Source organism: Lygodium microphyllum, unplaced genomic scaffold (genome assembly GCF_053477565.2).
Source record: "Lygodium microphyllum isolate KBCC unplaced genomic scaffold, Lygodium_microphyllum_v1.1.10 scaffold_31, whole genome shotgun sequence".
Classification (NCBI taxonomy): Eukaryota; Viridiplantae; Streptophyta; class Polypodiopsida; order Schizaeales; family Lygodiaceae; genus Lygodium; species Lygodium microphyllum.
Window position 1 is genome coordinate 6,482,372 of NW_028229514.1, and position 144,179 is coordinate 6,626,550.

The window sequence follows — 144,179 nt, forward strand, 5'->3', positions numbered from 1 at the left end:
GGGGCTTGTAGAATTGGTGGCATGGTTAGAGCCCTTTTAAGTTCCTTATACGCGTGTTGGGATTTCTCAGTCAATTTGAATATGATTAGCAACTTGTATAGAGGTCTAATAGTTCAACACAAACCGTCGATAATACCCTATATGGCCTAAGAAGCACTGAACGCCTTTGTAATCAATTGGGGGTGGAAGATCGACAATGACCCTGACCTTTGAGAAGTCTGTGGCAATGCCATTCTTCAACACTACGTGCCCTCCTAAGATGTATCTGTGCTTTACCCAAAATTGGCACTTCAAGGGGTTTGATGAGAGACGATATAGTCGACACCATTCAAAAACCACTCGTAGTTTGTCTAAGTGTCCTATCCAAGTAGAGAGAACACACATGCCATCTAGGAAGACCTCTAACTCCTTCCAAAGCATGTCGTTGAATATAGTGCACATGAGTTGTTGGAAAGTAGTTGGTGCATTAATCAACTTGAAAGGCATCTATGTATGCAAAGACACCCCACTCAAAGGCAAATGCGGTCTTATGCCTATCATTAGGATGCACTTGCACCTGATTGTATCTAGAGAAGTTTTCTAGAAAACTATAGGCATCTTTGCCAGCCACTCTCTTGAGCATGTGCTTGGTGTACAGCAATGGATAGTTATCTCCCTTTGTAGTAGTGTTTACCTTCTTGTAATTAATGCACACTCTAATCTTTCCATTCTTCTTTAATATGATGACTATAGGAAAAAAAATAGTCTGTGTGCTCAATTTTGTAGATGAATCGTGTTGTTATTAGCTTGTCAATTTCTTCCTTGACGGCGTGGATGTTGTCGCATTGCGCAGGGTTGAAGGTCACAATAGGGGTTTGGCAAGACAAGAATGTATGCGGTTTCAAGAGCTTTGACTCCAGAGATGGTAGAGATAAGAGAAGGATTGAAAGTTTCAAGCCAAGTTTATGAAGATAAGACATAGCAGGGTGAAGGTAGATTTAGGGAGAGGAGTAGATGGTGTGGTAGCGCGTAGGGTTGAAGGTCACCACAGGGGTTTGGCAAGGGAAGAATGTATGGGGTTTCAAGAGCTTAGACTCCAGAGATGGTAGAGATAAGAGAAGGGTTGAAGGTTTCCAGCCAAGTTCTTGAAGATAAGTGACATCAGGGTGAAGGTGGATTCAAGGAAAGGAGTAGATGGAAGAGAAGGGGTTCGAAGAGATTGAAGATGTAGAAGAATACTTTAAAAAGGAATTATAAAATCTAAAAGAATACTAACAGAGATCAAGCCTATCAGTTTCTTTCAGCATTATGAGAAAATATAACTCTGATAGACAAAAACGTGTACAAAATAATGCCTTCCTCTATGTTGCTCAGATCGCCAATCAAATCCTTCCATTGGCTCCAAAAGGGGGGTTAAATATCAAGACACCTGACTAGAATCCTGCCAGATCACTCCTTCTTCATCTCCCACTTTTGAAGTATTGTTCACTGCTTGAAAATAGCAATCGTGTGCCGCTGATTTCGCTAATCTCTCTTTTTACATAAAATCCTCTCAAATTAGCTGAAAATTGCATCCTTTCTTTTATATGCCATTCTAATCTAGAATTTGTCTATAGTTTTGTAGATTTTGTTTACAAGATATAATATCTAGAATATTCAAATTTGACTAAAATCTAATATTTTTGGACCATGGACACTAACATTAATGTCTAAAAAGGCATTGACTCTCTAAATCTAAAAGGAAGCCACACTCTAGATTTTTTTATATAGTGTGCGCATATCGGCACGACATCCACCCCCTCCTAACCTACACATCCTCTGGCATGTGCCAAAGTCTTACAGATTTGCAGTGTCAGAAGAAATATCTTCTGCCATGTCAATGTCTTCATCTTATGCCTCTTCTTCTTCCTCTATGTCTTCATGCTCTTGAATTATATTCAAGTCTTCTAGCTCATATGTTGAACTTTCTCTTCGTTTGAAGAGCTTGATTCTTTTTCCAGCTATGGATATCTTCATGCTTGTTCCATCCAATTCAGCCAATGAATATGTGGCATTGTCATGAACAACCTTTACCACATATGGGCCAAACCAACACTTCACCATCTTCCTAAAAGCAGTGTATTGATTATCTAAGCTACTGTCATAGACAAGCACCTAGTCATTTTCTTGAATTGCTCTTGACCGAAGTCGATATGGCTTATCAAATATTCTTTTGTTATCTAGTCTTGCTGTCTTTAGCTTCTCAATAGTTGCTTGAACATCTTCAAGCCTTCTTTCTAGCTGCCATATGTACAAAGTCAGCAACTCTTCTCTACTGATCCCTTCCTCCCAAGATAGAAGACTCCATGTGAGAATAGATTTTTCAATTGGCACAATTGGTTGTTGTCCATGCATAAGTTCAACTGGCATATAGCCAGTCATTGAACTCCGAGTAGTCCAATGAGCCCATAATGCAAAAGGTAGCATTTTAGGCCATTGTTTAATCTTTCCTCTAGAAGACTTTGCTAGAGCTTTGAAAATAGGTTGATGACCTCTCTCACTCTTTCCATTGCCTTTAGGGTTCTAGGTTGATGTTAAAGTCCACTTAATACCCAATTGAGCAAAGAAGTTGCGTGCCTCATCAGCATCCAACTCTCCTCTATCTGCAGTTACTTTACCCACACAACCATATCTATAAAACACTTTTTCAAGCAAAAAACGACAAAGATCTTGAGTGGATTTGGTTGTTAAGGCTTGCCTTCAACTTGATTGATTAGATCCTCTCTTGCAAGCACTAAATATCGCATATTCCATATTCCTGTAGGCATGGTTATAAGATCAATAACCCATCTATAATGTATAGACAAGGGATAAGTCAATTGTAACCCATCTCGATGCTTAACCATAGAATACATTTGATACACATAACAGGTTTCAACAAAATATGCTATGTCCCAATACATGTTTTGCCACCAATATTTTTCTTTGACTTTACTAAAGGTTCCCCATATGCCTCTATGGCTAGCCCACAAGCTCTCATGAAATTCCTTCATTACATGTTGTTGCAATATTTTGTTACCTAAAAGTCGGATAGGCGCTCCTTTCTTCTTCTTTGTGTGCTTCCATAGATGTCCTTCTTTGAGAAAAAAGCCATAACCTTTCCTCGATATGCTTGAACTCCTCATCAGTCCAAGTCTCCTTCTTCTTCATTGTGCTCAAATATTGGCCGATCTTTAGCAAATCTTCTTCATAATCTTCTTCAAGGAAATGAACTAGAACTTGAGCAATGCAATGAGCACGTTGGCTTCTAGTTGACCATCTTGATGTTTTTAGCTTTGGACTAGTATGTGCAAAAACTAAAAGGTATTTTCAGCAACCATGAAATGAAATTTAGCAAGTATAGATTCTTCAGCTTCATCTTCTTCCATCAGCTCTTCTTCATTGTCATATCTTGCACATGATAGCATGTCAGCAACTGGATTTGCATTTCCTGCAATATGCTTTAATTCGGGGTTGAGAGATTTAATATATGCAATCCATCTTAGCATAGCAATGTCAGGTGTAGAGAAGTTGGCAATCATGCCCAAGAGCTGAAGACAATCGGTTCCTACCACTACGGAAGCACCTATAAAGTATTCATAATCACACTTTAATGTTGTTACAACTCCCCACAATTCCCTTTTTACTTATGCATATCTTCTTTGACATTCATTGAGAACTTTTGCTCCAAAACGAATTGCATACATGTTACCTTCAAGATCCTCTTGGCCAACAGTCCATCCTATCCCAATGGGACTTGTATCCACAGTAAGGATGATGGGTTGACCATTTGAATAATGAGCCCTTTTGAGAGTGGGGGCTGAAATTAACAACTTCTTTAATTTACGCATAGTGAGAGTATGCTCATTACCCCAAGAGAATATTTGGCCTTTTCTCAATAATTGATAAAGATTTTTAGCTACATGATCAAAATGCAGCATCCATATAAGATAGAATACATATGCGCCAAGAAATCTTGTCACCTCTGAAACGTTTGTGCATTTTTCTTGCATTCTGTTGATGGCATCTATCTTGATTGGAGAAGGTTGGCGTCTATAGGGCCACATAGATGACCGAACACTAAGACTTCTTCTACTCCAAAAATCGACTTAGCTCCAGAAAGGGTAAGATGTATCTCTTCTAACCTTGTCAAAATCCTATCACAATCATGAATATGGTTAACTACAAATGTCCTATAGCCATCTTCTTCAAGCTCCTCATTCTTTTCATTGACTTCACATCCCTTGATAGGTACATCATCAAGAAATGGAATAGTAAGTTGTGGAATAAAGTCCCTTAAGACTTTGTGCATGGCATTTATCATATGGGCTACGTAGTTTGTTGACCTTGTGGTAGAGTGCACATGCAAACCAATCCAAGAGGCGTCTTTATTGAGGTAATGTCTCGACTTTCTAATGAAAGATGAAATTGGTCATATCCTGAATATAGGTCGCCCATAGAATAAATTGCTCTACCTGCAAAAGCTTCAACAAACTCATAAACAATTGGACCGGAACCAACATTTTGGATTGTGACAAGATTAATAGGTTATAGATATTGAATGAATTGTAAGATCCATTTTTCTTGGGCACGGTAAACCATCGGTTTTAGTAGGGCACTGAAGAAGGTTCTAAAATCTTCATTTTGATCTTTTCATTTAGAAGTTTCAGTATTTTGGAAAAATGCGCCCTTGGAACAAGAATAGGCTTGAGGTTCCAAGACACATGTGGGACCATAAAAATCACCATAGGAGCCACAATATTTGGATCCACACAGCCTATTTCACTTGGTTGAAATGCAAAATCTTTTCCATGTTTCATTAGCATTTGCATAAAAGAGTGTTTTTCAGCCAGTGAAAGGAAAGAATTTTCACCTATTTTGAGGTATTTTATACTTTTAGATGTGAACTTGTGACCAACGTTGGAAGGATCATGAAGACTTGGCTGACTCGCTGCCCTGTCAGCTAGCCCTTCACTTTCAAGAGGCAGTGGGACTACCACAAGTTTGACTTTCTTATCTATCGTCTGGTATTTTGTCTCCACTTGTGCTACAACCTTGTTGAGTAAACCAATGTCTTCCTACTCAATAAATTCTTGAATTGTTTGATAAAAATCCAATGCGTATACTTCTATGGATTGATTTTCTGCATGAGTAGCTGCATATATTTCAATCAATGTGTTAGTAGTAATTAGTGCAAAAAAAAAGCTCGAAATATCTTTATTTTCAGACATCATGTCATAAGTTTTCAGCTCACTTTTTACATGACATAAATATTTTCTTTTAGCCTTAATCATGTTTGGAAGAGACTTATAACAACCCATACTATTGGTTGTACATACATACAAATTTGCTACAGACACAATTTTTGTAGCATAAGGAGGTTCAATCTTTTTACATGATGCACTACCATAGCCTCCTTTTATAGTAGTGCAGCCCGAAAACCCTTGAATTCTCGGGCATTAGGAGGCATAGGATAATCACGTAGTTGATCTCTGTTTCGATGATAGTTAACACACATAGTAAGAAATTGGACAGCTCGTTCATTATCCTTGCTTCGGATTCGAGCATAGGAAGAACCATCATCAAGAGCTTTTGTTTCCAAGCAGGCTCCAGAAATGTAAGGTTGCCCAAGAATGATAGGGTAACTACAAGAGTCTTGAATAAAAAAGTGAAAATTGTCTTCTATGTCTCCAATAGTTACCTGCACATTAGGACATGTAGCATATAAATCTTGAGAAGAGTTGTTTGTAGCTCTCATTCGCCATCTTGGATCAACATCTATGAGCCATCCACCACTTTCATAGACACTCCTTACCATGACGTTTATCTCCGAGCCATGGTCTAAGAGTGCAATACATGGTGTTTCTTTTTCTCCAATTTTGACGACTGTCTCTCTTGTTGCTCTTGCCCAATGCATACGGGAGTAGTGACTGCTTGGAATGAACCAAGCCTCTTCCTCCTCGTACATGTGCTGTAGACGCGCTTCTTTTTTAGAGGTGGACTGCCCAAGTGGTTTGGACTAGCTGACCATTATATTTTCAGCTTTTACTTCTTTAATTTTTTCATTCATATTTTCTTTATCTTCAGCTTCAATTGCTGTAATTAGTTCTTTAACTGCTTTCAGATGAATTCCTTGTGAAGTCAGCTTCTCTTCATCCTGCACAAAAACTCCAAGAACTTGCAAAAAAGTATGCATTATTTCTTCAGCTTCATCACCAACATATTGTCTTTCCCTTTTGATTACATTAATAATTACATAATGGAATTCAAGTTTGGCAATTCTAAGAATTTTTCCTAAGGTGAATTCTATTTTGCTTCCTAGAATTCGTTCTTCTAGGACTCATTTGAGATCGGTTGAAGATTCTATGTCAGACTGCAATTTGTAGCTTGGCTGCTTGCCTTTCTTCTTTCCTTCGTCTTCTTTGTTTGTGGTGCATCTTCCATCTCTTGATCTGGGGTTATATTTTCAACAAGCTTTGGTTGTTTTGGCGTTCTTCCAGTTACCCATTTTAGAGGGCCAGAAGAGGAAGGCCTTGGTTCATCTTCTCTTTTTCTCTTTTCTTCAATCAAGACTTCTTTATGATTGACGTTAGCCAAATGTGAAAAGGCGGAAAAAGAATCTACTGGTTCTTTCCAACCAAATATTCCTCGAATGCACTGAGTGGCATTAGCCAAATCTTCTTTGGCTGCTTTGCCACGTTCCATTTGATCTAGTACCTGCATCCATAATTTAGATCACATTAGATTTACATGCTTTTAAACTTGATTTAGTTGGCTCAATTTGCAGCCCATTGGTAGCTGCATCAATTGTTGCATATGCATTCTTTACAACTAAATTTTCTAATCTTTTCTTCATTCCACCATTGCCAAAATTTGGCTCCAATGGAAGACCAGTTTCAGTTGCATGGATTTTTTCGTCTTTCCAAAAGACGAGCTTCTGTGCTTCAGCCTCACAGAAGGTAGAACACTCCCTCTTATCATGTTGTTGTTGTCGCACCAAATACAGTGCCTCTTAAAGCCTTTTCTCATGGGTCTTTGAGTTTATGAATGTCCTCGTTCTTCAACTTTAACATCCAGCTTCTCTACTTTGGAACTAATTTCTGTAAGATTCAAATGAAGGTCAATCATGCATGCTTTTAATAAGTTCTTCCATGACATCATTTTTAGAAGGAACAAAAGAAGAAAGAGTTGGTTGATTAGTCAAAGAAATAGGGAATTTTGAAGGTGGAACAAGCTCCATCAATGGAGTTGTTAAAGTTGAAGTAGAGCCCAATCTTAGTCACATCCGCTCTCTTCGAGCAATCATGTTAACTGCATTAGTAACATCTATCCATGTAGTCTTGACTCCCGATTCAAAGGTAGCATGTTCTAGGCGATCAGCAAGATTTTCTTACAGAATGGAATCTCTAGCCTTAAGGAATAATTCAATCTTTTGACCTTCCATACTTTGTTGGTCTTCAGCATCAAGTTGCCTAATTTTACTTTCAAATTCATGGTATAGAGTTGTTGTAGCTAAACCTTTGTTGGGTTTTTAAACCCATTTAGTGAAACTTTTCTTCGTCATAAGACCAAAGTCTTTTAAGAAGAATTCTTCGCATAGGGCTTTTCTGAATTCAGCCCAATCCGCATCTTGTTGGAAATACCATGGATTCTTTCTTTAAGACCATGCTTGGCTAGTCTGGCAAAATAAGGCTCCATGCATGTTGCTGTACACCAAAGAAGAGAATTTTCTCAACATACAAATGAATGAAAACATAGACATTTTGACCATTAAAATATTTTAATTCACGCCCAACTTCTTCTAGGGCCTTGATAGTTGTGGAATCAATCTTCTCTTCTTCTTTCCTTTGCTGTTGTTGTTGAGTCTACTGCAATATGCGCACCAATTATTGTAGAGTGTCTCCTGAAAAATCCCCCATCTTGGAGTTCTCTTACATCGACCTTCATGCCGGGTTCACCAATGTCGTAGCACATAGGGTTGAAGGTCACCACAGGGGTTTGGCAAGAGAAGAATGTATGGGGGTTCAAGAGCTTAGACTCCAAAGATGGTAGATATAAGAGAAGGGTTGAAGGTTTCAAGACATTTCTTGAAGATAAGTGATAGCAGGGTGAAGGTAGATTCAAGGAGAGGAGTAGATGGAAGAGAAGGGGTTCGAAGAGATTGAAGATGTAGAAGAATACTTCAAAAAAGAATTATAAAGTATAGAAGAATACTAATAGAGATGAAGCCAATTAGTTTCTTTCAGCATTATGAGAAAATATAACTCTAATAGACAACAACGTGTAAAAAGTAATACCTTCCTCTATGCTACTCAAATCACCAATTTGATCCTTCCAATGGCTCTGAAAGGGGGATTAAATACTAGGACACATGGCGAGAATCTTGCCAAATCACTCCTTCATCTCCCACTTTCGGAGTGTTGTTCACTGCCTGAAAACAGTGATTGCGCATCGCGCGATTTCGCTAATCTCTCTTTTTACATAAAATCCTCTTAAATTAGCTAAAAGTTACATGCTTTATTTTACAAGTCATCCTAATCTAGAAGTTGTCTATAGTTTTGTAGATTTTTTTTACAAGAGATAATATCTAGAATATTAAAAATTGACTAAAATATAACATTTTTGGACCATGGACACTAACACTAATGTCTAAAATGACATTGGTTCTCTAAATCTAAAAGGAAGCCACACTCTAGATTTTTTTACACAGTGTGCGTATAGCGGCACAATGGAAGACCAAGAGTTCGAAGAAATTGAGGACATATAAGAATACTCAAAAAAAGAATTAGAAAATGTAGAAGAATACTAACAAAGATGAAGCTTCTTAGTTTCTTTCAACATTATGAGAAGATATAACTCTAATAGACAAAAATGTGTATAAAATAATACATTCCTCTATGCTTCTCAGATCGCCAATCTGATACATCCATTGGCTCCGAAAGGGGGTTAAAATACCAGCACACCTGGTCTAAATTTTGCTAGATCATTCCTTCTTCATCTGTCCCTTTGGAGTGTGTTCACTACCTGAAAATAGTGATCACGCATCGCGCGATTTTGTCAATCTCCATTTTTACATACAATGGTTGAACGCTACATGCTTTCTTTTACATGTCATCCTAATCTAGAATTTGTCTATAGTTTTATGGATTCTTACAAGAGATAATATCCAGAATATCAAAAATTGGCTAAAAACTTGTCCAAAAAATCTAATAAATTGAACCATGGACACTAACACAAATGCCTAAAGTAGCATTGGCTCTCTAAATCCAAAAGGAAGCCGCACTCTAGATTTTTCTACATGGTGTGCGCGTAGTAACACGACATCCACCTCCTCCTAACCTGCACATCCTCTAGCATGTGCCAAAGCCTTACGGATTTGCAGTGTCAGAAGAAGTATCTTCTGCCATGTCAATGTCTTCATCTTTTGCCTCTTCTTCTTCCTCTATGTCTTCATGCTCTTAAATTATATTCAAGTTTTCTAGCTTATATGTTGAACTTTCTCTTCGTTTGAAGAGCTTGATTGTTTTTTTAGCTACGAGTATCTTTATGCTGGTCCCATCTAATTCAGCTAATGAATATGTTGAATTGTCATGAACGACCTTTACCACATATGGGCCAGACCAACACTTTACCATCTTCCTAGAAGCATTGTATTTGTATTTATTGTCTAGGCTGCTCTCATAGACAAGCACCCAATCATTTTCTTGAATTGCTCTTGGCCAAAGTCGATGTCGCTGATTAAATCTTCTTTTGTTCTTTAGTCTTGTTGTATTTAGCTTCTCAATAGTTTCTTGAGCATCTTCAAGCCTTCTTTCTAGCTGCCATATGCGCAAAGTCAACAACTCTTCTCTATTGATGCCTTCCTCCCAAGGTAGAAAACTCCATGTGAGAATAGAATTTTCAATTGGCATAATTGGTTGTTGTCCATGCATAAGTTTAGCTGGCATATAGCCCATAATGCAAAAGGTAGCATTTTAGGCCATTCTTTGATCTTTCCTCTATAAGACTTTGCTAGAGCTTTGAGAATACGTTAATAACCTCTCTCACTCTTTTCATTGCCTTCAGGGTTCTAGGTTGATGTTAAAGTCAACTTAATACCCAATTGAGCAAAGAATTTGCGTGCCTCATCAGCATCCAACTCTCCTGTATCTACAGTTACTTTACCCACACAACCATATCCACAAAACACATCCTCTCTTGCAAGCACTATATACTGCATATTTCATATTCTTGTAGTCATGGTTACAAGATCAATAATCTATATATAATGTATAGACAAGGGATAAGTTGGTTGTAACCCATCTCGATCCTTGACCATAGAATATATCTTACACACATAACAGGTTTCAACAAATTGTATTATGTCCCAATACATGTTTTTCCACCAATATTTTTCTTTGACTTTACTAAAGGTTCCCAATATGCCTCTATGGTGAGCTCAGAAACTTTCATGAAATTCCTTATATACGTGTTGTTGCAATCTTTTGTTACCTAAAACTCAAACATGCGCTTCTTTCTTCTTCTTTGCGTGCTTCCATAGATGTTCTTTTTTAAGAAAAAATCCATAAGCTTTCCTCTTGATATGCTTGAACTCATCATCAGTCCAAGTCTCCTTCTTCATTGTGCTCAAATATTGGCGGATATTTAACCAATCTTCTTCATAATCTTCTTCAAGGAAATGAACTAGAAATTGAGCAATGCAATGAGCATGCTAGCTTTTAGTTGACCACCTATTGATTTCAGCTTTAGACCAGTATATGCAGCAATTGAAAATGTATTTTTAGCCAGCCATGGAATGAAATTCAGCAAGTATAGATTCTTCAGCTTCATCTTCTTTCATCATCTCTTCTTCATTGTCATATCTTGCATGTGATAGCATGTCAGCAACAACTGGATTCTCCTTTCCTGCAATATGCTTTAATTCGGGATTGAGAGATTTAATATATGCAATCCATCTTAGCATAGCAATGTCGGGTGTAGAGAAGTTGGCAATCATGCCGAAGAGTGGAAGTCAATTAGTTTCTACCACTACATAAGCACCTATAAAGTATTCACAATCCCACTTTGATGCTGTTACAACTCCCCAAAATTCCATTTTTACTTTGATGTTCATTGAGAACTTTTGCTCCAAAACAAATTGCATACCTGTTACCTTCAAGATTCTCTTGGTTGTAATATTTCCGCTCAAAAAAATTATTGAACTTGACTCCTCACACACCATGTAAAACTTGTGCAAGGTTATCTCCCACATAGTAACTATTCACAGCTTAATCCGTACCCCGCACGCGCAAAAATGAGGCCTCCGCATTGAGCAATTGAGGCCGAGGATTAAGACCACAAAACTCACGGGGAAACACCCTTTTTGAAGGGGAAAAATGGATAACGGTAAGGTTAAGTCAAATTTTTTTAATAATTATCCCTTCCCCTAGCCAATGCATGGCTAGAGGAGAGGGAGTGGGAGAGAAAGTAGGTGTGGTGTAGGGAGCATGAGGGGGGAGGGCCATGCATAGGCCACGTGGTGGCTACCACCTCCCCCCCTTGGCCTATATAAACACCCCCTAAACATTGGGGGAGGGCACATAAGGAGAGAGGCTGCCGTGCTGGGAAGAAGGCCGTTGTGCTACCTGGAGATGCCGCCACCATTCGCCACCACCTATTGCCTACAGCGCTGCTGCTACCGCCATATTTCCCCCGCCATCATCCTAATCACCTCCCCCTATCTTCGACGTCCCCTCCTTTCAATCATTGGTCTCCCTCTCTTCCACGTGATCTTGGAAAGTCAGAAGCTCTTTAGAAGCTTTTGGGAAGCTTCTAAAGGATAAGGCCCTTAGGCCTTGTTCCTACGTGCCCTCCCCTGTTTTAAAATTGGGTTCATAAAGCCCCAATTCCTACGCAAGGGAGAAAGCAGGTGGGATTGGAGGCCGTTGTGCCAAAGCAGAGGAAATTTGAAGACCGAGTAAGAGATCGTGGAGCTCAAGACATCAAGGATGGCTCCCAAGAAGATGCAAGGCACACCCGCGGAAGGTTCTTCCCCAAACTTACACGTGGATATCACCTCGGATCCACAAGCCCAGGTTCCACGAATTTATTTCCACATAAAGAAATGATTTAAGCATGCTTAATTCCATAGGGAGAATGCATTTTACGCATATCGTTAATTCGTGTAGTAGTGATAAAAGTACATTTGAGAAAGTATCTCTGTAAACGATAGATAAGGATTGGTGCATATCATGCAATTGGATCGTTTGCCTCTCCAAAGTTATGAATGTAAATCACTTACTCACCCTATGAACTTAGTCGCAAATTGCCTTGTCATGTATTTTCAAAGTGGAAGTCTAAAATCCATATTTCCTAGGGTTAAAGAGGAAATTGTTAAGTGCATTGGGCATGAAGGAAAAGAGTATCTTGCATTTAGTCAATAACTTCCTTTGTTATGACTCGCATGAGGAAATTGTTAACTTCCGTTGCATGGTATGAAAATGAAACTATGGACATTGCAAGTTGCATGCAAAGATGTTTGTCAAACGGATTGAAGGTTGCATGTCACATGAACTTCATTAATGATGTTGTATCTAAGGGTAGCATGTTACATATTCGTCATGCGTAAATTTCATTTCATCGAGTTGCATTTGGAAAAGATTGCATGGCTTATCAAAGCATGAATTCTAAAGCTTAGACAAAAGGGTTGTAGGCATGATTCTTTTATGTAAACCCTAGTAGGTTTCATGCAAGTTATCATTCGTCATGACTTTAGTAAGAAAAATAAAGGGTTATTGCATACCTTATAGAACATAGATGTAACAAATCAAATACTTGCATGAAATGTGGTATCTAGCATCTGTTTAGACCTTTAGAACAAGGTTAGCATCTCTACGAAAGGATCGCCCTTGTCACAAGACAATTAGATCAATTTATCTAAATCACCTAGCCCGCAAGGGATTCGTATAGGCATAACTGGTCGGCACAATAAACACCTCAAGTACTAGCTAGGGCTTGGCACGTCAGAAATGCATCCAAGTATCGTACTTGAACGCCAAGTCCAAGCCCTCAAACCCAAAGGTCCTACTCACATTCATTGAATGTTTGGGTCAATTGGACGCTCATGCAAACAACAATCTAGGGTTTCTACCCTAAGGATCGTTCGACCTAATGCTAAAACTGGAATTGAGTTTGGAAACCCTAGGACCGAACGTTGTCGGTCTAGTACAAATAGGGTTGGTTTGGTAAGAAGACACCCCACACCCTGTGTCTTGTCTAAACATAATTCCTGGACCAGGAAACACCATTCAATGGGTGAAATGATCCCATGAGTTAGGTGCGGCACTTGTGCAACAAGTTGCAACCTCGCACGACTTTGTGGTTTAATCACAAGAGAGATTTGCCACTCCTTGTAGTGAGATTGGCAGGTTCTAGTGCAAGTCTAACTTGCAAGAGGATGAGTAATCATCTTGCTACATCACCTTTCTTGGGCTGATTTGCCAAATTAAGGGAAGTTAGGTATTGGCTTGGAAGCAAAGGATCAAACAAGTCAAAGCGACATGGTCGCTAGGGTTTACTGTTAATTTATGAAACCTAAGGTGTTGGTTAAGTTGGGTTAACAGGGTATGGCCCCAACCCAAGGAAAAAAGGATGCACCAACAAACCCTTGGGGATCTTGCCAAGTCGCAATTGATCATGGATCGAGTGCTGGATGCATTCGGAGAGAAGGATTCACTCCTTAGCAGTTGGCCAAAAAAAGAACCACTGGATTGATTGTACTTGTAACAGTTTAGGAGCACTGTTTGCATTGTTTGCTCAAGGAACTAAAAGATGGAAAGTTAATTAATGCTTGTCGTTGAAGGCCTGAAGGGAGAGGCAGCATCAGTTACCCCTAACTGTCTGCGTGACCCTAACCAAGGGGGTTGTTAGCCACGCCAGGAAGGTGGACCGAACCCACCGTGAGAGGTCTCTTTGTTGGACGCTACTTGGAGCAAGAGGACGCTTGGGTACCAGGGGGGCTCTGGCCGTAAATCTCTTGCCTTCCAAGGCCTACACAAGAGGCCAATGTGACTCGGGATTGGATCTCGAGGCCCGCATACTAGTCTATGACCGGAATCTTGGATTAGTAATCCATGTGGATTGCTGCATAGCCTTCGGGTGGATTATGGATTAGCCTACCGGCTAGATTACATGGATGTATTCCAAATATAAATAAGATAATTTGTTGAAAAGGAACTTGTTTGACACTGTTTTTCTATGTCAAATGTTAAGATTATGTGAAGGAACCGGTGTCTAACTGGCTAATTAAGGAAGTTGTTTTATGCTTATCTAAGTAAATGTGGTAGGTAATTAGACAACTAAAGAAACCCTGAGGAAAGTGCGGTGGATGTGGCCATGGGTCCGTCCTACGGATGGGTTGTCTCGGTTGGCCGGAAACTTTTCTCAAATGGAATCGACAGCAAGAACTTTGCAAAGGGAATGTACAGCAGGCAATGCTGACCTAGAGTTCCGGTTACTAGAATCCCGATTTATGTTGTTTTAGGGGAACGGAATGGGACTATGCCTTATGGGCAGAGAGGTCGAGCTTTGCATCCCTCTCATTTCCAATTCTCCTTGAACCAAGTGCAATATGAATCCGCTTTGACCCTCACATTTCTGCGTAAAGTAGTTCTCCTGGGGTTCGACGCTAGCTGTAGTTCTAGGAAATTGACCATTAGGGGAAACCCTGATTCAGATCGGGGTCCTAAGTGGGAATGGCCGGAATACTTCCGCTACGTGGCAAACTTGGGAACTCCTAGATCACAAACCCTGTAACATTTCATGGGAGTGCCAAGTGGAGCTTTCTAGACTCTCTTCCCGATGGACTGCTAAGAGATGTCTTGAAAGGGAACAGGTGGACACGTTATTGTTGATATCAGACCAACGAAGGATCTGTCTTTATAAGAGAACTTAATAAGAAGAAGTAAAGAAAATGTTGCAGTTAGGAACATTTTCTTACTTATCAATGATGTCTTGTGCAGAGTTGGGAAGCATGGAACAGATTCTTGGTGTTCCAGGTCATGTTTATGACCACGATGCGTTCTCCAGACTATCAACAGAGGCTTGATATGATGAATATCCTAGACCGCATCTACAATCCATCACCCTTGTACATGGAATGGAGTTGGATGGGTGTTTCAGGGATCTATTACATAGCTGCCCACTGACTTGCGTACCTTCAAACCAACTTGAAGAGAATCAAGTGGATGGAGGACTTAAAGATTGTGAAGTTGTTCGTCTTTGTTGAGGCTCACGCAAACAAAACCCTACATGTCGGAGGACGAAGGGTCAAGAAAAATGCGTATGTGTACAAGGAAGTGACTCGAGTAATCCCTGCCAACAGAAGTAAGGTGTTGGGACGTCATGAGGAGAATGGATATCAAAGGAAAAGATACCCTAACCTTCCAATGACCTATCGATTCCTGAAAATCCATGACCCCAATCCATACTATTACACAGTTTCCATAGCTGAATGCAACAACATCTTATTTTCCTCAGATTAATGTATTAGCTTCTTCCATCGCCCCAATGATAATTGTACTCTGAAAGAGCTATGCCCATATGAATGAAAATAAGACTCTTTTTATCAATGATTGTCTTGATAGTGAGTATTGATAAAAAAGGTTAAGTGATTAGGTCACTTAGCTAAAAGCTGAACTGGGCATGTTAAAGTATTAAGAGAAATGCTTAGCAAGTTTTAACGTAAGGAAACTTATTGCCCAAGCGCAACCTCATGTGGAATTCCTACTGGGAGGAAAGTCGACTTTGGTCAGATTCAGGGTCATGAACCTAGGTATCCATGAGGTATCCATGAGTGCTTGCTTGGAATGGATTGGCTTAAACCTAATGACGCCCACATTCATTGTGGAAAGGGTCAAGTTTCCTTTCAAAACTCTGAAGGAGAATCGGTCACAACTCAAGGAGAGGCTGGAAAGCCGAAACTTCAATTGGCCAAAGCATCTCGGATTATAAAGGGAGTTAGAAAGGGGCTACTTGTCTACTTGATTAAGCTTAATAAGTTAGATCAGAATCAGGAGTCTAATGAAGAATCTTCATGGCTAAAGGAGTATGCATACGTATTTTCTGAAGAACAAACAGAACTTTCACCTCAAAGGGAAGTTGATCATGAGATCAAGCTAGTGCTGGGAGCTGTGCCAATAGCAAAGAGGCCTTATAGAATGTCCATCCCGAAAGCAATTGAGCTGAAGGAGCAACTCAAGCAACTATTAGATTAGGGCTCTATCTATTCTAGCAGTTCACCATGGGGAGCTCCAGTGCTGTTCCAGAAGAAGAAGGATGGAACGCTTCGGTTGTGTATTGATTACAGAGGGTTGAATCAATCAACCATTAAGAACAAGTACCCTATTCCAAGAATAGATGAACTTCTTGACCGTCTTCAAGGTGCGAATATCTTCTCCAAGAAAGATCTCAGGTCTGGATACTATCAGATAAGGATCAAGGAAGAAGATATCCCAAAGATGGCATTCAACACAAGATATGGACACTTTTAGTTCCTAGTCATGTCATTCGGTCTCACGAATGCACCTACCACCTCCAGCAGGTTAATGCAGGATATCTTTAGGCCATATCTTGATGACTTTGTACTCGTCTTCTTTGACGATACCTTAGTCTACTCCAAACAGGAAGAAGATCATGAATCCCAGCTTGTCCTTGAGACAATGAGGGCACACAAGCTTTATGCCAAGATGAAAAAGTGTGCATTCTTCAAACGTCAAATTGAATATCTGGGATTCATCGTGTCAGTAGAAGAAACCTCAGTGGATCCGGTGAGATGTTCTAGAATGGCCAATACCAACTACTAAGGAAATACGTAGTTTTCTTGGATTGATAGGATGGTATAGAGTCTTTGTCAAAGACTATGCTTTGATTGCAGCACCTCTGATGGATCTACTGAAGAAGCAAACATCCATTGTATGGTCACCTAGCTAAAAAATCTAGCTTTGATAGTCTAAAGAAAAGTTTGGTATCAACACCTATCCTGAAACTTCCGGATCTTGGTAAGGAGTTCGAAGTAGTAACTGATGCTAGCACGCTTTCCTTAGGATGTGTGCTTATGCAAGAAGGCCATCCTGTAGCATATTCTTTAAGAAAACTGAAGAGCCATTAGAAGAATTATGCTACCCATGATCTAGAGCTGTTAGCTGTCATTCATGCTCTAAAGCTTTGGAGACACTACCTACTAGGTAACAAGTTTATCCTAGTGACGGATCATAAAAGTCTCAAGTGGATCTTTACCCAGAACGAGCTCAGGATGAGGCAACATTGATGGATTGAAGTGCTGGAGGAGTATGATTTTGAAATCAAATACCGGCCTGGAAAGGAGAATGTAGTTGCTGATGCACTTAGTCACAAGGCATTTCTTAATTCTCTAATCTTGCAAAATCCATCAACACCTAGATCTCTAGCCACAAAGGTATCCATGCCAAACAACCCAATACTTGAGCTAGCTAGACAAGAAGCATGCTATGATCCAACCTATCAAAAGATACTAAGGGAGATCCCTATCAAAGATCAAGACCCGAAGCTACACATTAAGTATCAAGAATTCTCTATCGATAGTGGACTTATCTACTATAGAATGAGATTATGTATACCGACAAGCTAGTCACTCAAGCAAAATATACTTTGGGAAGCTCATGACTCCCCTTTCTTGGGACATCTTGGCTATGCCAAGACCCTCAATGCAATCAGGAAGAGCTACTATTGGGACAGGCTTAAAGGTGACATTCTCAAATATGTCACTGAGTGTTTGTCTTGTCAATGCATTAAGGCCGAACATGTCAAAATCCCAAGAAAGTTGCAACCACTTGACATTCCCCAAATGAAATGGGAATTCATCAGTATGGACTTTGTTGTTGGCCTACCCCAAGTTCAGGGAGGATACAACTCCATTATGGTTGTGGTAGATATGCTTACCAAGGTTGCACATCTTATTCGTGTTAAGACAAACTATAAAGCCTTTGACATTGCAAGGTTGTTCATCAAGGGGATATTCAAACGGCATGGGTTGCCCAGAAGAATTATTAGTGATCGTGATTCTCTCTTCACATCACACTTCTAGAGAGTTATCTTTGAAGCTATTGGGACTCAACTCTGTTTTAGTACAGCTTACCATTCCCAAACCGATGGTCAAACGAAGCGAGTCAACCAATTCATCAAGGATATGCTAAGGGCACACTGCTACCGTGAACCAAAAAGGTGGATTCAATACTTGCCACTGGTTGAGTTTGCCTACAATTCTTCTTACCAACAAAGCATTCAGATGACCCCTTTTCAAGCATTGTATGGGCATGACTGTCGAAGTCCTTTAAACTTCTCGAATCCAACCTTGAGGGTTGAAGCTTCAAGGCAGATGCTGGAAGATATGGACGACCAAATGAAGTCAATAAGACAGGACATCCAAGCCGCTAAGGATAGACAGAAGGCATACGCGGATTTGAAACGTCTAGATAGAACCTTCGAGGAAGGAGACATGGTCTTCATTCGTGTATGCACGAAGAAGAGTTCCCTATCCTTAGGAGATTGCAAGAAGCTAAGTCCAAGGTATTGTGGACCCTACAATATCCTCAAGTGCCTAGGACCCAATGCTTATAGACTGCAACTCCCTGAGAACCTAAAGGTTCATAATGTATTTCATATCAGCCTACTGAAGAAGTATGTACCTAATCCTAGCCATGTACTTAATGACCAACAAGTTGTAATGCCTAACCAAGGAGTCCTTGAGCTACGGCCTAACAGGATCTTAGATGTTAAGGAGAGACGATTGAGATCTAGAACCTTGAGAGAATGCCTCGTCTACTGGAAAGATTATCCGGAGGAGGATGCCACTTGGATGGATGAAAGCACTCTCAACCAACAATACCCCCAGTTCTTCTCGAGATGAGGACATCTCGATTCCTCCAAGGGGGAGAGAATGTAATATTTCCACTCAAAAATATTATTGAACTTGACTCCCCACATGCCACGTAAAACCTATGGAAGGTTATCTCCCACATCGTAACTATTGGTAGCTTAATCCATACCCCGCACGTACAAAAATGAGGCCACCGATGCATGGCTGGAGGAGAGGGAGTGGGAGAGGAAGTAGGTGTGGTGTAGGGAGCATGAGCGGGGAGGGCCATGTATAGGCCACGTGGTGGCTACCACCTCCCCCCCATTGGCCTATATAAACACCCCTTAGGCATTAGGGGAGGGCACATAAGGAGAGAGGCTGCCGTAGTGGGAAGAAGGAGGGGAAGAAGGCCGTTGTGTTGCTTGGAGACACCGCCACCATTTGCCACCAGCTGCCACCTACAGCACTGCTGCTACCGCCATATTTCCCCCGCCATCATCCTAATCACCTCCCCCTGTCTTTGACATCCCCTCCTTCCAATCATTGGTCTCCCTCTCTTCCACGTGGTCTTGGAAACTCAGAATCTCTTTAGAAGCTTCTTGGATAAAGCCCCAATTCTTGTGCAAGGGAGAAAGCAGGCAGGCTTGGAGCCCGTTTTGCCAAAGCGGAGGAAATTCAGAGATCAAGTAAGAGATCGCAGAGTTCAAGACATCAACGATGGCTCCCAAGAAGACGCAAGGCACACCCGCGGAAGATTCTTCCCCAAACTTACACGTGGATATCACCACGGATCCACAAGCCCAAGTTCCATGAATTTATTTTCACATAAAGAAATGCTTTAAGGATGCTTAATTCCATAGGGAGAATGCATTTTACGCATATCGCTAATTCGTGTAGTAGTGATAAAAGTACATTTGAGAAAGTATCTCTGTAAACAAAAGATAAGGATTGGTGCATATCATGCAATTGGATCGTTTGCATCTCCAAAGTTATGAATGTAAATCACTTACTCGACCTATGAGCTTAGTTGCAAATTGCCTTGTCATGCATTTTCAAAGTGGAAGGCTAAAATGCATATTGCCTAGGGTTAAAGAGGAAATTCTTAAGTGCATTGGGCATGAAGAAAAAGAGTATCTTGCATTTAGTCAATAACTTCCTTTGTTATGACTTGCATGAGGAAATTGTTAACTTCCGTTGCACGGCATGAAAATGAAACTATGGACATTGCAAGTTGCATGCAAAGATGTTTGTCGAACGGATTGAAGGTTGCATGTCACATAAACTTCATTAACGATGTTGTATCTAAGGGTCGCATGTTACATTTTCGTCATGCGTAAATTTCACTTCATCAAATTGCATTTGGAAAAGATTGCATGGCTTATCAAAGCATGAAATTCTAAAGCTTAGACAAAAGGGTGGTAGGCATGATTCTTTGATGTAAACCCTAGTAGGTCTCATGCAAGTTATCATTCGTCATGACTTTAGTAAGAAAAGTAAAGGGTTATTGCATACCTTATAGAACATAGATGTAACAAATTGTATACTTGCATGAAATGTGGTATCTAGCATTTTTTTACACCTTTAGAACAAGGTTAGCATCTCTAGGAAAGGATCACCCTTGTTGCAAGACAAGTAGATCAATTTATCTAAATCACCTAGCCCACAAGGGATTCATATAGGCATAACTGATCGACACAATAAACACCTCAAGTACTAGCTAGGACTTGGCACGTCAGAAATACAGCCAAGTATCGTACTTGGACGCCAAGTCGAAGCCCTCAAACCCAAAGGTCCTACTCACATTCATTGAATGTTTGGGTCAATTGGACGCTCATGCAAACAATGATCTAGGGTTTCTACCCTAAGGATCATTTGACCTAATGCTAAAACTCGGATTGAGTTTGGAAACGCTAGGACCGAACGTTGTTGGCCTAGTTTGGAAACGCTAGGACCGAACGTTGTTGGCCCAGTATAAATAGGGTTGGGTTGGTAAGAAGACACCCCACACCCTGCATCTTGTCTAAACATAATTCCTTGACCAGGAAACGTTGTTCAATGGGTGAAATGATCCCATGAGTTATGTGCGACACTTGTGCAACAAGTTGCAACATCGAACGGCTTTGTGGTTTAATCACAAGAGATATTTGTCACTCCTTGTAGTGAGGTTGGCATGTTCTAGTGCACGTCTCACTTACAAGAGGATGAGTAGTCATCCTGCTACATCACCTTTCTTGGGCTGATTTGCCAAATTAAGGGAAGTTAGGTATTTGCTTGGAAGCAGAGGATCAAACAAGTCAGAGCGACATGGTTGCCAGGATTTATTGTTAATTTATGAAACCTAAGGTGTTGGTTAAGTTGGGTTAACAGGGTATGGCCCTAACCCAAGGAAAAAAAGGGTGAACAAACAAACCCTTGGAGAACTTGCCAAGTCGCAATTGATCTTAGATCGAGTGTTGGATGCGTTCGAAGAGAAGGATTCACTCCTTAGCAGTTGGCCGAATAAACGACCACTGGATTGATTGTGCTTGTAATAGTTTAGGAGTACTGTTTGCATTGTTTGCTCAAGGAACTAAAAGATGGAAAGTTAATTAATGCTTCAGGTTGAAGGCCTGAAGGGAGAGGCAGCATCAGTTACCCTTGACTGCCTTACCGGACCCTAACCAAGGGGGTTGTTAGTCACGCTGGGAACGTGGACCGAACCCGCCGTGAGAGGTCTCTCCGTTGGGCGCTACTTGGAGCAAGAGGACGCTTGGGTGCCAGGGGGGCTTTGGCTATAAATCCCTGTGGAGATCCGCATACTAGCCTAGGGATAGAATCTTGGATTAGTAATCCCTGTGGATTGCTGGATAGCCTTTAGGCGGATTATGGATTAGCCTATGGGGTGGATTATATGGATGTATTCCAAAGATAAATAAGATAACCTGTTGAAAAGAAACTTGTTTGACAGTGTTTTTCTATGTCAAATGTTAAGATTGCGTGAAGGATCCCGTGTCTAACTGGCTAATTAAGGAAGTTGTTTTATTCTTGTCTAGTTAAATGTGGTAGGTAATTAAACAACTAAAAAGGAAAGTGCAATGGATGTGGCCATGGGTCCGTCCTACGGATGGGTGGTCCCCGTTGGCCGGGAACTTTTCTCAAATGGAATCGACAGTAGGGAACTTTGCAAGTGAAGGGAATGTACAGTAGGCAACGCTAACCTAGAGTTCAGGTTACTAGAATCCCGATTTATGCTGTTTTAGGGGAATGGAATGGGACTATGCCTTATGGGCAGAGAGGTCAAGCTTTGCATCCCTCTCGTTTCCCATTCTGCTTGAACCAAGTGCAACATGAATCCGCTTCGACCCTGACATTTTTGCGTAAAGTAGTTCGCCTTGGGGTTCGACACTAGCTGCCGTTTTAGAAAATTGACCATTAGGGGAAACCCTAATTCAGGTCGGTCCTAAGTGGGAACGGCTGGAATACTTCCGCTACGTGGCAAACTTGGGAAGTCCTAGATCGTAAACCCCATAACATTCCATGGGAGTGCCAGGCGGAGCTTTCTAGACTCTCTTCCCGGTAGATTGCTAAGATGTGTCCTGAAAGGGAACATGTGGATACGTTACATTGGCCAACAGTGCATCCTATCCCAATGGGACTTGTATCCACAGTAAGGATGATGGGTTGGCCATTTGAATACTTAGCGCTTTTGAGAGTGGGGGCTAAAATTAACAGCTTCTTTAATTTACACATAGTGAGAGTATACTCATTACCCCGAGAGAATCTTTGGCATTTTCTTAATAATTGATAAAGATTTTCAGCTACATGAGCAAATATGGTATCCATATGAGATAGAATATGCATGCACCAAGAATTCTTCTTACTTTTGAATTATTTGTGCATTTTTCTTACATTCTGCTGATGGCATCTATCTTGATTGGCAAGGTTTGCGTCCATAGGGGCCACATAGATGACCGACCACTAGGACTTCTTCTACTCCAAAAATTGACTTAACTCGAGAAAGGGTAAGATGTACCTCTTCTAGCCTTGTTAAAATCCTATCACAAGCAAGAATATGGCTAACTACAAATGTCTTGCAACCATCCTCATCAAGCTCCTCATTCTTTTCATTGATTTCACATCCCTTGATAGGTACCTCATTAAAAAATGGAACAGTAAGTTGTGGAATAAAGTCCCTTAAGACTTTGTGCATGGCATTCATCATATGGTCTACGTAGTTTGTTGCACCTTGTGGTAGAGTGCACATGCGGACCAATCCAAGAGATGTCTTCATTGTGGTAATGTCTCAACTTTCTAATGAAAGCTCAAATTGGTTATATCTTGAATATAGGTCGCCCATAAAATAAATTGCTCTACTTGCAAAAACTTCAACAAATTTGTCAATAATTGGACCCGAACCAACATTTCGGATTGTGACACGATTAACAGGCTGTAGATCTTGAATGAATTGTAAAGATCCATTTTTCTTGGGCAAGTTTGAGTAAGGTGCTGAAGAAGGTTTTAAAATCTTCATTCTGATCTTCTCATTTAGAAGTTCCAATAATTTGGGCAAATGCACCCTTGGAACAGGAATAGGCTTGAGGTTCCAAGGTACATGTGGGACCATAAAAATGACCATAGGAGCCACAATATTTGGATCCACACAACCTATTTCACATGGCTGAAATATAGAAGCTTTTCCATGTTTTGTTAGCATTTGGATAAAAGAGTGTTTTTCAGTCGGCGAAAGGAAATAATTTTCACCTATTTTGAGCTCTTTTATACTTTCATATGTGAACTTGTGACCAAGGTTTAAAGGATCACGAAGACTTGGCTGATTTGTTGCCCTATCAGCTAGCCCTTCACTTTCAAGAGGGTAGTGGGACTGCCACAGGCTTGACTTTCTTATCCACCCTCTTCTATTTTGTCTCCACTTGTGCTTTAACCTTGTTGAGTAAACCAATGTCTTCTTGCTTAAAAATTCTTGAATTTTTTTATAAAAATCCAATGTACATACATCTATGAACTGATTTTCAGCCTGATTTTCTATATGAGAAGCTGTATATATTTCAGCCAATGTGTCAGTATAGTAATCAATTTAAAAAAAGCCCAAAATATCATCATTTTCAGTCATCATGTCATAATTTTTAAGCTCCCTTTTTACATGACATAAGTATTTTCTTTCATCTTGAGTCATGGTTGGAAGAGACTTATAACAACCCATACTATTGGCTATACATACATACAAATTTACTTGAGACACAGTTTTTGTAGCGTAAGAAGGTTCAATATTTTTACACGACGCATTACCATAGCTTCTTTATATAGCAGTGCAACCCAAAAACCCTTGATTTCTTTGGCATTAGGAGGCATTGGATAATCACATAGTCGATCTATGTTTCAAGGATGGTTAACACACACAGTAAGAAATTGGATAGCACATTCATTATCCTTGCTTCGGATTTGAGCATAGGAAGAACCATCATCAAGAGCTTTTGTTTCCAAGCGGGCTTCAAAAATGTAAGGTTGCCCAAGAATGATAGAATGACTACAAGAGTCTTGAAAAAAAAATGAAAATTGTCTTTTATGTCTCCAATAGTTACCTGCACATTAGGACATGCAGCATATAACTTTCCAGAAGAGTTATTTACAGCTCTCATTCACCAACCTGGATCAACATCTATGGGCCATACACCTTTTTCATAGAGACTCCTTACCATGAGGTTTATCTTTGAGCCATGGTCTAAGAGTGCAATACATGGTGTTTCTTTTTCTCCAATTTTAACGAATGTCTCCGTTGTTACTCTTGCCCAATGTGTACGGGAGTAGTGACTGCTTGGAATGAACCCAGCCTCTTTCTCCTCATGCATGTGCTATAGATAGCCTTCTTTTTGAGAGGTGGGTGACCCAACTGGTTTGGACTAGCCGACCATTACATTTTCAGCTTTCACTTCTTTAACTTTTGCATTCATTCTTTCTTTATCTTCAGCTTCAATTGCTGCAATTAATTCTTTTACTACTTCAAGATGAATTTCTTGTGAAGTTAACTTCTCTTCATCCTACACAGAAACTCGAAAAACTTACAAAAAAGCATGCATTTTTTCTTCAGCTTCATCACCAACATATTGTCTTTTCCTTTTGATTACATTAATAATTACATCATGGAATTCACATTTGACAATTCCAAGAATTTCACCTAAGGTGAATTCAATTTTGCTTCGTAGAATTCATTCTTATAGGATTCATTTAAGATTGGTTGCAAATTCTTTGTCAGATTGCAATTTGTAGCTTGGCTGCTTGCCTTTCTTCTTTCATTTAAGATTGGTTGCATATTCTATGTCAGATTGCAATTTGTAGCTTGGCTGCTTGCCTTTCTTCTTTCCTTTGGTCTTCTTTCTTTGTAGCGCATCATCCATCTCTTGATTTGGGGTTATATTTTCAGCAAGCTTCGGTTGTTCAGGCATTCTTCTAGTTACCCATTTCGGAGGGCTAGAAGAGAAAGGCCCTAGTTCATCTTCTCTTCTTCTCTTTTCTTCAATCAAGACTTCTTTATGATTGACGTCAGCCAAATGTGCAAAGGCAAAAAAAGAATCTACCAGTTCTTTCCAATCAGTTATTCCTCGAATGCACTGACTGGCATTAGCCAAATCTTCTTTGGTTGCTTTACCACGTTCCATTTGATCTAGTACCTACATTCATACTTTAGATTGCACATTAGCTTTACATGCTTTCAAACTTGATTTAAATGGCTCAATTTTCAACCCCCGCATCAATTGTTGCATAGGCATTCTTTACAACTAAATCTTCTAATCTTTTCTTCATTTGACCATTTCCAAAATTTGGCTCCAGTGGAAGACTAGTTAGAGCTCCATGAATTTTTTCCATCTTTCCAAAAGACAAGCTTCTGTGCTTCAGCCTCACGGAAGGTAGAACACTCCCTCTTGTCATATTGTTGGTTGTTACACTAAATACAATTCCTCTTAAAGCCTTCTCTCATGGGTCTTTGAGTTGATAAATGTCCTCGTTCTTCAACTTTGGCATCCATCTTCTCCACCTTGGAACTAATTTCTATAAGATTCACATGAAGGTCTGATGGGACAAAAAATGGGCCAGCACTGGCTATGGCACTAGCCGGACCTCATGCACACAACAAACACCTCCACCATCACCTGGCCTCGTGGGCCAGGAGCGTTTGTAATAACTAAATGCACACTAGATACTTCTAATATTGTGTGTATAGCTAGATAAGAGTCCAACGACACCTTCCCAAAAACCCCTAAAAGAGAGTATCCCACACATATTGGCAATAAGTGCCATGTATCACAGACACAAGAAGCACCCCACTGGCTAATTGCCATGGCCCCATTGTAGCTCTCCTACATCTTGGGGATTGGCTTCTCAATGCACTGCTTTTACATATAAACACATTCGCACAGGACTCCTCTCTTTGTCAGTGAGATCTAGGAGATACCATGTTTCCTCACTAATAATCTTCCCCAAGAAACGAACCACTAACCTACGACAAGAAAAATCTCACCCTCTCAAACGTGGGTCAACTATAATTCAAACAATTGCTATGCATTTCCATGAGTTGATACCACATGTATGATTAATGCAATAGTGGATGTCTCATCGTGCACAAATAGTTATGTTTCAAAATCAGCCTATGTGCTAGTATGCAAACAATCTTTCCATGAATTCCAACTAATACGCGTATGCTTCATTGCAAGAATCTAGCACCAAGGCAAACCTTGTACTACTAGATTCCTAATTTCCAATTAGGCCATTTCCTAAATGCTATGCATAGAAAAAAAAATCAGAATCTGTATTATTTCAACCCTCAAATTGTTGCACAAAATCCTACTTCCCCTCACTATTTAAGTTTTGCTTCATTGCATAGGTATATAGAGGTTGTTCTGTCATGGTTTAGTGTATAAAGAGCAATAAATCACACACTGTAACAAAAAGATAGAGAAAATTGAGGCCAAACCTCATCCTTTGGCCCACCATACATCCACAACTACCTATTATATTTTTTCGTATTTTTCTAAGGCATATTCCTATTTTTTCTCTTATTTTCCTCCATTTTTCTCTATTTTTCCAATTAAAAATTGACATATTTTCAAATTTGTGGCTCTTGATTCTTAGAAAAACAAAAATATAGATTTTATTAGCATTTTATCCCACGTGTATTTGTTTACCCCACTTGAAAACACCAAAAACCCCATTTTCCTCATAAAAACTGTGTTTTACGGGGTTTCTAAAAATTATTTCCAACATTTTGACTTTATGTTTCCTAATCAGTTCATCATGCAAGCATAGAATAAATAGTGAATATCATTTCTACCAATTTTCACTCCATAAGAACAACTTTGGCTGAATCAAATGTCAAAAACAAGCAATTTTCCTTTGTTAGATAGAATTACCAATTTTTTCCTTCTTTGTGGGTTTTAAAATCTGGTGCAGGACTGCAGATTAGCCCTCATTCAAGGCTCAATCCTCCTTCAAATAGCAAACTCTAGTCCTCCACCAGTCCGGGAGTGATCCGATACCATGCCGGACAAGGGGTCTTCAATCGGTCTTCAATCCTCTTCATGGGTATGAACTGTCTCTTAAGGGGAGAGAGAGGGAGGAGAGAGAAATACTAAATTATGATCAAGCCATCCGGATAGCCATTCCACACGCAAAGACCGACTACTAGGAGCGAAGAGATACATAAGGACATGCCTGTACTCGATTGGATAGGGTTGCTTTCAGCCTCCCATAGCCTCCTCTCCTCCACAAGTCGCCATGGTGCCTCCATCTCTGATCAACATCGAAAAAAATCTTCCCCCCCCATTTAGTGAGATTTTTGGGGGGTGAGACCCCAAAGGTCACCACCCTTGGCCTAGAGATCATTTTCATTTGACATCCTTTGGGTCTTGGCCTCCAAAGCACCCCATTCGATTGTCTGGCGTCCGAACTACGATCTAAAACTTCCTGGTCATCTATCTCGAAGTCCCCCACTGTGCGAGCATCTCCAAAAGTCCCATCTGACGTGCCAAAAATTTATGAAACTTCACCAACTGCCGTCCAGTGGGTCTTTAAGGCACTTTTGGGCATTGTTGCTAAAAATCGTACTGATTGCAGCTGCCGCCTACGACGAAGTCTATTCTTCCCCTAGAATTAAAAAAATTTGACTAATTTTAAGCATTTCTCGGAGTCAAAAATCATTTGTCAAGGTCACACATGCTTTCAATGAGTTCATCCATGACATCATTTTTAAAAGGAACAAAAGAAGAAAGAGTTGGTTGATTAGTCAAAGGAATAGGGGATTTTGAAGGTGGAACGAGATCTATCAATGGAGTTGTTGAAGTTGAAGTAGAGCCCACCAACCTTAGTCACATCCGCTTTGAGTAGACACTCATGGATACCTAAATCCATGACTCTGAATTTAACCGAAGTCTTCTTTCCTCCCAAAAAGAATTCCACCTTAGCAGTTTGCCTGGTACAAGTTACCTCATGACCATTTGCCAATTCCACAAGCAGGGTAGGTGCTTCTACTGTGGCTATTCCTAATCTTTTTGCACATGCTGATGAGATAAAGGAATGTGTACTGCCACAATAAATCAAGGTTTTGAAACCTTTACCTTGATAGTCCGACGGTGTCTGAATCACCGAGAACTGGCGATTCGGCCCTTTCTTGTGTAAAGCGGTGTGGACTGTCGCTCTTTCGAACTCTGCTTCCATGGTCGGATCTTCTTCTTCCCCTCCTTCGCACATTTTCCTATTGGCAATGCAGGCGGTTCTTCCTCTCCCTCAAGTAGCGGCTCCTTGACCACGGCCTGTTCCTTGGAAAGGCGCTTGGCGATGTCCTCCGTCGAGCTTGGGACATTGCCTCTTGAAGTGACCGGGTTCGTTGTAGTGAAAACAACGGAGGTTTCGGCCATTACTTTGAGTAGGAACAAAGTGGTTGACGTTATTCGTCCTTGCTTTCTTTCTTTGTCCTTGATTATGACCTTGAGCTCTCTTCATTTGAGGTCTAAATGCTCCTCTGTTCAGGTCATTATAAGACCAAGTTTTGTTACCCCTTGGTCTAGCTTGCACCTCCTGAATTATAGGTGCGGCTCGAATGAGTGCATCCTAAAGATCTGATGGATGCATAGATTCGAGACGGGTATTTACTGGTGGATTTAAACCCGCACAAAATTTGGACACTTGCTGTGTCATTTCCATCTCTGGCGCATACTTTAAAAGTGAGACGAATTTAGAGTAGTATGCATCAAGAGTGAGTCCTAGCTGTTTTAGCTCATAGAACTCATTCATTTTCTGCGTGTGATATGCAAGTGACAAGTATCTTCCCTGCACGGATTTCTTCAGCTTCTCCCCAGGTAACGGATCCTTCTATGATCCCTTGATCCGTCACCATTGTTTCCACCAAAGCCTGGCTTCGCCGATGAGCTTTAGCTTGGCGAGCATAGCCTGATTGGTGGGTGCAGTACTGGCTGCTTCGAAGTAATCCTCCATGGATTCAATCCAAATTTCAGCATCAGCCTGGACGAATCTGCCTCTCTTGTCAAACTCGGGTGGCTTGATTTGCTTGAGAAGGAACTTCTTCTCCTGGATCACAACAGTACTTGATGTAGGAGGCAAACTTGGAACCAGTATCTGGGGTTGTGCCTGAATAAAGGTTTTCTTAATGTTATTATAAGATAATCGACGTTAACTTATATTACATCTTTAATTCAGCTATCTCGTAAACAATGTAGCTACTTAACTTTTTATCAACTCCTATGCACAGCCAGACATTGATAAAAATAAGTCTTTATTTGTATTTACATGGGCATAGCCCTTTCGAATACAACGTTTATTGTGATGATAAATCAATTGTTACATTTAGTTTGGGGAGAACAACGTTGCATTGCATTTATCTATAGGAACTGTGTAATAGTAGGGTTTTGGGTCATGGATCTTCAAGAATCGATAAGTCATTGGAAGTCCAGGATATCCTTTCCGTTGGAATCCATACTTCTCATGACGGCCCAATACTTTAATCCTGTCGGCGGGGATTACAGGAGTTACTTCCTCATATACATATGAGTTCATCTCAACCCTCCGACCTTGAATATGTAAAGTCAAATTTACGTGAGCTTCCACAAAAATGAACAGATTCACAACTTTCAGGTCTTCCAACCACTTGATCCTCTTTAGGTTGGTCTGTAGGTAAGCAAACTGGTGGGCGGCTATATAGTAGATTCCTGAAGCACCCGTCCATCTCCATTCCATGTACAACGGTGATGGATTATAGATCTGCTCCAGGATGTTCATCATCCCAATCCTTTGTCTATAAAGAAGAGAATGCATTGCAGTCATAAACATGACTCGAAATACTAGAAACTTGTTCCATGCTTCGTAATTCTGCAAGACAGCATCGAAGGTAAGGAAAAGTTTGGACAGCAACAATTTCTTTACTTTATTTTATCAAGATCTCATAAAAAAACAATTCCGTTGTTGTTCGGCTCTGATACCAATTGCAACATGTCCACTAGCATCATCCAGGACACGTCTTAGCAGTCTATCGGGAAGGATGTCTAGAAAGCTCCGCCCGGCACTCCCATGGAATGTTACGAGATTTGCGATCTAGGGCTTCCCGCATCTGCCATGTAGCGGAAGTATTCTGGCCGTTCCCACTTAGGATCGACTAGAGTTAGGGTTTTTCCTGATTGGTCATTACCTAACAGCAACTAGCGTCGGACCCAAGCGAACTACTTTACGCAGAAATGCCAAGCCCGAAGCGGATTCACGCTGCACTTGGTTCAAGGAGAATGGGAAACGAGAGGGATGCAAGGCTCAACCTCTCTGCCATAAGGCATAGTCCATTCCGTTCCCCTAAAACAGCGTAAATTGGTTAAGACATTACTCTAGGTCAACGCTTTTGTTGTTCGTGTCCTTTGACGATCATCCCACTGTTCTTTGAGAAAATTTCCCGGCTAACCGGGACCACCCAACCGTAGGACGGACCCGTGGCCCAAACTCCGCACTTTCCTCGGTTTGTTTTAGTTATGTAATTATCTAACACATTAATTTGACATGTAACAATCAACTTCTTTAATTAAACCGTTAAGCACTGGTTCCTTCACGTAATCTTATCACGTGACATAGAAAAACAATATCAAACAAGTTCTTTATTAATATATCATCATATTTATTTTTGAAATACAAGGAGTTCCGCCCGTAGGCTTGTCCATAATCTGCCCGAAGGCTATCCAGTAATCCACATGGATTACTATTCCAAGCTTCCGCCTGTAAACTAGTATGCGGGTCTCGAGATCCAATCTCGAGTCACGTTAGCCTCCTGTGCAGGACCCGAAAGGCGAGGGATTTATGGCCAGAGCCCCCCTGGCACCCAAGCGTCCTCCTGCTCCAAGTAGAGCTCAACGGAGAGACCTCTCGTGGCGAGTTCGGTCCACGTTTCCGGCACGGTCAACAACCCCCTTGGTTAGGGTCAGGCAGGCAGTCGGGGGTAACTGAAGCGGCCTCTCTCTTTAGGCCTTCAACTTGAAGTATAGACATTTATTTAATTTGTAATTCATAAATCAAACAGTGCTCTACATTCTCTAGCAAGCACAAACACTTTCATTAACCGATCTTGTTGTTGGCAAACTGCTAAGGAATGATTCTTTCCTTTCGAATGCATCAGCACTCGATCCAGGGTGTCTTGCAACTCTTCAAGATCCCTTATATTCTAGGTTAGGCCGTAGCCTAGTAACCCAACTTGGTCAACCCTAAAGTTTATTGAATACTTTAGTTTTGGTTTTTAACCTTCCTTACTTAGAAGGATTTCAAAGAATACATCCTTTTTCAAGATAACTTGTGTAAAGATCCGCCATCCTTGTTGAGGGTATTTCACTTTTCTTCTTGTGAATTAATCACAAGACCATATGACTTCGTACCTGCTTGCGCAAGTCCTGCATCGTACTATGAAACAATCCATTTCAGTTTCTTTAAGCTGACGTTTGTCAGACCTAGGGTTTCCTTTTATTATTTTCTTTAAGAACTTCAGGGACAAACCCAAGTTCTTCTACATTTACGATTTATTGACCCTACAATCAGGGAAGGTGGGCAAGTATTTAAGGTATAAACATTTCTTGGATTTTAAATCATTCCCAGTGCATATTTCGTAGCATAGGTATTTCTAAGTTTATATTAATTTGGTTAACTTTTAGAAGGTAATATCGAGATCACCTCGACACGATTTGTTATCTATGTGACAATTGATTTTTTAGTCCTAAACTTTATTGCTTTGAGGTTAGGAAAATTCAATTAATCTTTCTTTTTCCTTGCAAACAAAACTCATGCCAAATAAACAATCTTTTCCTTGCTAAGATATGTAGTTAGCAATGATAACTTCCTAGAATTCAAGCAACATAAGAAACCTTTCATGAGTTTCATCTTCTATGATGATTTGTTGCAAAAAAGAATAGGGGTTAATGGTGCAAGATGCAGTTTTTATACCTTCAAGATTTAACCGAAATATACTACTATAGTAGCTAGATAATCTTGCTCGTAATTCATTTCAAAGCATGATGCTATTTGAAGGAAACTATGTTTATTATATTATCATTTTTGCATGTTCAATTAAACTAAACTCCTTCATCGTAAATAACTAGGACAAAATATATCTTATCCCAAACAATTCATCTTGCATGATTAAATTAAAACTGATATAAAACCAAGAAGGAAAAGCCTGGTTTTGGGGTGAGATATCCACATGGATACCGGGAGATGACCCTCCCACAGCTACTCCTTGGACTTTAGGCGGCATCGCAGTTGTATTCCTTCGGATGTAAAGGCAGCTTTTACTCTCCTTTTCGGATTTCCACCCTCTCTCTTTCAAGGCAAGGAGCAGTTCAAAGGATTGACCACGAGAAGGGATAATAAGACCTTTAAGGTCTTAGCTTCTTCGGAGAGGGAAAGGTTTATAAAGCCTCATAAGGCCCTATAGGGTATATACACGGCAAAAAGGTTATGGGTGAGTGTGGCTTCGCAACCATATGAACCTTGGGAGAACTTTGGGCTTGGGGTAAAAGGTATAGGAAGGGAGATTTTTAGAGAGGTTTTAGGACACGGAGTAGTAAAGGCTTTAGGGATTAAAACCGAGGTGAAAGGGAAAGGTGAAGGGTGAAGGCTTATAGTACGAGGGAGGGAAAAGGGTATGTAAGGAAAAGGGGACATGGGGGGGTAAGGGCTTAGGGGGGGAGTGTTAAAAAAAAGGAATATGAGGGGGGGTGTAATACGGTTTCAAAGAAACACAAGAAGGGACTTTACAAATTTAGGGACAGGGAAGGGATTTGTGGGTTATGAGGCCAAGGGTTGTGGGGGTTTAACGGCCCCTCGGGAAGGGGTTAAGGCCTTAAGACCGGGACGGGGTGAAAGGATTTCTAAGGGGTAGAACCGGGAGGGGGGAAAAGGGTAAGGGAAGGGTATAGGAAGGGGGGCTTGAGGGTTTTAAAAAACCGGGGTGAAAGGGCTCTAAGGTATAGGAAGGGGGGCTTGAGGTGGCCCCCCTCAGAAGCTTCAAGAAGCTTCTTGAAGCTTCTGTGAGGGGGTTGGTCAAGAACCACGTGGGGGGGAAAATCTTCCGACGGCGTCCACAGGGGGGTGAATGTCTGCAAGTGGCGATGAAGAGCTATCCCACCTCGTTCAGCACGTCGTTATGGCAGCCTCCTTCTATAGATTTTGCAGGGCGGCAGCGCAGCGTTCGGCAGTGGTCCTTCCTCCTCCCTCGGTAGCAACACGAACAATGGCTTCGTTCCTACTCTCTCACGGCCTCCCTGTCTCTGCCCTCCCACCCTTAATTTTATAGGGGAGGGGAGGGAATCCTCTCCCCTCGACATGTCCATCAGCATGCTTATGGAGCCAAGAAAGCTCCAGCGAAGAGTTTGCTGGCTCCTCTATCCCCCCTCTACACTTCTAGCACGATGCGCCGCCACGTGAGAAGGAGAAATTCAAAATATATATATTTGATATATTACAAAGAGAGAGAGAATGAGAGAGCTTCTTACCGATCACTTGCTTGCTTGAATCCTTGCACCTTGTCCTTCACTTAAACCTTTAAAATAAACCTATCTCAATGGTGAATCTCTGTTGATACCATGTCATGAATCATGTGATGAGGATACTTGCTTGAGTTGCTATGCCAAACAAACACAGTATATACTAGAGAAAGCTCACTAAAGAACACAAGAAGAGAGATATAGGCTTTTTTAATCAAGAGACTATGAAGCATATACATCCTCATGTAAGTCACTATTAAAAAATGCAACTAACTTTCTTCTTTGAAAGGGTATCATACTCGTTGTCCAAGGGAAATCCGATCATGCCACAAATAAAAGGAAAATCACATCATGCCACGAGTTTGCAAAGGACACAAAAAGAAGCAAGAAAAAGGAAGGTTTGCAATGGTAAGCTTCCAATGGAAATCCTTAGGGATTTAAAAGCAAAGTAGAACTTTAAGCATTAGTCACACAAGCCAATGTTTGACCAAACAAGCACCATGAGAAAACAAACTCACTTCCTTGTAGCCTTTCCCTCTTTCTAGTCTTGATTTGATATCTCATTAGAAACGGCTTTTCCTTTCCTTTCTTTTTGATATTGATAATGTCATAGGATTGAGGAAAGGAAGAGAGGAAATAATTAATGTTTGGGCAAGATAGTAGAGTGAGGAAAAGAGAAAAGACTTCATGTCTATTTGTACATGAGTGAGAGGGAAGGAGCTTTACAAGTTTTAGGAGTAAGGATTCATGGATTCAATTTTGAGATAACAAAAGGAGAGAAATATTAAGAGATATTTTCATCATCTTGTAATGGTTTCAATTTCTCACACGTCCTATTAAACTTCTCCTCCTTTTGAACAACAATGCTATTGTCAACACTTGCATGAGAGTTGCTAATACAATTATACTACACCAACTCGGTTTTTTTTTTTTGTTGGCATTGATGCTTTCAATATTTCATGTAGGAAAAGCTAAGATCAATTAGACTATAGGAAATCATATTGATTGCATGGCCTAATAATAGCACCTTGTGCAATCAAGTTGGCATTCACAGCATAGAACCATGCCTTCTAGGCTGAACGGCTTGTATCATACTCTAGCTCTATTTACATGCTAAAGATTATGGATAAATGAAGAAGTATGGATCTTTAGATTGATTGTACCTCAATCTATTAAACTCTCTTGAGATTAGTGCAACCTTTTATACTAGTAACAATGCCACAAAAAATGCACTAGCCTCACCTTTAATTGCCTCCCTTTCCTCTCCGAGGAAGAATAATTTCCATCTTTAAAAAATGGCAACCACTCTGACTATAGTATAGCCTCTTTTATTAGTTACAGTGCCAGTTTATAAAATGATGCCCTCAATATATCAGTGCCATATTTCCTATGTGGACTATTGCAGTGAGCAAAGTTGACATAAATCTTCATGCTAGAGATGGTCATGTAACTTCGATTGAGTGCAGCTCTACTTCAATGTTCTCCTTCTTTTATCAATTTTGTTTCTCCTTCTTGCTCCTCAATGATATTTCCCCTCTAGTATATGTTGCCTAAACCATGCATTGAGTAGTTCAAACATCCTATTCCCTCCTTGCTTTTTCTACCTTGGAAAATCAAAGCATGATCTCCCTCCAATTCTCCACACTAGGCCATCCTCACACAATTTCCTCTATGACATCTCATATAGAAAAAGATAGCAAAAACTCATGGTTTCATCTACTTAAAGTATGATTTTTATCATTTCACTCATCAAAGATTCATATTTTTGGGTTTGGAAGATCATCCAAATTCACCAATGGATGTGAGTCTCTAAGTACCCTTAGATGATGTATAACTCTCCTCAGCTATGCCCCAACTCTTCCTTCATCTCTTCATAAAAAATAAACATTTTTAGAAGAATTGAGAGACCCCATCACTTGATCTTATTCATGCAATAGACAAAGGAGCAAGCAATCTTCTAGAGTCTGTACAAACTCACACATTAGTCAAACTAAAACATATGAAATGAATGTAGTTTTTCTTCCAACTAACCAACCGGAAAACATCCTTCTTCCATGGTTTTTTAGGAGTAAATGTGGCTCACCACAACATCCACCCCCTCTAAACATGCTTATCCCACAAAAGGGCCACATTTACCCATCCTTATCTCCTCCAAACTCTACAAACAACTCAAGCTTCTCATCCTTAGCATCCAAAGTGTCATCATCATCTCTATATCATACACTATCTCTTCTTCAATCTCTTTGTCCATATGATCATCCTCTCCTAAACTTTCCATTGCATATGTGTCATTACCTCTCCTTTTGAATATTTTTATCCTCTAACCCATAGTAGGTATCCTCAAGTCTGTTCCCTCAAGCTCAATTAATTCAAAAGTAGCATTGTCGTATGCATGTTTCACCATGTAAGACCCAATACACCTTTTAACCATTTTCCAAACAATGCTATGCTAATTTTTAGGATACTATTGTAAACCAATATCCAATCTCCCTCTTCCACTGCTCTAGGCCATAGTCTATGTGACTGCTATCAAACCCATCGTTGTTTTGCAACCTAGCTTTGTGAAGTTTTTGCACTACACACTATACATCCTTTGACCTTCGCTCAAGATAGTAAATGAGAAGAGCTAAGAACTCCTCCCTAGACATATCCTCCTACCAAGAAAAAGTGCTTGAAGTAAATTTACAAGCCTTTGTCAATATATATGGCTTATGCCCATACATCAAGCAAGTATAGATCTAGTGGCAACACTGTGTGAACTACAATCTACCCAAAGAGCATAGGGCAACATTGTTAGCCAATCCATGATCTTCCCACCCAAAGAAGAAGAAACTAGCAAGAAAATGCTTCAGCCTCCATCTCTCTTCTTATATTCTTGATTGATCTTCCTGTTGTGTGTATTGTGTGTTTAGTGTAGTAGAACAAGCAAGTCTCCCCACCACATGATTCATGACATGGTATCAAAGTGATGCCACTAAGAGAGGCTAGTTTTGAATGCTAAAGTGAATGAGAAGAATCAAGGATTTGAGCAAGCAAGCAATGGGTAAGAAGCTCTCCCATTTTTCAACTCTTTCTCTTAAATAGTCCATGTGGAGGCATCCAAAGCATGGCAGAGCAAAAATCTCATATTGCTACAAGATTTGGAAAAGGCCTTTACAAGTTTACTTCAAGTGAAGAAATGGAGCCATAGTTAAGTGACCCCTTGATTGTTGTTGAAGAATTAAAGGCATAGAAATAATGGAATAAAAAAGAGAAAACGGTGATGTGTTGGCTATCTATGGTCATTGAATAATATCATGTTGGGATATATTAGAAATGCAAAAACTTCATATGTAGCTTGGATGATTTTTAAGCACATGTTGTTAGTAAATACAAAGGCACGAAAGATTCAATGAAACTAAGAACTGAATACTTTGAAGAAAGGAAAGTTTTCTATAAATGAGTATATTTCAAAAATGAGAAGCATTGTAGATGCCTTACAGCTATTTATGCAATATGCGATGATAATGATTTGGTTTCATCTACTTTAAGTGGATTTAATAATGCAAAAACCTAAAAAACATTTTTCACTTCTATGTACGTACAAAAAGCCATTTCCAATTTTTCATGAGTTGGTCACTCTCATGATCATCGAAGAGATCAAAATGCAAGGTGAATCATCTGAAAGAAGTGGTAAACAAGTCCAAGAGTTTTATCCAAGGTCAAGAAGGGGTTCTTGACATGGAAATTCCTCTTGGAGATGATGTGGTATAGGACATGCTGGTGATAACCAGCAAAAGAGGTTAAATCGGTAGTTCGATGAAATGCATGTTTCATGAGGCCGTGGAAACTTTAGAGGCAAAGGGAGCTCTACAGAAAGAGGTGGATGGAGGAATAGATGTTCTAGAAATTATGGTGTTTTTTGTTATTATTGTGGCAAAACAACTTATATTGTAGCCTATTGTTATGCCAAGAGGGATGATATCCGTAGACTTCGTAAATTGTGGCAAGGAAACTATGCATCGTCTTCATGACAAAATAAAGGTAAAAATGAGTATTTATTTACTATATAGCATCTGATGAATGTTGTTACAAGAAAGGGAACACATGACAATGTATGGTATATTTATTCAAGTGTATATAATCATATGACCAGTCACACTAAATGATTTGGAGAGATACAAGATTTACAAAATCTAAGTTATATGTAGATGACTAATGATTCATACTATTCAATTTTCCATGTTGGAAAGATTACCTTGTTCTTGCATGATGTCTAGATAAAGAGTTTGTCAGATGTATTATATGTGCCATTAATTACAAAGAGTTTAGTATCTCTTGACTAAACAATAGAACAAGGATTTCCAATTCAATTTAATGCAAAAGATGGTTTTGTAGAAGAATTTAATGATAAGTGGAGGTTGGTCACAAAAGGAAGTAGAGTTGGCCACATGCTCACTTCAAATGTTAGATTTCTTATTATAAATATTGTTATGTATGCTAAAGGAAAAGGAGTGGTTGTAGACATTGAAATATGGCACAAATATATTTGACAAGTAAATATGAAAAGGTTAAAAGTGATATATTCCAAAGGATTTGTTATAGGGTTGCCTACTTTTAGAGTTGCAAAATTTCATAAAGTATGTGAAGCATATAAATTTGATAAGCAAGCAAGACAATCTTTTTCACATGATAGAGATATGAGAAGAAATATACTTGATGTTACCCATATAGATGTTTGGGGGCCTACATAGAAAATATCTCTTAGTGGTAGAGCAAATAGTTTATCATATTTATTGATGATTATTCAAGAAAGTTGTAGGGGTATATTTCATGAAGAAAAAGACTGATGTATTTGAGCACTTCAACTTTAAAGTTACTATTGAAATAGAAATAGGCTTGAAAATTAAGTGCTTGAGGCTAGATAGAGGGGGAGAGTGCCTCTCTAATGAGTTCAATGACTTCTTGAGATCTCATGGGATAAAGACATAGTTTGCTTATTGGTATACCCTAGAGCAAAGTGGGGTTGTAGAAAGAAAAAATAGATATATTGCAAATGTTGCATGGACATTGATGTCTAAAAAGAATATGGCAAAATATTTTTTGTTTGAAGTTTCCTATATTGTTGTCTATGTTATGAATAGAACTCCCATAGCTACAATTTATGGAATGATCCTTAAATAATGCTTTACAGATAAGAAGCTAGATGTGCCATACTTGAAAGTGTTTGGTTGTATTGCATATGTTCATGTGCATGATGAGGTATGAAAGAAGTTTGATCCAAATGTTGAAAATATATATTTTTATTGGATACTCTTTAGAGAAAAAATAATATCGCTATTATAACCTTGCCATAGGTGAGTTTAGAGTTAGGACTAATGTTATCTTTATGAGATGAGTAATTGTTATGCATCTAGTAGTGATGCATTGATGATGATGATGATGATGATAGTTATGTGCAAATAAGAAGCAAGAATCACAGAGCCTTAGCTTGTCGAAAACATCATTTGGTACTACATCTACAAGTAGTCCTTGGTTTGGGAGACTAAGGAGTAGTCCCACATCTTCAAGTATATCAACAAGTTTTATAGGTAAAGACAAAGGGAAGAAGAAAGTGTTGAATGGTAATGATGCATCTACTAATCATTTGGGATTTTATGGAGGTTCTAGTGATTTAGAGAGTTTGAAGGATGGTCTTGGTATTCCTTCAATCAAGACACTAGGTATACAAAGAGCACATGGTAATGTAAAGACTCCACTGAAAGTGTAATATTTTGATCCTACAAAAAAATACATGACTATGAATGTGTTAGTAATTTAAAAAAGACACAATATATAAATTACATCATCTTTTTCTTTTTTGTCACAAAAAAAAGGTCGATAGCTTATAAACGTTGACGTAATCAACAATGTCCTCATCCCTGCACATATCAACATCCTCATCATCATGAACGTCAACATCATTGCATTGTTGATTGGGAAGGATAATAACTTTCCTCCCCCCCAAAACAAATTACACGTAAATTAATATTAATGTGCTTTTGATAAACGACCCCCCTGCAAAACTATAAATTGAGGGCATCTGGATAACGAGAGGGAACAAAAAGGGCAATATTGATGAGGGTGAGATGTTGATCGAGAAGGAGGAGACTCTATTCCGCAATTCCAAGACGAAGAGACTCTACTCCGTCAACTTAAGAGGAGAAGACTCTACTTATGAGATGAGGAGATACTATTCTATTCAACCCAAGGAGTGGATACATTGAAGATCTCTCATCCTCTTCTACTCTAATCCAAGAAGAGAGAACGTTAAAGAAACCTATTCTATTCTAACAATCCAATAGAAGTCATATCTCTACTCTCGTCCCTACTTCGTCTACTAGAGAGAAAGAGAGAGAGAGAGAGAGAGAGAGAGAGAGAGAGAGATCATACCTATTCTCTCACTCTTGCTCTATACTAGAGAAGGAGCTACTATTGTTCTTATCCTTACTTGCCAAGGTGAGAGAGAGATATGTGTTTCTCTCAATGAAGCAAGAAGAACCATCAGCAAGGCCTACATCATCGAATCCTGCAATAACCATCATCATCATCGAGAGTCTTACACCTCTACTAGTCGGTATTATTGCCACGTTCTTCTTCTTCTACAAATCATATTTCCCTCATGGCCCCGAAAAGAAGGAATTCAAAATCGGAAATCGCGAGTGGTGGTACTAACATGGAAGTAACAGTTAAGAGTTGCAAGCATGGGAGTCACTAACGAATTCAAGAGTGTGGATAATAACCCTTTACTAATCACAATACCATAGGTTTTTCTAAAAATTGTTGTCTAAATTCAATAGGAATAAGATAAGTCTCTTAAGAAATATTGCGATCTTAGGGCATTCACTTGGTAAATTGTTAGAACATATTACAGGCTAGAAACTATTAGGGAAACTATGAAAACCTAGAACTCAATAGAAATCATGAGGAATTTTCCAATACGAATTTTTCAGGAATAAAACCCTGAAGAAATTAGTCAAGGATATGGTTTTAATCTAGAAGCTTTGGTAGAAGATTTTAAAGACCAGAAATATCTCTAAGTTGAAGAAATTGACTTAAGTTCAAGAAACTTGGGTTACAAGAATGTCATCATAAACCTTAAACTGAGAAGTTAGAGACCACAAAATCTAGATATGAGCTTATTGAATGAAGTTCAAAGGTCGATTGTGTAACGTGTTCGTTTGTATCTTTAGGACACGTCTTAGCAGTCCACTGGAAAGGATGTCTAGAAAGCTCCACCCGGCACTCCCATGGAATGTTACGGGGTTTGCAATCTAAGGCTTTCTACGTCTGGCACATAGTGGAAGTATTCCGGTCGTTCCCACTTAGGATCGACCTGAATTAGGGTCTCCCTTATTGGTCATTTCCTAACGACAACTAGCATCAGACCCAAGCGAACTACTTTACGCAGAAACGCCAGGTCCGAAGCAGATTCACGCTGCACTTGGTTCAAGGAGAATGGGAAACAAGAGGGATGCAAATCTCAACCTCTCTGCCATAAGGCATAGTCCCATTACATTCCCCTAAAACAGCATAAATCGGGATCAATCATAACTCTAGGTCAACGCTTTTGTTGTTCGTGTTCTTTGACGATCTTCCTGCTGTCCATCGGGACCAGCCATCCATAGGCCCATCCTCCGCACTTTCCTTGGGTTGTTTTAGTTATTTAATTACCTAACACATTAGTTGGACATGTAACAATCAGCTTCTTTAATTAGCCCGTTAGGCACTGGTTCTTTCACGTAATCATATCACTTGACATAGGAAAACAATATCAGAAAAGTTCCTTATTAACAGGTTATCATATTTATCTTTGAAATACAAAAAGTCCAGCCCGTAGGCTTATCCACAATCCGCTCGAAGGCTATCCAGCAATCCACAGGCCCGTAGACTAGTATGCGGGCCTCGAGATCCAATCTCGAGTCACATTAGCCGCTTGTGCAGGGCCCGGAAGGCGAGGGATTTACGGCCAAAGCCCCACTGGCACTCAAGCATCCTCCTGCTCCAAACAATGCTCAACGGAGAGACCTCTCGTGGCGAGTTCGGTCCACTTCCCCGCCGCAGTGGGTCAGGAACGCAGTCGAGGATAACTGAAGCTGCCTCTCCCTTCAGGCCTTCAACCTGAAGTATAGATATCCATTTATCTTTTAATTCATTGATCAAACAAAGCTAAACAGTGCTCTAAAATCTGTAGCAAGCACAAACATTTCCATTGATCATTTTTGTTGGCAAACTGCTAAGGAATGAATCCTTCCTTTCAATTGTGTCCAGCACTCGATCCGGGATAACTTGCAACTTGGCAAGATCCCCTATATCCTAGGTTAGGGTATACCCTATTAACCCGACTTGGTCAAACCTTAAGTTCATAGGTTATTTCAATTTATTGGCTGGTCTATTGCTTCCAAGCAATCTTCTTTACTCAAGAAAGATACTAAATTAGGATGATTATTCATCCTCTTGCAAGATAACTTGCGTAAGGACCTACCAATCTCATTGCGAGAATTGGCCATTCCCTTGTGATCCAATCACAAGATCATATGACTCCGCACTTGTTGCACAAGTGTCGTATCGAACTATGAGACTATTCTTCTCATTGAATGGAGTCACGAAACAATCTGTTTCTGATTACATTAGGCTAACATCGTCAGTCCTAGAGTTCCAAGTTCCATCTCGTAAGATTCTTAGGGACAAACCCTAGTTCACTTTCCAATTACATTTCACTGTCTCTACATTCAGTGAATGTGGGTAAGTATTTAAGGTATAGGAGTTTCACTTTTAGCAATACGTATGATTAGGTCACGTATTAATTCCTAGTGAATTTATTGGAATTTAACTCATTCTAAAAGAGTACTCCGGGGTTGAGGTGTTTAGGTTTTATGCCAATTTGTTTAGCTCTTAAAGATAGTTACGTTATTATTTCATAAACTCATGACTCGTTGTATACGCATAAATTGATTTTTCAACCTTAACTTATCGATTAAGGTCTGTAGGTTAGGTTAAATCAACTAATCTTCCTATAACTTGCGAACAAAATTCATGCTAAACAAGCAACCTTCTACTTGATAATTTATGTAGTTGACAAACGATAATTGCCTAGTGTTATGCATCGTAAGAATCATTTCATGCCTTGCACTTTCCTAAGGATTCCTAGCACTTTCCATGGTGATTCAATTTGCGAAGAGGATATGGGTTAATAATGCGATATGCAGTTTATACTTCCATGTTTAAATGAGGTATACTATTTTAATTCTGTTCTATAACAATGGACATTAATCTAATTTTAATTCATTGCAGTGCATAAAGCTATTTACTAGAAATGCATTTATGCCGCCTTTATTTTACTTGTTTTATTAAAAATATTAACGACTAAATTCCTCTGTCATGAGCTAATTTTTCTAAAGCATTTAAATGAAAAATACATTCTATTTCCAACATTTATCCTTTGCACGATTGAGTTATAACGATACCAAATACAAATGATGAAGGAAAACTTGGACTTGGGGTGAGATGTCCACGTGGATGCTAGGAGACAAACCTCCTGCGGCGGCTGCGCCTTGAGCTTTCTTAGGAGGCATCGCGAATGTAGCCTTCCCGTCATGGATGCAGCTTTACAACTCCTTTTTGAAATTCCACTGTGGTTCCCTTTTTCAATAACTTGAATCGTCCGTCGAAAACAGTTTTAGAAGGCTTCCTCCTTCAAGTAGGGATTTCGAAAGGGGGTGTTTTAAGATCTTTCGCGAATAAGATCCATTAAAGCCATGGGAAAGGCTTAATGGCCTTATAAATACTCACACAAATGGGGAATAAAAGGTGTAGAATCCCTTACGAGGGCTTTTGAGTGGGAAAGGAAGGTGTCAAAAGATCCTCAACACTCTCCTTTCTTTTACGTGTGGGGGCAAAAACAAGGTATGGGAGAGCTAGATGGGTTATTTTTGCATGGCCTAAGGGGGCCATTAAAGGGATTTAAGATCCGGGAAGGAAGAGACTTTAAGGTAACATCTTTTGGTGGAAAAAGGACTTTATAAAGCTTCAAGGGAAAAATTGAGGGTGGAAAGGAAAAAGGGCTAAGGTAAAATTTTCTTAAGGAAAAAAGGGCCTTATAGAATCCTAAGGAAGAAACTCCAAGGGGGGAAAGAAAGTAGCCTTAAAGGCAATGGGAAAGGGGCCTAAGGGGGATTTAAAAAAATATGGGGCGGGGGGGGGGGGGGGGAGGGGGAAGAAAGGCCCTTTTGGGGTAACCTTTTATGGGGGGGGGAAGGCCCTAAGGGAGCCTTAGAGACGAATTTTTATAAGGGGGAAAAAGTAGCCTTTAAAGGCTATACCTTTTTGGAAGGAGGGAAAGGGGCCAAAGGGCCCTTAAGGGAAAACTTGGAGGGAGGGGGGGAGTAACCCCAAAGCCCACGGGAAGCGGAGGCTTAGGAAGCCCCCCTTGGAAGCTTCTAAGATTCCAGAAGCTCACGAGCACGTGGAGGGGGAGGTTCAGAACTCCACGTGGGGAGGGAAATTGGAGGTCCTCAGATGGCAGCGACGAGCAGGTGGCTATGACACGGCAGATGGGAGACGGCGCCCTCCTGGCGTTGATTTGCAGCATCTCCCCTCAACTCCTCTTCTCCCTCTATTAGTGGTAGCAGTGCCTCAACCTCTCCCTTCCTCACAGGGTCTCCGGCTCCATCTTGTCCACCTCCCCAAGCTACCATAGCCACTATCCTCCCATGGTTTATATAGGGGGAGAGAATAGGATCCTTCCCCCTCTGCGTGCCAGCAGGCATACGCACAATCTTTGGCAAGCTCCAACAAGGAGCTTGCCCACCATACTAATCCCCTCTTCCTCCAGCTCGACAATCAGCTGGAGGAGAGGGAAAATAAAAAAATTCACTTTTATCTAATTTAAAAAAATTATCCCTATGTCTTATAGAAGTAGTTCACATGTGGGGAAAAAAAATCAGAACGTTACAGATTGCTACGAGATTAATCATCACTTGAAAGTTGCATGATTGCTTGAAGTCATAACTACTTGAAGACATCAATCTTGTTTGTGATTTTCTAGATTAGATCTTGATTTAATTAAGTATTGGAACTGATAAGAATTGAGTATCCCTATACCTCCCCCAAGGATAGTTGTTGAATCCCCATACTAAGTGGGGATGTTTTTACCGCTACTGAAGCATGGACCGACTCCAATGGCAAGAGGTCTCCTAGCAGGGATCGTATTAAGTAGGAGGTGGATAGGGTGCCAAGGAGTAGGATCTTGCTAGTAAATCCTTTATGCACCTAGGAACTACTTGGTCCCCTGTATGGCCCGAGTTCTATTTGGGACACCTAAAAACACTAGCTATAGGTGGATTTGATCTTGATGACATGCAGATGCATTGGAAACAAACAACTGTGCATAGATGAGTTTTTTATTAATAAAGTTGTTTTTATATGTTTGATGTAATGTGGTAGGCAATTAGATAACTAAGAAACTTCATAGAGGGAAGTGGGTGAATGGATTCTTGATGAATCCAGTCCTATGGTAGGGTGGTCTCAGTTAGCCGAGAGCTTTTCCAAAAAACAAACACTAGGAAGGACTGATTTACCAACTTACCTAGGGTTTAGTCTTAGAAACAAGTTGTAAATTATCTTAGGGGAAAGGTACTGCAGCTGTGCTAGAGCATTGCTAGGGATTTCATAAATCCTTGGCTTTCCTACTGGAAAAAAGTATTGTAATCCATAAGATATGCTTGACAAAGACTTATATACCTATGACTCTAAACTTTGGCAAAGTAGGGATGAAATAGATTCTTGAGGATATTGTTGTGCAGACCTCTTATGTGGCTGGAGGTGATGCTTCTGCCTCTGGTATGCAGATGAAGAGGAGACCATAGAGTAAGCAACAACTATGGACTTTTTCTTGGATATATCACATAGGGGTAAATTGCTACAATGAGAGTTGTCTAGTGGGGGGTAGAGCATAAGGAAAGAGACAAGATGGGATGCACCAATAAATACTTACTCTTTCTATTACTTGGAGAAGAACAAGGGGACTCATGTACTTGTTGAAGAGAAGAGAAGGTAGGATGATGATGCTCCATGTATATCTAAAAGGGCTAGAGGGGGTGAGTTTGCTACTCTCCCTCCTAAATCAGTCCTTGAGAGGGTTATAGATGATGCATAGAGAAAAGAGAAGAAGTAGGATGTGCAACCCAAGAAACGACTTAACTGTAAATTATTTTTAGATATTGAGAATGCTATTGACCTCAAGAGAGTGCTTGAAGGCTAGATTTTAAGTATTAAAGTGGAGTTCAATCTAGACAAAATCTTGAGAATAGCCAAGATGGAATTCCAACAACCTGTAAATCGCCCCGCATATTTCTTGACCTGCGATTGCGATTGGTAGTACAAACTGCCACAGATGAAGAAGCTTTACAAATCATGACTTCACCATTAGATCCTTAGAAGCTTCTGAGGATCTAACGCTACCTTTTCAAGGAATGCATCCACTTTCATGTCGCCAATTTGTCAATGTTGCAGTCCATGGTTTTGATACTTGCAAGCCTCACTAATATCGCTAACAATGGCTCTCTCTTAAATATTCCTTGTTGTTTCTGTCCACAATCCATCATTAAGCCAAATTTATCTAATCAGCTTTCTCTCCCCCCCACCAGATAGGCTGCCTTTGGATCCATTTTATCTGCCTTAAATGCCTGACAAGGGCATGGAACCATGCCTACCAAGATGGTTAGGAAGCTTATATCATGTTGTAGTCCTATCAACTCTAGAGGTTGAAGCTTATGCATAAATGAATGAAGAGGGAGATTTGGATTGATTACACCTCCATTCCTTAAACTTGCTTGCGATTATTTCAGCCTTCTTGTACCGGCCTTGCATTCAATTACTCCCTTCCCTCGACGATGTGGAAGGGTTTTCAAAAGCAAAGTCGCGACCGCAGAGGTCCTTGAGAAATTCCAAGATAGAAGATCAATCAAGCGAATGAGCAAGATGAGAAAATGATGTCAACTCTCTGTTTTGATTTCTGTCAATAAACTGAAGACAAATAGAAAGCCAAATTAGCTTACAGTGGCAACCTCCGCAACGTTCATGTTTACATTCGAACAACTCTTCAAAATACTGATGAGACAAGTAGCTTTCTATCTTAACAACTCCCTCTTTTACATCAAAAGAGCTGAACTCTGTTGTGACAACATGATCTTTTGATTCAGACAGGTAATTATTGTCTATGTTCAAATCCACAACTTCACGTAGCTTCTGAGAATTTTGAACCCAATCTAAGACAACAATTCTGTATGTCTTAGCCCTCAGAATAGCTGCAGCAGCAATAAAGGACAAGTACGGAGGATCCTCAGAGGTGTATACAAGAGGTTTAGGGAACAATTTTGGTGCAGATCAAAATAATGCCCAGTACTCTAAAGGATTCATACGAAACCCAATAACATAGGACAAAAATCAAGGATCTCTTTATTGAATAACAAACTACTCAAATTGACATCATAACAGATACATTCAAATCATTCCTACATCATCTATCTTTCTTGAGTATCATCTGATTCATCAGTGCCTCACTTTGTTGTCCTTTCATACCTTTGAAAAGTTCTGAACCCTTTTAAAGACCATTAGGCCATCTGCAGTCTCTCAATTTTCTTCTCTTACATCTTCTGCTATCAACCCCAGTATTTAAGTGCAGTTTGATCATAAGCTCTTGCTGCTTTCTCAGGTTCATCATAAACACCTAAATAAACTTGTTTGGTCTTTGAAGCCTTCTCGAATCTCTCACACAGATAAGCACGGTAGTGTCTGTACCAGCAATGCCTTCATGGACGAATGCAGGTCAGCAGCCCCTATAGAAAATCTTCCTTGTGACGGAGGGAACCTCAGTGCTATATGAAATACACTCTTACAAGCAAGATGCGAAGGTTTACGTAGGTCATAATGTCTGAGTATCGAGCAGAACTCTCCTTGCTCTTAACATGATTCGAGTAAGAATTTCAAGTGGAAGATTCGAGCTTGACTTCCACTGTAACATACCGGCACAGAACCCCCGCTCAGTCACACAGACTCCAGGTCTAGAATGCTGCTAGAGAAGGTAATGCACCAATAGTTGTATCCGTACTCCAATCATCTGAGATTCCATCATGAGCCTCATTTGTCAGGAGAGGGAGCTTTGCTATTGATTAGGCAACACTACGCACCAACTATGCTTCCAGTAGCAGTGGAAGAGCGATGACTACTGCTCATGGGAGGATGCGAACTGCATCTTAGTGCTCCAACTGGTCATGCTTTTATCAATCGCCGCATATGTTCGTAAGACTTAGCCAATGAATGTTGGATGGCAATCATGGAAGGGAGGGTAACTCTTCAAAAGACCAGGTCTTCTTCCCCCTTCTTGTCGTCTTCTCTTCCTTGTCCCTATCACAGTCATCTCCTCCCTCCTCTGTGCCAAAAGCAAGCTCCTTTTTTATTTCGAGCCCCTTTTTCCCCTCCAAAAAAGCAGCCCCCCTCAGAAAAGCAGTAGATACATACCATCACCAATCGTGCCCACAAACAGATCCCCTTCTAAACCTGATTTATTAATATCAGCATGTACTTCTCTGCCTCTTTCTACAGCTCCCGTCACACCACACACTTTCAAGGAGAGAACAAATGTGAAAGCATCTGGAGAAACTCCTTCTAGTTGCATCTTCTTCACACAGTTCACCACTTCCTCTCCAAACCCATGTTCAGCATAGCCTGCTACTAGTGCATTCAAAGAAACTGTGTTTCGATCTTGAAGGGATTCAAACACCTTATGAGCTTCTATAAGCAAGCCAGCTTTGTTGTACATATCCACCAGTGTACTGCCCACATGAAGGACTCTCTCCAACCCCTTAGGAACTACCTCAGTATGTAATATCTGGCCTGTTTTTATATCACCAGAGGAAGCACAAGCTTTCACAGTACAAGCAAATGTGATAGCATCAGTAGCAGCAGAGCAGACATGCCTTCATGTTGCATTTGATGATAAAAATTCAGGATCTCCTCGCCAAGATCAAGTTCAAAAAATCCTGAAATAAGAACATTCCATGTGACTCCATCTCAAACTAACAATTGATCAAACACTTGCCATGCATCTGCTAGAAACCCACATTTCATATACATATCCATGATTGTGTTGCCTACATTGGCATCCCTCTCAAGCCCCCTTTTGATTAGTTTGGAGTGCATGCCTTGGTCCATTTCTGAATCTCCTAAGATGCCACAAGCCTTCAAACTGCAAACGTATATGCCAGAATCAGGGCACATGCCTCTTAGTCGCATCAGTTGAAAATAATTCCTTGCTTCCTCAGCAAGCCCAAGTTCAATGTACCTTGCCATCAATGAAGCCCATGAAATTGTGTCTTGAACTTGCAGACCATCAAAAACTTTGTGTGCTTGTGTTACAAAGTTGCATTTGCTATACATATCAACTAGAGTGTTTCCCACATAATTCTCTATTTCCAATCCCCTTTTCGTTATTTCGGCATGCACACTATGGCCTATATGTAAAGCTCCTGCTGTGCCACATGCTTTTGAGCTGCAAATGAAAGTTACAGAATCAGGAGATGTGCCTTCCAGCTGCATTTGCTGAAAACACCTCTGTACTTCCTTGTCAAGGCCAGGATTTGCATATCCTGCAATGATTGCATTCCACGATACTATATTTGAATTTACCAGCTCATTGAACACTTCATATGCTTCAGCAGGTTCTCCATGTTTGGAGTACATATCAATGAGTGCATTTCCTACTTCTACATCAAAATTGGATTTTGTCCTGATTATCTGATCAGGTATCATTCTACCATGCCTTACGGCCCCAATGCTATTACAAGATTTTAGAACACATGTCAATATGAACTTGTTTGGCACAGGGCCCTCATGCTGCATAATATCATACTAATGGAGAGCCTTCTCTCCCTATATTTCCCACGCATAACAAAATTGTAAACACAACTAAATATGTACAAAGTAACAAATGTCACACACACAACTTTTTAGTGGATTCCACACCTCGGATGCATAGTAGCATGACATCCACCCCCTCTGATCCTGCACATCCTCCGGATGGGCCAACTACCCATGATCATTATCCTCAAGATCCACGAACAGATCAATCTCTTCATTGTGTATTTCCGGTATTTCAGCAAGATTATCTATCATATCATTTGTCTCTTCTACTGGAGTTTCTTCTCGTTGCTCTTCTCTTGCAAAATCTTCCAATGCATAATCCTCATCATCTCTTTTCTTGAAAATCTTGATTCTTTTTCCCGCAATAGGCACTCTAGGCACTGTCCCATCCAATTCTGTTAGCTCATATGTTGCATTATCAAAGACATGTCTGACTATGTACGGCCCAAACCATCTTTTCACCATCTTCCGAAGTGTAGTATGCTGATTTTCAAGGCTGCTATCAAAGACTAATACCCAGTCTCCCTCTTCTATTGCTTTAGGCCGCAAGCGATGCCTGCTGTCAAACCTGTCCTTATTTCTTAGTCTAGCAACCTTCAACCTGTCAATAGTTAGCTGAATATCCTCTGGTCTTCTCTCCAACTACCGGATCGGAAGAGCTAAGAGCTCCTCTCTCGTCAAATCCTCCTGCCAAGGTAAAACTGACCAAGTCAAAGCACAAGTCTCAGTCGCTCGGCATAACCGGTTTCTGACCATACATCAACTCTGCGGGCATATATCCTGTGGTAACACTGTGAGTCGTACGATCAGCCCACAAAGCAAATAGTAGAAGTCTCGGTCATTCTCCAATCTGTCCTCTGCATGCTTTGGCTAATGCTTTCACTATCGGCGGATGCCCTCTTTCACTCTTCCCATTTCCCTTTGGATTGTATGCTATGGTTAGAGCCAACTTGATTCCTAGTTGAGAGAAAAACTCCCTAGCTTCATCTGCATCCAGTTCACCGCGATCTGCAGTGATCTTACTCACACAGCCATACCTACAGAAAATTTCTTCCAATAAGAACTTACACACTGCACTAGTGGTCTTCGTTCTCAAAGGTCTGCCCTCAACATGATTGGTAAGATCCTCTCTAGCCAAAACAATATATCTCATCTGCCATAGACGCATAGGCATAGTAACCAAGTCAACTACCAACTTATAATGAATGCATAGCGGATAGGTCGGATGAAGCTCATCTGGATGACACACTACCGAATACATCTGGTAGTCTCTACAAAGTGAGAAATATCTCTGTACATGTCTTTCCACCAATATTTCTCCTTGATTTTCTCATAAGTAGCCCACACTCCTCTATGACCAGCCCAATGACTCTCATGAAACTCCCTCATCACCTGTAACTGTGTCTCTTTACCGCAGACAACCCGCAAGGGTAATCCACCTCTTTTCTTCGGGTGCATCCAAAGAAATCCATCCTTGAGAAAATAACCATAGGCTTTTCTTCTGATCTTCTTGAACTCTTCATCTATCCATTCATCTCTTTTGCTTAGTGTACTAAGGTACTTGCCAATCTGCAACCAATCTCCAACATAGAGTTCTTCTATGAAAGCCACAATATCATAGCATGGCAAACATGATCAACCATAGCGGCTAAAATTTCTGCATCATCCTCTTCTGCAAGTAGTGTCTCCTCATCATCATATCTGGCTCTAGATAGCATATCTGCCATTGGATAATCCTTCCCTGCTATGTGTCTAAATTCTGGATTTAATGACTTGATGTATGCGATCCATCTCAACATAGCTATATCCAGAGTAGAGCAACTCGTAATCATACCTATCAATGGCAAGCAATCTGTCTCTACAACAACTGAGGCTCCAATAAAGTACTCCTTGTCACATTTGAGAGCCGTAACAATCCCCAGTAACTCCCTCTTGATTTGCGGATATCTCCTTTGTCTCTCATTTAGGACTTTCGCCCCAAACCGAATAGCATACCTATTTCCATCTGCATCATCTTGACCCACAGCCCAACCTATGCCAATTGGACTAGTGTCAACTATCAATACAATAGGCCTTCCGCAATTATAATCTGCTTTCCTGAGAGTAGGAGCAATCTGCAATAACTTCTTCAATTTCTACATGGCTCTAGTGTGGCTCTCATCCCAATAAAATTTTTACCCCTTTCGAAGCAGCTGATATAAACAATCTGCTATGTGTGCAAAATGGGGTATCCAAATCATGTAAAATACACAAACTCCAATGAATCTCCATACCTCTGAAGTGGTAGAACAATACTCCGTAATATTGCCTATACCATCCACCTTTTCAGGTGAAGGTTTCCTGCCATAATAGCCACACATATGTCCAACAATGACAGCCTCATTCACTCCAAAAACAGATTTTTTCCCTGATAGTGTCAAGTTCACTTCTTCTAACCTGGCCAAAATCTTCTTACAAGCTGAAATATGATCAGCCACAAAATATCCACATCCCTGCTCATTTAGACTCTCATTCTTCTCTTCTTCTACACACCCCTTAATGGGCACATCATCCAAAAAAGGCATGGTATGCTGAGGTATGTAATCAGAAAGGACCTTATGCATGGCATTCATCATATGCGCAACAGAATTAGTGGCACCTTGAGGCAAGGTACACATCATGACAAGCCCAAAAGGAGTTCTCATAGTGGTTATGTCCCTGCTTTCCAAAGCGAGCTGAAACTGATCATATCCCGAATACAAATCACCTAAAGAATAGATGGCACGTCCAACAAATACTTCTGCAAACTCATCCACAACTGGACCTATACCAACATTCCTGATAGTAACTTTGTTTACTGGTTGCATGTCCTGTATAAATTGGAGAGTACCATTCTTCTTTGGAATCGTAAACCACCTATTTGAGTATGGTGCAGATGACGGCTCTAGGATTCCCATCCTGATTTTCTCATTCAACAAGTTAATTAGCTTTGGAAGGTGTGCCTTAGGCACTGGAATAGGTCGGAGGTTCCATGGAATATGAGAAATAGTAAAGATCACCATAGGAGCAACAATATCCAGATTCACATATCCAATATCATGTGGGAAAATAGCAAACCCTCTTCCATGTCGCTCAAGCATCTCCTGAAAGCATTTCTTCTCTGTGGGTAGCAAGAAATCACAATTTCCAATTTTTAATTCAGCAAGAGTCTCTGCTGAAAATTTATGGCCTATATGCTCTGGATTCCTCAAAATTGGCTGTTTGGCAGCCCTCTCTATTTGCTGATCACTGTCAGGTGGAAGTGGTACAGCTATCGGCTTCACCTTCTTATCCACAGTCTTGTATTTTGTGTCAACCCTAGCTTCATTATGATCCTCTGCATTACTCAAATCTTGTTGTAAATCAACAATTCTGCACTCTAGTGGGTTGAATATCCTCAGCCCTCTACTCTATGGACTGCATAGAAACAGCCCTAAACTCTGGATGTTGAAATATTTCAACAGTAAACTCTGTTGGCTGAAAGTTTTCAGCCCTCTGTGTCTCTGTAGGCTGATCATAATCAGTCAGAAACTCTGTTTGCTGAATTTCTTTAGCACTCAACACTTTTTGCTGAGTCATCTCAGCCTTTGACTCTATTTGTGACACAAAATTTGCAATTTCATGAAACATGTCCAGGGATTGCACTAATACGTCACTGTGACAACTTTGCATATCAGTTTTCAGCATATTTTCCATCTCTGTCATCGTATCTGTACAAATCATACTATCATACATCCCATCTATATGCTCATCATCCTCTAAAATACCTGCATTTTTCAAATTTTTCTCCTTTCTGCATATGTATTGCCTGGCAGCTCTATGCAACTTAGAAGTTTTCTGATAACTCATTGAACTGTTTGGCTGAAATTCCAACAAAACTGGAGGAGAAAACACTGTTGATGCCAGGAGGCGAGAACTCCAATCTCCTCTGCTCTATACCACCGTCGTCTCGCGAAACAGCGGTACCTAATGAAAACCCGAATCCCTCACAGTGGGCAAAGGTGCATCTCTAAGAGTATCCATGTTTCTAACATGGTTCACACACACAGTCATAAACTGAACTACTCTCATACCATCTTTACTGTGAATCCGTGCATAAGAAGATCCATCATCCATTACTTTTGTTTCCATGCGCATCTCTGTGATGAATGGCTATCCAAGAATTATGGGATAAGAGCATGAATCCTGCACAAAGAAATGGAAATCCTCCTCTACATCTCCAATAGAAACCGTGACACTGGGGCAGGCAACATACAAATCACCTGCAGTGTTGTTGGCGGCTCTCATACGCCACCCATGCTCTGCATCCATAGGCCATCTATTACATTCATAAACTCCACGAACTATGAGATCAATCTCTGAACCATGATCCACCAAAGCAACATAAGGTACCTGTTTCTCTCCAACTTTTACCATTGTTTTTGTAGTTTCCCTAGCCCAATGACTCTGTGAAAAATGACTATGCGGTACTAAGATAGGCTCATCAGTTTCAACATAATGCATAGGCTGAACCCTCTTCTCTGTCTATGGAAAAATAGAAGCATTCTCAACCATAACCTCATCCTCATCCTCATCCAACTCCCTAATCAAAACTCCTTGTGTATCAATAGTAGGCAATGCATGTCTTTTCCTCTTCAGGACTTCTTGGAACTGATCTTGAAACTCTCTTTTCGAGATGCCCAAAACCTCAGAAATAGTAAAAGTCACCTCACTGCCAAGTATCTTGTCATTAAAGATTTTCTTCGTGTCCGTAGATGTCTCAATATCAGACATCAATCTAAACCCTGGCTGCTTTCTCTCTCTAGGCTCTTGCCTCTTTTCTTTCTTTTGAGCATCTTCCATCAGTCATTCCGGCCCTAGCCTCAAAGACGGTCCTGCAGTAAGTGGAGTAACAAACTCACCTCCTCTAGTCTTTTTAGCTGCATTTTGATTTTCTTCATCCCTCTTACGCTTCTCCTCAACAAGTACATCTACTCCCTGAGACTTAGTCAAGTAGGCATAAATAGTATACCTGTCAACAGGCGAATCCCAACCTGTCTCAGATATGATGCTAGAACCTGCATTAGTCAAAAAAGTCTGCTGAATTTTTCCCTTATTTGCCGTCTCCATAGCATAAGTTCATAATGCTGACTGATTCTCTGATTCTTTCTCAATCTGGACTCCATATGCAGAAGCATCTCCTCTAGCTGCCACATAAGAAGTACACGCAGCCATGTCATCCACTAATTTCTTCATTCCACCTTTCCCAAAATTGGTAGCAAGCGGAGCTCCTGTTTCAGTCAACCAAATCTTACCATCTTGACCCCAAAATACCAAATTATTCCTCCTTGCATCCTGAAGAGATTCACAATCCCTGCAATGCTGATGGTCCGTACTATTTGATGGGACCTAAAACGGGCCGGCACTGGCTCATGCACTAGCTGGACCTCTATCATGCGCTCAACAACCGCACGGCCTCGCGGCCAGGAGCGTGGATGACACATACATCATCTTCCTAAACATCTTGCATTTGTATCACGTCTCCTAGTCCAATTCTAACCCAATTAACACTCCTCAGAGGGAATCCCAGCACATTGCCAAATAGCACGAAGTATAAACATAATAGGTCCTCCTCTGGCTGACTGCCGCTACCTCACTGCGACTCTCCTACATCTTGGGGATTGGCCCCTCGATGCGTCGCTCAACATATATAACACATACGAACACAAACTTCTCTCTTTTATGATTCACGTATTTCCAGGAGATATACCATGCTTCCTCACTTTATTTTCCCCTTAGACCCAACACCTAGCCTACAGCTTGAACAACCTTACTCACTCAACGTTGGTCATGATCCTCTAGAAAGCAATTGTCATGCATCCAGGAGGTATTGTCTGATACCTTTTATCATTCATGCTTCATGCAAATTTTGAATGCCCATGTGCTCAAACAAAGAAAAATCAGCATTGGTGCATATGTGGAAAACATTTCTTTCAATGATTTGGACTATTGCTTGTAGACGGCGTTGCATGAACCTAGCACCGAGAAAACCCCGTGCTACTGGATTCTTAATTTTTAATTATTGCCCAATCTAAATGGTATGCATAAAAACCAACAAGCTTTTCATCATTTCATTCAATATTTAAACACTTTTTATACACTCTACCCCCTCACCCGTTTAGGTTGTGCATGGTACATAGGTTTAGGGTTCATTTTCCACATTTTTATTGCATAAAAAGCCATAAAAACTCACTAAAACATAAAGGTAGGGCTGAACTGAGGCTAAACCTTATACTTCAGACCCCCATACATCCACAAACATGGTTCTTATTTTTCCTTAATTTCTGACACTCAAAATCCATTTTTCCCCTATTTTTTCCCATTTTTTCTATTTTTCTTGTATTTTTTTCAATATTAAATGATTGAAAATACAAAATGAGTTGTGGCCTGTGGCCCTTAGGTTCATTTGCAGCAAAAACACAAGTTTAATTGTTGTGTATTATTATATTTTTCATTTATATCTCAAAAACACCCAATTTTCCCATATTTCGTGTATTTTACAGGTTTTACACTATTAATTTCATCCACAACACTTATGATTTTCTGATTTTCTGATTTCAAACAGTTGGAAGACATTGCAAACAACATTATAATGCATAAACATCCCATGGAAACAAGTATTCATGAAGCAATCTTGCATAAAATATAAATTTCCTTTGTAAAAATGAGATTACCGTTCTTTGCGGGTTGCGGGTTTTTATTTGTCATATCTCGGGACTGATTTCCAGCCACGATTAATGCTCATGACAGTCCACAATCAGCAATCTTTCTTCCTCTTGAACCACGGAGCAATCCGGTCTTCATTGGACAAGCATCCGTCATCCATTCTTCTTCTTCTTCTTCACCACATGAATCTGCCTTTAGGGGAGAGAGAGGGAGGAGAGAGAAATACTGAAATCAGAATTCTTCACAGAGACCACCATTTCTCAGGCGAGAGGCGGCAATATGATTGGCATCCAGGAGGGAAGCAAGGGCAATGATCAGTGATGTGGGTTGTTTGCAGGCTGGAGGTTGCCTCCTCCCATCCATGGCGTGAATTTCGGCGCCCTCTGTTGGCGCCTTCTTCTCCTCTCTCTCCATGATTTTTTCATGTGGCTTTTGGTTGGGGGGTTAAAATGTCCCCAAAGGGCACCCCCCCTTTGGTCCATGTTGTGCCCACCCTTTCAAATCTTGACCATTTCTTGGCTCCTTCCCCGTCCCGACTCCGAATTGAGCTCTGAAAAATCCTGGGCGTCCGGCTCGACATCCCGCATTGGCTAATAACTCTTGTCAACCCGCACAACAGTCTGAAAAATTATGAAAAATCAACAAGTGTCGCTCAGGCGCCTTTAAAGCACTTTGGTGCTTAAAATCGTCCTAGATCAAGCCACCACGTTCGACATTGAATATTTTTCCCTTGATATTCATAATTTTTAGCTATTTTTAAGTACTTCTCAGCACCAAAATTCCGCTCTCATTGGTAACCATGGGATAGGGTGACTTAGCCCATCGGATCCCACACCAGATCTGCACAAAAACAACCAAAGGGAGCATCAAGCTAATACAAAAGAGATACATATTAAACACAGCACAGTGCTCTCACCCAACCCCCTGACAGAATCAAGGCATGACATCCACAAGGAGTAGGCCTAACATAATCTGATAAAAGTCCGAAGCTAGTCACTAACCAACTGCTCCAACACGGCCAAACTAAAAGAGAGCTATCAAAGAGGTTGCCCTAAGTGGTGGTCTGAACTACCTACCTAACTAAGGACAACACAACTAGGAGCTCCTACTAGGTGAGGACTCCTATAGCCTGATCAAGAAGTATTGTCTTGTAACACATTTCTTCTTTTAGGGCTTTATTTTATTGATATACTCGGGCATGTAAAAAGGAGGGAGCTGAGCGTAGTGTCCCAAGGAGAACAAGGCATTAGCCTCAGGACCTGTCTCGGTACCCAAGAACCTACCAAGCCCTCGCAAGGTGACACTTAATCCTTTTCTGACACTCACTTTTATTTTCGCTCAAACCTTCCTTAATTTCTTCTTGTCTAGCAAGATGCCACCCCTAGGAAAACAAGGCATCGGCCCCGGGTCGGACTCGTCCCCAGGGACCTACCAGTCCTTCACTAGGCAATGAGTTCCAATAGCTTCAAAGATAGCTCTCCAGAAGTGTGAAGTGAAGAGAGAGTCTCGATCGCTAACGATCCTTCTAGGTAGCCCATGTAGCTTGAATATCTCTTTGATAAACACCCTTGCAATGTCGGAGGCTTTATAGTTTGTCTTTACTGGAATCAGATGTGCAACCTTAGTAAGCATGTCAACTACAACCATAATGGAGTTGTATCCTCCTTGGACTTGGGGTAAGCCCACCACAAAATCCATACTGATGAATTCCCATTTCATTTGGGGAATGTCAAGTGGTTGCAATTTTCCTAGCATCATGACATGTTCAGCCTTGATACGTTGGCAAGACAAACATTCAGTGACATATTTGAGGACGTCACCTTTGAGCCTCTCCCAATGATAGCTCTTCCTAACTGCATTAAGAATTTTTGCATAGCCAGGATGTCCTGCGAAAGGGGAGTCATGAGCTTCCCATAATATCTTCTGCTTAAGTGACTGGCTTGTTGGAATACATAGTCTTGTTCTGTAGTAAATAAGTCCATTGTCAATAGAAAATTCATGATACTTGGCCTGTAACTTCAGATTTTGATCCTTGGTAGATATTTCTTTTATCATTGCTTGGTAGGCTAAGTCATGGCTTGCTTCTTCTTTAGCTAGTTCGAGTATAGGGTTGCTTGGCATAGATACCTTTGTAGCCAGCGATCTGGCCGTTGATGGATTCTGCAAGATTAGGGAGTTTAGGAATGCCTTGCGACTGAGTGCATCGGCAACTACATTCTCTTTCCCCGGTCGATACTTGATTTCAAAATCATACTCCTCCAATACTTCGATCCATCGATGTTGCCTCATGTTGAGCTCGTTCTGGGTAAAAATCCATTTGAGACTCCTATGATCTGTTACTAGAGTAAACTTGTTACCCAACAGGTAGTGTCTCCGAAGCTTTAGAGCATGGATGACAGCTAATAACTCCAGATCATGCATGGCATAATTCTTTTCATGACTCTTCAATTTCCTTGAAGAATATGCTACGGGATGACCTTCCTGCATGAGTACACACCCCAAGACAAGAATGCTGGCATCAGTTACTACCTCGAACTCCTTATTGAGGTCAGGAAGTTTCAGAATAGGTGCTGATACTAAACATTGCTTCAATTGGTCGAAGCTATTTTGTTCGGGAGTTGACCATGTAATAGAAGTCTTCTTCTTTAGTAAGTCGGTAAGAGGTGCTGCAATCAAAGCATAGTTTTTGATAAAGACCCTATACCATCCTGTCAAGCCAAGAAAACTGCGTATTTCTTTGATGGATACTGGTATTGGCCATTCAAGCACATCTCTGACTTTGGCTGGGTCTACTGATATTCCTTCTGATGATACTATGAATCCTAGGTATTCAATCTGACGTTTGAAGAATGCACACTTCTTCATTTTTGCATACAGCTTATGAGACCTCATTGTCTCCAAAACAATCCGTAGTTGAGGTTCATGATCTTCTTCCTGTTTAGAATAGACTAAAATGTCATCGAATAAGACAAGCACGAAATCATCAAGATATGGTCTAAAAATATCTTGCATTAATCTATTGAAGGTGGCAGGTGCATTTGTAAGCCCGAATGACATAACCAAGAATTCAAAGTGCCCATATCTTGTATTGAAGGCCGTTTTTGGAATATCCTCATCCTTGATCCTGATTTGATAGTAACCTGACCTGAGATTAATTTTGGAGAAGATCTTTGCACCTTGAAGGCGATCGAGAAGCTCATCTATTCTAGGAATAGGATACTTGTTCTTGACCGTTGATTGATTCAACCCACGGTAATCAATACATAGTCGAAGTGTCCCATCTTTCTTCTTCTGGAATAGAACTGGAGCTCCCCATGGTGAATTGCTAGGCCGGATGTAGCCTTGGTTTAACAGTTGCTTGAGTTGTTCCTTCAACTCAATAGCTTCCGGAATGGACATTCTATAAGGTCTCTTTGCAATTGGCGCAGCTCCAGGTATTAGCCTTATTTCATGATCAACTTCTCTTGGAGGTGGGAGTTCAGTTAATTCCTCAGGGAATACGTCAGCATATTCCTTTAGCCAAGAGGGACCCTCATGAGACTCTTGCTTTTGATCTAACTTGTTGAGTTTGATCAAGTAAACAGGTAATCCTTTCCTAACCCCTTTTATGATCCGCGATACTTTGGCTAACTAGATCCTTGGCACTCCCGCTTCACCTTGAGTTGTAACAAACTCTCTTTCAGAGTTTCGAAAGGAAACTTGGCCCTTTCCACAGTGGATGTGAGCGTCATTAGGCTTAAGCCAATCCATCCCGAGTAGGCACTCATGGATACCTAAGTTCATGACTCTGAATTTGACTGAGGTTTTCTTTCCTCCCAGATAGAACTCCTCCTTAGCAGTTTGCCTAGCACAAGTTACTTCACGACCGTTTGCCAATTCCACAAGTAGGGTAGGTGCTTCTACTGTGGCTATTCCTAATCTCTTAGCATACGCTGGTGAGATAAAGGAATGTGTACTGCCGCAATCAATCAAGGTTTTGAAACCTTTACCTTGATAGTCCGACGGTGTTTGAATTACCGAGAACTGGCGATTCGGCCCCTTCTTGTGTAAAGCAGCATGGACCGTCGCTCTTTCGAATTCCGCTTCCATAGTCGGGTCTTCCCCTTCTTCTGCTTCACATCTTTGCCTATTGGTAATGCAGGCAGCTCTTCCCCTTCCACGGGCGGCGGCTCCCTGACCGCGGCCTGCACCTTGACGGTGTCCTTCGCTAAGCTTGGGACATTGCCTTTTGAAGTGACCGAGTTCATTGCAGTGGAAACATCGGATGTTTCGGCCATTACCGTGAGTAGGAACAAAGTTGTTGACGTTATTTGTCCTTGCTTTCTTCCTTTGTCCCTCATTGTGGCCTTGAACTCTCTTAACCTGGGGTCTGAATGCTCCTCTGCTTGGATCGCTATAAGACCAATTCTTAATACTCCTTGGTTTAGCTTGCACTTCCTGAATTATAGGTGCTACTCGGATGAGTGCATCCTGAAGATCTGATGGACGCATAGATTCGAGACGGGTATTTACAGGTGGATTTAAGCCTGCGCAAAATTTGGACACCTGCTGTGTCATGTCCATTTGTGGCGCATACTTTAAGAGTGAGACAAATTTAGAGTAGTATGCGTCAAGAGTGAGTCCTAACTGTTTTAGCTCATAGAACTCATTCATTTTCTGTGTACGATATGCAGGCGGCAAATATCTCCCTTGCACGGCTTGCTTTAACTTCTCCCAGGTAACGGACCCCTCTGAAATCCCTTGATCCCTGCACCATTGTTTCCACCATAGTCTGGCTTCATCGGTGAGTTTTAATTTGGCGAGCATGGCCTGATTGGTAGGTGCAGTGCCAGCTGCTTCGAAGTAGTCCTCCATAGATTCAATCCAAATCTCAGCATCCGACTGGACGAATCTGCCTCTCCCGTCAAACTCGGGTGGCTTTATCTGTTTGAGGAGGAACTTCTTCTCCTGGATCACAGTAGTACTTGATGTAGGGGGCGAATTTGGAATCTGTACCTGGGGTTGTGCCTGAGTAAAAGTTTTCTTAACATTATTGTATGATAATTGACATTAGCTTATCTTTAGTTCAGCTAACTCATAACTCATGAAGCTACTTAACTTTTTGCAACAACCCTGATGCACAATCGGATAGTGATAAAAAGAAGTCCTTATTTATATTTATATGGCGTAGCCTTATACAACATCTCGTGTGATGATAATCCAATCATTACATTTAGTTTGGGGAGAACAACATTGTATTGGATTTGTCTACAGGAACTGTGTAATAGTAGGATTTTGGGTCATGAATCTTTAGGAATCGATAATTCATCGGAAGCTCAGGATATCCTTTCCGCTGGAATCCATACTTCCCATGGCGGCCCAATACCTTAATTCTATCAGCTGGAATTACACGGGTTACTTCCTCATATACATATGAGTTCAATTCAACTCTCCGACCTCGAATATGCAAAGTCGAATTTACGTGAGCTTCCACAAAAATGAACAGCTTCACGACTTTCAAATCTTCCAACCACTTGATCCTCTTCAGGTTGGTCTGTAGATAAGCGAACCGGTGGGCAGCTATGTAATAGATTCCTGAAGACCCAGTCCATCTTCGCTATATATATAGAGGTGATGGATTATAAATCCGCTCCAGGATGCTCATCATTTCAATTCTGAGCCTATAATGCGGAGAATGCATTGCAGTCATAAACATGATCCAGAACACCAAAAACTTGTTCCACGCCTGGTAATTCTGCAAGACAGTATTGAAGATGAGGAAATGTTTGGACAGGAACAATTTCTTTACTTCATTATTAATGAAATCTCATGAAAAAAATTCCATTGTTGGTCGGCTATGATACCAACTGTAACGTGTCCACCAGAATCCTCTAGGACACGTCTTGGCAGTCCATTGGAAGGCTGTCTAGAGAACTCCGCCCGGCACTCCCATGGAATGTTACGGGTTTTGTAATCTAGGTCTTTCCGTGTCTGTCACGTAGCGGAAGTGTCCTGGCCGTTTCCCACTTAGGATCGACTGGAATTAAGGTTTTCTAGTTTGGTCATTAGCTAGCGCAACTAGCGTCAGACCCGAGCGAACTACTTTACGCAGAAACGCCAGGTCCGAAGCGGATTCACGCTGCACTTGGTTCAAGGAGAATGGGAAACAAGAGGGATGCCATGCTCAACCTCTCTGCCATAAAGCATAGTCCCATTCCGTTCCCCTAAAACAGCGTGAATCGGTTAACAGGTAAATCTAGGTCATCCTTCTCGTTATTTGCTCGGCGATGATGATCATCCCTCTGTTCGTTGAAGATTTTTGAGAAAAGTTCCCGGCTAACCGGGACCACCCATCCATAGGACGGACCCATGGTCTATCCTCCGCACTTTCCTCGGTTTGTTTTAGTTATGTAATTACCTACCACATTAGTTTGACATATAACAAACAGCTTCTTTGATTAACCCTGTTATGCACTGGTTCCTTCACGTAATCTTATCACAGGACATAAAGAAAAACAATGCCAAACAACTTCTTTGTTATCATTTTATCCTTTTATCTTTGAAATACAAGGAGTTCCGCCCGTAGGCTTAATCATAATCCGCCCGAAGGCTATCCAGTAATCCACCAGGGATCACTATTCCAAGCTTCTGCCCGTAGACTAGTATGCGGGCCTCGAGATCCAATCTCGAGTCACGTTAGCCTCTTGTGCAGGGCCCGGAAGGTGAGGGATTTACGGCCAGAGCCCCCTCTGGCACCCAAGCGTCCTCCTGCTCCAAGTAGAACTCAACGGAGAGACCTCTCACGGCGGGTTCGGTCCACGTTCCCGGCGCGGTTAACAACCCCCTTGGTTAGGGTCAGGCAGGCAGTCGGGGGTAACTGAAGCTACCTCTCCCTTCAGGCCTTCAACCTGAAGTATTTAGATATCATTTCATCCTTTAGTTCATTGAGCAAACAATGCAAACAGTGCTTTCTAAACTGTTACAAGCACAATCAATTCCAGTGGTCGTTTTAGCTGGCAAACTGTTAAGGAGTGACTCCTTTTCTCCGAATGCAACCCGCATTCGATTCGGAATCAATTGCAACTTGGCAAGATTCCTATCATTATTGGGTTAGGGTCATACCCTACCAATACTTTAGGTTTTGTTATGGTAGATTCCAGCGACCATGTCGCTTTAGTTTATTGACTAATCATTTGCGTCCAAGAAAATACCTAGCTTCCCTTAACTTGACAACAAGTGTAAACTAGGTCGACTCCTTATCGTGCTACCTTAGTTAGCACCTTGGGATATTTGTCGTATCGACTGAACCATGCCCATATGAATCCCTTGGGGTTAGGTGATTTAGGCAACTCAATATACTTGTCCTGCGACAAGGATGAACCTTTCCTAGAGATAATAAACTAGATCTAAAGGAGGATAAATAGTTACAACTACACCAATACCCGTAAACATGCGATTTATTGCTTCTACGCATCACATGGTTCACGATAACTTTATCCTTCCTTGGTGTAGTAAAAATGCATGATAATCTGGATACTAACTTTTCCCAGGACTTACTAGGACTTACATCAAATAATCATGCCTACAACCTTGTTGTCTACACTTTAGAATCTTATGCTTTGACGAACCATGCAACCTTTCCTAAATGCGGCTCCTGATGAATGACATTTTTGCATGATGACTATGCAATACGCAACGTTCTCCTAGCTACAATGAAACTTATACAAAACTAAAGCTAGTGATAATTTATTCCATTTTACATGCCACTTGCAAGTCCCTAAGATCATTTCCGTACTCTTCTATTTCTTTTGGGATAATATCTTATGGGTGTTAACTTTTCCTTATGAAATCATTACGAGGAGGATGTTGCCTAACATGCGGCACACGCTTATTCCTACCATGTCCAGGAAGAAAAATGCACTTATCAATTTCATTTCTTTGCCCTAAGTAATATATGTTTAGATTCATTACTTTGATAATGTACCAAAATAGCTACATGCAGCTAGTCTTCTAAGGCGGACAACTCGTTTCAATTTCATGGCATGCTTCAACCTTGCCTAATGTTTCAAGAGATACTTTAACCAATGTATTTTTACCACTGCCACATGCCTTAAAAATAAGCGTAAAATGCATTCTTCCTTATGGAACTAAGCGCACCTAATCATTTCTTTATGCGAAAATAAACTTGAAAGAACCTGGACTTGTGGGCTCGGGGAGATATCCACTTGTATGCTCGGAGATGAACCTCCCGCAGGCGCACCTTGTGATCTTTCTGGGGCCATCGTGGGCGTGGTCTCGGCTTCTGGTTAGCCTTTGCGGTCTACGAATTGACTTGCCTTGGCATGCAACCTCCCGACCTTTGCCTTTTTCCCTCGTACGCAGGAGATTCCTTTACGAGATTTTGGATAGATGGTGCTTGCGGAAGAGGGCTTTATGAGTTCTTTAGGGAAAACCCGGGTTGGCACGGAATTGATTCACGGATGGCTTGTGGGCTTTGAAGTCTTTTTGCGAAAAGCCTTTTACGAAGGGTCTTGTGGGAGGTCTTTATGGGCTTCACCTTCTCCTCTTCAAAGTCCCGGGGAGGGGGGGGTACGAATGGGTCTATAGGGGATGTAGTGGGAAGGGGGCTTAAGGAAGCCCCCCCCTTAGAAGCTTCTTAAGAAGCTTCTAAGAAGCTTCTGAGCTTCTGCAGCGACGTCGAGGGGGGGGGGAGTCGTAATCCAGCGGGCGGCGGCGGACTGAGGTGGCCTGGCGGTCTGGGGCGGCAGCTATGGCGGCTGGCGGCTGGCGGCTGGCGGACTGGGGCGACAACGTGGCGGCTTCACGACGGCGACCTCCTCCTTCTCACAGCCCGCCCTCCTCTCTCCCTGACTCCCTGGGGAGGGGGGTTTTTATAGGCCTTGGGGGGGGGGGGGGTGGGGAAGAGGGCCTCCACACACGTGGAGGACTCCCCCTCATGCAGTCCAACTCACTCCTCCTTGGCCATTCCCCCCCCACACTCCCTCTCCTCCAGCCATGCATCGGCTGGGGGAAGGGATAATAATTTAAAAAAAAATTGCCTTGAATTTATCCATTTGCTTCTTCAAAAAGGGTGTTCCCACGCGGTTTTTACGGTCCTCAACCCCAGCCTCTAATTTACAATGTGGCGGCCTCATTTTTGAGCGTGAATGGTATGGATTAAGCTACCAATAATACGATGTAGGTGATACCCTTGCACAGGATTTACACGGCGTGCGGAAAGTCAATTTTTACGGTACGCAGTGTGCGGAAATATTACACTCAGCCTGATCTACATCCTCCATCGCTCCAACATCAACATTTTCTCTGAATTCTTCATCACAACCCTCCCCTTTCTCTCTTGAATTGATGTATATGAATAACCGCAAAGAGGAGAGAAGAGAGGAGAGAGAAAGACTAAAAAATCAAATTTCTTAATCCTCCATGAAATCGGGCAAGATTACAGCCATCTCCTTCCTCTCTCTATCTAGATTGAGAATCTTTCTTTCTCTCTCTCTCTCTCTCTCTAAATGCATGTGAATCAGAGAGGCACCGATCTGATTTTGAGATGGCGCAAGAAAACTTTGTGCCCCTCCCCTTTGGTTCCTCAGCTTTTCTATTAATTTGAGGCTTCTTATTAAGCCTAACGTTAAAACATTTGAAATAACTGGTTCATCTCTTTCTCTTCACACTATCCCGCAAGTGGATATTTAGATTTCGGATGGGAAAACAAACTCGGATATGAGATTCATCTGGACAGGTTCTTCTATTGACAAGGGGCATCATCATCATATTTTCTCTAGAATGAATGGTTAGGGAAACATGATCCATTGGTGAACTTAATTTTTATATCTTTGATCCATTGCTTATGCAAATTCTACATACTTTGTGGTCCATTGGTCAACCCAAATGGAACCATATTCATTCCATCCACCACCTTGAGATCCTCGGCCTCTGAGGTCTCTGTAGGGACATCAACAAGATCGTCCGCTCTATCAGAGGATCTTCTTTAACTACACTTCCATAACTTGCTTCTTTTTCTTCCTCATCATTTTCATCCTCTTCCTCTGTAGAGGCTCTCTAGGAGAAGAATAGGTCCTCCATCTCTGTGTCTGCTTTTGCTTCTACCTCTGTCTCTACTTCTGTAACAGGGAGAACAATACATTCATGCTCCTATCTCGCTGTCAGAGGTGATTTCACAAGTCAATTCGGGTAGAGGCATGAGGTATTCTCCCATGGACAAAGACTTTGCTTCCTTCGGTAGTTGGCTTAGAGTGCCCACTGTTAGGGACTCTGCCTCTGTTTTCTTCGAAAAGATCTGTTTAATAGCCTCTTGGTCTCCTGATGTACCATATGTTACTTTGTTGGAGGAGTTTGTTATGACTTCAATGGATGTGGATCCATTTCCTTTTTGCGATCCATACAATTTCAACACCACTTTATTGGGTCCTCTGCCTAGGGTTAGGGTGCCTTCGAACCAGTCCGTCCTAGCTCTTGCTTCAAAAAGCTAAGGTCTTCCCAAGAGTAGAGAGTATGAGGCTCCATAAGAATTTAGTTTGACCACCAAATATGTCAACCAATAGTCTCTTCCTCCCAGGGTTGTTTTTACGTATGGGAGGATACCCAATGATTTAATTCTGCCTTGGTCTGCCAATCTAATAAGCCACTATGTAAGTTGAATACCTTGCAAATCTAAATCCATCATTGGCACATCTGTCATTATTTTTACTCATGAGCCTCCATCAATCAATGCATCTGTAATAAAGCATACTTCTATCCATACACTTATCTCTCAAGTTCCATAATCTAGGAAGGCGTTATCCACATCTACTTCCTTCATAGGTTCTGAGGCTCTGTTGGACTTTGTTGTTGTTGGGGGAGCAATCCTTAGTGTGTATCTTCTTGTCAAGATGCTTTTGAATCTTTTTCGGCAACTGGGAGACAGCATCAACAACTGTCAAAATCTTAGGTTTGGTTTAAAGGTGTCTAGGTCTTTGACCAAATCATACTCTTTAATATGATCCACAGGCTTTTCCAATTGACTGGGAAATGGGGCAATGACCACTTTTATCTTCTCTTGTTCTTCTAGGAGTGGAAGCATATGCTCTTCTTCTTCATGAGGAGGTACTTTTGTATCCTCTATTTTCTGGACCTCTAGTCCTACCTCTACAACTGTCTCTGTAGCTCTCTGTGGCTCTGTGGTGCTCTATACTTCCTTATTTTGGATTGCATTGTTTTGTTTTCTCAAGGGAGGTTGAACTTCACCGTCTTGGCAGAAGAAATGTTATCTTTTGGAACTACGTATTGTCCTTTGTTTTCTTTCATTATTGTGGCCACTTCCAATTCCACCAAATTGAAAGCAGATTCTTGGATCTTCTGTTGGGTATCAGAAGTAGATTTGATAGGGGCTAGACTTTGACAATTTTTTGCAATATAGCCTTCTTCTTTGCATCGGCTGCATAGGGGCTTGTAATCCATATATCTTCTAGGGTTTGGACAATTCGGTGAGATATGACCCTTTTTTCCACATCTGTAACATTTCACCTCGAATCTGTGACCACCGCCAGACTGTCGTCCTCTGTAACTTTGAGAGGGAAACCTCCTTGGACAAAAATTAGGACCAAACTCCCTAAGCTTTGGTCCAATGTCCTACGTTGTCATTTTAGATTCTAATAAGTTGAATCTTGTGTTTTCATCTTTATGTCTTTGTTCGTGCATCTCTTTTAGAGAGCAAATATCCTCTCTATGGCTCTTTCTCAAATAGTATGAATAGAAGGCTCTAGGAATGGTTGGTTTTCAAGTACATTCAGTGGTTAAATGTCCCGCTTGATGGCACTTTTCGCACCATGTATTAGAACACATCACATCTCACCCACCTTCCGCAAGAGTGGATATATTGGCATTATTCACCTTCAGCATCTGTAGCTGCTCTGTAATTACATCCATAAGCTCTTTCTTGATACTTGCAACTGAGTTGGATAAGTAGTCCTTCAAAATTTCACTTTCTGGAGTACTTGTAGTAGGGTTTTGAGAAGCTTTTGCTATTACTGTATACACTGGTTGGGTTGATCCAGAGGGTCCTCTATTCTAGTTTTGATTCGGAGCTCCTGTTGAGACTTGGGTTTATGGATTCTAGTTGGTAGGGTTCCACTGTTGTTGAGTCACCATTGGAGGAACTGTTTGAGACCACTATTGTTGTGGTTGGACCATTATTTGAGGCATTGCTTTTTGTGGCCACTGTGAATTAGGTGCATTATACTGTGGCACTATTTGCATTTCAAAATAGAGGTAGGGAACTGTCCCTAGGACTACATTTGGTGGGTATACCATTCCTAGCATGGGAGGAGGTAAGACTCCTCTTCCTAGAGTCATTGACAACCTTGCTTCAACTTCCTCATACAATTTTACACCTTCCACTGTAGCTTGTAGATTGGCTGGTCTTCTTAATTCAGCGAACTTGCAAACTTCTAGTTTTAGGTCTCTGAGGAACACTCCTTTTGGGATACCTTTATCCAAATGATGGTCAGTCTGTCTCTTCAGGATGAATTCCATTCGCGAGACATAAGATTCTACTCTTTCTCCAAAGGACAGACTTAAGTTCATGAGCTCCTCTCGCATCCTCTATTCAAAACTTCACACCTGAATTTAGTGAGGAAGTCCAACTTCAGGTCGTCCCATGTGCCAAAAGTTCCTGCTGCCTCTCTCTCATACCATTGAAACACTGTGTCCTTGAAAGTGGCTAGAAATATCGCTAACTAATGCTCAGTGGTTCTGGTATTGTTAGCCACACATGCTATCATAAATTCTACTACATGAAGATCGAGGCCTTCATTGTACTCTCCCTTAAAAATTGGCAATGGGACTACATTTGCTAGCTTGTCATCAATATTTCAAGAATGAATCTGACTAGGAAGGGGACCTTGAGTCGCCATGGGGACTTCTGTAAAGAGTGCTTTTAGGGCATCAAAGGAGGCTTTTGCTGCAAGCTTGTTCTCAACCTTAATTCTTGCCTTGTCTCTTCTTACGTACCTCTGGACTCATTCTAATGCTTGCCTCTTGATTGCATCATTCATCATGGTGTTGGCCCCAAACAGTTGGTCTGTACTCAATAGAATAGAATCAGAGAGGGGCTTCAATCTCTAGAGGACTCTATAGCCAACATCTCTTCTACTTCTTTCTTTTCAACATCTCTAAATTCAGCTTTCAAACCACTACAAAGGGGGAGAGATTACGTTCTGAAAGTATCAAAACTCATTCTTCTTAGGATCTTTGCTGTGCCATCATCATAATCATGCTAGCTTCTGATGGTTTCAATAGTGTATGTTGTAAAGAACACCCATCTACCAACTTCCAGTGGGTTGCTCATTGAACAAACAGGAGGTTTTCAATGCACCAAGCATCCCATGTATCTTAATGTTGAGCATTCACAAACAAATTCCAACTCTTTTCTTTCTTGTTTTTGTGAACCTCCACAGACCATGACTCCTGAAGCTTCTTCATGATCTCCCACTTAATGATGTTTGGAAACTTCTCAATGAATGTCAAATCTTCCATGGATGGTCATTGTCTCTGTTTTTGCTCTTCTGTTTGTTTCCAAACAATTTGCCACCAAGATTCACATCTCTGTTGCTTCAACAGGAAGAGGAAATAGTCCACCACACAGAGCTTGCATCATGATGGTAATATGTTTTCTTCATTGTTGAACGAACTTATTGTGAAAAGTGGCTTTGGTAATGAGAATCTCCAACTCTTCAGTGGAAAAAGGAACTTTACAAATATCCATTAAATTCTTCTCTTCTTGGCAATGCCATTTCCTTCATTTTCAGCCTCTTCTAATGCTTGTTGATGGCAAATTTCCCCGGATGCGCACAAAAAACATGGATCCCCAAGAGGAACACTAAGGAAAAGGGGTTTCTAATGCAAGAAAATCTATCTTGTAACATCAACAAGCTTTCATTTCATTCTTTTGAGAACCATAATAAGAAAAAGAACAAATCTTCACATAGCATCATAGTAGATATCTCCCACGGATTTGATAGAATCAACCGTAATCATCAACATCTTCACAAAATCCATCAAGAACAAGAAACAAAAAAGAAAACACCATTTTTGAATAGAAATAATCACATAGTGTTCATTTTGATTTTCTTCATAGTTCTCTCTCTCAATCTCTCACAGATAGACACATTGTTTTGATAGAATTGGCTATCTCTGACTCTCTCGCTCTCTCTCAATCAATAGTACATTATCTCCTTTCTACAATACTCAATAATCACTCTCAATAATCCTTCTTAGATCGTGGATGTACCTCCCAAGAGGCATGTTTGTGTCAAAGAGGCACGAGAGCCACTACAGTAACCCTTCATATCTCGCTTCTGTCTCTCTCACTCTAGTTTGCTCTTCAGTCTTTAGTAGCTGCTCCTTCCATTTTTTTTAGCTCTTTTTAACTTAGATTCATCCTTTTCAAAAGTTAGAAAACTTTCCTTAAGTCATACATACATTCTACAGAACACTTATAGAAGATCTACGGAACAGAACACAACAAAAACATAACAGAGACAGAGGCTCTATAGAAGTTCATAAATAGGTAACTCTTTTGAAGGCTTAAGGATCCAAGGAAAAGACCATCTTGGTTTTGGACTTTGCTTGTGCGTCACTGCTTTGGAGAGGCTGAACTCATGGTACTCAAAGAGCTTACAAGATACTTTGACTGGCTTCACCAATGGGGAAATACTTTCTAGAAGAAAACAAACAACAAGATTTGAAGATGGAAGTCATGTAATAGAGGAATTTAGTTTACTCCTTGGAATGGAAGATTTGCCAAAGATTAAGCAAATAGAGTTCTTGTCAGCTCTTTTGGTGCCACTATGTATTCAGTACTACTCAACCCTTCCATTGTGATTGATTGACAACTAATTTTGGTGCTTATATAACATAAAGTGAAGAGATCGTGGACCATAAATTGATCAAATTTAATCGTCAAGAAAATTGTGTGCTTGAAAATGTTGATTTTTTTAAAAAGACATCAAAAGAGGTTGTTTTCAAAACATCGGAAGTCGAGAAACATCGTGTTGTCTATCAGATTGGAAAAACATATGCAACAATAGCTTTATTTGCCTCTCAAATTGTGTGTCATAATGTGGCCACTATTAATGTGAACATGGGATGCCCAAAATCCTTTTCATTAAGTAGAGACATGGGCACAACACTTTCATTCCAATCAGAGACCATACATGAGAAAGAATTTCAGTGCATCAAAGATGCAACTAGGAACTTGTAAAGAGGAGGGAAAGCTCAGCAACATAAGTGCTAATGAAAACCAGAGACATTAATAAGAGAGATTTTTTTTCAAAAGATTGGTGCCAGTATTATCAACGGCGCTTTCATCAATGACTTTTTTGAAGTTTTTTTGAGGTGCTGGACAGTTATAAAAGCAACATGGGAAGGGAGAGAAGACAAAAGGTGACGAAGGATAGGACGTAGCATACAACATAGCTGAGGGGGGAGCGAAGTCAACAATGGCAACAGAAGAGAAGGACAAAAAGATGAAGACGAAGAAGAGGTGACATTGGAGGAAGAGTTTGAAGATGATCAAAGTAAGAGACGTGGAATGATGAAGACCTATAGCAAAAGAGATGACCAAAGGTGATAACTGAATGTAGTAGAAGAACCTATGAAGAAGGTGACATGGTGCTATACAAAGGGAGAGACAACATAGAAGTTGCGGCGGAGAAGAAGGACGGGGATGAGACAAAGCAAGATATGGAGGTGACGAAGAAAAATCTGAGTTGTTGCAAAGTCGACGACAAGCCTGCAGAAGTTGAAAGTTGCTAAAAAGTAGAATGGGAGGCAGAAAGAAGACAAATGCGGGGTGACAAAGAGAAGGGATGAAGAAGACTGCCAACGACAATGAACATGACAAAGAAGCCGAAGTGGAAGGAAACCTGCAGTCAAAATCGGAAGGACGTCAAGCAATGATCAAACGGAATTATTCATTGGAAGGAGAAGTCATCCGCAGTTGAATCTTACGCTTACAATGGACCCAAAGCCTGTGCGATTAAGCAACTTCTGTGTTTCCAAGTGGTCTCAACTGGACTTTCACCTTCTCTCAAGAAGATTCGCTGTGACAGGATTGCCTATTCATGAATTTTGGACATGTTCTGATTAAAAGCTTGATCCACTCTATCATATCAAAGTTACCGAAGAGTAAATGGAAGACTGCGAGGGTTAGTTGTTGTCTGTACATCTTTTCTTGCCTCAAAGGACAACCCACTTATTTTTGAGTTTATTCTATGGGTTTTGCTAAACTTGCAAATACATGAGATTTGTCATGGTGATGTTCAGTTCAGCTCTGTCCGAAAGAATCAAAATAAACCTGGATCTTGAGAAAAATGTTTTGATATTTATGAATTCCTCCAATCTTTGAAACCTTAAAACTTGGAAAATCCATTTTATCATTGCTAAATATACTTTTATTGCTTCTCTTTCATGCATATTCATAGCTTGAAAATCCAAACTTTGAATATCTTGTGAGAAAAGATACATTGAGCTTATTCTTAGAGTGCATCAATTCATCAAAACTGTATTTTAGAAATCATCAAGTCCGTATTTTAGATCTCATATTATGTTGAATTGTGAAGTCTGAAATCCATTATTCCCATCTCAAAAAGTGTCCTTGTGGCGAGCGACATTCATGAACCCCCCTCCCCCCGCGCAAATCGTGTGCGACACTGCATTGACCTACAAAGTATTTATTTTGTTAGTGCATTTAGAGATAAGAAAATTTAATCTTATTTTTAAATTCCACTCCCTCAAGATATGCGAGTAATGCCATGGACTTATTTTTCCCTATCCTTACGATCTTGTAAGGACTATCCCATTTGGACTCAAGTTTTCCTGGAAACAATTCTCTATGTGCATCATAATATAGAACTGATTGTCCCTTCTTAAAGGTATATTTCTTTGCTTTTAAATCATGCAACAGCTTCATCCGACACTTAGCCACTTCTTGGTGCAATAGACTTTGCAATTTGAGCTCATCAAAGTGGGTCAGAGCCATAAAGCGCTCAAAAAGGGCATCCTCATCATCCAAAGAATGATTGATTGCAAATCTTATAGTTTGCAACTCAATCTCTAAGGGAAAAAAATACTCCTTTCCATAAACTAGCTCAAATGAGGTGTGGCCATTGGATCATTTAAACGTCGTGTTATACACCCACACTACCACATATAATTTTGTATCCCAGTCTTGTTTCTTTTTAGACACTCTTTTCAATAAAATACACACAAGTTGTTTATTTGTGCTTTCGACTTGCCCATTTGCTTAGGGGTCATAAGGAGTTATCTTATTGTGCTTAATTTTCCATGCTTCAATCAAGCTTTCAATCACCTTGTTTAGGAAATGGGTTCCATAGTCCAATACTAATTCTTTTGGTGAACCAAATTGGCATACAATTTTCTCTAGTAGGAAACTAACAATCCTTTTTGTGTGGTCCTTCCTCGTTGCTCTTGCTTATGACCACTTTGTAAAATAGTGAGCCGCCATTATGATATATCTCTTCTGCGTAGAAGATGAGGGGGTAATAGACCCACAAAGTTGATGTTCCACTTCTCAAATGGAAGTATAGCCATAATCGGAGTAACTGATCGCTTCCTATTCTTCCTACTATCATGTCATTGACAAGTATTGCATCTCTTGACATACTTAAATGCATCCTCGAAAATGGATGGCCACCAATATTCGGCTCTTAAATTTTTTTGGTCAGCTAGCCATCCAACAAAATTTCCTCCACAAGCGGAGTTATGGCACTCTTTCAAAACGAATGGAACCTCGTCAAGCGGATTCATGGCACTCTTCCAAAACTAATGGAATCTCGTAAAGCATCACACATCGGCAATATATATCATCAACCCCCTGTCGATATAGTGTTCTTGCGATAAAAGAAAATTTCAATGCATGCTCTCTATATTTTCTCTTTTTTGATTTTGATAAACCAGCTCGACTCTCTCCTATGGATAAGTAACATGTGATAGCAGCATACCAAGAGGGGATCGCAATTGTATCAATTTTAAACATTTCCTCAATATCACTTCCTTCAACTAAAGTCTCTTTCAGCTCCCTGAAATCCACCAAGCATTCCATAATACTCTTCAACCTTGGTGGCTTACTCCTAATGTCATAATCAAATTCTTGCAAAGTGATTAATCACTTTGCTAAACAATCCGGCGGTTGTAGCTTGTTCATAAAAAATCTAAGCCCCTCTGCCTTTGTATAGAAAACTACCTTGTCATAGAGGATGTAGTGCTTGAAGTTTTTAGTCGCAAATACAATTGCAAGGCAGAACTTCTACATATAGGTATAGTTGATCTCTGATATGCCCAACTTCTAACTACCAAAGGCTATTGGATGATACCACTTTGCCTCCCACATTTGGAATAAACAAAAACTAATAATATGCATGGTAGCTGTTGAAAATATGTAGAATATTTTGGCCCTTTTAGATGCTTTTAAAGTTGGTGCTTTTACTAGCTCCTATTTCATATAATCAAAAGCCTCCTTACAAGGGTTTCTCCATTCAAATAAATAGGTAAAGGATAATAGATTCATTAGTGGCAACATTATTTCTGCCAAGGCATTTATGAACCTCCGGTAGTATCCTACAGATGACAGAAAGCCGTCTACTTCTTTCAGAGTGCGTGGAGGACTCATGGTGACTATGACCTTCATCTTTTTAGGGTCAGCCATAATCCCTACTAAATTGACCACATGTCCTAGCAATAGCCCATAAGACACCCCAAATACACACTTCTATGGGTTAAGAGCTATGCAAAATTGCCTACATCGCTCAAAACACTTCCTTAAAATAATCAATTACCTTTCTCTTATGGTGGCTATCCCCAAGTCATCAATAAATACTTTCAACTCTTTTGGGGAGATGTTAGCAAAGGTCTTATTTGCTATTCATTGTCACGAACCACGTGTATTGCATGAACCAAAGGCCATCACATGATACACAAAGGTACCGAAGATAGTAATGAAAGTTTTTTTCAGCTTATCTACTTTTTCTATTTCCATTTGGTTATATCTTGCAAAGAAATCCATAAACGAATATATCTCCCTACCCGCTATCTGGTCCAAAATCTAGTTAATAAAGAGCAACGGGTAGTAGTCCTTAACTATTTGCTTATTTAGCTATCTAAAGTCTATGCAAAGCCAGATTTGATTATTTTTCTTCTTCATGATAAAAATAGGTAAACACCATTCAGTGTGCTGAACAAGAAAGATCAAACCAGCTTGTCACAATTTATGTAACTCCTCGAACAGCCCGTCCCTCAATTCAAAAGGCATACACCTTACATTCTGACGCACAACACGGCTACCTTCCTTTAGAGGAATGGTATGAACAACCAGGCTGGGAGAAATACCTCTCAGTTCATCATAACTCCATGCAAAAATTTCACGGAACTCTTAGAAAGGGACACATAGTCCTCCCTTTCTTCCGGACTGAGCATGGACCCTAATTTAATTTGCCACGAATCATTTGGTATACCAAGATCTAGCTCAATCACATCTGTGTCTTTTATTTGATCTTGAGTTTCTATTGGCTTATTTAGAGTTATTTGATAGATGCCCTCCATAGTGGACCCTTCTTTGGATTTGTCACTTGATGATGTCTCACTAGCAGATACATCTTCTAATGTCTCTAATTCCTTAAAGGATAGAGGAGCTCTCTCGCTTTGAGGAGACTCAAGGTAAGCATCTACTACCACACAATTGGCACCTCTACCAAAAATCAAAGGACTAGTAGGTATATCAACTTGACAATCAGATTGCAAGATCCACATCCTTCCTAACAATACTTAATAGCTTGGTCATCTTGTGAACCTAATAACCCTAAAGTCCACAATGCATTCCGCACTAGCAACGATCACAAGGACTTTGGTAATACAACCTTTAGTTGTCTTAAACTTTAATCAGCCATTCGCAGAATTGTGGAGGTGTCTTTTTGGATTGCTAGACCCAATCTCTCAATCAATTCTAAACTCATGATGTTAACACATGATCCTATATCTATGATAGCATGATTCACTAGTATCCCATCAACATAGGCTTCAACCCTTGGGCAATGTTTTTTAACATGATCCCACCAATAATCTCCTATTCACACTACGCCCAAAGGTTCTATGATATACCTAGTATATAGGATATTTTTAAATTCCTTGCACACTCTTAGAGACAGCTTAATGAGGTGCAAGAGATTCACATCTGGTTTAACTTCACAAAGAGAGCTTGACAAATCAAATTTGTGATAATTCGCTAGAGCTCTCTTCTCTCACCAGACCATTCTCTCTTTTGGTATTTAATTTGGCTTCAATGCTTCCTTCTTAGCTTTCACCTTTCTCCTTGGTAATTCTTTATCCTTATTGACATCAACATTACTCTCTATGGGTTTTAAAGGTTCTCCTTCCATGCCAGGATTAAGGACTTGCATCCCTTTGTTGTCTTGCTTAGGGTTTCCATTGACAGGTTTTACATTGTCTTTGTCGCCTTCTCTACCCTTTTTACCTCTCATAATGGCCGGAACATTAGAAGCTTTAGTGCCATTAACCCATACAACCTCAATGAGGCTAACTCCACTGCCAGTAGGTAGCTCCTCTATAGAGTCTTATCTCTTTGAAGTATTTTTTTCGGCTCACCATCCTGCTGAAGATTATTCCCTTGCACACATTGTTAATAGGACCTAGCTGTCTACTACCTTGTTGGAGAGAGCTAATCTTACTTCAACAGGTAGCAACCAAATGGCCAAACTTCCCACAAATATCAGATTTCACATTTGGAAAATTTATAGGGTAGTGCTGGCCATCACACCATTTACAACTAAATCTTGAAGGTCCACCTCTTCAGGGTGCCTACTTCCTATCAGATTTTTTTTAAAAAAAAGGAAACTTACATCAACGGCTATTTGCCGATATTGTTCGGAAATCATGTTTGTGTAGTGCTTCATCATATCCTCAACTTTTCCAATGACATTCAATGGAATTGACTCATAGCCATGATCGTATATCTGTCGTTCCATTCGCCTAAAACTTTATTGGGCACTGGTTGTTGCTCACTCATACGAACAACGTTAGGGTTTGATGCTTGGCCTCCAACATTTGGTGAAGCCATCTGACTAGCCATAGGCATAGTCACCGTGGGAGGAGCTAGCAATAAAGACACATTTTGGACCATGCTTCCTCTGACATTCGAGGTTGTCATAGTAGCTATCCCTTTACTTCCATTGCCATTGGTCAATGCCAAATTATTTCCCAAAACTAGACCCATATTAAGATTGATTCGAGAGGCATACACCAGTGTGGCCGGGATTCTACTTCTTATTCTTGTCTAATGGGAGTATTTACATCTGACAAAGTTACACTACTCAACTGCACCTGAATATTGAAATCCATACCATGCAAAAAATATTGCAGATGGATAGTTGTTGGGGTAGGGATAGATGCTTGCAATTTGCAAAAGAGCTCTTTTAACTTCTTGGCATATGCTCAAATATCCTCATGTGGCTCTTCGACGTATCACATTTAGTACACATAGCCAATATTGACCACCCCTTTCAAGGGAAAAATTCCTTTGAAAGGGTTTGAAAAATAAATCAAAAGTGGTTATGGTTCCGTCTTCTAGGCCGTGGTACCATATGGTAGCTCTTCCTTTGAGAGTCATGTTAAAGAACATCATTAAATGTCCTTGATCTTGGATAGGATAGTTGAAGATCAACTTCTAGAATTCATTAATGTGCAATTCGGCATCCTCCTCCACTAACCCATTAAAGATGGGTAGGGGAAAATCTAAAGCTGGCAAATCTGCCATTCTAGTAGGTATAGCAATAGGTTGTGCCACAATGGTAACAACCAGATTCGCTACTATAGGGGTTCGAATAACCGGAACTAGAGCTCTTCTCGACCTGGAGTGACTAACTAGAAGGGGGGAAAAACTAGATTTTCCTCCCCCTAATGGACTGTGTGTCAAGCTAGGGTTATTAAAACCCTGCCCTTGCAAAGATATCGGCCACTCCTTTGTGGAGAGTATCTTCTGTTTATCTCAACTAGCCATCTAGCTCATTTAGCCCTTTCTTGCTTTTGGAGTTCCACTTGACAGTTTGGTAAGTCTAAATCACTAATTTTTGGCATACACTAGAAAATAGGTCCCAATCGACCAAGGCATGAAAACTTCCACTTGTAGACAACTCCCAAAAAATTTAGGAGCTATTGAGACCTAAACCGGGCCCGACATATGCTATAGGCACACGAGTAAGAGTTTCCAAGGGAGACACTACCCTAATTGCTAATGTAGATATTGTGTTTGTAATAGAATATAGTCCAACAATTGTCCTCCTTACTTCTTAGAGGAAGATCCCACACATCTTGGTGTAGTACACCAATGTAATACAAACATAAAGGAGGCACCCCTCCGGCTGAATGTCGTGGCTCCACTGCAGCAACTCTCCTACACCGAGAGGATTGGCCCCCCGATATGCTACTCTCACATAAAGAAAACATGGAAAATGTCTACTCTTATATATTTTGAATGATCCAGGAGATTTGATATTTCCTTACCAAGCTTATACCACAAAATTGTTTGTCTACCCTACAGCTCAGATTTTATTTCACACTCCACATAGGTCATGTAATTGGCAATCAATTGCTATGTATCCAAGAGTTACCATGTTATATGCATAATGCAATTTTGGATGACCATTGTGCTCAAGCATTTTTATTATTAGAAACTAGCTAGATGAAGTGCGAAAACAATCCATCAATGATTTTTCAACTAATCGTATGTGCCGCATTGATAGAGACCAACACCGAATTTCTTCATGCTACTAGTCCCCTTTATTCAAATGATAATCCATTCTATATGTTGTGCATAGACAAATAATTAGAATTTGAAACATTTTCAGCAAGTAACCACTTTCACAAACCCTCTTCCCTCCTACTGGTTAGGTTTTGCATTTGGGTAGGTGTAGGGCTTATTTTTATGTACTTTCTCATATAAAAATATATAAAAACACTATAACATAGAAACAAGGCTTGACTGAGGCTTAATCCTCATTCTCCAGCCTTGTTATGTGCTCACAAACATAAAATGTATTTTTTCCTAAATTTTTAGGCGTAAAAACTAAATTTTCTATTTTTTTCCTATTTTTTTCCGTTTATTTCTTCATAAAAATGAGATATTTCAGAATTATGAGTTCTTACTAATCAAGGATACTCAAAAAAAATTTCATATCAATTTATGTCCCATATGACCCCAACACACTTAACGAGAACCCTAAATTTCATTATTTTTATAAAAACCGTAACTTGTGAGTTTTGCGAGAAATTATTATATCATTGTATTTTTTAGTTTTCTTTCATATTTCAGAGAAAATGCAATATGAAAAATCAAGAAAAAACAAAATCAAGCACTTTCTGTTGGAAACTGCGAGGAAGACGAGAGACGAAAGGAAGAGAGGAAAGAAGAGAGATATGAGACACCGGAAGTGGAACCCCAGAAGTGTGTCAACTGAGCACACATGATAGGAATATATAGAGGGGACCTGGGGTGCTATATATAGACAGACTATATATAGCTAACACTTTCTTCAACCATTTTTCATAAAATAAAAGAATCACTCACTTATGCATAGAAACTGCGATTCCAAGGCTCCTAGTTCATAGACGGGAGCACGCTTCTTCTTTGCTGTTGACTCACTCTCTCAGCTTGCTGATCTACATTCTCCATCGCTCCATCATCATTTTCTCTAGATTCTTCATCACAACCCTCCCTCTTCTCTCTTGAATTGATGCATACGAACAACCGCAAAGAGGAGAGAAAAATACTAAAAATTTAGATTTCTTAATCCTCCATGAAAATGGGCAAGATTACAACCATCTCATTCCTCTCTCTATTTGGACGGAGAATCTTTCTCTCTCTTTCTCTCTCTCTAAATGGATGTGAATCAGAGAGGCATCGATTTGATTTTAAGAGGGCGCAAAAAAAAATGCGCCCCCTGTTCCTCCATTTTTCTATTAATTTGAGGCTTCTTATTAAGCCTAAGGTTAAAACCTTTAAAATAACCAGTTCATGTCTTTGTGTTCACACTGTCTAGCAAGTGGATATTTTGATTTTGGGCAGGCAAATAGACTCAGATTCGAGATCCATATGGACAGATGGCTTTGTGACTTTGAAATCTATAAACTTGAGACTCGCCACACATTTTTGGCTCTCGTATCCAGTAGCTGCTTCATAATGCCAAACCTTGTAGTAAATGGGAGGGGGGTCAAGTGACCTCTAATCAACAAACGGAGACTTGCGTGTGATTCTTGATGTCAAAATGCATCTAGGAAAACTCCAACATCGCCATCTGCCACTATTCTATTTTTCATGAAAATTTGGTCTTTAGCACTTTCCGAGTACTTCTTGCTCCAAAAACGGCCTCAAATGCTTCAAGTACGGCTCAAAATTGGCTCCTAAAATCTAGCTCTCAATGTGTCAATCACATCTAAATTCCATTGTATGTTAGTACCTTTCCATGGTGTTACATCTTTAACATGATCGTTGGTTGATGCCATAGCTACCACGGGTTCCAACATGCATGTTGCATATCCTCTAGGTTGATGGATGGTTATGCACAACGTTTCTTGAATAGAGACTGCACTGAGACAAATCTTGGTCCTTGCCATCATACTAGAGGACGGACTGCCAACTAGGGACTTACTTTCCACGTTATATATAAGTCATCTCTTGTAGAGGATTCAATCTCTATGTAATTAATTAGGTCTATTAGGAGATTTTGAATAGGGCATGCCAAGTATTTGAGTACTTGGGAAAAATCCATTTTACAAATACTTTAGTGTAGCCCTCATAGATGAGGTTATAAATTTTAAGTCCTTTCTCAACCAAGGTTCAAAAAGTGCCACTTATTAGTGGCTCCCGAAAAATGCACAACCTATTGGGACTTCAAATGGGCCCTGTTCCGAACAAAACTTTGCATTTGTATACTTTTGAAATCCAACAAATATCCTTCTCCACACTCCTCAGAGGGAGTCCCTACACATATTGGTGTAGTACACAACCTAAACACATACAAAGGGAGGACCCTCAGCTAATTATTCTGGGTCTGCTATAACAGTTATTCTACACCTCAAGGATTGGCCACAAGATGAATTGTGAACACATAGAACACATTTGAAATACAATAGATAATAAATAGTCCTCACTGAATATCCCCCAACGAACCAAACCTCTAACCCTACGGATAAGGTGGTGCACAGATCGGATGCCATAAGTGCGCGTAGTGAGCATCAGAAGGTCCCCAAGAACAAAAGAACTCTAGTTTTTGCACATAAATCAATGTAGAAGACTTGCACGAGCAATGTCCCCCCATGCCTTGTGTGAGCGCTCCACAAAGCATGTATTTTATGTATTAATCATCTTCAAGCTCAAATAATAGCCCAAATTACAAAATAGCATGCTTTTGGCTTTTGAGTTTTCTTTTGTGTCAAATAGAAATAAAGCTAATGGGCGGGCGCCCAAGAAGTCAGGCGTTCCCAAATACAATGTCCAAATACAAATATCTAGATCGTGCGCCCATGCGCATACAAAAATAATAAATAAATATCAAACGCCTTGATAAATAGGCGCATACAAAATATATGCGCTATGCCTAAGGTATGCGCCCATCAAAATATTGATGATAACTTTGAATACATGCTATCCTCCAATGCTTTCCACTGCCACCGCTGCTATCTCTACACATCAACTAAAGCATTCACAATCGTTAGTAAAATAATACAATTAAACCGACAAAAGTGAATACCTAGTAGTCTTCAGCTACATAAATAAATTAATTGGTTAGAAATCAATCCTAACCTTAATTTATCACGAGTGCGCACTCTAAAATCATAAACGTTTATTAATTTAAATATGTATTTTTCGGAATCACCCGCTCTGGAATCACCCATGTACACACTAAATTAACAAAACACGCGAAAAGGATAGGCATCCCCATCGACTTCTCGCACAAAGAATTCACTTTGTGTATGAGCCCCGATAATAAAAGTTTACGGAATCCACCATAAAACTTCACAGAATCCACCGTGGCACAGAATCCACCGTGTAATATGCCTTGTGGCATCATAAGGGGACCTCACATTCTCAAAGTAGGTCATTCCTCATAAAAAACAAGTGTTATGCATCCAGGATTATACCATATGGTGTGTGCAATGCAATTGTGTATGTCTACCATACTCAAACAAGTTTATTATTAGTATTGTGAAAGTGCAAAAACAATTCTTTTCATGTCTTTCTTCTAAATCGTGATTGTTATGTTGCTTAGGGCTAGCATCAAGCATCCTCATGCTACTAGACCCTTTTAATTTTAGACAACAATGTATCCTATATGCCATGCATCATAATACATCATAATTTAGAGTATTTCAAACACTCAACAACCCCCTTCCCCCTACCATTTAAAGTTATATATTCGGATAGGTTTAAGGCATATTCTTCATGTGTTCAACAATCCCCTTTTCCCTACCATTTAAAGTTATATGTTCAAGTAAGTTTAAGGCATATTCTTCATGTATGTTTCTTTCACGAAAGAAATAAAAACCCACTTTAACATAGAGATAGGGCTGAACTGAGGCTAAATGTCATGCTTTAGCTCTATCATACATTCAATAACATTTTTTAAAAATAATTTTTTAGATACAAAAAATAAAATTTTCTTACTTGTTTCTATTTATTTATAGATAATTACTAATTTTCTAGTTTAGATTGATTAATATGATTGAAAATGATTTTCTTATCATATTTCAACCGATAGGAACACTATACACACGATAAAACCGCAATATTGCGGGTTTTACGTGTTAAGCATAAAATTATTATACGGCTAATTTTTCTTGATTACTTTAGCATTGCTAATAAGTTAGAGCACTCATAACCAGATACAATCATTTTCAACCATTAAAAAAAACAAAACCATAAAACAATGAAATCTATGACTTACTCATGAAATCACGTCTTATGATGTACGTATTTCGTAATTGGAGGTCCGTTGATGCTTCCCAATAGCTGTCGCACAATCCTTTCAACACCGATCTATGCTTCTTTGCACTCCCACATCATCACACAATCAAAATCTTTCATCTCAGCTCACCCCCTTCTCTCATACATTAACCCATATAAGCATACAACAATAGGAAAGAGGAGAGAGAAAGAATAAAATCAGATCTCTTAATTTATCGCATTATTTTTTGATTAATTTGTGGTGATGGATGGTGAAGAAGTTGAGTATCTTGCTACCCTCTACATTTATCTTAGTTCCACCAGATGAAAATTCCATTTTTAGTCCTTTTTTGGGATGCAAAAAAAGGTGCTCCCCCCCACACACGTTTCATATTTGTGGCCTTTGGATTCTCGTTAAGCCTTAAACAAGGCTTACGCTTTAAACACAATAACTAGTTCAAAGTTTTCCATGTTCACACTTTGCAAAGTGGATTTTCATTGAACGGAGGCCCAAACGAACTCCAATTCAAAATCTGACTGGTTGGTCGGCTTCATAGCACCAAAATCTATATACTTGGCCTTTGTCATACACTTTGTGGCTCTTGAATCACATAGCTGCTTTATAATATCAAACTTTGCGGGGACTAAATGGGGGGTCAAATGAACTCCAATCGACGGAACTGAGACTTGCATTGGGATCCTGGCATTGAAATCCATCTAGGAAAACTCCAAGTCATCAATCCACAATGCTTTTATCTTGCATTAAAAATTGTTCTTTTACATCTCCCCATGCCACTTTTCCACTCAAGAACGCGCTCTAAAGAATTCACTCTCATGCCCAAAAGTTGAAGAGACTATGTAGTCTTGAACAAAGAAGCATTCTGCTCATCGTTCTAACTCAATAGGATCGATGCCCAAAGTTGGAGAGACTCTCTAGTCTTAAACAAGATGATGCTACAGTCGAGATCTATATAGCTTAGTTTAAGGTCTTGAGTGAATAGATGTTTTCAAACACACAACCCGTGAAATTGTTCACTCTCTATATGTGCAAGGCTTGAACTAGAATATCCATAAAGCTCTTGCTTCGAAAGATCTATTTGAGTGTAACATGAAGTATTTCTACCAACACACCATTTGCATTGAGATGTTTTTGGCTAAAGAAAAGTCAAGAATTAAAGGAAAAAATATCAGCTGCTAAAACCATTGATAAACCATGTCATATAGAGTCGAGTGACTTTAATATGGATTTAGACCTAGAGAAAGAGGGTAGCAATAAGAAGGAGAAATCTAAGGATGACGATTTCCGAAACTCACAAAGTCCAGAAAGAACGACAAGTGCCACAAACCCTCATAATGCACTCGAAAACCTATAGCTAAAACCATTGAGTATAAATTTGAGCTTTGATTTAAGCTTAAGACATTTGACATTGGTTATCAGTTACTTCATTGAATACTTCAAAGGTCTATGACCTTATGGGCTTGAAGCTTTTATTGGGACTTATGCTCTTGGCTTTATACTTGATGTATCTTAGATGCTTGGATGTCACTCACATGAGGATTTGAGATTTGTTTGCTTCTCTGGCATCTGACTTTTGTCCCACTGGGAGCTCCTTACTTGATCCCTGGATGCTACATTGAGCTTTGGATTTTATTCATAGTTAAGCTTGAGCTACTTCAACTTGTACTTGTGTGCTGTAGACTTTTGTATTATTTACGAGAGCAATCCCCTCCATTTAATGCTATTTTGATCATTTTTGTGGATAGCTCATTATTTGGTCCGTAACTCTTATTTTTAGCTTATTTTGACACTAGTTTTGGGGCTACTTGCAAGTATTACAATAGCTTGTTAGGTCTGTATTGTGCCTCTTTTTCCTATAGTAGTATGGTTGGTCATTCAAATGATAGTGCCATCTTCAGCATTGAAAAGTTGGACGGTAGCAAGTAGGCTATTGGAAAACCCAAATTTGGTAGGTTTAGATGCAAAAATATAAGATTAGGCTGATTAAATACAAAAGAATTAAGTGTGAAGGTCAAGATCAAGATGTATGGGATGACTTAGATGAGCTTTGTAGGTCCACAATTTTCCTCTCCCTCGAGAAGCAGCTTTATTATAACGTTGTCACACATGGGTAGTTTGCATGGGATCTTTGGGAAAAGATTCGTAATCTCTATGATAATGAGCATAGCCCTATTTATCAGATGTATAGGCTAAAGTAGCTTATGGATCTTTGTATGAAGAAAGATACTAGTGTTTCTCAACATTTAAGCAAGTTTTATGCCATCATTGGTTAGGTGTCATCATAGGATATTGACTTTAAGGACAATCTTCCACCATTTTTCTTGTTGGTCATGCAGCTTAAGTTTTGGGACACATCGTGATGTAGAGGATGCACTCCTGACCAAAGGAGATAAATAGGAAGAACATGGATGCTTCTCATACTTTTCATGCTTTGATTGTTTGGGGTCATCGTGATGGCAAGAGCGGGAATGATTGTTGTTGTAGAGACTTGCAAAAGTCTCATTCTAAGTCTGTGGATAGTCTTGTTGTAAGTCCCATGGATGTAAGTTTGATTCCATATGCCATTATTGTGGGAAAGCATGACATATCAAGCCGCACTGTCATAAAATGCATGATGATAAGCACAAAGAAAAGAGCAAAGGGGAGTCACATGATAAATTTGATGATTACAGCATTTTCCCTACTAAGTCCAATGTTAAGATCGAAGAGATCAATGCCAGCATCCCCTACCAAGTCTTGCTCTTCTTGCCCAAGTAGTGCAGCAATTGACTCTTATGATGTTTACATACTCACATCTTCTTCTTTGGATGAATCATTGCTTGACTGATGTCTCACCTGGTTTTACTTAGTGTTTGTTGGTTGATGGATTCAAGGGCTCCTTTTCATGTAACCCCTCATAGAGAGTGATTCTACTCCTATCATAGTATGAGTGCATCTGTCCATTTGGAAAATGACTTGGTATTGTAGATAGTTGGTATTGGTGATATGTGATTGTAGTTTGGTTTAAGAAATATGCTTATTTTCCATAATGTTCGATATGTAGTAGCTCTTACAAAGAGTTTTATCTCTACTAGCACATTGGATGATGAGGGTTTCTTTGTTTATTTTGAGTATTCTTCTTGGAAGATCACCTATCGGAACCTTGTTCTAGCACGTGGTGCCAAGTGTCTGGCACTTTATATCCCTTGGTTGTAATTGGATCCACAGATCATGTTTGTATGTAGTTAGTGTCTATAATTAGCTATAGTTTCACATGTATCTCTTTGGGATGTCATCTTGGGCACATGTCCTTAAAGGGAATGAAATTGCTTACTCATTTGTAGTATCTTCTATCCCTTGACTATAAGTGTTTTGAGTCATGTGATCATTGTTTGTATGCCAGGTAAACATGTAGTATGCATAAGAAGTTTGACACTCTTTCTATGCATGGGTGAGTCTCTTGCTCTTGTTCATTCTAATGTTTGTCAACCTATGCCTTGTCAAACATTAGGAGGCGGGAAGTACTTTATCACATTCATTGATGATTACTCACATAAGGTCTAGGCATATTTGATAAATCTATAATCTAATGTTTGGCTACCTTTCAGTGTTGGCTTGCATTGGTTGAGAACTAGTCTAGGTATAGGCTGAAATGCTTATAGCTAGATAATGGGGTTGAGTATGTCTCTAAAGCTTTTGAGGAGTTTTTGAAATGAGAGGAGCATTAAGCGTTAGTTGACCGCCCTGTACTTCACATCTTAGAAAGGTATGGTTCAATACACAAACAATACAATACAGGAAAGGATCCATAGTATGCTAAGCTAGGCAAGCTTACCATAGCAATTTTGGGTTGAGGCAATATACACTTGATCAATGGATCCCCTTATAGTACTATTAACTTTTAGATTGTAGAGGAGGTGTGGTATAGAAAACCTCCCTTTGTATGTTCATTTGCATGTCTTTAGTTGTGAGACTTTCTGGCATGTACACAAGGACAAGCGCACAAAGCTGGATCTTAAGTCTATGAAATGCATCTTTCTTACTTATGGGGATGGACGTGAGATGGACTATCACCTATGGGATCCACAGGCTTGGAATGTCATCCACAGCCATGATGTACTTTTCCATGAGAAGAAGATGCATAAGTAATCTTAGCAAATAGTCAAGATATGTAGGGTTATATTTCAAGAGGAGCCTCGTATTCTCATAAAATGAGCCAAACATCCTACAATAATAGGTGGTGCTCCAATGCCCATGACCATGATGGTAGACAAAATGTGCAAGCTCCTCAGCCTTGAGGCACTCTACTAGATTTTGAGTTTTTATAGAAAAATCATACATGGGAGCATACAAGTTGAAGAGCACCTCTAGATAACCCAAGCTTGCCTATAAGGCGAGACTGGCTTGAAGGAATTCTTTTGTCTTGTAGTCAAGATGACTATCCTACACCTCATATTAGCCTTGGTTGCTCATTTAAATCAGGACCCTTATTAGATGGATGTTAGGATAGCTTTCCTACATGGGAACTTGCATGAGGAGATTTATATACAATAGCCTAAGGGCTTTGAGGAAAAAGGCAAGCAATACCTAGTGTGCAAATTGTGAAAGAGCCTTTATGGCCTTAAGTAGACACCTAGGTAAGGGTGCTACAAGTTTGAAGTTTTTATGCATTTGCACGACAATACATGTAGTGATATGGATCTGTGTTTATAGAGGAAGAAGGCTCGTGATGGTAGTCTTTTGATTTTGGCACTCTATGTGGATGACATATTGCTGGGAGAGCTCCTAATGAGTTGGATGTTTTGAAAAGTGAGCTCAAGAAGTTTTTTGAGATGAAAGGCATGGGACAAGCCTCACATATCCTTGGGATGTGCATTATGCATGATCGTTCTCAAGGGCGCCTTTACTTGTCATAGAAGGAGTATATCCAAAAGGTCCTTAAGTGGTTTCATATGAAGGATGTTAAACCTATTGGCTATCCTTTGCCTTCTCATGTGAAGGTGTGCCATGCAAATTTTTAGTAGTTTGATGAAAAGAAGGTCAAGATAGCCACTCATCTGCAATGGGCATTTTGATATATACCATGATAGCCACTCATCCTAACATAGCTTTTGTAGTGGGAGTTATAGCGGCATGGTGTATGGCTATACTTGGTAGGTGAAATTAGGATGCTATTAAGGGTATCATGAGATACCTAAAGGGCACAATAGATATGTGTATATGTCATGGTTGCTAAGATGTAGGATTCGTGGGGTATACTGACTCTAATTATGTAGGGCATATAAATAGTACGAAATCCACCTCTAGCTATGTGTTTACATTTGATGGGGGTGTTGTTTCATGAATGTCTAGGATGAAAAAATACATGGCCCTCTCTACCACAGAAGCTGAGTATATTGTAGCCATTGAGGCTTCCAAGGACACTCGCTAGTTAGGTTGTCTGGTGATATACCTTGGTATTACTAGCATGGTCCCTACATTGCATTTGGATTCTATGAGTGCTATCTGATTAGCCAAGAATCTGGCCTTCCATACGAAGATGGAGCACATTGAGGTGGGGTACTGCTTTATCAAATAGGTCATTGAGGACAAGTCTATTGACCTTGTCAAGATCTTAACTAACCAAAATCTTGTAGATCTACTCACACAAAAGTCTCTCAATAGAGCATTTTGCCTTCCTTAGGAAGTTGATGGGCATTGGATGAGATGACCTCTATTCCTCATCCTATTGTACTCTTTATACACATTGCACTTTGTATTTTTTTTTTCTTTTTCCCTCCTCACTCAAGACACACTCACCTTTAAGTGGGAGGTTGTTGGGGGTAAAGATACATATGCTTAGTCACTGTGTATTACTATACTAATATTACCCGCACCTGCACACTGTAGGTATGGCCAGTACCCAAGCCATCACTATCACTTCATTCTTTATTCTTTCAACATCAATTGAATAAAGGGAAGGATAGTCACACATTGTGAATGTTGGAGTTCCCACATCTTGAATCTCTGCTGCAACTTACCACTGCGAATATCATCTTTCTTAGCATAACATTGGGCTGCAATATGACCTATTTTGCCACAGTAGTGACACACAATACCAGAGTTGTTAGAACCTTTGTTCTACCATCCACCTCTTCCTTTAGAGCTCGCCGTGCCTCTAAAGTTTCCTCTGCCTCCAGAAACCTGAATTTCATCAAACTATTGATTGAACCTGTTTTGCTGGTTATCGCCAGCATGTCCCATACCACGGCCTCTCAAAGAGGATCTTCCACGTCCCCTTCCAGAACTCGAGTAAAATTCTTGGACTTGTTGATGCCAGGAGGCATATTTCATGGTGGATTCCGTGCCACGGTGGATTCCGTGAGGTTTTACGGTGGATTTCGTAAACTTTGATGACCGGGGCTCATACACAAAGTGGATTCTTTGTGCGAGAAGTTGATGGGGATGCCTATCCTTTTTGGGCGTTTCATTAATTTAGTGTGTACATGGGTGATTCCATAGCGGGTGATTCCGCAAAATGCATATTAAATTAATAAACGTTTATGAGTTTAGAGTGCGCACTCGTAATAAATTAAGGTTAGGATTGATTTCTAACCAGTTGAATTATTCATGTAGCTGAAGACTAGTAGGTATTCACTTTTGTCGATTTAATTGTATTATTTTACTAATGATTGTGAATGCTTCAGTTGATGTGTAGAGATAGCAGCAGTGGCGGAGGAAAGCATTGGAGGATAGCGAGTATTCGATTTATCACTTATATTTTGATGGGCGCATACCTTAGGCATGGCGCCTATATTTTGTCATGCCTTTTATTGAGGCGTTTGATATTTATTTATTATTTTGTATGCACTTGGGCACATGATTATGTTATTTGTACTCGGACATGGTATTGGGTATGCCAGACTCTTTGGGCACCGCCTGTTAGCTTTATTTCTATTTTGTGGTAAAGCAAACTCAAAAGCTAAAAGCTTGCTATTTTGTAACTTGGGCTATTATTTGAGCTTGAAGATGATTAATACATAAAATACATGCTTTGTGGAGCGCTCACACAAGGCATGGGGGAAGATTGTACCCAATTGGTCTCTTGTTCATATCGTTCATGCTTTTTACCTTGAGTTTTGTACAAAAAGTAGAGTTCTATTGTTCTTGGGGACCTTTCGACATTCACTACGCGAGTGTACAGCATCTGATCTACGCGCCAGTGGTATCAGAGCGAAGCTGAGATCAAAAGCTTCCAATCGCCACCCATCTTGTGCGAAGGGGGAGCTCCTGGAACGATCAAGCTCTACGGTCAATCTCGTCGTGAACTGTCAATACGGGTGGATTCCTGGCGATCAAGAACCTCTGTTTCCATCATTAGATCGCGAAGGACCAGCCTGCAGCAGCGGGAGGACCACGTGGATATCTCCTACATCAAGTCGTCTTCAAACAGAGATAAGACTCCATAGCCTAAAAGCCTAAAAGCTTTAATTCAAAGGATAAAAAGCTTATTATTAAGCTTAATAGTAAAGTTGAAAGAAGCTTTAAGCCTCACGAAATTCAACGCGACGTATCAGAGGAGGAGTCCGAAATTTGCGCCGGCTGAAAAAACGGCCCCTTCCCCCTAAAATCGACGACATTTTGCTGCCCTTTACTAAGGCTATTACACTAAGTCTTCTAAGCCACAAGTCACATAAAAGCTCCCAAGTACTGCAAGTCTACAAAGTCTAAATCTTGCAAGTCAGATAAATCAACCAAGTTCTGCAAGTCCTCGAACTCTGCAAGTCACATAAGTCTGCAACTCTGCAAGTCAGACAAGTCATCTGAAGTCAAAACTGACTTCTGTTCAAAACTCATAGAAGGGCTGTTCCTGCGCAGAAACTCCGAACTGCAAAGTTGTTCATTGGAAGGTACTCTTCGCATACGCAAGTTTGCTGAACCATTTTTAGCATAGGCAGAAGGATAAAACATAGATTTTTCAAAGATTACAAATCCCGCAATAGTCAAAGACGAAAATTGTGAAAGCCATACCCAAAAATATATAAGCCTTGTACGCCCGATCTTGAGCTACGCTCATCCCGCTAATTTGATTTTGAGAGTGTGAGGTCTTTTGAGTTTTGCAGGATGACAGAACCACATATGGATGATTTAATGGCCGAAGGCGACCTACCTGAACCTACGATGAAGCAAAAGCTAGATTTAATTATGATACAGTTGGATGAAGAACGACGAGTTAGGCAAGCATTGCAAGCTCAATTGGCTAATTTACAAAGATCGACTACCGACAAAGACGAACCTCAATCTGAAGACCTTATCTGACGTACCATCGACATAACTCTCGAAGCTCAATCCATTCGCAAGGAAACAAAGATAAGTAAAAGAAATTTCAAATTCTGTACTTTCAATGGCACTCGAGAGGGAAAAATTGTTCTTGCATTCATTAGTCAGTTTGATGACTACTTTAATGAGGAAACATATGCAAAAAAAGATAAAATCAAGTGTGTCACTAATCATTTAGTGGATAGAGCATCTCTTTGGTGGACCGTGGTTCGCAAGAGTATAGATTGTCCCACTACCTGGGAGAATTTCAAGAAGTTAATGCAGAATTTCCTTCCTCCACAATTCCATGAAAAAGCCATAAAGCAATGGGACCTTCTTCAGCAACGAGATCGTGAGCCTATTCGTCAGTACACTGAACGCTTTTGGAATGCATTACTCCAGTTACGCATGCTTGAAGACGTACCTGAAGCGACACACAAGTGCAAGTATATGTCTGGACTACTTGGGCATTACTACACTGAAGTTAATATGTTCAAGCCTGCAACTCTTGAAGACGCAATTTCATTAGCTCATGACACTGAAGACAAACTTCGAGGAGGAGACAAGCGTCCACAGCAATTCCAAGCCAATGGTAACTATGGATCTAAGCAATTCAACTCAAATTTTAGAAGATTTAATCAAGGTCATTTTCCTTCATCATCTTTCCATAAGAATTGGGCAAAACCACCTGCTTTACCATCCAATATCAACCAAAACCCTAAGCCTATTCCACAGCCAAATCCTAATATCCCTAGACTTCCTGCCATTGCAAACAATGTAACCAAAGCCAAGCCTATAGTATGTTATAAATGCCACCAACCTGGACATCTAGCAGCAAATTGTCATTCAAAGAAGCCACCTGTCCATATCAACTACCTTGGAGCAATGGAAGATGAAGAACACGAAGAAATGCCTGATTTCACGGAAGATGAAGACGACATTACTACTCCTTCGGATACTTTACGAGGTATGCCAACTCCACATTCTTTATTGACAATGAAATGTTTAGTACATGGAAAGGAAAAGATTATTTTGCATGATGATGGTAGTACTCATGACTTTATTTCTGCAAAGCTAGTGAAAGAATTGAAACTACAAACTGTTCCTACGCATTAAAGCAGCATTCTTAGGCACTAGGTACAATGGTACACAGGAAGTGCATGACTTAGAAATTCAAATTGGTGAATACACTGAAAGAAGAAATTTTCTAGTTGTACCATTACAGTCCAATGATATTATTTTAGGTATGCCTTGGCGTCATCAACATAACCCTAATATAGATTATTCCACGCATTCAATTAATATTAAATTTCAAGGGAAACATATTACATTGTATGGTATGCATGCATCTAATGCTTTTCCACTGCTTTCTCATACTCAAGCTAAACGTGCATTATGCAAAAGTAGTAAATCTTATCTCATTTGGGTGAATGAACTGCAAGTTAAAGAAAATCATATGCACCCTAGGCATAAAGAATTTATTGCATACTTTAAAGACTGTTTTGCAGAAGATCTATCACCTGGTTTACCTCCTTCACGTCCAGAAGTCCATAAAATAGATTTGATTCCTGGTACACAACCACCTTGTAAAGCACCATATGGGCATAACCAGATAGAGCAAAAAGAAATTCAGAGTCAAGTTGAGGAATTACTAAATAGAGGATTGATTACTTGCTTTGCCTCTGACTAAACTTCTGAAGAAAGGTATTGTTTATCATTGGTCGGATAGTCAACATAAATCCTTTGACTTATTAAAACATGCATTAACCCATGCTCCTGTATTACAACTGCCTGATTTTAATAGACCATTCTTTTTAGTAGTGATTGATGCTAGCGGATCAGGAATAGGAGCCGTACTTATGCAAGACAATCATCCCATAGCCTATTCTAGTTGTAAGCTGAAACCCTCCAAACTGAAATATTCCACATATGATAATAAATTATTAGCTGTAGTACAAGCCTTAAGACAGTGGAAACACTACTTAATGGGTTCTGAATTTATGATTAAGACCGATCAACAAAGTATTAGACATTTACTTAGCCAACCTCAAATATCTGACTGACATATTAAATGGGCAGCCTTTATTCAGAGTTTTCATCCGATTATCCAATATCAACCCGGTAAAGAAAATGTAGTGGCCGATGCATTAAGTAGAAGACCTGCCATTCATAATATTTCTGTTATATCATTTGATTCTTTAACTCCTATGAAAGATACTTATCATCAGGACATCACTTTTCATGCTGATTGGAATAAATTAGTTCAAAATAACTGGATTCCTGTTGATTCACTGTCTTATAATGATGGATTTATGTTTAATGAAAAGAGATTATGTGTTACAGTTCCATTCAGATCTTTTGTTTGGAATGAGATTCATTGTCCTCCATATCAAGGTCATAGAGGTATCATATCTACTTTACGTACATTAATTGAAGATTTTTATTGGCCGCATATGGACACTGATGTATCTAACCTTGTTTCTGAATGTTTGATTTGTTAAAGAGTTAAGAGACATCATGGTAAATAGTATGGATTACTTATACCTTTATCTATTCCATCGAGACCATGGGAACAAATTTCTATGGATTTTATTACTGGTTTACCTAATACTAAATCTAACCATGATATGATTTGGACAGTAGTAGATAGGTTTAGTAAACAAGCATATTTCATTCCATGTAAGAAAACTTTAACAGCATCACAGGCAGCACAATTATTTTTTAAAATTGTTTTCACTAACCATGGATTACCAAAAGTTATTATTTCTGATCATGATTCTAGATTTTGTAACAACTTTTGGATTACTTTGTTTGCTAACTTAGGCACAAAGATTGATTTCTCATCTGCATTTCATCCTGAAACTAATGGACAAACATAAGCCACTAACAATACTATATTAGATCTTTTACGTGCTTATACTATTTCTAAACCACAGACATGGGATACACACTTGCATTTATTACAGTTTGCATATAATAATACACCACACACATCTACAAAGAAAGCACCGTTTGAAGTGATTTATGGTTATAGATTGTCTACACCTATTGCATCTTTATCAAATAGAATTCAGAGTGCTGATGATATTGCTAGTATGCACAATACTATTTTTGATGAGGTTAAAGACATGATTGCCAAAGCCCAGCAATCATATACCAAACAAGCCAATAAGAAAAGACAAGCAATGAATTTCAAAGTTGATGACTATGTTTGGTTGAGAATAGAAAAACATAGATTACAAAGTGTAGATAGACACCTAGTTGTGAAATTAGCACCTAGATTCTATGGACCATTTAGAATCATTCACAAAATTACTGATAATGCATTCAAGTTAGAATTACCACCTCATTGGAAAATTCACAATACATTTCACATTAGTTTATTAAGACCCTTTAGAGGCCAATTACCTGTACACCCTGTTTATGAAAACCAACCTTTGTTAGAGGAAGAGACTGAAATACTTGAACCTGAAGCTATCATAGATACTGACTTTATGACCACTAGAACTGGCCGAAGATATTCTAGATATCTAGTCAAATTTAAGAACCATCCTATAGAAGAAGCCCAATGGATGCACGCTAGAGACTTAAATGCTTTCCCCACTCTGCTAGCTCCACATTGAGCTAATAGCAATTGAGGTCAATTGCTATCCCACCCCGGGGGTATGATGCCAGGAGGCATATTTCACGGTGGATTCCATGCCACGCTGGATTCCGTGAGGTTTTATGGTGGATTCCGTAAACTTTGATGACTGGGGCTCATACACAAAGTGCATTCTTTGTGCGAGAAGTTGATGGGGACACCTATCCTTTTCGGTCGTTTCATTAATTTAGTGTGTACATGGGTGATTCCATAGCAGGTGATTCCGCAAAATGCATATTAAATTAATAAACGTTTATGAGTTTAGAGTGCGCACTCGTAATAAATTAAGATTAGGATTGATTTCTAACCAGTTGATTTATTTATATAGCTGAAGACTGCTAGGTATTCACTTTTGTCGGTTTAATTGTATTATTTTACTAAAGATTGTGAATGCTTCAGTTGATGTGTAGAGATAGCAGCAGTGGCAGAGGAAAGCATTGGAGGATAGCGAGTATTTGATTTATCACTTATATTTTGATGGGCGCATACCTTAGGCATGGCGCCTATATTTTGTCACGCCTATTTATTGACGCGTTGGATATTTATTTATTATTTTGTATGCACTTCGGCACACGATTATGTTATTTGTACTTGGACATGGTATTGGGTATGCCAGACTCTTTGGGCATCGCCCGTTAGCTTTATTTCTATTTTGTGCTAAAGCAAACTCAAAAGCTAAAAGCTTGCTATTTTGTAATTTGGGCTATTATTTGAGCTTGAAGATGATTAATATATAAAATACATGCTTTGTGGAGCGCTCACACAAGGCATGGGGGGAGATTGCACCCAATTGGTCTCTTATTCATGTTGTTCATGCTTTTTATCTTGAGTTTTGTGCAAAAAGTAGAGTTCTATTATTCTTGGGGACCTTCCGGCATTCACTACGCGAGCGTACAACATCCGATCTGTGCACCACCTGTTCACCATTTCTTTCAGACGAATCACCCTGCATATTGATCTCTTCAGTAATCATGAGAGAGATTAGCTTATCAAAATCTAGAAATGGCTTCCGTACATATACTCAAGTAACAAATGATTTTCATGCCTTCTCATTGTTAAGGCCACTCAAAGTGGATGAAACCAAATTATCATCTGGCATTGGATCAATCGCTGCTAAGGCATCTGCAATGCTTCTCATCTTCAAAACATACTCATTGATATACATTTTTCCTTTCTTCAGGGCATTCAACTCTTGCTTTAGTTGAATCTTTCGTGCCTTTGTATTTACTGAAAACATGCTCTCAAAAATTATTCAAGCTGCATGTAAAGTTTTTGCATTCCTGATATGTCCCAACATAGTATTATCAATTACTGCAGATAGCCAGTACATCACCTTTTTGTCTTTCACATTCCACTCTTTCCATGCTTTTAACTCATCTCCAGTCGGAGGGATACCTAGCTCTGGCTCCTTTTCTTCACCTGAAAAAAATTCATAAAGGCCCTTTCCAATAAGGAAGTTCGTCACACGGAACTTCCATGAAGGGTAATTGTTCTTGTTGAGCTTCTCAATAATGGGATTTTCACTATTCTCTACCATTATCACAAAATTAATACCAAACAGCAAGCAAATCTTCTGCAACCCTCAACATGTAGTGCACAACAATACACTAGACAGCCTTTTTCACTGTCTACTCAACAATACATGCAATCAGCACAACCAGTTTGCAGATAAACCTTGTGTTTATTCGCTAGTAAATACCTTTGGTCTTACAAATCTAAAATTTGTAACCTGTGCACGTGTATACGGCAGACACAACTGAAATTGCAGGATACCTCAAACTACTGTCCGCAAACTTGCGAGTCTAAAACGGCACCTGAAATGACCTCGGAGGCCAAAACGTTTTCTTGCTGGTTTCTTCTTCTTCTTCCACACACTTTACAATGTACACAAAGTATAGATAAGATACAACATAAAGGAAAGTGGCCTGCTAAGTCAAACAATGCATAACCGACTACACTAGTTGACTGGTGCTATAACTATGCCAGCTGTAAATAGGTGTAACAACCTGAATATAATAAGTAATGAGTTATGGCCATGTGAGAGTGATAATGACCACCGACGTGCTAAGTGTAGATGTGTGGACCCATCTAACCAAGCGGTCCATCATCAATGTCCGCATATGTTGAGCTTGTCATCTCAACAATAGGTAAGTGCTTCTAGTTTATACACAGAATCTAGTATGTAACATGCCATACTACCAATAGCACGCGTGAATCCTCTTTTTATAAGGATAATTTCTTGTGATAAAGGCAAAATTTTTTAAATTATTCCCCTCCTCTCCAGCCGACTGTCGAGCTGGAGGAAGAGGGGAATAGCATGTGAAAGCAAGCTCCTTGCTGGAGCTTGCTTAGGCTATGGATCATGCGCCTCGACGCGTAGGGGGAGGGAGGATCTTATCCCCTCCCCTATTTAAACCAAGATGGGTGTGCACGCAGGGAGGGACGGCTGATGCGCTGCCATGAAAGCCTAAAGGAGATGCCATCATATTGCAGAGAGGGAGAGAGTGAGTCTTTGTGTTCGATTCATGAGGGAGGGAGTGATTGATGGTGACTGAGGCGCTGCCAGAAAGCCCTAGAAGGGAGAGGAAGGGCCGAGAACTCTGGCGTTGTGGCGTCTTCACTGCCGTAAGCTAGAGGAAGGAGTCGAGTTGGTCACCACCAAGGAGATCGCCCTGCCGCCTGAAGTCATATGCCATTCCGTGACGGCCATCTGTCAACTGTACCCCCCCCTCCACGTGCTTCTAGAAGCTTCCAAAGCTTCTAAGGGGGGGCTCTATAAGCCCCCTTTCCCCCCCTCCCAAAAAGGTTTTACCTTAGGCCCTTTTTCCTCCCCCCCCTCAAATTTCCCCCTTGGAACCCTATAAGCCCCTTTTCCCCCCAAACCTTCAAACCCTATAAGCCCCTTTTCCCCTCAAACCTCGGAACCCTATAAGCCCCTTTTCCCCCCAAACGTATAAGCCCCTTCCCTCCCCCAAAACCTTGGAGCTCCATAAGCCTTTTTTTTTTTTCTTTCCCCCCCCGAAATTCAACTTGAAGGGGCCTTCACGTGGCCTTAAGTTTTTTTTTCATACAAAAAAAGTCATTCTTAAAGCCCTTCATACCTTTATTTTCCCCCTCCCCCCTCAGGATTCTTCCACCCAATTTCACGTGAAGTCCACCTAAATCCCTTTCCGTTTTCACATATGAAGGAGACGAATAAGATTGTAACTCCGTGCCCAAGGCAAAAAGGCTGCATTCGCGATGCCTCCTAAGAAATCCCAAGGCGCAACCGAAGGAGGATCGTCTCCTAGCATCCACATGGACATCTCACCACAAGACCAGGTTCTTCTTCCTAATTTTTATTTTTCGTTGTTATAATTCAATCGTGCGTAGATAATTTTTGAGTAGGATGCAATTTCCATCTTGAATACTTTCATTAATTTAAAAGAATTAGCTTACGACGGACAAGTTCAGTCATTAGTATTTTCAATAAAACGAACAAAAATAAAGTGAGCAAAAAATTTATATGAATTTCTAGCAAGTAGGTTTTGTGCATTTCAATGAACTGAACTGAGATTTAATGTCCATAGTTACAAAATGGAATTAAGATAGTGCATGGAAGTATAAATTGCATGTCATGTTATTAGGACATATCTTCTTTGCAAATGAGTCATTGTGGAAAGTGCTAATAACCCATAGGGAATTGCAAGGCATGAAATGATTCTTACGTTGCATAACTCTAGTCAATTATCGTTTTTCAACTGCATAATTATTAGTAAAAGGTTTCTTGTTTTATCATGAATCTAGTTCGCAACTATGATAGCGACTGCTGACGCAGAGTTGACGGGACAGGATGATTGCTGAATAGTAGGGAATATGGCGGCCAAATTGATGGTTGCTATTGATGATTAGGATTGAGGGCACGTTTCGGCAAAAGGACGGCATTGAACGAAGCCAAAATGGCCATAAATGAGATACAAAATGACGGCTTATAAGCGAAGATGGTGGCATATTTAATGGATCGCTGACAGTCTAATTACTCAAAATGCAAGAGTGATGGCGTCCGCTAATGATGCAAGTAATTCAAAGGCCAAAGCAAGGCGGCATAAGTGCCAAGGCAGAATCAATAGCATTGCAGGGTTGACTACTAATAATGGGATGGGGGATGACGAATAGTTCGTTGACTCCCAGTGATGATTTGGCAATGATGGGTGACATAATTGTGGGTAATATTCTGTTGAAAGACATGGCGAAAGGATAGATACGACACTGTCCTTGACATATTGCACACAACAACAGATGACAATTTTGAATGCAGAGTGTTTTGGAAACTATAGTTTAATAGCTTTTAAGCTATTAAAGCTATTAAGGCTTTTAAGTTTGGGCCTTAACAATTGAGTTCATTTAAAAAGTAAGGCATAAAAGCCTTAGATGTTTTAAGAAAGCAAAAACAAAAAGCTTAAAACTCAACGTGATAGTGTGGACGAGAAAACTATAAAAGGAGAAGAGAGTGGAGAGTTAGAGGCCTTCGCCCTTGATTACAATTGTATTTTGTGAGAGAGGAGAGTGGAGGCTCACATGTTAGAGTGAGCTCTTGTCATGCCAATTTGAATGCTGAGCTTTTGGATGTCAAAGTGTCGAGCATCGGCTCAAGGTTGTTAAGATACGAGAATATATTACACTTGATTTGTTTTCGAATAGTTGGTATTTTCATTGTGTTGTGGTTGTGTGATGCTCTATCCGAATTAGGGTTTTAGTTGTTTGAGAGCTACAAGAGGCATTGTTTATTATTTTGTTTTTCGTGTGTGGTTTGTGTGGTGTCTATCAAAACATTTAAAGTTTTATGTTGTGTTGTGTATCCGACAAAATCAAATTTCCCCAACCGGCACTCCTTAAATACTAACATACTCTAAAGCTTGGGTTTGATAATTTTGTATACACACTTTGAGGCATGATCAGGTGTATACTTTTCCCCACACTTGAAACATAAGCCTTTCTCCTTTCTTTCTTTATGAAGATCCATAGGAATAGACTTAGGATTCATGTTGGCTAAAATTGATTTAGGCTTGTTGTCCCCTTGTTTGAAGTCAACTCTAGGACTGTTTGTTGTCCTGAAATTACTTTGAGGTCTAGAAGCATTGAATGGAGGATAAGTTGATGATACCCCTAAACTCCCATTTGGCACATGATTGCTGCCACAAGTGTTATCAACTTGCCCCTGCTTAAAAATAGTCATTGGCTATCCAAAACAAGGCTGAAATGATTTTGAACCTAGCAGTCTTGACCAACGGGTTACCCCAAGTTTGGAGTACCGCATGGCTTAGCACGCTAACTCTCGCTCCCATATCTACAATTCCCCTCCCTGTGACATCTCCAAGAGCTAAGGCTTGCATGATTGTATGTGTCTTTGTGCCTTTCCAAAAGGCATTGATGTGCAAGGACTAAAGCACTGAGTGCAGCGTTAGGCTCGATATTTGCATTTCTATGTTGTGCATGTGCAAGTCTATGGCAACTTGCTCATTTGATTCTTCGACCCACTATTTCATCTCTTGCCACAACATTGGATGCTACCTAAGTAGATCGCCTAAGCTTAGAGTCACATAGATGGTCAACAATGTATTAAGGAGGTTGCTAGCTCCTTGCTTCTCTCCTTATTCCACGATTCTTGGCCAATGGCCTTGACTAGTTTGCTGGCCCATAACATTTAGACTTTTTCTAAGTGGCATTACTTGTGGTGCTGTCGCATCCCTCCATTTTGGTCATGGAGGTGAGACTCACGTGCTCATTCTTAAGAGATCATCGATCTCATCTTCAAGTATGGGATCATTGTCTTTTAGGTGCTCTTAGGCTTCTTTCACCCACTCCCTCACCTTCTTGATGGCTTCGAGTTGGCGCTTCGAGTTGTGGGGTACTCCCTGACCTTAGCACTTTCCTTTTGAGTCATCTTGGAGCCGACATTTCTGCCTCTACGTCAATGAATTTCTTTCCAGCATGTAGTGTTGTGGCACTTTCGGTTTGGAGCATGACCTTAGTGTGTAGCCTTTTCTTCCACCATCTTCGACTCCTCTTTCCGACTGAGGTTGTGTTGAGGTTGCTAGGCCCTCGCAATGATATGCTAGCATGCTTTGTCTGCACGTGGGTCATGACATGCAATGGGATAAGTGTGGCCTCCCCAGCAAGTGTCTTGACACCAAACAACCCCAATGGAATGGATGGCTTGTTTTCTGAACTACAGGATGGCTTTCATCTAGGGCAGTCGACACAGAGATGAGTGATTCCACACTCAACGCATCTTAAGTTAGCCTTCTCGACATCAAAGGCAAATCAAGATAACAAGTTTATCTTGGAGCCTCACTAAAGAAACACAAAACTTAATAAAGCATCAACAATGAGGTTCTAATTTCTTCAATGACAATATACCTTGACAACAACATCTAATGATCATCTACTTCCTTAGGAGCAGTTGCAAATTGCTTCATCAATTAAGCATATAGGTCTTCATTGACAAGTTTAGATTCTTCTTCATCAGCAATTCATAAAAAATGTGGCAATGTGCTTCAATGTCCAACCTCAATGTTCAAATCTTCATTGTACGTACCTTAATGCACCAATCATCTTGTGTGCCAAGTTTTATTATTTGTAGTCAGGCTTCTAATCTCATACTTCCATTTCTCCTTGAAAGGCCACATGCCTTATTGTATATCATTGTTGTTACTTGACTTGGCAAAAGAAAAAAAAAGACAAAAAAGAAAAAAAGGAAAAAGAAAAAGAAATATGCACACACATGCAGTGCATTGCACCTAGGGGTCCTTAAGCTAGATGCATCTAATGAACCTAATCGACTGGTTTTGTCTCTAACCCCTTAGATCTTTTCCCATTTTCCCACACCCTTACTTAGGGCACATCAATGCCAAGACATACCTAGGGAGTCTTGGCTCACCTTGGTTGACATGTCTTGCTTAGTCACTTGCACATTTCATCCCTTCATTTGATTCACCCAGTTTCATCAATCCTTACTTATCAAACAAGTGGAAAAGATTCTTCAACATAAATCCAACAATGGCACCAACTATACCATGTGTGGTTGATCCCCCAGAGACCCATGTTCTTCAAGAGCTTATTGAATTGAAAACTTGCTCCTGCCCATCCCACATCGGTGTCTCCCTCATATCTTTATGAATAACTACCTTTTTCCTCAACACACACAATTATTCCAATCTTCATTAGATTAAGATCCCTTGCTTCATCAAGCACCACTCACATCACTCGTGCCAAATCCTTGAAATGGTCTTCTAGCTATGTAGTAGACTATGTATGCATGTGCCCTCACTATAGTATTTGCACAATAACCTATTCACAGTTTTGGGTCCTCAAGTGTAGGAAAACACTTCAAACTTGCTTGGAGTTCCACCCATCTCCCAAAGCAAGAACATCATATGTCTTGTGTATGAACAGAAGACTAGCACACTTGGAGTAGGAGGACATTTGGGTGCCAGGGGGGCTCTGGCCATAAATCCCAATGCCTCCGGACACTACACAAGTGTTCTACGTGGCTCGATATGGGATGTCGAGGCCTTGATACTAGTTACAAGGCAGAATCTTGGTAGGATAAACCTTCAGGTTTTTATTTGCGGGATACTGAAGGATTATTTCTACGGAGGCAGAAAGGGACACTTAATTCTCTTGTATGGGCGGGAGACAAACATTAATCTGAAGATAAGCTAAGGAAGTCACATGGGTATTGATAGATAAAACAAATATTCCTAAGCATTGTTGGTTTGAGGCTATTCATACTATTATCTACATTATGAAGAGATCTCCCATGGTTGGAGTTCATGATATGACTCTTGTAGAATGTTTTATATATAAGAAAATTGATGTATCACATTTGAAAGCATTTGGTTGTATTTCGTATGTTCAAGTGTTTGATGAGTTATGGAAGAAGTTGGACCCAAAGGTTGAAACATGTATTTTCATTGGAGTTGGTCCTCATTCTGGTCCTTAGTCTAGGAGAGACTAAGAAGTGGCCCCACATATTCAGGTGCATCTATTAGTATTGCAAGTAATGCCAAAGGGAAGAAGTGTTAGATGGTAATGATGCATCTATCAATCGTAAAATTATTGATGGAGACTCTAATAGCTTAGAGAGCCTAGATGATGAGCTTGGTATTCCTTCAGTCATAAAAAAATTGTATACAAAGAGTACATGGTAATGTAGTGGCTTTATTAAGTAATCTTGTGGTATGCATGCCTAGTAGGGAAAGATATCCTATTAAGATATTTGGTTTTGATGGTTATGTAGTTCAATATTATGCTTATAAGGTAAAGATAGTTGATGATGTTGAGACCATTTGTTCTGACAAGGTTGTTCATCATGCTCATTGGGATGCAACTATGCATGAGGAGATTGTTCTACATTAGAGACCAACATGAGTTGGGATGTAGTATCAACCTTAGGGCAAGAAAGTTGTTAGTTGTAAGTGGGTCCATAAAATAAAGCAAAATGTAGATGGATCTACTAGTAGGTTTAAGGAGATATTGGTTGCAAAAGTTTATGTACAGATATATGGCGTAAATTTAAAAGAGACATGCAATCCAATTGTTGGGATGGAAATTGTTAAATGTGTGATTGTTTTAACCATCAAAGAGGGCATCCTAGTGGTGGCTTGAACTACTTACCTAAATTAGGACTATTGGACCAAGACCTCCCACTAGGGAAGGACTCCTATATCATGGTCGTCATATATGTTCTTTTAAAATGTTTTTTGAATATATCTAAAATATAAAATAATACAGAGGTGTGTAAAAGGGGTTCTAACCCGTAAAATAGAAAAAGAAAGAAAGAAAAATCTTATGAGTAGTTGATTATTGCCGTGCAAAGGCCTGGTAGCTTCTTGGGGATGAGTCACAATTGGTGCCTTGTCTTCCTAGGGATGACATCTAGCTAGAAAAAAAATGAGGAAGGTTGGAGCAAAAATAAAAGTGAGTGAGGAATAAAAAGAATTAAGTGCCACCTCGTGAGAGCTTGATAGGTTATTGGGTATTGAGTTAGGACCTGAGGCCAATGCCCTATTCTTCTTTGGTCACTACACTTAGCTCCCTCCTTTTTACATACCCAAGTATGGAAAATTTAAGAGAAAATGTTTTAAAAGAACATATATGATGACCACGCTATAGGAGTCCTTGCCTAGTGGAACTCCTAGAATAGCTACCTAGTAGGCCAGGAGAACAAGGCCGCTAGTACTGCCTTCTAAAACATGACTTGTCATTACACGAGGTAGACAACTACTTGAACCTCCCTCAGATATCTCACACACAACTGTAGCATATATCAACTGTATTTTGGGGGTTCATCTCATTGACATGATTTTGTTTTAGACTTAGACCATTGGGGGGTTGCTTAACCACTTTGATTTTCCTATTAGGTTTACACCAATTTCCATTTAGCTCATGTACTTGGAATGTGGGATTGGTTGCACTAGGATGCAAGGGCTTGTGGGTCGTAGGATCATTATAGTTAATGCCAAGCTCCCTAGTGTACCTATCATTCCATACAAGTTGCTAATCCTTATGGATTTCAAGGGTGCGGGGAAAATTCCAATAGCTCTTCCAACATCTCTAAATACATCTCTCATAATTATCTGTGTGAACCTTTTCCTCCTTCAATGACTTAGGGTTTCTCATCCTAACTTGGAACTACATATTTATTTCCAAGCCATTAACAAAGATTTCACCAGGCACATCTTCTGGTATTCGACACACTTTCCTTGGCCAAAGCTTTAGAATGTCATCAAAGGCTTTCATGTACTCTTTGATGGAGGTATATAACTCTTGTTCAATCTGTATATGTTGTCCCAAGACTTGAGTCATGGGAACCTTCTTTTCATATTCATCCAAAAATCTATCACATAATTATTCAAATGATTTAACTGACCCTCTTGGGAGACTCTAATACCATTTCCTAGCCTCTCCCTTTAAGGTACTCATTAACAAAAGCATCCAATGTAGATAATCAAACCCACTTGCAAGGCAAGCTAGGCCATATTCTTTCAAGTATAGCATTGGATTCTCATCCAACAGCCCATAGAACACTGGGAGATCCCTATAAAAAGGAGGGCATTTAGTCCTCTTCTCTAGGATCAACACTAGGTCATCAAGGTCTTCATATTCATATTTACCTAGTTCTAACATCTTAAGGCCCCTAATCTCTTTTGTTTCCACCTTTATGAATGTGGAAAGGTTACTTGCTCCATAAAATTCCATTTCTTCCAACTCATAGAGTGGTCTAGGGAGCCCTATGACTTTTAGCATATCATTCCAATCCTTCCTCAAAGGATCTTCATACCTTGCCCATTCAAAGGTCATTCCATAATGGGTCTATGTAGGATCTTTTGCCCTTCATCTAAAGCAAATATATCAACATTATCTAGATCTTGAGGGTTGGGTCTTTTGATCAATGGCTTTCCCTTAACAACTAAGGCTTCCAACATCCTTGTGAGGTTTAATATCTCAGCATGGTGACCAACCACATGGGACGTTTCAGTCACAACTAGATTCCATTGTATGTTAGTACTTTTCCATGGCGTTATGGCTTTAGCATGATCGTTGGTTGATGCCATGATTGCCACAAGCTCCAACATGCCTATTGCATATCCTCTAGGTTGATAGATGGTCGTGCACAATGTTTCTTGAATAGAGACCGCACTGAGGCAAGAACCTTGGCCCTTTCCATCATACAAAAGGATGGACTGCCAACTAGGTGCTTACTTTCCATGTTATACATAAGTCATCTCTTGTAGAGGATTCAATATCTATGTAATTAACTAGGTCTATTAGGAGATTTTTAATAGGGAATGCCAAGTATTTGAGACCCTCGGCAAAAACCTATTTTACAAATACTTTAGTGCAGCCCTAATGGACCAAGTTATACATTTTAAGTCCCTTTTTGCCCAAGGTTCAAAAACTACCACTTATTAATGGCTCTCAGCAAATGCATAACTTTTCGAGACTTGGAATGGGCCCGACATTGGCTCTAAGGCACTAGCCTTGCCTCTACTTGTAATATTTCAAATATTAATTTATTTTCCTTCTCAGCGGCGCGTCGTGCTGGAAGGAGGGAAGGGGATAGAGGAGCCAGCAAGCTCCTCACTGGAGCTTGCTCGGCTCCACGGGCATGCAGGGCGACACGCCGTGAGGGAGGAATCCCCTCCCTCCCCCTATAAAACCTTCGCCATGATAGCTAGCTGGGGGAGGAAAAGAAGGAGCCATGATGCCACCAGGAGAGAACAAGAGAGAGCATTGAGAGCTGCCAAATGTTGTACTGTGGCCCTGTGATCTGTGGAAGGAGGGAGGGATAGCCACTTCGTCGCCGCCTGCAGACTTTCACCCCCCCCGTCGTCGCTGTCAGAATCCCCCCCCACGTGGCTTCTGACTCCCACAAAAGCTTCAAGAAGCTTCTTAAAGGGGGGCTAATTAAGCCCCCTTTCACCCCCCCTCATATCTCTTTTACCATTTCACCCCCCCTGGTATTTAAAACCTTAAGCCTCCCTTCCTATACCTTCATTTACCCTTTCACCCCCCTCCCGGTTTTATTCCCTTTTATCCTTTCACCCCCCCGGTCTTAAACCCTTAACCCCTTCCCGTGGGGCCATTAAACCCCCACTCCCCTTGGCCTCGAAAACCACAAATTCCCTTCCCTCCCCCCCCCCCCCCTGGAGCTTAAATTAATAAGCCCTTCTTGTGTTTTTTTTTACCCCCTTTCACCTTTCACCTTTTCCTTGGTGTGGAACTTATCCTTGTGTCCAAAAAAATCCCTTCAATATCCCCCTTCCTATATTTTTTTTACTCCCAAGCCCAAAGATCTCCCAAGACCCCCTCATAGGGTTTTTTTGAAACCACACTCATACACACCATTTTCACCGCGTATAAATCCCCATAGGGCCTTTTCTTTTTAGGCTTTATAAACCTTTCCCTCCCGAAGCAGCTAAGACCTTAAAGGTCTTATTACCCCCCTTCTCGTGGTCAATCCTTTAACAGCTCCTTGCCTCGAAAGAGAGAAGAAGAGTAATGAAGCGACAGTGGAATTCTGAAAAGGAGAGTAAAAGCTGCCTTCACGTTTGAAGGATTACAACTGCGATGCCACCTAAGAAAGTCCAAGGAGTAGCTGCGGGAGGGTCATCTCCCGGTATCCATGTGAATATCTCACCCCAAAACCAGGTTTTTCCTTCTTGGTTTTATATCGGTTTTAATTCAATCATGCAAGATGAATTGTTAGGGATAAGATATATTTTGTCCTAGTTATTTACGAAGAAGGAATTTAGTTTAATTGAACATGAAAAATGGATAATGTATAAAACATAGTTTTCCTTCAAATAGCATTATACATTGAAACAAATTGCAAGCAAGATTATCTATCCACTATAGTAGTATATTTCAGTTAAATCTTGAAGGTATAAAAACTGCATCTTGCACCATTAACCCCTATTCTTTTTTGCAACAAATCATCATAGAAGGTGAAATTCACGAAAGGTTTATTACGTTCTTTAAACTCTAGGAAGTTATCATTGCTAACTGCATATCTTAGCAAGGAAAAGATTTTTTATTTGGCATGAATTTTGTTCGCAAGGAAAAAGGAAGATTAATTGAATTTACCTAACCTCAAAACAATAAAGTTTAGGACTAAAAAATCAATCGTCACATAGATAACAAATCGTGCCAAGGTGATCTCGATATTACCTTCTAAAAGTTAACCGAATTAATATAAACTTAAAAATACCTATGTTGCGAAATATGCATTGGAAATTATTTAAATCCAAGAAACATTTATACCTTAAATACTTGCCCACCTTCCCTGATTGTAGGGTCAATAAATCGAGAACGTAAAAGAACTAGGGTTTGTCCCTGAGGTTCTTAAAGAAAATAATAAAAGGAGACCCTAGATATGACAAACGTCAGCTTAAAGAAACTGAAATGGATTGTTTCGTAACTCCATTTATCGCATAGTACGATGCAGGACTTCCGCGGCAGGTATAAAGTCATAAGGTCTTGCGATTGATTCACAAGAAGAAAGGCTATATTTCCACAACAAGGATGGCGGATCCTTACGCAAGTTATCTTGCAAAAGAATGTATTCCTTGATATCCTTCTAAGTAAAGAAGGTTAAAAACCAGAAACTAAAGTATCCAATGAACTTTAGGGTTGACCAAGTTGGGTTAATAGGGTATGCCCTAATTCAGAATATAAAGGATCTTGCCAAGTTGCAAGATACCCCGGATCGAATGTTAAATATATTCAAAAGGAGAGATTCCTACCTTAGCAGTTTGCCAACAACAAGATCGGTTAATGGAAATGTTTGTGCTTGCTAGAGATTTTAGAGCACTGTTTGATTTATGAATTACAAATTAAATGAATATCTATACTTCAAGTTGAAGACCTGAAGGGAGAGGCAGTTCAGTTACCCCCGACTGCCTGCTTGACCCTAACCAAGGGGGTTGTTGACAGCGTCGGGAACGTGGACTGAACCCGCCGCGAGAGGTCTCTCCGTTGAGCTCTACTTGGAGCAGGAGGATGCTTGGGTGCCAGGGGGGCTCTGGCCGTAAATCCCTCGCCTTCGGGGTCCTGCACAAGAGGCTAACGTGACTCGGGATTGGATCCCGAGGCCCGCATACTAGTCTACGGGCAGAAACTTGGAGTAGTGATCCCTGTGGATTAGTGGATAGCCTTCGGGCGGATTATGGACAAGCCTACGGGCAAAACTCATTGTATTTCAAAGATAAATATGATGATATGTTAATAAAGAACTTGTTTGATATTGTTTCTCTATGTCAGTGATAATATTACGTGAAGGAACCACTGCTTATCGGATTAATTAAAGAAGATGATTGTTACATGTCCAATTAATGTGTTAGATAATTACCTAATTAAAACAAACCGAGGAAAGTGCGGAGGATGGGCCATGGGTCCGTCCTACAGTGGGGTGGTCCCGGTTGGCTGGGAACTTTTCTCAAATCTCGAAGAACAGCAGAATGATCGTCAAGGGATGTGAACAACAAAAGCGATGAGCTAGAGTTATGTCTTATCCGATTTACGCTGTTTTAGGGGAATGGAATGGGACTATGCCTTATGGCAGAGAGGTTGGGCTTTGCATCCCTCTCGTTTCCCATTCTCTTTGAACCAAGTGCGGTGTGAATCTGCTTCCGACCTGGCGTTTCTGCATAAAGTAGTCCGCTTGGGTCTGACGCTAGTTGCTGTTAGAAAATGACCAATCAGGAAAACCCAAATTCCGGTCAATCCTAAGTGGGAACGGCCAGAATACTTCCGCTACGTGGCAGACGCGGAAAGCCCTAGATCGCAAACCCCGTAACATTCCATGGGAGTGCCGAGCGGAGCTTTCTAGACATCCTTTTCGATGGACTACTAAGACGTGTCCTAGAGGATACTAGTAGACACGTTTACAGTTGGTATCAGAGCCGACCTACAACGAAATTGTTTTTATGAAATCTCAATAAAATGAAGTGAAGGAATTGTTGCTGTCCAAACATTTTCTTACCTTTAATACTGTCTTGCAGAATTACGAAGCGTGGAACAAGTTTTTGGTATTTCGGGTCATGTTTATGACCGCAATGCATTCTCCGCTTTATAGACAAAGAATTGGGATGATGAACATCCTGGAGCAGATCTATAATCCATCACCTTTCTACATGGAACGAAGATGGACGGGTGCTTCAAGAATCTACTATATAGCCGCCCACTGGTTTGCTTATCTACAGACCAACCTAAAGAGGATCAAGTGGTTGGAAGATCTGAAAGTCGTGAAGCTGTTCATTTTTGTGGAAGCTCACGTAAATTTGACTTTACATATTCGAGGTCCGAGGGTTGAGATGAACTCATATGTATATGAGGAAGTAAGTCGTGTAATCCCCGCCGACAGGATTAAAGTGTTGGGCTGCCATGAGAAGTATGGATTCCAACGGAAAGGATATCCTGAACTTCCAATGACTTACCGATTCCTGAAGATCCATGACCCAAAACCTTACTATTACACAGTTCCTGTAGATGAATGCAATACAATGTTGTTCTCCCCAAACTAAATGTAACAATTGGCTTATCATCACATGAAACGTTGTATTCGAAAGGGCTATGCCCATGTAAATACAAATAAGGATTTCTTTTTATCAATGTCTGGCTATGCATAAGAGTTGATAAAAAGTTAAGTAGCTACATTGTTTACGAGATAGCTGAATTAAAGATGTAATATAAGCTAATGTCGATTATCGTATAATAACGTTAAGAAAACCTTTATTCAGGCACAACCCCAAGTACAGGTTCCTAATTTGCCTCCTACTTCAAGTACTCCTGTGATCCAGGAGAAGAAGTTCCTTCTCAAGCAGATTAAGCCACCCGAGTTTGACGGGAGAGGCAGATTCGTCCAGGCTGATGCTGAAATTTGGATTGAATCCATGTAGAGGAGAGAGAAAGACTAAAAGTATATCTCTTGATTTAATGCATCATTTTTTTATCAGTTTGTCATGATGGATGGTGAAGATATTGAGTATCTTTCTACCCTCACCATTCCTCTCAGTTCCACTAAGACTGAAAAATGCCATTTTTAAATCATTTTTTGGGATGCAAAAAAAAAGATATCCCCCCTCCCTCCACGTTTTATATTTATGCCCTTTGGATTCTCATTAAGCCTTAAACAAGGCTTACACTCTGAACACAATAACTAGTTCAAATTGTTTCATGTTCACACTTGGAAAAAGTTATTTTTCACCAAATGGAGGGGCAAACCAACTCCGATTCAAAATCAGACTAGCCGACTAGCTTCATAGTATCGATATCTATTAAGTTGGGCTCCCTCATACACTTTCCAGCTCGTGGATCACATAGTTTCTTTATAATGCCAAACCTTGTGAGGGTTAAATGGGGGTCAAACAAACTTTGATCCATGAATCGAGACTTGCTTGGGTTCCTGGCATTGAACTCCATCTAGGAAAACTTCAACTCATCAATTTGCAATAGTTTCATTTTGCATGAAAAATTGGTCTTTTATGACTCCCTCGACTACTTTTTTACTCCAAAATTGACTCTAAGAATTTTCTCTCATTGGCGATTACAGGATAGGGCGATTCAGCCCCCGTGAAATCCCACAAACTAATCTGCCAAAACAACAACCATAAAAGCATCAAGTTGCCACAAAAAATAATACTCATCAAAGCATAAGAACAACTCTCAATACCCTACCCCTTGACAAAATCAAGGCATGAAACTCCAGAAGGGATATGCCCATTATAATCTAACAGAAATCCAGAGTGAGTTGCTAACCAACTGCTCTAACACAGACAGCTAAGAGAAACCATCAAAGAGGTCATCCTAGTGGTGTCCTAAACTACTTACCTAACTTAGGACAACTGAACCAAGACCTTCTACTAGGCAAGGACTCCTATAGCCTGGTCATCATATATGTTATTTTAAAGCATTTTCTCTTAAAGTTTCCATACTTGGGTGTGTACAGAAGAGGGAGCTAAGCATAGTGACCCAAGGAGAATAGGGCATTGGTCTCAGGTCCTATCTTGGTACCCAAGAGCCTATCAAGCTCTCACAAGGCAACACCTAATCCCTTTTTTTGCCTGCTCACTTTTATTTTTTCTCTAACCTTCCTTATTTCTTTTCTAGCTAGATATCATCCCTAGCAGGACAAGGCATTGGACCTAGACTGACTTATCCCCAAGAATCTACCAGGCCTTCACATGACAATAATCAACTATTCATAAGATTTTTCTTTCTTTTTTTTTCTATTTTAGGGGGTTAAAACCCCTTTTTTACACACCTCTGTATTGTTTTATATTTAAGATATACTCGAGATTTTTTTTCCCATCATGCTTCTCTAACTACTTGGAAAATTGTTTTCCATCACTAGTACTACCTTCTAAAATAGGTCTTCAATGCTTGACAATGTCATTACAGGAGGTAGACAACTACTCGATTCTCCCTTAGATATACCCAACCTAACCCTAGACCTCATGCCTTGATTGCCAATCCCCCACACAAACGAAAAGAAAAATAATCCCCACAAACACATATAACACAATTAGCTTCAGGGGAAAAACTCAAAAGGCAATGACACCACCTAGAATGGCCACAAGAATTTCCCACGCAGCAAAGGCTCCCTCTAAGCACTTCGTCAAACCTATCTGATGCAGTCACTAAAATAAAAAACCATTAAACATGTCCACAAAAAAAAAAAACATGGCCCTCTTGGTCTAACAAGATAAATGATATTGTGACATAAAAACCAGCCCTCTTCACCTAACAAAACATAAATTATTTTTCCCTAACCAAATATGGTCTACTTGGCATGTAAATTGCATCGCATTAGACTAACCAAGCTAAACCAAAGTGACATGCCAACTCACTATCATTTCATCATTGAGTTTTAAACTTAGAACTTTTCTATATCCACAAGTCCAAGCCTTCCTACTGATATAGCCTTAGTACAGGCTATTCTTGTTTGTGTGCTATTAGCTAGACAAATGATCTCTTTGGGCTCGAGTGTCTTATCATTCAAATAGATTGGTTGTTCCATTCCTACAGAGAGATCTTTGGATTTTGGCTCATTCGACCATTCCCTAATTGGATTTCTCAATGTGTCATTGTTACCACCCAATTTAGGTAGGTCTTTAATCCGAGGCCCATCACATCAATGCATCCCAGAGCAATGCATATTGTTAGATGTATCATTATGGCCTCTAGTCTCATTCACTCGGAAATTGACCATGGTATATCCACTTGGAACTATTTGCTTTTCATCTAACACACCAGCCATACTTTTAGAGGTTTTGGGCCTCCAAACCCATCTCCTTTTAATTATTGCATGTCTTGATGGGCTGCCTCCACTCCTATTTTTATATTCTTTCATGTTGACCGATCTATCTTGGCTTGCTTTCTACCTATCACTTTGTCTAGATCAGATCCTTTTACTAGATTCAACTCTAGGTAGATATTGACCATTTTAAACCCTAGGTTCCCTATCACTTTGGCTCTCAATAGTTGAGACCACCTCCACATCATGGTAGCATATATCAATTGTGTTTTGGGGGGTCATCTCATTGATATGATTTTTTTTCAAACTTAGACCATTGGGGGGTTTCTCAACCACTCTGCTTTTCCTATTAGGTCTACAAACTTCCATCTAGCTCATTGCTTTGGAATGTGGGATTAGCTGCACTAGGATGCCAGGGTTCCTGGGCTTAGGATCATTATAGTTAATGCCAAACTCCCTAGTCTACCTGCCATTTTCACCTCTAGCATGACTAACATTTCGTACATGTTATCAATCCTTATGGATTTCAAGGGTGCAAGGAAAACTCCAATGGCTCTCCCAACATCTCTAAATACATATCTCGTAATTATCCGCATAAACTTTTGCCTCCTTCAAAGACTTGGGGTTTCTTATCCTAACTTGGAACTACATATTTATTTTGAAGCCACTAACAAGGAGTTTACCAAGCACATCTTTTGGTATTCGTCTAACTTTTCTTGGCCAAATCTTCATAATGTCATCAAAGGTTCTCATGTACTCTTTGATGGAGGTATATAACTCTTGTTGAATCTGTATAAGTTGTCCCAAGACCTGAGTCATGGAAACCTTCTTTTCATATTCATCCAAAAATCCATCACATAATTCTTCAAATGATTTAATTGACCCTCTTGGGAGGCTCCAATACCATTTCCTAGCCTCTCCCTTTAAGGTACTCATTAACGCAAGCATCCAATGTAGATAATTGAACCCAACTTGCAAGGCAAGTAAGGCCATATTATTTCGAGTATATCATCAAATCCTCATCCAAAAAACCATAGAACACTAGGAGATCCCTATAAAGAGGAGGGCATTTAGTCCTCTTCTCTAGGATCAACATTGGGTCATCAAGGTCTTCATATTCATATTGACCTAGTTCCATCATCTTAGGGGCCCTAATCTCTTCTGTTTCCACCTTTATCCATGTGGAAATGTTATTTGCTCCATGGAATTCCCTTTATCCCAACTCATAGAGTGGTCTATGGAGTCCAATGACTTTTAGCACATCATTCCAATCCTTCCTCATAGGATCTTCCATACCTTGCCCATTCAAAGGCCATTCCATAATGGATCTCTGCAAGATCTTTTGCCCTTAATTTAAAGCAAATATATCAACATTATGTAGAGCTTGAGGGTTGGGTCTTTTGAGCAATGGCTTTCCCTTAACAACTAAGGCTTCCAATGTCCTTGTGAGGTTTAATATGTCAGCATGGTGACTATCTTAGCGGGACAATTTTTGAGACCTAAAATGGGCCTAACACTGGCTATAGGCACTAGACGGGCCTCTAACACTCACAAGACAACCCCACATGGCCTCGCGACCAAGAGCGTCCAAGGGAAACACTGCCCTAGTTTCTAATGTAGATGTTGAGTTTGTAATAAAACATAGTCCAACAATTTCCCTCCTTACTCCTCAGAGGCAGATCCCACACATCTTGGTGTAGTACACCAATGTAATACAAACATAAAGGAGGCGCCCTATCGACTAAATGTTGTGGCCTCACTACTGTAGTTTTCCTACATCGAGATGATCGTCCCCCCAATGTGATGCCCTCACATAAAGAACACATGAAAAATATCCACTCTTATATATTTTCAATGATCTAGGAGATTTTATATTTCCTTACTAAGCTTATCCCAAGAATGTAATATTCCCACTCGAAATATTACCAAACTTGACTCCCGCACACCGCATAAACCTTGTGCAAGGTTATCTTCCGCATTGTAATTTCTGACAGTTTAATCCGTAACCTGCACGCGTAAAAATGGGACCTCCGCATTGGCAAATCGAGCTCGGGGGTTCAAATCCGCATAAGCGCGGGGAAACACCCTCTTGGGAGGGGAAAAATGGATAATATTAATGCAATTTATTTATTTTTAATCCCTTTCCCCCAGCCCATGCATGGCTGGAGGAGAGGGAGTGTGGGGAGGGATGAGCTAGGTGGAGTTGTGGGCTGCATGAGGAGGGGGGAAGCCATGCAGAGGCCATGTGGGGAGCTTCTCTCCCCACCCCTTAAGCCCTATATAAACCCCCCCTTAGCCTTGGGAGGGGGGAAGGAGAGAGTCGTCGTGCTGAGGGAGAGGAGAAAGAGATTGGAGGCCGCCATTGCCATCCCATGCCAGCAGGCTGCCGCATCGTCGAGAGGAGGAGGAGCATCGCTGCTACCATTAATATGCTCTGCCACCAGGCTGAAAAAGCCATCACAGTCGTTGCACGCCATGGCCCCACGTTGCCACAGCAAAGTCAACCATCTTCCCTCCAATCAACGTCATCCTTCTTCTTTCTATTAGCCCTCAATCATTTCCCTTGACCCAAGTGCTTCCTACGGGGAAGCAGAAGCTTCCTAGAACTTCTTGGAAGCTTCCATAAGGGGGCTTCCTTAAGGTTTGTTTCCGCATGGCCACCCCGGGTGTTTAAAAGCCCCCATTCCTAAGAACCTTTTTCGTAGGAGCCCGATTTCCACAAACCAAGCTCCAACCCCACAAGGCCTCCCATAAGCCCAAATCCCGCAAGCTCGGTATTCTCAAGGATCCACAGTTCAGAAGGGATCTCCTGCATACGAGGGAGAAGGGCAAGATTTTGAGGCTGCTTACCAAGGCGGAGGAAAATCACTGATCGTGTAAGGGTAAAGGTAAACCGGAAGTCCATAATCATGCCTACAATGGCCCCTAAGAAGTCGCAAGGTGCACTTGCGGGAGATTCTTCTCCTAACATTCACGTGGACATCTCCTCGAGCCCACAAGACCAGGTTTTTTTCGAGTTTATTCTCACATAAAGAAATGATTTAGGCACGCTTAATTTCATAAGCAAGAATTCATTTTGTGCTTATCGTTAATGCATGTGGTAGCGATAAGTGTACACTTGATAAATTATATATTTAAACGTTAGACAAGGTTGGTGCATGTCATGAAATTGAAACGTTGCATTTCTAGAATTGTCTATCTTAGGAGATTAGCTGCATGTTGCTAATTTTGGTGCATTTCCAAAGTAATGAGTCTAAACCCCTATTACTTAGGCAAAGGAATGAAATTTTTAAGTGCATGGGCCATGAAGGAAAGGAGTATCTTGCATTTAGTCACTAATTCCCTTCATTATGATTCGCATGAGGAAATTTTTAACTTCCATTTCACGGCATGATAATGAACTCCCATCTTGTAAGTTGCATGAAAAAAGGATGCTTGGAAATGAATTAAATCAATACTAGCCTTAGTGTCCCATGAACTTCATTTTTTTTGTATCTAGGGTCGCATGTTACATATTCACAAACTTCATTTCGTCAAGTTGCATTTGGAAATGATTGCATGCACTACAAGGGTACACACATATAGTGACGCTAAAGTAGTGACGTTTTTTTTCGGCATCGGTATTAGCATCGCTATCTGCATTGCTAAAAATGTAGCTATTATCGTCGCTATTTAGCGACACAAATAGCGACATTTTTAGCGATGGAGATAGCAACGCTAATAGTGATGACTTACTATGGTAACATTTCGCCGAAACCCAAACGTTTCTTTCAAATGAGCGCGCGAAAGCGGAGAGAAAGAGAAAGGGAGGTGAGCAAGAGAGGGAGGTGAGCAAGGAAGCAAGCCACAAGCTGCACGCGAGGAGAGAAGCTTCGCGTGCACGAAGAGGTCATGGAAGAAGAAGAGAGCATGACGGTATGCCCTGTTTTGGTTTCTTTACAATCTTTGTTTTGCTTTGCAATGTAGGTTAGGAAGTGTTGAAAGAGAGAGAAATGGAAGCAAGTATTTTCAAATTTTTTCTTGTGTTGGTTTTTATTCTTTGCAATGTAGGTACAAAAATGTATGTGTGTGAGCATAGTTTAGAGCCGACCTCAAAGATAGATAAGTTTAGAGCTGAAATCAAAGAGATAGGTACGAATTTTTTTTAAAAAGGACCTGAAATATATATAGTGGAGTGGTCCCAATATACAATATAGAATCGTTATTAAATTATCATCCATTACATCACAGTCAAGATGTCTAGCACTCACGACCAACATGGTGGTGATCGTGAGGCTTGGCTCAATCAACGTGTCCCTTGTCCATGCACGCAATGCAAATTGGCCATTCGTCAGAAACGTCGTTTGTCCATAGAGCATGTGCAATGGTATGGAGAGTTTCAAGTTGAGATAATCCACCAAGCAGTCTTGAATTACGAGATTGCGGTAAGTTCTCTCTGATTACGTACTATATGACATGTGATTGATTTAAATATAACAGTTTGGGGTTATCTTAGAAGTTAGCTCCTTAACGTCCTTTACAGGGTCACGGCCATGTCAATACATTGTAGTCTGCAGATCTCTTGCGTCCAGTAAGATGGGTTCGTCTGTGCTCTATACAAATGCCATCCGAGATAACTAACTGTCTCATAGAAGGTGATAACTCTCAACCCCCTTCTATGGGTGAGAATGCTGGAGACATGGACGATCCTCCTACTTTTTTGGAGCCTGAGTTAGAGGACATGATCGAATCATTGCTTATGATGGAAATGGAATCCCAAGATCCTTTAATTGCAGAGGCTACCATTCCATTGTATGATGGGAGTCGGGTATCCCGTTTGAAGACACTTCTTGCATTGTTGAGCATACAAACAAAGTATGGATGGAGCGATGCGAGTGTGACCGAGCTATTCAGGTATATTATGGTGTGTATGATTCTTTATTGAAAGCCATTAAAATGTGCTATGTAGTACTCTAATAATGTGCTTCATTGCAATTTGTAGAACGTTGAAATCTTACATTTTGCCTATCCAAAACACGATGCCTGAGTCTCGTGATGATGCAAGACAAGTGCTGCAAAAGCTAGGCATGGATTATAATTGCATTCATGCTTGCCCAAATGATTGTGTTCTCTTCCGGGGAGAGTTTGAATTGTTGGCCACATGTCCCAAGTGCGGTGCGGACAGGTATCGAAATGACTTGCAAGGAGAGACCGTTCCGCATAAGGTTTTGAGGCACTTTCCGCTGATACCGCGTGTTCGTCACATTTTTCGGACCAAGATTTTTGCAAAGTTGACTACATGGCATGCGGAAAATCAATCCACTGATGGTGTACAACGTACACTAGAGCTGACTCAAAAGCATGGCATCACATTGACGAAACTTTCCCTGACTTTGCAAAGGAGGCGAGGAATCTACGATTCGGTCTTGCCATGGATGGGGTAAATCCTTTTGGTTTACGTTCCACCTCCTATAGTGTATGGCCCGTGGTCCTTGTTAACTACAATATACCGCCATGGATTTCCACCAAGAAAGGACACCTTTTGCTCAGCTTGCTTGTGCCTGGACGATACAAAGTCAAGAATATGGATGTCTACCTCTCTCCACTGATTAATGAGCTAAAGGAGTTGTGGGAGGGAATTGTAGTGGAGGACATGAGCAAACATATTGGTAGGCGATCCGCAACTATAAGGGAAATTCTTATGTGGACCATGCATGACTTTCCAGGTTATGGAGATTGCTCTGATAAAGTGTGCTTTCTTATTTTGCTAGTTTTCTTTGAGCAATGTTGGTGTTATGACATGCCTCATTTTACATGTGTGTTTTGCAGGGCTAGTCACATCAGGTTACCATGCATGTCCTCTGTGTGGACCAAGGTTGGATTCTGTATGTCAAAATCTATGAAGAAGATGGTATTTGAGGGACATCGGGCTTTTTTGCTAGAGGGTCATGTCATGAGAGAAGGATTTCTTGGTCGCCCTACTGCGAGAATGAACGCACTGAGCTGGTTTGATCGCAGGATGGTGGACCAAGACTCGCTTCCCAGTGGAATGCGACACTTCTCAATTTTCTATGAGCTAACTTATTGGAAAAAACTGAAAATTAACCACCTTTTAGATCCCATGCACATTTTTAAGAATGTGGGTAGCTTGTTATGGGACCACCTCACTGGGCAGCGAAACACACTAGGAGCGAGGATGGATTTGAAAGCAATGGGAAAGATGGAACCATATTGGCCTGTAAGTGGCGTCGACGGTTGAGTGCAATTGCCGCGCGCTCCTTGGGTTTTGTCTGGCAATGAAGTGTGACGAGTAAAGGAAAACATCAAGTCCTTTCGCACACCAATTGGCCTAATGCATTCTCTCAAGACAACATTCACAAAGGATGACCAACTGACAGGACTCAAATCCCATGATTGGCATAAGATGTGTCAGGTATGTACGGTATGAGGCTGCGTACGCCATGATTCTGCATATTACATTTCAGAATCTCTGTTTGTTTATACACAATATTAATTACATGGTTTTCACAGTTCGTATTGCCGATTGCAATCGTGGGGTCTCTGACATCGGAGGTACGAACAACCATTTACAAATTGTCCAAGTTGGTTCAGTTTGTCTCCCAAAAAGAGATTCACAGATCATCAATTGAATCGGCGAAATGCATGGCAGTAGAGACTGCTTGTCTTTTGAAGAAGTATCTTCCCACTAGCATGCTCACGATACAAACCCATCTTCTAGTGCATATTGTAGATGAATTGTAGGTTGCAGGTCCAGTCCATAGTCGATGGATGTTTTTCCTTGAACGGTTCATGAAGACCTTAAAGGGATTTATGCGACAACGGGCTCGTCCCGAGGGTAGCATGGCTGAAGGTTGGTTAATGCATCCATGGAGTCCAAGGTGAACTGATTTTGTATGCTGCATAGCGCTACGATGGAGAAGTGGTTTCAATGGTATGAGGATGCTCGAGTTGAGCGAGAGTCTGCAAGATCTAACTTTCGATGGAGTATGCGGCAATGGCCCATTCGATATCCCAACGGCTTAGAGGAGATGCCTCTACTCATGTCCACTAGATGGCTACATGAGGCCCTAACCAAAGCATCTCAAGATGGAGAAATAGTTACTGAAGAAGAGTGGGACTTCTCACGTGGATGCAATCCCAAGGTATGGATGCAATCCCAAGGTATGCAATCCCAAGAAATTATAATCTATACTGAAAATCGCAACTAATATGCTTGTTCTTCTCCCAGTATAAGGTCCATAGTGCAGCATGGTCACGTGGATGACATTTCAGAGTAGAGCACATCGACAAGTTACGTTCGACGATGGACTGTGGAGTGATGGCAATGTTTGAGCAGGAAAGCCGACGACGTGCCACAGATCCAAACCGTGTAGTTGCATAGATGGAGTACTCGGATGTTTACAGAGTATCCTTGCAGTGGACTATCGAAGTTTTTCCGTGACCATATTTGATGTGCAATGGTTCAAGGTTACTCTCGAAGGAGTAGGTGCAACTGTTTGGCGAGGGCCAAATGCTTTGTTGAGATTGACTCGATGAATAAGTGGACCGATTTGAGTGATACATTTGTTTTGCCAAATCACTGTGAGCAGGCAAGAGTCCCTAATACTTGACGCGTTTTAGCAATCTCAAAGTGGACTTTTATACTAATTGTAATATGGATTAGGTCGTCTTTTTCCCTAATCTGCAACAACCTCAATGGTGGTATGTCATTCCCATGACATCTAGGAGTATCCCCGTGTTTGCCAGAACCCCCGTACCGATCGTAGAAGAGACACCTTTAATAGCGGCAATGACAAAAGGCATACAAGAAACTAGGATGAACCGCCTGGAGGACCAAGACATCTCACCTATGGAGATAGAGGAGATAGAGGATGGGTTTTTTGAAAATGAAGCAGAGCCCTCATTTTGTGGAGAATTTTGTATAGATCTCCTGGTGTATACTGAGCTATGTCAAGATGAGATTGTGGAACCCTAAACAAAAGTGACTCAATCAAAAAATTCCTCCCACTACAGCAATGCCACTTTTTGCAAATCGGTTAGGACAGTTTGTATGTTTTTGGAGTATGGTGTTTTGTATTATCTAATTATTATTATTATTTTAAAATGAAGTCTTACAAATTAAGTCTTAGTTTTATTATATCTTGCAATTCATTATCTAATTAACTTATTTTTCCTTGTATGTGCAGGTTTAGGATTTGGGCACGGACGGCAAGATGAGTCGGGATTTTACAAATGACGACATTGATGTGATGCTAGCATGTTTCTCACCGAAGCAGCTAGCAGGGGTCAGAGATAGAGCCGATGCATAGCTTTCCCGTTCCACCTCAGCATGATCGGCAGACTCTAGACGGTCCGATGCTTTGGTCTCCAGTAGATGCAGTCGCAGGTCTCGCTTTGCTTCAGAGTCACGTAGTCGAGGAGGAGGTAGTTCCTGTTGTGGGGATACAGATGCAGTCTCTCCCACTCGCACTGCCACCAGGGAGTCAATACCGTCTTTCACTGGTGGTGGTGGTCAGACATCTACTGCTCCCACTCCTTCACGCACCCCACCGATCACTCCCAGGGCCGACAAGAAGTACACGAAACCCACTCCTCCAGGTATGTATTTTCGCATCCTTTTTCGCAGTAGCACTGATCAATTCAAGTTGTGTTTGACACATTTGTAATAATGTCATGAAAGTACCCGTTTGCAAAATCTTGTAGGTTACTCGTATCTCATAGATAAGGCATCTGGCCATTTATACATGAATGATGATGGAAAAGTTGTCATCTCTAGGATGCATGAGTTGTGCCAACAAGTATTTTGGCACAACATTCAGACAAGTGGAAGGAGATCCCAGATGCCAGCAAGGAGTACATAATCGATACATTGTATCGAGAGTTCCCTCAGTCCTCTAGCAATGATAGATTTTCGAGAGGGTGGATGATGACGCATATGCATGACTATCAGTCGCATAGGCGGTCTGATGCACGCGAAGCAGTCAAGCAGGTCAAATCAAAGCCGGAGTGGCTGGATACAAAGGACTGGAGTAATCTCCAGGATGAGGCGACATCCACTCCAGACAAGTGGAAGCAGCAGAAGGACGCAACAAAGGCGCGCTTGGACGCAGGATCGGTGCATCACCTTGGTAGCGGCGGCCATGTAACATTCCTGGCAGATCTCGTAAGTATTAATAGGGTAGAGTACTCTAATTTAATGACATCCATGTTGATGTATGTATCTCGAACATGAATCTCAAGTACGTTGTTTTTCAATGTTTGTGTGCCACAGCAAGGTTTTACGAATCGCGACCCGACTGCACTAGAGGTGACATACAGGGAGAAGCATGGCTTGAGTGCTCTGATCGAGAAGCTCTATGCTCGCAGAGGACCCGTAAGTAGTAATAAATATCATTCCTAATTTGATAAATCTGTCATTATATGTCAGTTTGTATTTGGTACTCACAATTATATATGTATTTGCTGTTGTAGACTCCCTTCGATATGCCACTACAGCGAGAGGAGTTTTCTGATGCGGATGAGTCATAGAGAGCAGATTAGGCTACATAGGATTACTCCCCATCTTGTATTATGTAAGGCCTTATGGCCTCTATCCTCCATATGTAATAGCAAAGTGTATATGATTCGGACTTCTATATTGTAGCATGACTCCATATTTGCTTTGTCGTAGTAGCACTTCTCAATTTAAGTTCTGTTATTTTCTTTATCAATGCACTGCATATTTGTGTTAATTAATGTCATGAAAGTACTTTTTTGCAAAGTCTTGTCATTATTTGGGATCGATTGTCTAACTTCTTTGACAGCAGGAATTGTCTCTTAGCCCTGTGTGGCTCTAACTATGGCAGGGCTGCATCTGTAGCTCTGCCACAAAAAAACTTTATTCTCTCCAACCGTCAATATCAGCATTGGAAAATAATTCTGCAATCGTCAGTATTAGCGTCGGAAATTCCTCTATAACCGCCGCTATTTTCATCGCTAATTTTGTCGGTATTAGTGTCGCTAGTTTTGTCTCTAATTTCGTCGGTATTTAGCGATGCTAATAGCGATGAAATTAGCGATGAAAATAGCGAGGCAAATAGCGACGGTTTTTTAGCGATGCTAATACCGATGCTAATAGCGATGACAGGGATAGTTTTTATATATAAAGAAAATGTCGTTATAAACATCATTATAGCATGTATATGTTGTAGTGATGGTTTATTAAAGCATGAAATTCTAAAAGCTTAGAAAAAGAATTGTAGGCATGATTCTTGAATGTAAATCCTAGTAGGTCCTATATAAGTTATCCTTCAATTTATCATGCATTTTGATTTTAACAAGGAAGGATAGGGTTATTGAGAATCTAGTGGTACGTAGAAGCAATGAATCGCATGTTTACGTGTATTATGATATGTTGCAACTAGCTTTCTCTTTTAGATCAAGTTTATCAACTCTAGGAATGGCTCATCCTTGTTGCAAGACAAGTAGATCGAATTATCTAAATCACCTAACCCGCAAGGGGTTCATATAGTCATGGTTCAATCGATACGATAAATACCCCAAGTGCTAACTAGGGTTTAGCACATTAAGAATTTGGCCTAGTTTTGCACTTGTTGCCAAGTCAAAACCCTCATACCCAAAGGTCCTACCCACATTCATGCAATGTTGGGTCAATTGGACGCTCATGCAAGTAACGATCTAGGGTTCTACCCTAAGGATCATTCGTTCAAATTTTAAAACTCAATTTGAGTTTGAATCCCTAGGACCAAACATGTCGGCCTAGTGCAATCAAGAAGACACCCTAAATCCTGCTTCTTGTCTAAACATAATTCCTTGACCAGAAAAATGCCGTTCAATGTGTGAAATGATCCCATGGAATAGATGCGACACTTGTGCAACAAGTAGCAACGTTGCATGGTCTTGTGGTTTGATCACAAGAGAGTTTTGCCATTCCTTGGAATGAGGTTGGCAGGTTCTTGCACAAGTTTAAATTGCACGACAATGAGTAGTCATCCTATTACATCACCTCTCTCGGGAGAAAATTTACCAAGTTAAGGGAAATTAGGTATTTGCTTGGAAGCAAAGGAACAATCAAGTTAGAGCGACATGGTCGCCACAATTTATTGTTAATGTATATGAAACCTAAGGTATTGGTTAAGTTGGGTTAATAGGGTATGGCCCTAACCCAAGGACAAAAGCGTGAACAAAAAAACCCTTGGGGGATCTTGCCAAGTCGCAATTGATCCCAGATTGAATGCTGGATGCACTCCTTAGCAGTTGGCCAAATAAACGACCACTGGAATTGATTATGCTTGTAATAGTTTAGGAGCACTGTTTGCATTGTTTGCTCAAGCAACTAAAGGATGGAAAGATATTTAATGCTTTAGGTTGAAGGCCTGAAGGGAGAGGCAGCTTCATTTACCCTTGACTATCTGCCTGACCCTAATCAAGGGGGTTGTTAGCCGCGCCAGGAATGTGGACCGAACCTGCTGCGTGAGGTCTCTCTGTTGAGCACTACTTGGAGCAAGAGGACGCTTGGGTGCCAGGGGGGCTCTGACCGTAAATCCCTTGCCTTCCGAGCCCTGCACAAGAGGCCAACGTGACTCGAGATTGGATCTCGAGGCCCGCATACTAGTTTACGGGCAGAATCTTGGATTAGTAATCCCTATGGATTGCTGGATATCCTTCAGGTGGATTATGGATTAGCATGCGGGCTGGACTTTATGGATGTATTCCAAAGATAAATAAGATAACCTGTTCAAAAGGAACTTGTTTGAGATTGTTTTTCTATGTCAAGTGCTAAGATTACGTGAAGGAACCAGTGTCTAACTGGCTAATTAATGAAGCTGCTTGATGCATGTCCAACTAAATGTGGTAGGTAATTAGACAACTAAAGCAACCTTGAGGAAAGTGTGGTGGATGTAGCCATGGATCCGTCCTACGGATGGGTGGTCCTAGTTGGCCGGGAACTTTTCTCAATCGAAGTGGACAACAAGGAGCTCTTCTCAAAGGAAATGAACAGCAAGGACGTTGACCTAGAGTTTAGGTTACAAGAATCTCGATTTATGTTGTTTTAGGGGAATGGAATGGGACTATGCCTTAAGGGTAGAGAGGTTGAGCCTTGCATCCCTCTCGTTTCCCATTCTCCTTGAACCAAGTGCAGCATGAATCGGCTTCATCCCTGGCGTTTCTGCATAAAGTAGTTCTCCTGCAGGTGTGCGAGGCTAGCTGCCATTTAGGAAAGTGACCATTAGGGGAAACCCTGATTCAGGTCGGTCCTAAGTGGGAGCGACCGGAATACTTCTGCTATGTGGCAGACTCGGGAAGTCCTAGATCGCAAACCCCGTAACATTCCATGGGAGTGTCGGGTAGAGCTTTCTAGACTCTCTTTTCAATGGAATGCTAAGACGTGTCCTAAAAGGGAACAGGTGGACACATTACAAAGAAACGGTCTGTCTGTCGCCCTACAGCTCGGATTTCGTTTCACACTCCACGTAGGTCATGTAATTAGCAATCAATTGCCATGCATCTAGGAGTTACCGTATTATATGCATAATGCAATTGTGGATAACCATTGTGTTCAAACATTTTTATCATTAGAAACCAGCTACATGAAGTGCAAAAACAACCCTTCAATTATTTTCCAACGAATCATACGTTCAGCATTAATAGAGACTAGAACTGAATTTCTTCGTGCTACTAGTCTCCTTAATTCAAATGATAATCCACCCTATATGTTGTGCATAAAAAAACAAATCAGAATTTGAAACATTTTTAGCAACTAACCACTTTTACAAACCTTCATTCCCCCTACTGGTTAGGTTTTGTATTCGTTGGGTAGGTGTAGGGTTCATTTTTATGTACTTTTCCATATAAAAATCAATAAAACACACTATAACATAGAAACAAGGCTTGGTTGAGGCTTTATCCTCATGATCCAATCTTCTTATGCACTCACGAATATAAAATGTATTTGTTTCTAATTTTTTAGACGCAAAAACTAAATTTTCTCTTATTTTTTCTAAAATTCCCATATATTTCTTCATGAAAATAAGATATTTCAGAATTAGAAGTTCTTATTGATCAAGGACACTCAGCATCATTTTCATATCAATTTCTCTCCCATATGACCCCAAAACACTCAATGAAAACCCCAAATTCCATTATTTTTATAAAAATTGCAACTTGCAGGTTTTGTGTGTTTTGCAGAAAATTATTATATCATTATATTTTTTTATTTTCTTTCATATTTTTGAAAGAATGCAACATGGAAATCAAGAACAAACAAAATCAAACACTATCTTCAACCATTTTCCGTAATACACAAGAACCGCTCACTTACGCATAGAAACTGCGATTCTGAGGCTCCTAGCTCATAGACGGGAGGCCGCTGACTCTCCTTCTTTGCCACCTGTGACACTCCTTCTTTTCCATTGACACACTCTCTTAGCCCGATCTACGCCCTCCATCACGCGTGCATCATCATTTGCTTCAGATTCTTCATCACAACCCTCCCCCTTCTCTCTTGAATTGATGCATACGAACAACCACAAAGAGGAGAGAGGAGAGAGGAGAGAGAAATACTAAAAAATTATATTTCTTAATCCTCCATGAAAATGGGCAAGGTTATAGCCATCTCCTTCCTCTCTATGTCTGGATCGAGAATCTCTCTCTCTCTCTCTCTCTCTCTCTAAATGGATTTAAATCAAAGAGACACCAATCAGATTTTGAGAGGGAGCAAAAAAAATGTACCCCCTCCCCTTATTCATTAATTTTTGTATAAATTTGAGGCTTCTTATTAAGCATAAGGTTAAAACCTTTAAAATAACCTGTTTATCTCTTTGTGTTCACACTATCCCGACAAGTGGATATTCTGATTTCGGGTGGGAAAATGAACTTGGATTTGAGATCAATCTAGATAGATGGCTTCGTGACCCCAAAATCTATAAAATTGGGATCCACCACATACTTTCAGGCTCTTGTATTTAGTAGTTGCTTTATAACACCAAACCTTGTGGGGATTAAATGGGGGGTCAAACAACCTCCCATTGACGAATTGAGACTTGCATTGGATTCTTGAAATCGAAATGAATTTAGAAAAAGTCTAGCTTGGTCATCCACCACCGTTTAATTTTTCATGAAAATTTGTCTTTGGTGCTTCCCCGTGTACTTCTTGCTAAGAAAACGGCATCAAATGCTTCAAGTACGGCTCAAAATTGGCTCCTAAAGTCTTGATCTCATTGGCAACCATGGGATAGGGTGACTCAGCCCATTGAATCCTAGGAACAAATCTCCACATACATAACCATAGAGAGTATCAAGCTAAGACAAAAAATACACAATAAAACATTCCATAGCTCTTGCCCAACCCCTTAACAAAATCAAGGCAAGAAAATCTACAAGGGATAGGCCTAGCATAATTTGACAGAAACTTAGAGCGAGGCTCTAACCAATTCCTCCAACATGGACTAGCTAAAAAGTCTATAAAAGAGGTCATCCTAGTGGTGGTCTGAACTACTTAGGACAACTACACCAGGACCTCCTACTAGGTGAGGACTCCTATAGCCTAGTCATCCTATTCATCTGATAATATATTTTCCGTTCTTCAGGGTTTCCATACTTGGGTGTGTAAAAAGGAGGGAGCTCAGCATAGAGTGATACAAGGAAAACAGGGCATTGGTACCCAAGCAACTATCAAGCTCTCATGAGGTGACACTTAATCCTTTCTTTAATGCTTACTTTTGTTTTATCTCCAACATTCCTTTTCTCTTTTCTATTCAGCTAGCTGCTATCCCTAGGAAGACAAGCCATTGACTCATCCCTAGGAACCTGCCATACCTCCATAAGGCGATAATCAACTACTTATAGGAATTATTTTTCCCTTTTTCTTTTCCTTTTTTGATTGAGGGATTAGAGTCCCTTTTTACACACTGCTGTAATCTTTATTTTAAGATTTATTTAGAACTTTCTCTTCTTTTGATATGTTGGCAGGCTTCTCTAACTACCTCACACTAGTAGGGACTCCTAGGACAATTGCCTAGCAGGCAAGTAGGACAAGGTCAGAAGGACTACCCTCTAGTATAGGTTTTTATTGTCAAGATTGTGGGAGAGAAGGAAGGGGACTCACTTGTAGCTTTCTTGCTTGCACAATGGGGGAATACACACACGGGTGGAGGCTGAAAACAATTTTCCTCTTCTTAGTTGTGTAAGCCAAAAGAACTCTCATACAAAGAAATAGAAGAACCCTATATATGGGTCTCAAACCAAACTCAAATAACTAAGGTAGCATACTAACTGAGCCACGAACTAGAGTAAATAAGGATAGCTGTCATCTAGCTATTATTCATGGGCAGTGTACCAACCGCATCTGCAACTAACAAGTCGGTGACATAAATGCACAACGGTCACCCTGGCATATCACGAGTGGAGCTCGATCTCTCAACACTCCCCCTCGAGCTCAATCCCAATTCCTGCACACCAAGCAGGTCTCTGAACTTGCGCAGCTTCTCTGCGCCCAATGCCTTCGTGAATATGTCAGCTACTTGATCCTCTGTGCTGACATAAACTAGATCAATAAGACCTAGTAAAACCCTCTCCCGTACATAGTGATAATGCACCTCAATGTGCTTTGTTCTAGCATGATAGACTGGGTTATTTGCCAAGTGTATACTACTCATGTTGTCACAATAAATGACAACTGGCCCATCTGTAGACTGATGCATATCATAAAGTAGCTTATGCAACCAAGCTACCTCACATGCAGCCATTGCTGCACCCCTGTACTCAGCCTTTGTGCTCGACAAGGCAACTGTAGGTTGTTTCTTGCTGCTCCAAGTGAATGCAGCACTCCCAAAAGAGAACACATACCCACTGGTAGATGGTCTATCAGAAATACTACCAGCCCAATCAGCATCAGTGTATCCATGCAACTGTATCTGTACCCGAGTCTCATAAAATAGTCCATACTATAATGTGGACTTCACATACCTGAGTATGCGTCTAGCCGCATCCAAATGCGGTTTCCTTGGAGCCTGCATAAACTGACTTACCAATCCAACAGCATAGCTCAAATCTGGCATGGTAATAGTCATATAAGTCAAGCTTCCTACTATGCGTCTATACATAGTAGAGTCTTCCAGAAGCTCATCTATATCTGTGCTCAACTTCACATTTTGCTCCAAAGGAACTGAAATAGGCTTACAGCCTGTCATCCCATATTTGGACAACATGTCCAATCCATACTGCCTCTGCAAGAGCTGTATCCCACTTGGTGATCTAATCACCTCAATGCCCAAGAAATAACGCAGCTCTCCCAAATCCTTCATCTCAAACTTCTGCTTCAATAGCATTTTCACATGAAGGATATCTTCATCACTGTCACCTATCATAATCAAATCATCAACATAAATGACAAGTAGCATAATACCTTTCTCTGTTTTTCTCACATAAAGTGAGAAATCTGCCTTGGAAATCTGAAAGCCAATAGTGACAAGATACTGTCCTATCTTGTCAGACCATGCTCTAGGTGCTTGCTTCAAGCCATACAAGGCTTTCTTCAACCTACAAACAAACTCAAGATGAACAGTATGCATATAACCTTGTGGCTGCTCCATATAGACTTCTTGCAAATCACCATGCAAGAAGGCATTCTTTGCATCCATCTGATGTAAAGACCATCCCTTTGATGCAGCCATAGCAATGACTGCTCTTACGGTTGCCATCCTTGCAACCGGACTGAATGTTTCTTCATAGTCAATGCCATATGTTTGTGCATACCCCTTGACTACTAATCTTGCCTTGTATCTGTTCACAGAACCATCTCCATTGTGCTTCACCTTATAAACCCACTTACAGCCAATTGCATTCTTACCTTTAGGCAAAGGTACCAATTCCCATGTAGCATTTGCTTTCAAGGCATCCATTTCTTCATCCATGGCTTTCTCCCATTTTTCTTTTCCCATGGCTTGCTCAAAAGAAGTGGGTTTTGGTTCCTGTATCACTTTGACCATATATGCATAGTGAATGGCTGTAAATCCATCATATTTCAGCCTATCCACAGGATACCTAGCTCTCGTAGACTTGCGCAAAGTAGGCTCACTCCGAGGTGCTCTCAAAACACCCCTGGTCTTCCTTACTCCAGGTGTAACAATAGAAGGAATACCCAACTCATCATCAATGCTCTGTTCTGTGCCACTAGATTCACCATCCACATAAGAGTGACCTGCATTCACATCAAACATGGGCTGATCAACCTTCTCTTTTCCTTTTCGTGATACATGCATACCACTATCTACATTGCTTTGAGAAGCCTGCTGATCTCAATCTGCCTGTCCATGGCAAAGAATGTGAACCACTGCTAGAGGACGCTCCAGGTCCACTAATATTTTGTGACTGCTGCTGTGAATTCTGTGCAGCATTACCATTTTCTGCATCTACATCATCAATCACATTTACTGGTTTATACCAGCTACTCATCTCATCAAAAACAACATCTCTGCTCACTGTAAACTTACGAGTAGAAGGGTTATAGCATCTATACCCTTTTTGCTGCAGAGAGTAACCAATAAAGATGCACTTCTCAGCTTTTGGATCCAACTTGGATCTCAACTCATCTGGCACATGTACATAGGCAATGCAACCAAAAATTTTCAAATGAGAAATACCTGGTTTCCTACCAGTATACCTCTTCTCTGGAGTCATCCTATGTATTGCTGCAGTGGGAGTCCTGTTCATTATGTAGACTGCTGTAGCAACTGCTTCAGCCCAATAAAAATCTGGCAGGTCTTTTTCATTGAGCATGGCACAAGATACCTCTCCAATATGCTTGTTTTTCCTTTCTGCAATTCCATTTTGTTGTGGAGTATGACTGCATGAATATTGCTGCTTTATTCCATGCTCCTACAGGAACCTTGCAAACTCATTTGAGAGGTACTCTCCCCCTCCATCTGACCTTAGGCATTTTATTTGCAGGCCTATTTCTTTTTTCAACCATAGATTTAAGAGTTTTGAAATGCCCAAAAACTTCACTTTTCTTTTTCATAAAATACACCCAAACTTTTCTGTTGTAGTCATCAATAAAAGTGACAAAATAATGACAGCCTCCAAGAGATGCAGCTTTAGTCGTCCACACATCAGAGTGGATTAATTCCAATGGCTTCTCACTCTCTTAAACATGTCTAGGAAATGGTTTCCTTGCCTGTTTTCCAAACTGACAGGCTTCACATACCTTATGCATTTCTGCAACCTTGAATTTGGGCAATCCTGCAACAATATTTTGGGCCTGCATTGATTTAAGTCGCTGTACGTTAACATGACCAATGCGTTTATGCCAGATATCAATATCTGCAACTACACCGGTCCCATGTGCAAATATTGCTGCACTCAATTCAGACATGTCTGCATCCAACGTAAACATTCTGCCATTCTTCTTTCCTTTTGCTATCAAGCGACCTTTATTTTTCATATCCTCAACAAAGCATCCATGAGGATTAAATCTAACTTGCAAGCCCTGTTCAACCATTTGACCAACAGAAACTAGATTCTTGGTGATATTCGGGACATGAAATACATCGGACAGGTATTTATTTTTCCCATCCTGCATAGACAAAGGAATTTTTCCAATCTGCACAATAGGATGTGCAGTATCATCACCAGTCTCCACAAATCCTGGTTTTTCCATTTTCCTTGCATCCTCCATCCATTCTGCATGACCTGTCATGTGGTTTGATACACCTGAGTCAACATACCATACATCATTGCTTTCTTCTACACTTGTCACAGAATTGTTCATGTGCTACACCATAAACAAATGCTCATTTCTGTCATCACCCTGTCTACTGGAAGATGCATAATTTCCTTGTTGCAGTTTTCCATTCATGATGTCATTCAGCTTTTTATAGCAGTCTTTAGCCATATGACCCATTTTACCACAGTAGTAGCATTCAACATTGCTGTTTGCATTTTGGCCTCTTTGCCATCCACCACGACCTCTTTGGCTCCCCCTGCCTCTAGAGTTACCACGTCCCCCTCCATAGGACTGGTTTTCTTGAGTTTGTTGCATATTCTGATTTTTACCACGGCCTCCAGATCGGCCTCCTCTACCTCTGCCTCTACCTCTTCCAACATTTGAGTAGAAGACAGCTTCTTTTGAAGTTCCTCCTGAAGAAGATGCACCACCATTTCTCTGCTCCTTAGAAATTAGAAGAGCAATCAACTCCTGAAAATCAGGAAATCTTTCACGGATGGAAATGGATGTTCGAAACTGTGCATAATCCTTTCCTAGACCATTCAAGGTCACAGAAACTAAATCATCATCTTCCACTAGCGACCCAATGGAAGCAAGTGCATCTGCAATCTTCTTCACCTTCATGTGGTAGTCATTGATGCTCATATTTTCTCTTTGCACATTATGAAACTCTTGCTTGAGCTGCATTTTCCTGGCTTGAGTATTTGTGCTATACATTTTTGACAAAGTATCCCATACCTCCTTTGGCGTACTTGCATCCTGAATATGCACAATCATAGAGTCTGAGATACTGATAGACATCCAATACATAACTTTCCTGGCTCTCTCATGCCATGCTTTGAATGCCTGCATTTGCTGTTGATTGGGAACATCAGAAAGAACTGGTTCCTCTTCATTTCCTGCAACAAATTCCCAATATCCTTTTCCCATAAGGAAATTCGTCATTCTAAACCTCCATGCCTGGAAGTTGTTCTTGTCAAGCTTTTCAGTGACAATCTGTAAAAGAGAATCAGACGCCATTACGGAATATTGCAAAAAATTCTGTCACTGCAAAAAACACAGCTTCACCCTCACAAGGGCAAATCTGCAAAACTGGCGAAAGTGGTATTTGACCACACAGTCACTTCCTAGTGACGATTTTGCATAAACAGGAACCAAGGATGATTCTAAAACTCCCAATGTCTCTGCACACAAGCATACGATGCAATTTCTACAGTAACTTTTCATTGACTTGTAGAACAGTGGCTGCACAGCATAAACTGAGCCTTTTCCTGAGTGCGTGCAGAAAACTTCCGCTGTCGAAGGGTTTGTGAAAGCAATGTCGCAACCACAGAAGTCCTTGATAAATTCCAGAATAGAAGATCAAACAGGTGAATAAGAAAAATGAGAAAAATGATGTCAAATAGTATTCATATTTCTGTCATGAAGTTTGCAAAATACAGGATGACTTCAACTGATTTTAGGCCTAAGTCCTTGATAAATTCAGGAATAGGTAGAAGAACATTTGGTTCGATTTGAAAGAATGGAAGTTAGCTCTTCTATTCAGTTTGAAAGTATAGACTTCTCTTTTACTTCCTTACGCTCCCTTTAGCTTTGTCATCATGCTGGACTTGTCATAATATTTCTTCGTTCTTCTACTGAAACATTCTGTTCGTGAACTACATCTGCTATCTTCATCAGCACAACTGCAGAAAACAGAAGTATTGTACCCTTCGTTACTTCTCTTCTTCAACGCCTCCAAGTCTTTGACTTGAGCGTAGATTCTTTTGATGATTTTTTAATGGTAAAGGATTGTCCTTCGCTTATGGCATTAGATCACATCAGCTAGGCATAGTAACTGGAGCATAGTTCGATGTACTGGAGCGAGGCACTGTGTTTCAGAATGTCGTGATAGTACGATGATGCTACTCGGAGAGATGATGAGACGTGTGGCTGTCAAAGAGTAGGCTATCGCCCTCTCGCAGAAGCCAGAAATGAGTCTTAAGCTGGAGGAGAGCAACCTCTTCAGTACCGACGGCTTATCTTCTCCTTGTTCGTTGATGTTTCTTCTCATGGCCTCCTTCGTCGAAGCACAAATTCAGTCAACCACTTCATCTTCCTCATGTCAGGGGGTAGCTTTATCTTCGTTCCCTTCTCTGTCGTGGAATTCGCTTGCAAAATATCATCTTCTTCATAGTTGTGACATCGCCTCCAGCTTTTGGTTTCCTTGGCGCATGATTCGCTGCAGGTCCGTCAGGTCCGATGTCTAAGAAGCTTTAAAATCTTCCCCTCCTTCACGCCTTATGACTCCTTTCATGTGAAACTTCATCGATTGTCATGGACTTCTAGGGCATGTCAACCTTCGACGCGTACAGGGTGGCCTCTAAAGCAGCGATGGACTCGTGTAGTGTCCCCTCTTTGATTAACACAGGCACTTGCCACCCTCTCCAGGCTTACTAGTCTTGAAGCAATCTCTTACAATTACCCTTCTGAGTCATACCTTGAATTTGATATGCTGCTGCTCCTCATCATGAATTCGATATGCTACCGTTGTCCAGCAGCATGGCTCCTCCAGACATTCTCTGATTCTTCCTTTTTCTTCATTTTTTGTCTCTTCCCGTCAGTCGGCTATGTCGTCTTCAGTCTCCTGAGCATCTTTGTCTGATTCAGCATCGTTGTCTTAGAATCGTTTTCCGCCCCTTCGTACTGCAGCGTCTTCCCTCCTCACAATCCACTAGAGTGTTTTTTTTAGTCCCTCCTTCCTCTTTTTTTATCTTCCTCCTTTTCTTTGCTTAATGCTCCTTTGATTAGCTTTGTCGTCTTCGTTTTTGCTTCCCTCCCTTTTCGGATTTCCCTCCTTTGTATTTAACCAGCCGCTAGCATTTACTATTTTATGTACATCATGGTACTTGGATCCATACAGTAGCACAGTACACCCACCTTTGCTGTGCCCAATTATAGCTTTCACAATACACCCCCGCTGCATCCAATGAGCTACCACAGAACGAAGGTCCTCCACTTCTTTAGAATAGTTGCCAAATTGAAATTCACCCTCACTTTTTCCGTTGCCTGAGAAGTCGAATCTGAAAACTGTTAGGCCTGCTTCAACTAGCATGGATGTGATATTGGCATGGAGTTCACAATCCTTTGAGGAATTTAGACCATGGCAAAGGATAACAAGTTCTTGTCTTCCAGTCTCATGAAAAATTCCCGCCAGTTTTTCTCCATGAGAATTTACGATAGTCATCCTTTCTGCAATCCTTGGATATCTGTAAGACTGCTTGTTTAATATCTGTATTAAGGCACTCCATCAAGCTGTCCCTAGTTATACAAAATATAACTTTCCCGGTTTTATCTTTGAAATCGAAAAACCCTGCTTTGTCAATCTCATGCATAAAATTGTCCCCAAGGAACTGTTGCAGTCCCCTTTAAAAAAACCGACTTCCACAAAGAAGAATATAAGTAATAACTCCAATGCTCCCAAACATCAGCCTCTGTGCTGTATGAGGTGCAACATAGTAGGCACTTCCCATGATGACATTAAGTCTCTCCTCTGGCTTGACAAAAACCGATTGACCAAAATCAATAGCCTTCATTGATGCAGCTTCATCCTTCGTTGTGAAAAGAAAATTCTCTGGCTTCAGACCCCGATGAACAACACCTTGCAAGTGGCAGAAGGATACTATGTTCAAAATTTGCACCACAATAACCTTTGCATCCTCCTCAGAGTATCTTCCGCCCCGTGAGAGAATGCGATCCAACAACTCTCCTCCCTCGCAAAGTTCCATAATCGGTATATCTTGAAATAAGTGTAGCCCATGAGATTGCATCTCAAGTTACCAGTCTACCAAATTCCTTATTCTTCTCCATCTTCGGCATAGAATGAAAGAGCAAACATAACAACTAAGTATGTACAAAGTAACAAATCTCATGCACAACTTTTGGGTGGTTTTCACACCTCAAATGCGCAGCAATATGACACCGCCTCCAAAGCAGGCCCCGAAATGGCCTCAAATCAAAAAAACAAGGTCACCAAGGTCTAAAGCCCTCCCCGCAGCATATACTGCCCTCTTGCTTCACCGCGAAGGGCATCTCAACCTGAGACAATGCACTCTTGCAATTTCCAGCTATGCAACTTGCAGAGATCTGCTCCCAAAACAGAAAATGAAAGCAACACTGCTCTTCTTACCAGAACACCGCAAGCTTGGCTTGCTTTCTTGAGCTCCTTACCACAAACAAGGCTCTGATACCATGTCAAGATTATGGGAGAGAAGGAAGGAGTCTCACTTGTAGCTTTCTTGCTTGCACAATGGGGGAATACACATAAGGGTGGAGGCTGAAAATAGTTTTCCTCTTCTTAGTTGTGTAAGCCAAAAGAACTCTCATACAAAGAAATAGAAGAATCCTATATATGGGTCTCAAACCAAACTCAAATAACTAAGGTGGCATACTAACTGAGCCACGAACTAGAGTAAATAAGGATAGCTGTCATCTAGCTATTATTCATGGGCGGTGTACCAACCGCATCTGCAATTGACAAGTCGGTGACATAAATGCACAACGGTCACCCTGGCATATCACGAGTGGAGCTCGATCTCTCAACATTTATCGCCTGAATAGGAGGTAGAAAACTACTCAAATCTCCCCCAAATTTATCTAACCGAGCCCTAGGACTTCATGCCTTGATTGCCAATTCCCAACAAATAAAAATAAATTAACCCCTACATACACATATAACATTAACTACTTAAGGAAAAAAGACTCAGAAAGGAGATGATACCACCTAGAATGGCCATAAAAAGCTCCTCCGTAGCAAAGGCTTCCTCTAGTGACTTCGTCACCTTGTGTGATGTAATCACTAAAATAGAAAACCATTAAATGTACATGCACCAAATAGATATATGGCCCTCTTGGTATAATGAAATAAAATATTTTACTACAACCCAATTGGCCCTCTTGCCTAATGGAATTAAGTATTTATACTCCACAGAAGTCGGCCCTCTTGGCCTAATGGAATTAAGTATTTATCTACAAAAACCAGCTCTCTTAGAGTAATGGAAATCAAGCATTTAAACCCTAAAAAAGCTGGCACTCTTGGCCTAATGGAATCAAACAAAAGAGCTCATATATATTCCCCCCTATTGAAGTCTAGCTAATATACAACAAGATGCTCCATCCCAAGGAGAAAATAGGACTCCTGCCCTAAATTAAATGCATTAGATTGTGACCCATGCCTCCTGCATAAATAGCAAGAGGTGTACACATAATGTGTCATCGAGCCAACCTATGGGTCCAAGATAACAAAGGAAAATGGGTCTCGACCACTCCTTGCATCACCCATACTAACCATCACCTGCCCTATAGGGCATGTTCTGATAAAAGCCCCCATAATTGACTCGGTCCTATCTTGTCATTAATAGAGATATCCAAACTAGGACCACAGTTGAAGAAAGGGTCTTCTTCATAAGCAAGGTTTGCTAGCGAGTCCGAAAAGTGATTTCAATAATGTGGAACTAGCTAAAGAGACACTCTCTCAAACCCATTGAGCAAGGTCATAACATCGTGATAATACATAGAAAGAATGGGATTTCATACTATGTACATCCCATTTAGTTGGTTCAATGGCAATTGGAAATCCCTCTTTACTAACAATTGATGAATACCACCCTTCTTAGTAGCAATATTCAGGCCCATGATTGAATCTTTGTATTTCACCATGTTATTGATAAATCCAACCCCGAGATAAGTAGCTAATTTCATCATGACTCTACATCGGGGGTCTTTAATAACTACCCCTATACTCCCCTTCTTGTTGGGACCCTAGATGCTCCATCAAAGTACATTGTGTACATCCACAATGGGTTAACATAGCCCACCATAGTCACCTCTACTTATAATTATGATAATCAAAATCTAGCATATTCAGAGGATGTACTGAAGGCTCCATCCCACCTTCTTCATTGAATGAAATAAGGATGCTTGTCAAGATTCCCAAGTAGTGATGAAAAAAGACTTTGATTTTCCAAACAAATGATACATTCTCTTGCTCAATCACTTTATATCCTTTACTCCACCAGTTAAGCTTTCCCTGATGATATCATCGCTCCAAATATGGGTGTTCCAAGTAAGGAATAAGCTGCCCCATCAACCAATATTTTCTCTCGTAGGTTTCTGATTAGCCTCGCATTGACCTACAAGGAATTTATTTTGTTAGTGCATTTATAGATAATAAGGTTTAAACTTATTAAGATTAACGATATTTTTAAATTCCACTCCCTCAAAATCTTCTAGTAATGCCGTGCACTATTCTTCCCTATTCTTATGATATTGTAGGGATCGTCCCATTTGGGCTCAAGTTTTCTTGGAAACAGTTCTCTACGTGCGTCATAATATAGAACTGATTATCCCTTCTTAAAGGTATATTTCATAATATAGAACTGATTATCCCTTCTTAAAGGTATATTTCTTAACTTTTGAATCATGCACCTACTTCATTTGACGCTAGCCATTTTGTGGTGCAACAGACTTTGTAATTTGAGATCATCCAAGTGGGCTAGAGTCGTAAAGCGCTCAAAAAGGGCATCCTCGCCACCCAAAGAATGTTTGATTGCAAATCTTATAGTTGGAAACTCAATCTCTAAGGAAAAAATAGAGTCCTCTCCATAGACTAGCTTGAACGAGGTGTGGCTAGTGGATCGTTTAAATGTCATGCTATATGCCCACATTGCCGTATATAATTTTGTATCCTAGTCTTGCCTTTTTTCAGACACTATTTTTGATAGAATACCAACAAGCTGTTTATTTGTGCTTTCAACTTGCCCATTCGCCTGGGGGTTATAAGGAGTTGTCTTATTGTGCTTAATTTTCTACGCTTCGGTCAAGCTTTTAATCACCTTATTTAGGAATGGGTTCCACAGTCCGATACTAATTCTTTTGGTGGACCAAATTGGCATATAATCTTCTCTAGGAGGAAACTAGCAAATTCTTTTGTGTCGTGCTTCCTAGTCGCTGGTGCTTCCGACCACTTTGTAAAATAGTAAGTTGTCACTATGATATATCTCTTTTGCATAGAAGATGAGGGGATAATGGGACCTATAAAGTCGATGCCCCACTTCTCAAATGCAAGTATAGCCATAATTGGTGTAAGTGGTCATCTCCTATTCTCCTACTGTCATGCCGTTGACAAGTATCGCATCTCTTGGCATACTCGAATGCATCGTGGAAAATGGATGGCCACCAATATCCAAGTCTTAAAGCTTTTTTGACAGTCAACCGTCTAGCAAAATGCCCTCCACAAGTGGAGTCATGGCACTCTTCCAAAATGAATGGAACCTCCTTAGGCATCACACATCGGCAATAGATATCATCAGCCCCCTACCGATATCATGCTCCTGCAATCAAAGAAAATTTCAATGCTTGCTATCTAATTTTCCTCTTTTTCTATTTTGATAAACTGACTCCTCTCTCTTCTATGGATAGCTAATGCGTGATAAAAGCATACCAAGAGGGGATTGAAGCTGTATCAAATTTAAACATTTCCTCAATGTCACTTCCTTCAACTAAAGTCTCTTTCAGCTCCCCAAAATCCACAAGGCATTCCACAATATCATGTTACCTTGGTGGCTTACTTCTAATCTCATAATCAAATTCTTGCAAAGTGATCAATCACTTTGCTAAATGATTCGGTGGTGGCTGTAGCTTGTTTGTCAGCAATCTAAGCCCCTCTGCCATTGTATAGAAAACGACCTTCTCATAGAGGATGTGGTGCCTGAATTTTCTAGTTGCAAATAGCATCACAAGGCACAACTTCTCCAAATAGGTATATTTGATTTCTGATATGCCCAACTTTCAACTAGCAAAGGCTATCGAATGATACCACTTTTCCTCCCAGATTTGGGACAAACAGTAGTGATACTATACATGGTGGTTGTTAAAAATATGTAGAATATTTTGGCCCTTTTAGGTGCTTTTAAAATTGGTGTTTTTACCAGATCTTATTTCACATCGTCAAAAGCTACCTTGCAAGGGTCACTTCACTCAAATAAATAGCTAAAGGATAACAGATTTGTTAATGGCAATGTTCTTTCTATCATGGCATTTATGAACCTCTGGTAGTATCCTACAGATAACAGAAAGTCATGTACTTCTTTTAGAGTGTGTCAGGACTCATGGCAACTATGAGCTTGATCTTTTTAGGGTCAGTCATGATCCCTATTGAGCTAACCACATGTCCTAGCAATAGCCCATAAGGCACCCCAAACACGCACTTCCGTGGGTTAACAACTATGCAAAATTACCTACAGGGCTGAAAACACTTTCTTAAAATAATCAACTATCTTTCTCTTATGGTGGCTGTCCCAAGGTCATCGATAAACACTTTAAACTCCTCTAGGGAGATGTCACCAAAGGTCTTGTCTCTTGTTCGTTGCCATGAAGTAGGTGTATTCCATAAACCAAAGGCCATTACATGGTATGCAAAGGTACCGAAGATAGTAATGAAAGTTGTTTTAAGCTTATCTACTGCTGCAATTGCCATTTGGTTGTATCTCCCAAAGTAATCCATAAACAAATATATCTCCCTACCTGCTAATTTGTCCAAATTCTGGTCAATAAAGGGCAATGGGTAGTAGTCCTTAAGTGTCTACTTATTCAGCTCTCTAAAGTCTACGCAAAGACAGATTTGACTATTTTTCTTTTTCCTAATAACAATAGGTCAACACCATTCAGTGTGTTGAACAAGAGAGATCAAACTAGCTTCTCACATTTTCTGTAACTTTTCAAACACCCCGTCCCTCAGTTCGAAAGGCATATGCCCTACTTTGTGATGCACAAGATGGCTACCTTCCTTTAGAGGAAGGTTATGAACACCAAGGATGGGAGGAATACTTTTCAGCTCATCATAACTCCATGCAAAAATGTCATGGAGCTCTTGGATAAGGGACACATAGTCCTCCCTTTCTTCTAGACTAAGCATGGATCCTAATTTAATTGGCCATAGATCATTTGGCGTACCAAGATCCAACTCAATCACATTCGTATCTCTTATTCAATCTTGAGTTTCTGTTGGCTCATTCAAAGCTATTTGATATATATTCTTTGTAGTGGAACCTTCTTTGGATTCGTCACTCGATGACATCTCACTACCAAATACATCTTCTAATGTCTCTAATTCCGTAGAGGATAGAGGAGGTCTCTCGCTTTGAGGAGACTCAAGGTAAATATCTACTACCACACAATTGGCACCTCTACCAAAAATCAAATGAATAGTAGGTATATCAACTTGACAGTCGGATTTCAAGATCCATGGCCTTCCTAACAATACTTGATAGCTTGGCCGTCTTGCAAACCTAATAACCCAAAAGTCCACAATGCATTCCACACTAGCAACGGTTACAAGGACTTTGGTAATACAACCTTCAGGCCACAGAATTGTGGAGCGTCTTTTTGAACTGTTAGACCTAGTCTCTCCATGAATTCTAAACTCATGATATTAACAGATGATCATATATCTATGATGGCATAATCCACTAGTATTCCATCAACATAGGTTGCAACCCTTGGGCAATGTTTTTCAATATGCTCCCACCGATCATCTCCTATTCGTGATATGCCCAAAGGTTCTACAATATATGCAGTACACAAGATCTTGTTAAATTCCTTGCGCACTCCTAGAGACAATGAGTTGCAAGAGATTCATATCTGGTCTAACTGCACAAAGAGAGCTTGCCAAATTGAATTCATGATCATTTGCTAGGGCTCTCTTCTCTTGCCAGACCATTCTCTCTTTTGGTCTTTGAACTGGCTTCAATGCTTCCTTCTTAGCTTTCACATTTCTCCTTGGTAATTATTTATCCTTATTGGCATAAGTTTTACTCTCTATAGGTTTTAAAAGTCCCCCTTTCATATCTGGATTAAGGATTTGCGTCCCTTTGTTGTCTTGCTTAGGGTTTACGTCGACCGACAAGTTTTACATTGTCTTTGTTGCCTTCTCTACCCTTTTGACCTCTCGTGATGCCCCATCGATTAGAAGCTTCAATGCCATTAACCCATACATCCTCAATCAGGCTACCTCCACTACCACTAGGGAGCTTCTCTACAGTAGCCTTGCCTATTTGAAGTATTTGTTTCGGTCCATCATCATGATGAATATTATTCCCTTGCGCACGATGGTTAACAGGACTTGGTTGTCTACTACCTTGTTGGAGAGAGCTAACCTTACTCCAACAAGTGGAAGCCAAATGGCTGAACTTTTCACAAATGTCACATTTAACATTTGGACTATTTTTAGGGTAGTGTTGGCTGCCACACCATTTACAACTAACTCTTAAAGGTGCACCCTCTTCAGGACGTCTACTTCCTATCAAATTCTGTTGGTTTTTAAAAAAATTGACATCAATGGCGATTTGTCGATATTGTTCGAAAATCATGTCAGTGTAGTGCTTTATCATATCCTTAACTTTTCCAAGGACATTTGATGCACTTGACTCATAGCCATGATCGTCTAGTTGTCGTTCCATTGGCCTAACAATTTGATTAGGCATTGGTTTCTAACTCTGAATGGAGGCCCAAACAAACTCCGATTTGAAATCCAACTGGCTGGCTAGCTTCAAAGCATCAAAATCTATAAACTTGGCCTTTGTCATACACTTTGTGGCTCCCAAATCACATAGCTGCTTTATAATGCCAAACCTTGCGAGGATTAAATGGGGGGTCAAACAGACTCCAATCGGAAAAATAAGAATTGCATTGGGCTCCTGGCATCAAAGTCCATCTAGGAAAACTCCAACTCATTGATCCACAATGCTTTTATTTTGCATAAAAATGTGGTCTTTTACAGCTCCTCAAGTCACTTTTGCACTCAAGAACGGGCTCTAAAGAATTCGCTCTCATGCCCAAAAGTGAGAGAGACTCTATAGTCTTAAAGAAGGAAGCATTCTACTCATAGTTCTAACATGATAGGATGCCCAAAAGTTGGAGAGACTATGTAGTCTTAAACAAGGTGATGCTACACTCCATATCTATATAGCTTAGTTTAATTTCCTGAGAGAATCGATGTTTTCAAATTGACAACCCATTGGTGAAATGTTGTACTCTCTATATGTGCAAGGCTTTAACTAGGATATCCATAAAGCTCTAGCTTTGAAAGATCTACTTCAATGTAACATGAAGTATTTCTACTAACACACCATTTTCATTGAGATGTTTTTGGCCAAAGAAAATTCAAGAAAATGACAAAATATCAACTACTAAAACCGTTGATAAATCATGTTGTATAGAGTTGAGTGACTCTAATATGGATTTAGACCTAGATAAAGAGAGTATCAATGAGGAGGAGAAATCTAAGGATGACAAATTCCGAAGCTCACAAAGTCCAAAAAGAAGGACAAGTGCCAAAAACCCTATAAGGCACTCAAAAACCTATAGCTAAAACCCTCACGTATAAATTTGAGCTTTGATTTGAGCTTAAGACATTTGACATTGGTTGTTAATTACCTCATTGAATGCTTCAAAGATCTATGACCTTATGGGCTTGAAGCATTTATTGGGTCTTATGCTCTTGGCTATGTACTTGATGTATCTTGGATGCTTGGATGTCACTCACATGAGGATTTGAGCTTTGTTTGCTTCTCTCGCATCTGACTTTTGTTCCAGTGGGAGCTCCTTACTTGATCCTTAAACACCATATTGAGGAATATGGAAATTTCTCATAAGTTAGGGACACTTGGTCAAATCTTTGGATTTGTCATAACTTGTACACTATAACTCCAAATAGAGTGCTCTATAGCTCAATAGATTCCATTTTTCAAGAGCTTTCCAATTATAGGTCCCATCATATGGTTTTGAGAAACTTATGGGCATGTTATCGAGGTGCCACCTTTTTAGTATTCAAAAAATGGGAATTGGGAGATTCCCAAACTCACTAATATTGTGTTCTTGGATGTTACACTGAGCTTTGTATCTTGTTCATGGTTGATCTTGAGCTACTTCAATACTTGTCATGCTATGATTTTTTGGGATCACCGTGATGGCAAGAGTGGGAATGATTGCTGTTGTAGAGACTTGTGAAGTCTCATTTTAAGTTCGTGGATAGTCTCATTATAAGTCCCATGGACATAAGTATGATTCAACATCCCATTATTGTGGGAAAGCATGACATATCAGGCTGCAGTG